The sequence below is a fragment of the Prinia subflava genome, chromosome 3, assembly GCF_021018805.1.
Source record: "Prinia subflava isolate CZ2003 ecotype Zambia chromosome 3, Cam_Psub_1.2, whole genome shotgun sequence".
Classification (NCBI taxonomy): Eukaryota; Metazoa; Chordata; class Aves; order Passeriformes; family Cisticolidae; genus Prinia; species Prinia subflava.
The window spans coordinates 82700560-82844738 of NC_086249.1; the positions used below are offsets into that span (position 1 = coordinate 82700560).

Consider the following 144179-nt stretch of genomic DNA (forward strand, 5'->3'; position numbering starts at 1 on the left):
ATTGGGTTCTAAAAGCATACAAAAGTAGAAATATTTACAAATTCGGGGAAAGTGAGTAGTTTCTGACATAGCAGAAGCTAACACAGTCCCCTGCTGGAAAAATATTGCAAAAACATGCTTTATCTGTATTGTTCATCTCTGTCTACTGCAAACACACAGCTATCACAGGCTGCTTGACTGACAAGAGGCAGCCTGCAATACACTAAGAAAAAACGAAATTGTTTGGGGAATCTCACCAGGCCTACATATGACAGCAGAACGGACATTAGGAAAAGGTTTGTCCTGGTTTCAACAGGGACAGAGTTAATTTTCTTTTACTAGTTGGTACAGGGCTGTTTTGGACTCAGCAAAATATGCTTCCTTGCCCAGGCTGGTTAGACTGCCGTGTTATTGGAAAGCCAGCAGGTGTGCACACCCACACAAACAAGGGATGGGATGGATTCAAGAAAGTGGATAGGGAAAAGAACAGCACAGAAGTGAGCTCTGCCATGCACAAAGGAGAGCATGTGCATGTTCTACAGAGAAAGGAATGAGATCTGTGAGAATGTGCAGGAACGAATGGGAGCACCTGAGCAACTTTTGGACTGTGAAGGCCTGCACTGAGTAATTGGTACCACAGTTGTAACTCTTTGTAGTAACTTGCAGAACTGTAGTTCTCATTTCTAAATCACAAGGCTTGGATTTAGGCCTGGACAGTGGCTGTAAGGCAGCCACTCAAATTATTGGAGAGCTCAGGACGTTAATTTAGTTCCAACTCCAGGCTCAGCTCCCCTTCCAAGACACTATTTGACTCGTGTATTAAAGAGAAAGATCAAGTGCTGAGCACACAAGGTAAAACACGGCAAGTCTTCATCCCTTTTCCAGATGAAGCATGTCTTGCAAAGCAAATTCATCTCAAATTTCATCTCGGCATTTCTCCATAGTGCAAACTCCCCTTTTCTGGGACCCTTCAGCATCAGCACTGTGGGACTTAGGGAGTACCTACAGATACACACACATTAACCCACACTACCCCTGACTATTGTAGGTCTCTCACTTCCATAAACAAGGGTTACATGCTCCTTCTTTTCCCTTCTCATGACTGTCACAGTGAGCAAAGGTGTCCACTGAAAGGGGGTAACAGCGTTCTGCACCTGAATTTCTGAGCCTGGCAGGTGTAGCAGTTCCAACAGGATGCAATGAGACATCCCTTGAATGCAGGACACAGCTGAGTGTCAGACAAAATGCTAGTGCCTTGAGGAACACACATTTTAGAGTGCAGCAGTGAGGGAAAAATGCAACAAAAAGCCCTGTGAACACCTGGGTTGGAGGAGGGGAACAAGGTGCCACAGGTGCTGGAGAGGGCTCCCTGCAGCCTGTGGAGAACACCACAGTGAAGCAGGTCTTCCCCTACTGCCCATGGAGGACTCCACACTGCAGCAGATGCACTGGGGGAATCTGCAGTCCACAGAGAGCCCTCAGGGGGGCAGGCTCATGCGCAGGAACTGCAGCCCAGGATGATCCCACCTTGGAGCATATCTATCCTTCAAGGACTGCCAGCTGTGGAGAAGGGCAACACCGGGGCAGGGAAAAGCATGAAGGGGGAGCAGGAAAGAGGAATTGTTATAGACAGACCAAAACCCCCATGCCCACACTCCTGCACTGCTTAGTGGGGGGAGAGGGGAAGACAGGGCCAACAGAAATGGAAGAGTCAAGTTCAGCCTAAGAAGTGGGGTAAGGTGGCTTAGTTTTTCTGTTTGGTAATGATAAGAAATCAGTGGTTTTTATCTCAATGCACAAGCTTTTCCATCTTATTCCTTCCCCTGTCTCCTGCTGAGGGAGAGGAGTAAGAGAGCAGTTGCATGAGGGTCTGGCTGCCAGCAATGGTCAACCTACCACAATAAAAAACATTCAAAAAGAAAAACCTCAAAACACTTCAGGTGACAAGGAAATGACCATTTCAAATTGTGTAGAATAGCCATCTTTACAGTGATGAACCCAGAGAAAAGTTGGAAAGTGAGACTTCCCAGAATAATTATAAACTACTACAATTAAAGTCCTCTGTTCTAACTATATCTCCTTGCTGAACTAACCTGAAATAAATATATCATTTCACACACTCAAGATGTTACTAATCCCTTCAAATGCCTTGTCCAAAGCCCGAAACTATCTTTTTAAACAAATGGCTCCCTGCACTTTCCTTAACCCATCCCACCATCTGGCATAAAGCCATTCTGATGATTCTGCTGCCATAAAAATCATTCCTCTGCCCTATTTCAGGCAGCACCAACCACAAAGGTCTCTATGACACACGCATCCCTAATTTCTGTCTATTCAGATAAATCATGCATATTTTACTCAACTGATGCAGTTTCCAGTGTTTTTTGCTTTCCTTCTTTTCATTATTTTGTGTCTTTGATCTCCTCCATTTCTTACATTACCTGAGCAGGTCAGATTGCCAAAGAAAGTGAACATTTCTCAATGTAAGACAGTTAAGATCTTCTCTCTCACCCCTTTCAACAAGCCTTGCTTTGTTGGTTGTATTTTTTTTCCCAGGCATCGACTTACTACTATGAAAGACCACAAAAAAGCTCTTTCAAGACAGTATAGCAGCTACTAAATTGGAGAGGTGGTTATTTATATAAAAGGCAAAAAAAATTAAAGCAATTTCCCTTCTTTATCTCATAGCCCACATATAGATGAAATGTAAGACTTCATATGGTAGGGGAAAAAAATCATGGTTTAATTACAATGTAGCATAAACGCTTTAGTAGTGGATACCAGGATATTATTGTGACATCTAAACTAGAGTTCTCCACAGACACTGTAAACAGATACTTTAAATTCCCTACATGATTTGCATTAAAAAGGTTTATACAAAAGCAGTCAGTTATTCAATCTTTAGGATGTCATGACATAGTGAGACAAACACACATACATCAGTAAATACAGAGAAATGTTATGCTACATTTTGGACAGTTCAGAACTGAAAGTGCTTCACATCTATAGGATAAGAAATGGCTTCATCTCCTCATCCCTAAATGATGAGAGCAAACAAACAACCCTTTAATAGGTTAAATAAACAGTGCCCCATTTATCCATGCTTATTTAAAATTTCCAACAATTCAGAAGGTCCATGGTGACATTTACAATCTATATACACTGTAACAAATTGTCAATGAAACAAGTTCAGGTACTTCTTGGTTCCCAGAGTCGGAAGCTGCTCTCTGCACTAGAGACAAAAGCTCCTTACAACATTAGGTCAGTTTTCTGCTTTGCCCTCTTTTTTATTTCATTTTTTTTTCATGTGTGTTTGTGTAAAAATTAGTCCTCCCAATCCACCTTGAACAAAATAAGTCCCTAAGTCCTGGTCATATTTAACAATTGCTTCATCCCGGTGTTTAAGGCATGTTCATTAGATGTTAATGTAGGGGTACTGTCAGAAATTATAATATCACAGGTACTAAGAGTCAGCAGATTTACATAGCAACACCACTCTTTACAATATCATGTAAAACAAATTGTTATGATGGAAGTTGTTCCTGAGTTAAAATTTGCTAAATACTGCTAAGGTTAATGTTTTCCTTTTATACTTCTTCCTCTAGAATGTCCTTTTGCACATGCTCAATTGAAAATTAAAAATCATTCTGAAAATATCCTGCATGTCAGAATGTGAAAATGCTAGCAAAATTCTCATTATGTTGGCTTTCCCAAGCCTAAATTTGGTCATGATAGTATGCATTTTCAAGGGGTTAGTATCACTTAGTTTTTAGCAAGGATATTTTCTAAATCTGAAGATAAATATAACGTCAGTCCACAATTTTGTGTAACCGCAAACATCAAGGAAAGATTTTGGTATCAAGAATTAACAAATTTCAAGTTCTGTGAATTTCAAGTTCTGTTAATGTAGATGTTTTTCATTTTCTCCTCCTTTATAATTAAAGGAAAACATTATTAAATTGCAGGAACACAAGACACCTACAAATATATTCAGCTTTCTAAAAGAGACAATTTGTCTACTCAGGTTATGAAGCATCCACTCCCACAGAATTGTTTCTCAAGTATGTAATCATTGACAGAATTTCCTATTTAAAAAAAAGCTATTCTTCACTGAAAAAAGTGGGTAGCTTTAAAAGTAGATTTTTCATTAGATTCAAAATGTGCATGATAATTCTTACAACCCAAATCACCCTGGCTCCACCTCACTAAAGTTCATACAAACATTTGCTTAAGTCTGAGCATTACATTTAGCAGGAGTTAAAGGGCACTAGAAAATCAGAACGACAAAAGGTGTGACTCAAGTCTGTGCTAAAGCTGTACTTCTGACTCAGCTGAACACAAACCCCTCAGAAAGCTGCACTGTCTGGACTTGAATCCAAAGTTTGATGAAATCCATGAAAACAATGAGCTTTAATGGGATTAGTATTTTAAGTGCTCCATCTGAAGCTCACTGTTTGCATGATGTATCATTTCCTATCTTAAATACAAGAAACTGCAGTGATTGCACCTATCAGACTAGGGAATTCATGTTCTTTTATGTATTTTAAAATGTCAGCAGTGCAAATTATGAATTACAGTACAATTAAAAAAAAATATTCCACATTTCTTTCCATTTGAATCCTAGTAGGACAGAAATCAGCAACATGCAAAGAAAACAGAGTGGGAAAGGAATGACTGCTTCCACAGTATGAGAACTCCAAATAGAGAGTCTTATATAGTGGTATAGTAACAAAGCTCTGGATGAATTTTGGCCTAGCCCATGTGTCTTATGCACAAAGGTTAGCTAAAATTTAATTGCCGTGACCATAAAATATAAATAACAACCATTTATTCACAAAATTCTGGATTAGATTGATTTTTTCCTTTAGCAAACTGTATGATCTGTTATCAGCCAGCTGTATGTTTAAGCACAACAACAGAAAATGTAGTACATAAACACCTAAAAATCACAGTCATAAAAAGCAGGCAAGTACATCAATCTTTCGGTGGCCAAAGCACAACAGATTATTCTGCCAAACAAGTGTATGTGAATGCAAATTGTGGACATTAGATTTGTTAAAAATCATTTTGACTGCCAATAAACAATTTCCTGTATTTCAATACTGTTCTTAAGGAACTGTAAACTGTTTAAAGTAACAGGTAACAGTAAAGGATTTAAATATAGTGGTAAATAGGAAAAATAGGGGTTTAAATTTGCATGTGTGGTCAGTGGGTAATTTGGAACTAATTCATAATTATCCACAAAGAACTCTGACCTTTTTTAGGTAAGACAGTATTGCCATAATTTCTAACACTTGTGACCGTTTTAATAACACAAGAAAAAACCCCCAACATATCAGCCCTGACACATCAATCACATATGCATTCTAAATTACAGCTATTTACATGGAAAATATAGATTTAATTAAAAAGCCACTGAAAAACATGGACTTTTAGTCAGGTGCTGCACTTTCTGCAAAATGAGGTAATTTGGATGCAAACAAATTAAGCTGAGTAGAGTTCAGGATCCAAGGTCTCCATGCTTAAAGTACAGATTGCTTCAGTAAATGGCTTGACTCTTTCTGTATGTTCAGAGCAAGAAATCACTAGATCCAGTTAAATCCTGTTTTATAGTGCTCTTGATGCAACACTGACTAATGTCAGAAGGCTTCCCAGCTCAGTTTTACAACTGGTCTTTCAATAGAAAGAAGAAGGGGAAAAAAACAAAAGTAAATGGTTATAAGTTGGTTTCATCCCAAGATGGATCATTCATATTCTTCAAAACTTTTCTAACAAGCTTCTCCAAGTCCTTGCGAGCTCTTTGTTCCTCTTCTAATGACTTCTTCATCTTTTTGTTATCCTGTTTAACAGAGAAAGAGATGTTATTGGTTGGTTTTGGGGGCTTTTAACAGATCTGACTACACATACACTGTCAATTACAAACTCTGAAGGCTCTTTCCAGTAAAACAAACATTAGTTGCTCAAAAGCAAAGCTTCTAATTATCTTCCAAGTTACACAGAGTTATTTCACAAAAGCAACAAAAGCTACCAAATGGAAACTGAGCTACTTCCTATTTGTACTTAGGGGGTCTTTATACAGCAAGTGCTAGTAACAGATGGCCACTAATCTTGAATTCTTCTGCTCAAATCTGATCAATGAGGAGTAGAATATATTTATTGCTAATGGAGAAGGGAAATGGAGCAGTAAGCAGACTAAATACCCCCTGTATGAACCTCCTGTGATTTTAACTGGTTTCAACCTCCAAAATGCTTCCTAAAACCTTATGCAAATTAACTTGTTTCATTAGAAATGTAAATAGTTGAAAGTAGTATCCTGAAAACCATTACGTTCTCTGAAAACCGTTTTGTGACTAAATTTTAAACTAGATTGATGACTACCAGCAGTCTAAGAGAAGTCTGAATTTCAAGGAACACCATCTCTCCACATGTATATTAACAAGTGAGTTCTCACTGTTCAGTGCCAGCAGGCAATATTGAAATAAATGAACAACAGGACCATCAGGATGACAGGAATCAATCCGAATGCTTGCACTATTTAATCCTGTACAGGTCAAGGTGATGCAACAGCAGGGAAGCAACAGAAGGTAAAATAGCATTGAAATAAGACCCCAAGACAAGTCTAACGATGTTCAACAAACACAGGCCTTCAATCCATGGGTCCAACTGGACTCCCATTAGCTGTTGTTTACAGATATTTTAGAAATAGGATGGGATCATAAAATCATAAAATCTGAGTTGAGTAGGAAGGGATTCATCAAATCATTATGTCCATCTCCTGACCTTGCACAGGATACCCCAAGAATCACACCATGTGCCTGCATGAATGCTTCCTGAATACAGACAATGCTTGGTGCTGTGACCTGGGGTGCTGTGCGACCTGGAGATCCTGTTCCAGTGCCCAGTTACCCCCTGGGTGAAAAACCTTTCCCTAATATCCAGACTAAACCTCCCCTGACTCAGCTTCATCCTGTTTCCTTAAGTTCTGACACTGGTCGTCAGAGGAGATTGGTACCTGCTCCTCTTCTTGCCCTCACAAGAAGTTGTAGACCACAATGGCTGGACCATTGTGGAAATTGTGGACCTCAGCCTCCTCTTCTCCAGGAGGAACAAACCAGGTGACTTGAGCCCATATGGCTTCCCCTCAAGGCCCTTCATCTTTGTTGGTCTCTTTTGGACACTCTCCAAGAGTTCAATATCTTTCTTTTATTGTGGCACCCAAACCTGCCCCCAGCACTCAAGGAGAGGCCATCCCAGCTCAGAGCAGAGGGGACAATCCCCTCCCTTGCCTGGCTGGCCATGCTGTCCCTGATGCCCCCAGGACAGGGTTTTCCCTCCTGGCTGCAGGGCACTGTTGGCTCATGTCCAACTTGCCATTGACCTCTCCCTTTTCATGGCCCTGCTTTGCAGCTTCTCGTTCCCCAGTCTATACACCCACCACAGTCCATCACCTCATTAACTCCATTCCCTCCTCAAGTCTGTTGAGGAACTTGGAAAGCTCATTATTTTATGTTGGAACACATTTAATCTATTAAGTCTGCCAGTTCAGGACCAGTTCAAGTGTATTGCCTGTGGAACAACAGCTATGAATAACCAATGGAAGCTGCTATAGGAAGGATCCCACTTTGCAGTGGTGTCTACACATAGGACACTGTGCTCTCCCAGAGAGCCTTTATCCAAAAAGCCCTTGTCAGCTCGGAGATTATTTCTGCCACTTCTCTGGTTGGCAGCAGCACACAGCAACGGACTAATAAATGCTTTCAAGATGAGATTCCTGAATTCTTGATACATAAGAAAAGGAAATTAGGCTTTTCTGTATCTTGGCTTGGAAGATGTAAGATTCTGAAGAACATCTATTTGGAAAGGCACCAAAAAAGAGCTGTAGCATGAAGCTCAGGATAAGGTGACATTTTGTTTAAGGGTCATGGAGCTGAGCAGAGCCTCAGTGAGGTTGCACATTTATTCTTTGTACAAAAAGCAGGAGGCCACAGGAGCATTAGAGGGCTATTGTTGCTGCTTTTATTATATGAATTGTAGTTTTTAAAAGACTGCCAAATTAGATCTAACCTGGGATTCTTTATATGCTGAACACAGCAGAATTTAAGTATGCAACAAATCAACTGTCCTGTTTCAAGGTATATGCAGGACATCCTTAGAAATACTAGGCATGCTTACAGATAGCAAAAAAAAAAAAAAAAAAAAAAAAAAAAAAAAAAAAAAAAAAAAAAAAAAAAAAATCACATTTATAGCCCCAGACCTGAAGAAATTTGAATATGAGTTTTTTTTACATTAACACAAGAAATTTTATCCAACTTCCAGAGTCAGACTGGTAAGCAAATTCACACCTTGCATTGTGAGGAAAACCCAATGCTTCTTTTCCCTTATACATTAAGCAAAGACTACATGCAACACCATTAAGATGGTTAAAACAAGCTACATCCTGATAAGACAATATTTTTATTTATTCGTGGTGGATATTTAGAACAAGTGACAAAAAAGCACCCAGAACTATTGCAAAGCCGTCATTTAAAAAAAGCCATGTGACAGGCACTGAAAAGGACTCGTCTCTGGAAACGAGCTGTTTTAAGAACAGATTCGTAAGAGGTGCTCAGGTTACTACAAGATTGTATCATTTTAGAACTATAAATATTTGGTTCTATTTAGGCCTTTATGAACATTCTTGAGCAACTATGACTTCTCAGTCTCTGTAAGCTTACTTTGCTGGTGATACAGCACAACTGAATTTGCTTAATGCTTCCACCGTTTCAGAAGCTTCAACATCCAAAACCAGCTTAATAATTCACTTCAGAGAAGGCATCCTCAGTGCTATTCTCAAAAGACTGATGACAACAGAAGGGAGTGCTTTTTAGCAAATGATATTTTACTTTTAAAAGTAAATCTAGTCCAAAATTTAAGTTCATGACTGTCAAAGTGAACTTGCAAGCCATATCTAGTTTTAGAACAAGGCTTCCATCTTTTCTTTCTCCATGTTGCTATAAATATAGCAAGTTACCAACCTGTCTTAACTCCTGTACTTCATCCTTTAATGCATATACTGTGTCAACAAGGCTTCTAAAATGAAAAAAGAAGATCATCTGTAACAACAGTTTTCAGAAGTACACATATAAATCTATTATTAGACAAAACAGTTTAATGAAATGCAATTAAATAAAAAACACCCCACAGCTAATAGCTAATTTCAAACCTTTGTCAAAAAAACTCCTTTTTCTAATCCTGATTTATATTCAGTAAGGCAAGGACTTGTTGCCAACTTCTGTGACCAGAAACACCTCTCAAGCACTTACAGATCTCTACTGGTTTCTGTATTACAGAAAATTTCTACATTCAGTATTTCTACAACAGAATTATAGTTTCATTTCCAACATACACTTTACCAAAAAAGTAGAATGAGCCACACGCTAACTAGAAGGATGACACCAATTTAATACTCAAATCTGACAGCACTTGGGAAAATTATTTATAAGTGAAGCACGTCACTTCTTGGCATGGGTGGAATAGGTTGCACAGCATATACAAAGAAACCAGACATTTAAACGATGGCCAGCTCCACTTTGAGGACTGGCAGGTCCAAACAGGTCTACTCCAACTACAAGCATACCATACACAGCCTACTATAATGGGAGACAGGAGGAGGAAGAAGAGTGCAAAGTTTACTACTTTAATTCATCATTCATTAAACATTTTCTTACTTCTCTTCTATAACAGTCTGACCATTACTTTTAGTTTCTTCTACAATAATTTTTTCTTCTTCTGGAAGCAGGACTTGAGGAGCTGATTCTTTACGGGAACCTGTTGTAAAAATAAATTACAAAATGAGCAACTCCCAAAAACCACTGGGGCATTTTAAAGATTATTCTTTCATTCATTGTATGATATACCCCCATGACCAAGGTATACCACTTTCCATTTCCCCCTTCCCTCAACATGAGTTGCTGACACATTTTTTTACTTTTGAAACCACAGCCTTACAACAACAAAAGGTTGTCTGGCATTCCTATCCCACTGGTGACATAACTCCTAAGTCACTGACGGGGATGTTACACTGTTCAAGGAGCAGTGCACTACTCAACCACCAGTAAAAGCTGTGCAAATTCCCCACAGCAGAGTGAGAAAGACATAGCTGTGTTTAAGGAACAGTGATTTAAGCGTCAAGGACAGATTCTGATCTCACACTGATACAAAGCCAAGATATAATTCTGCTCTAAACCCATTGCTCTGTCAGTAAGGAGCAGAACAGTGGTATCAAATGACACAGCAATTAAAGAAAAAAGAAGAAAAACCCCTTTTCCCCACAACACTGTAAGCCCCACACTTTGTGTGTGCACAAACATACATGCAAATACTCTTACAGATAGCCTTTTAGTCCTATCATACATTCCTACCAAATGACACACACTCTTTAATACATGTTTTAAAAAGCACTTCATGGTTTGATGATAAAAACTCAAAACATTTGAATATCTTCAGCTGAAAATGTTTTCCACACATTACAATTTATAACATCAAGATAAAACATATAAAAACAGTTCTGACTAGAAAAGCTACAACTCAGAGATGTGCATCCACCCATAAGTATGTATTCTATAAACATTATTCAATTAGGGTGCAACAAATTACAAGGTTGTTTTTTTTAAGAAGGTCTGTAAATAAATCGGCGTCTAAGCATTTGTTCAGAATTCAAACACTGCAGGTAAAGCATTGAAGTTGTCACATTTTTTAACTAAAACATCAGTTTAACAAACAAGGTACACCTGCCCACCAATTCACTGTAGTGAACTTTCATTAACCAGGAATTTCTCAAGTCTCATACAGTTTGAAGTGATAACTTGGTACTACAGAGCACATGCCTGTCCAGAGAAATTAGTTGCTGAACAGCTGCTTTGTGCTAACAGTGTTTTTCTTTTATGGTTCATGGTAAAATACATAATATAAGCAAGTAAATAAAAATGTTGAATAAATCACACTTATTACAAAATATTAACTTCTCAAACAGTCTTGAGTTCTGAACAGTGAGCTTGTAAGCACCCTATCTTAGCTGTACATATTTAGCTACTTAAACTATTTTAGCAAACAATGACAAATGTCTTTAATGAAGAAAAAAGTTTCCTTAAGCTTACAGTAAAGATCTAATGTATCAGTATGTGATTGTCAAAATTATACAGAATAAAGAGAACAGCAGATTTGAGAAAGAATCTTGTCCTTGAAAGCTGTAAATTCTTCTTACGGAGCGAAGAAATCTTTTAAGGGTTAATACACTTCCACTTATTTTCCAGGAGGAACAACCTATAAAACAAACACATCCAAATTCTGTAGGGAGCTCAAGGACACTTCCCTGTTTGTGCTGTCAATCTCTAACTGTAAAAAGCTCTCATGTTTATTTCAGTTAATTGCTTACTGCTCTGCTTTATTAGCCTTGCAGCTAACACAGAACTGAATTAAATGTTTTATTAGGAATTAGTCGGCAGCAGCTGCTACCAGATCACTACAGTTTGGGTCTCTGTACTGCTGTGGAACACACCTCAGCCCAGCACAAGGGAAACACTGAACAAGGGGAGAGAACTGCCACACATTCCTCCTCACCCATGACTCCTCCAGCCAAATGGAGCACACATTATCTTTCCCTTTGTATAGAGCCCCATCCAGCTGTCTGCCTGGGCAGGGTAACAGGGTCCTTGCAAAGCACAAACAGCGTGGAGGAGACAGCTTGACAACAAATGTCCCAGCTGTTCATTATACACACACATGCATGTGAGGCAGATGTCTACAGCAGCACACCCTGATGAACGTACAGCACAGCACTCAACACTGCAGAGACACAAAGCAGTCCAACAACTTTATACATACAAGGAGACCTCGTGCTACACAAAAACACACAATGGAAAACTGCTGCTGACAACACTGACCTTCCTGTGCCACAGGACACGAGCTACTGTGGAACACAAGTTTCACTCTTGCCTTCACTGCTCCAATACCCTTGGTCATACAAACTCTTATTTGTATGCCAGAACTCTTGCTGCTCTTACGGTTTGCACTTATGCAAAAACCCCCACACTTTCTTCTCGATCATGGTTTGGGTTTTATGAGTTTTGGAGGGTTTTTCTTTATTGTAGATTTTTTTCCCAAGCTCCACAAGCATTTGCTGAGTATCCAAGGTACAAACACACAGCACATGTATCCTGCCACAAAGGATCCAGTCATCAAATGAGTACATGCACAGTAGCATGAGATATGAGATGCCGCATTCTAAAGGCAAAAGGAAGCTATTTCAAAATCCTGATTTTCTGCACCATTTATGCCAGCAGCTATTCTTTTTTTTAAGGTCCTTTTTTTGCAATTGCACATCTGGAAGTAACTTCAAAGAGAGTCATCACTGGCACTCAGCAATATCCCCTAAATTGCACCTTGTGCCTTCATCAAGTTCTTTATGCCTATCCTCTGCGTAACCATTTCCCTATGGAAAAGCTGCAGCTTTAGGACATGAAGAGGGTTGTGTTACAGTACAGTGGGCACCCCACTGAAATAATACTGAAAGGACAGTCTAGGAAGTTTGTACTGCTCAGACCTTTGAGACATACATTTTCATGAAACAGGGTGGAAGAATCAAGTTACTTTAATTGTCATATCTGATCTTCCTCGATCCTAAGCATCCAAGTTTCACACTGAATTTTATTCCAAGTCAAAAAGGCCAAGTGACTATATTTAATTTGACCTCAAACAACTGCCTAATCCACCTTAAGACAACATAACCACAACTACTAGTCAGTTATTTGTTGAGGTTTTTCATGTGGGGATTTGTTGTTGTTGTTTGGTTTGGTTTGTTGTTTTTTGAGGTTTTTTTGAGATGGACACCCTGCACTCCAAGCTACACAAAATAGAATTTCATTTGGTTTGGTGTTTTTTTGTGGTTGTGTTGTTTTTTTGGTTTGTTGTTGTTGTTTTGTTGGTGGGTTTTTTGGTGGGTTGTTTTTGTTTTGTTTTTTTTTTGAAAGGGGTAGGCATTGAAGGAAGTAAGGTAGATGGGAGAAGAAAGTTTGACATACTCAAACAATTACTTCAAGATTAGCAAACAAATATTAAAGACAAGTAAGTTGTCATAGCTTCTCAACAGGGAACTCTGAAATCCAGGCTCTTGGAAGAATTACTCCACTGTTTAGAAGTCTGTTGACTAATTAAAGCAAACAACTACCACTACAATCAAGATTCAACTAAGTTTCCACAAATTAAATTCCATGAAAAAAAAAAAATAACAGTACCTATTCAATATCAATACCTCTCAGCCCCAGAGTGGAGAATAAAGAATTGCAATTTTGACAGAACCATACCCTAAATTGTAGGTTTAGCAAATTTAGCATCCAGAGTAAAGCCAGTAACAATACAGTCCACATTCAGACCAGGCCTTAGCAATACCCCCTACATATAATGAGGTAGAACACTTGAAATACAAGAACAGGCTTGTGAGGAACAGCCCCCAGCTCCTGCTTTTCAGTGTCTGCTCCCGTTTCCAGCTAAGTCAATCAGTCAAAAACAAGCAAGCAGTTCTGAGCATTTCTAGAAATAAGGAAAGCTGAAACCTGTTTGGTTATTTACATGGTTGAAACACTTCATAACAAAAGTTCACTTTATACCTGCCTGAAACAGGTAGAGAGAGTATCACTCCTAGCCCCGGAGTATGGTCTTAACACCAAACCAGGAAGATATTATAGCAGAGACTGAATGTCACAGAGGTTCTCACTGATACCTGTTTGCAATCCTAACTCACAACCTCAGCCTTTTATTCTCTTTCCCCCAAAAGGAGCATGACATCTCACAAAATAGTTGATACAGTCAACCCCCCTGCCATGGGCAGAGACACCTTCCCCTAGACCAGGCTGCTCAAAGCCCCATCCAAACAGGCTCTGTGCCCTCCCAGGCATGGGGCATACACAGTTTCTCTGGGAACCATGCTATTTTTGTATGGCACCATCCTGGTTCCTGACAGAAGCCAGGCTTCAGAAAGCGCTGTACTGTAAACTGTCTGGTCCTTTGTTTTGAATCATTTAGCAGACAAATATGAACAGAGTTCAGAAGTTTTGGAGGGAAGTAAGAAAAGGGGGGTGAAATTCAGAAACCTTTCCACTTTATCTGGATATTAAATCTCTGCCTATGTTCAAAGACCTTGTCTGTCCAGGAACCATTCAAGCCAAGAGTAAAATGGAGGTGGGTATTCCCATCATCTGGTTAAAGTAAAGCTAATTTCAGGCCATCAGTTAAAAGACAGCTCTCCCCAGTCAACTCAGAACAGCTTCCTCCAGCTGGCAAATGGGAAGAGAAGGCTCACAATCATAAAAGACTATGACTGTCCTAATTTAAGGTATGGAAGTCAGATGTGTGGGGTAGGTGGTAATTTCAAGAAGTGCTCAGCATTATCAGAGGCCACGAGCAAAGACTCTCTTGTGCAGCTTTTAAGTATTGCTGTTTTCTTCATACCTTTACTGTGATTAGAGCAGGTAAGGAGGGGAACATGGCAGGAATAAAGGTCAAAAATTTGAAACGTTACTTGTAAATATACAGTTCTGTTTTTCACCAACTTGACAAGCTAAGAAGCTCTCAGAAATTAAATTTACTTTCAATGAAAGTTAAATGAGTTCCAATGAAAGGAGTATGACTTGCCACTGAAAAACAATATGTGTGTATGCAACTGTTTAGATCTACCATTAACCACTGGCATGTACAGACACGTACATTTCCTAGTGAAGCAGATGTTAGACAAAAAAATTACTTGTCATTTTAAATATTCAGTGTTTCATTGCATTTGTTATACTAAAGATGTTAAAGCAGATAAGCACACCTGCCAAATTAACCTTCTCTTTCTTAATAAATTTTTCATGAGGTCCTAATACAAAGAATTCTAAAAATGCTGCTCTCAGACTCAGCATGTGTTGAGATTTAAAAACTGGAAAAATTTGTGCCACAGATCTGCCAAAATCAAAAGGGTAGGCTTTACTATCTTTGTAAGGAAAACACAAATCAGAGCCCAAATATCAACTAAACTTTAGTTCACTGTATAAGACAGACCATTGTTTGCAAATTCTCAGGAATAATAAATAAGGTTTGGACATGAAGTTGTTTTGGTTTTTTTTTAACTAATAGAGATACACAAACAGGAATAAAACCCCACATGACTAAGATGACTGATTTAGGTAGTTTACAGCAATATGTTCAGATGAGTAAAATGAAAACAATTACAGTGGACCGAACTATAACTTCATATGTAAGTGTTAGTCATGTAAGAACAGAACAAATAGTCTGAAAAGACAGATACACCATCTGAAGACATGGGAGAGTCTTAAGGCAACATTTGTAAAGAGCTGCTCCACTAAACTGCCTGTATTTAGCTAACCAATACTAAAACTTCCAACAAGATGGCTGCAGGACTAGAGTCAGCTACAATCATAGCAAAACAAAGTTATGACCTTTTAATAGAGAGGGGTGATTATTAAATTTATTCTTATATAAACATTCTAGCATGTATATTAGCTTATTGATTTGTTTGAATCCACTCATATGTAAGCATCTTTTAAGTAGAAACATTACAGAGAACACTTGCTTTTAAAAAAAAGTCATAATATTAAATCATGAAAACTCATAAGGTTACATACATCCTTAAGTATGTTCATAAAACTCTGGCAAGAGGACCTGCAGAAGTAGGTTTTAGATCATTCCAATCATTCAGCCCATGCTTTTAGTGAGAATATATCAAAACCAAAAAACAAATAAACAAAAAACAAACAAACAAAAAACAAAAACAACAACCAAAAAAAAAACCAAACAAAGAAACCCCCAAAACAAAAACCTCAAAACACACCTAATAGGAAAAAAATAAAATCAATTTAACAGGAGAGGAAAGCAACAGAAAAACAATCTATAGACGGCAATGTCTCTGAAATTATTTTTACAAAAAAGAGTATATAGAAGAATACATACTTCACATTACATTGAATTTCCTGTAGATGTCAATTACATTAAACAAAGACTACACACTTATGTCAAAAAAGATCTTTGACGTCAGCATTTGATTCCTCTGGGAAGATGGGAGGAAGAGAAAGGAGGCATAAGGAGAAGAGGATGTGTTAAGTTACAAGTTCTTCTGTCCTTTCCCCCTGTGCAATAATTAAATATTAAAGTCACAGTCTAGCAAATGCAAAATTTATTTCAACTGTACATAACAGATGTCCTTTTCATATAAAACAAAACACTTAATTGATATATGCAACCACAAACAATATGCATACTGTACAGTACAATGAAACATTCAGATATACATCCATTTTGCATTTCCCAAAGGCAGTCACCTACTAAAGATGGCTTCTCCCATTCACAAATGAAGTGCACAATATATATTACTCTTTCTATGTCTTACGTCACTATATACACAGCACTGTGTTTTGGCAAGGTTATGCAAAACACCCAATCAATATTGGTTGGCTTCAGCTTATGGTAAGTACTAATTCATATGGAAACACTGCATGAGCCATGAGAAGAGGGCCTGACAATGGCTTGAACCTACCTTCTGATTCAGGTTCTCCATCCTTCCAGTGTATTTGTAACTGTACACATACAATTTACAGAATTGCATAAACATAAGGTACTGTTATTACCATGACCCAAGTTCCACAAAAATAGAAACACTGAACCTTTGGACTGAATACCACCATTTCCACATTTGCCTTTGTTTGTTTGTTTGTTTCAAGCATTTTGCATTAATACTCCTGATTAGTTCACAATAGTTTACAGCCTGTAACATTGAAGACATAGAATGGTTTTAAATGTGATGTTAATATGAGAATACATATATGAGAGGTCCTAATTATGATAGTACTTAACGACTTAAATGCTACAATAATTAATGGTGGTAAACTGTCAAAGCTTTGGTGCATAGAAAGTCAAAATCTTCGGATCTGGATAACAAAACTTTCTGTGTGATAAGGAAAGTTCAAGTGCAATAACTGTATTACAAACTCATATTTACACTATATAACATGAAACAGACATAAAGGAATTATCATTTATCCAGTGCAGAAAACATTATTTAACTAGAACACCACAGCATAAGAAACAGGGCAAAAAACAATCCATACTTTCCATATATGTTTAAAAAAAAAAAATAAAAAAAGAAAAGAAGGAGGGAGTGAAGTGGGTTACAAATGTGCCGTGAAATGATATGGAGCACAAATACTTATTTGTTTAAGCAAGACTCCTCCACTTGCAAAAGGTTCAGCATACACAAGTTCCTGGTCATTACATTAATTAATATATGACCAGCAGTAAAAGGTACCCCTGAAAACCCTCCTTGGTAAGCACTACTGCTTTAGTTAGTCACATTACAGAATGCCAACAACAGTGCGAGAGGATAAAGCAGGAGATCAAACAAGACTGAATGTAAATTGAAGACATGAAATGCCTTGAAACATCTTCTCCACACTGACCACCTTCTGGAATCATGCATGTCTAGCAATTGCAACTTTCTGATCATGTAACCTGCAGAAAGGTATTGATTACCTTTTAAAGAGTGTGATCAAGTTCCCAGGCTGCAGTTACATTTCCTCATGATTACTCTGAACTTATTCATAGAGTAGTATCTGAATACGGGACAACATGCTTATGTGAAAAGTGATAAGGGTGTTGCACTTGGGAACCCTGGCAAAACTGAGAACTGTTTCTGTGCTTTCATCACTTTCACCACACTTTTCCCTAAAGCTTACACAGATTTGGAAAACATGCCATTTTTGTTTTGATGCCAATTATGTTAGCAACAAGACAGAACACACACACAGTTCACCCCAGCAGTGCCCCAGTGCAGGTTTGAGACCTTCAGCTGTGCACAGCATGTCACAGTTCTCTGAAAAAGCCAACGTGACTGTAAGTGAAGAGCTGCTGCTGAAAACAAACCTGCTTATGAGAGAAGTTACAAGACACAATATAATCTGTCACAGACATGCTCCAAACAGTACAACCCAAAAGCCAAGCATTATATTATTCAGAACTTCAAACAAGCCAATTTGATCACAGTTGTACCTAGAGTTTCAGCTGCTGAACACTGGAGCCTCCATCAGGGGAATCATTTTCATCTCGTCTTTTCAAGAAGAATGGTCAATTGAGAGTTGACAGTTGACAGTATTTTAACAGGCAAGTAAACATCTAAACCCTGCTTTCTGCCACGCTACTGCATACAGTAAAGTGACAGTATGACCACAGGCAACATGAGAGTACCAAACACTGCATGTAATGAGCATGGACTGCCAGGTTTTCATGACAATTGCCGGACTGGGGTGGGGAAAGAGCAGTGAGGTCCTTCACATAAACGTTTTAAGCAATGAGCAAAAGACAGCAGTATAAACCCAGAAATTTTTATGGATTAGCAAATGCTCTTCCAAACAAATAGGCCAGATACGTGAATATCTGAATGATTTTACAGCTCTTGTACTGCTTATTTTTAAGCTGCATTTCACTTACTCTACCAGCTATGTATTTTGTCAATAATATGTAGAAAATTCAACAACTACCACTAAGGTATTTCCATATAGCTGGCAATCAGCTCTCAAACCAGTATGGTTTCAGTACAAAATATAAAAATGTGCTTATTCAAAAAAAAAAAAAGAGAAAAAGAAAAAAAAATTAAGGACCTGTTACTACACTGACCAAGTCAAAAGAAAAAAAAGACCATTCAGAGCTACAAATTAACATCTATCCATTTAAAAAAACCCTCAAGGAGTATCATCCTTAACAGGATATACACTTTTGAGAATGACTTCTTTGTACGTGTACTGAATTGACAATAGAGCCTTCCACCAGGTATAACTGAAGTTTCAGGAGCTCCCTCAGAAGTTGTTAAAATATCACATTAAAGAGACAAGGAACAGCAAGAAAACATCTAAGAAAAGCAGGCTGTGATACAACAAGCATTTGTTAAGAAAAAGCTCAGAAGTGCATTAGTTCTGGTGAGAGATATATGAGCAACAGCTCTTACGAGATGTAGACCCCATTCTGTAACTATGGGCTGTCCATATACTGTCATAGTCAGAGTCTTCTGAGAGGTCTGAAGGCTCCAAACGAGAAAGACTACTGCGACGACCCAAGGAGTCTAGACTTGATTGGTCATCATCAGCCAAGACGTGATTATGCATCAGGTCAGTGCCTTGCCATGCTAAGGATGTATAGGTGAAATGAAATGGTGGATGTGGATAGGCAGAGGTGGGATGAGGAGGAGAACGTAAGGAATAGCCACAACCAAACACATGAAATAAAAGCAAAAAGGTGATGGGAAGAGAAGGAAAAGAGAAAATATTGTTAAAAAGGCACCAAAGTTGGGTTTTTTCTTTTTTTTTTTTTTCTCAAATTTGTTTGGGGTTTAGATATAAATGACAGCACATAATAATGTTTGAACGGTTACAATACAATTTTGAAGTGGTTTTTAAGTTTCTAGGCAGTCTCAGCTGAGAATTTTGAGTAACAAAATATTGTTTGAAAGTAGAATTTTTTGAAGAGGAAGTCAGGTTCTTTTGAAATACAGAGTCAGTTCTGGTCTGGGGAGGATTTGACTGGGCACAGAGCAGTAAACAAACACAGTAAGCCAGCATGATCCAGCACCAATGTGAAAAGCAACAGCCCCTTCCCCATCACATATCTGTACCTCATCCTTTCCCTCCCTTGCAATGACACAGTCTTTTGTACAGCTGCTTCATGAGCCAAGCCAGGAAACAGCTTCAGATGAAAAAAACTTTTGTAGGGTTAGTTTTTTCAAGCAGATAATTTTCCCACCAGCTCACAACACAGCCAACAGAAGTGCTTGTGTCACCACCATGAAGAGGAAAATGAAGGGGGAAAAAGAAAAGCAAAGGTTCTCATGCAGAGCAGGGCTGCTGATTACTAAATCAGCAGCAACATCTTGCACCTGTTGAAGGAGATTGTCAAAGTTCATTTTTTTGGTGCCCATACCCCCTGTTATTTGTTAAGCCATGTGGTAAATTAACTCACAGAAAAAAAGGGCCAAGGGCCTAACAGTGACAAGACCTAGCCCATTCTGACCCCTCACACACCTCTTCCTACACACCTGAGTCCATCCCCACAATTAAATACTTTTAGATCTCTAGGGTAGTTAGTCAAACATAGTAAGGCCAGGGTTTTTAGTTTTCAAGGCCTGGCAATATCCAAGGACTCAAACCATGTAAGTGGCCATGTTATGAGCCACCACACAGATGATATTGCAGAGGATTTTAAGTCTTCATTTGAAGCAGAAATGCAAAATAAGCTCAGTGTTCAAAAAGGATAAGAAAGCCAGACTCCGCTCTTTCATTTCCATTTATCTACCCAAATTCAATCCCACTTCTTTCCCACACAAACAGCTGATAAAAAGCTGCTCTAATGCCTCACCATACCAGTTTGCACTGGTGCTATAGTTCTGCTGCACTGACACTGTCAAAAGCAGCAGATTAAGGTGAGGTAGGGGAATTGCCCAGTGAGTGCTGTGAGGGACAGGCAGAATATTAACAGGGAGGTAAGAACAGAGTATGTAAAAAACCACCATACTTCACAGGTGCCAGGCAACTCTCTCATTCTATTATTCTACACTGACTACTGCTCCAACAGAAGCAATTCCAGCTTTATTGGTTCTTTCCCCATTTCCAATTCCAGTTTACAAATGGACCTTCTCAAACCTAGCTTAGCCGACAACACTATGCTTTCCAAACAAAGCAGCTGTGTGCCTAATCAATAAAAGTTGTTTCTTGCTGCAGTTAAGAGCAAATAAAAGCTGCTGACTTCTGATGTATGCAATGATACCCACAGCACTATGTATATTCCTTAGATATACATAGACAGGAAAAATAGGCAAGCAAAAAAAAAAATCATATTCACTTCAGATCTGCACACACACACACTACTGTGCAAGTGCAAATGTTTTCCCAACCATTTCTTGTCACGTTATCCTTGGAAATAACAGATCACAGTTGAGGTGTTTAAACAGCAATCGTCTCATTTTGGAACAACAGTATATCTTCAGAACTTTGAACTCATTCATTCCCTTTATCCAATTAAACACACTACTGTAATGACTGCAGGGCTATAAAAAAGATTAGTATTAATAAAAAAATAACAGTAGTAGCTGATTTAATGATCTTGGAGATCTACGGTTCATTAAGACAGAAAAATTAAAATTAAGGCTTTTGTTGTTACTTGAGAAGTTTTTACAGTCTAATATAACTGCCACATTCCCATTGTCATTTACATAGGAATACAAAGTAGCTGTGTTTTTTTCAAAGTGGCAATAGCAAATGAACATGTATTAGGAAAATTCAAGAACTAAGTCTGCAATTGCATTTTAAGACTTCAACTGCCAGCATGAAGTGCTTTTGCTTGGAAGTAAAACGGGCCTAGAGCACTGTAGGCAGCAGTAAGAGTGATTAATATTGCAAAATTTAAATAGTTTTAGTGGACAAGGAGTTATGATGTCCGGTCTTCTAGTTCCAGCAAAACCAGCAAAGTACTTCAAGATCATTATACTGTGTTCCAAGGATCTCCAAATTAAATTTGTATTCAACAGTGCAAAAAGGAACAAACGCAACAGCATTTTCTCCTTCCTTGTGTAAATGGAACACATGCTGGTGGACTCCCCTGCTTTGAGCAATGTTTTACTTACAACACAGAGGAACTCCACATGGCAACCTTGATTTGGATTAAATGAAGTAGGACCCCAGAGGCACGTTACAGGTTTTCAATATGCTAGGTACTGATCTGAGAAACTAAAAATGGCTTTAAGCAACACACATCTGAGAACAATTTCTCCTGAAATTATGAGACGGGATTAAAATTTGTAATTAATACTAAAAACAACTAGTGGCAATAAAATTAAAGAAATTTTTATAGATCTAGGTTACTTTTCCAAGTCTTTGTTGAACAGAACACAACAAAAAATACAGTCCTCCAAAACTATGATGACTTCTTCATTCCTCCTACTTACCAGCTTCTTGAAATTTATCCAAAAGCATACTGATTAGCTGTTATATTCATTTCAGACACCTCTTATTCATTGGTGAAGCTTTAGTACAATTTGAAACCATAACAAGTCACATTTAGAGTTTTGTTGTTTTGGATTGTTTCAAAATACTGAAAAAAATGATAGTCTCTAACCATGGTCCTTGGCATCCAATACATAAATACCTGGCATTGATGTTAAACCAGAAACAGGTTATTGTTATTACTTGTAGGTCCAACTTGCTATTTGCAAAGGCCTGAGAATATACAGCACCTTTTTTTTCAAACTGTCTTATTTGTGTTTTAGTTAGGCATTTCTACCCATGTAAGTACATTCTAACTTACTTGAATTTAGTGTTTGACGTGTTTTGGCACTTGTGCAATATGCTTCAATGACTTTAAGAATTTGAGCATCTTCTTCTAAAGCAGCTGTACCTAGAATCAATGGGAAAATAGAATTTTAAACATGGGCATGTTTCTTAATATAGAAAAGGCTTATAAATCAGTACAGTTCAGTTGAGTCCAAAGTTCAGCCTAATCAACCCTTAAAAATTCTTTTAATTATACCATTTTAAAAATCAAACTTCAATGAACAAAAGTAACATTTTAAAAAGACAAATACTATTTTCAAATACTTAGAAAAAATTCAATTCAGAGTAGCCACCTACACATTCAAAGAAATTTTCTGAACATCTGATTTTGTACAGAATGTGTCAAAGTGTGAGGATGTTCATTCTAAAGCCATCATTTTGCTCAAGTCATTACATAAACACACAATTCAATATGCATACTATTACATTATTTAGCAAGAAAGCAAGAAACATAACACTAATTCACAGAAAACATCTGGAAAACTTTTTGCATTTGTGCATATATATAAAATCAGATTTACCCCTTTCAACAGCACACAATTGAAAATAACTCAGAATTATCAGCATAAGTTCAGTGTGCAGAAGGAAAGATGCCATTATCATGTACATATATCTCTGAAAATGTGCATACTCTAAACTACTCAGGCTTCAACGTAGAAACAGTACTACTGAATAAATTTATCTGTTCATGCTTAACATGGCAACATTTTCCAAAAGGTAAAGCTCCACAGCAAATCTCACTGGTGACTCATTGAAAATACTGTCAAATTGTTCACTTGCAGCAGAGTGAAATTCCAATCAGAAATCTAGAGGTGCCTCTATCATTATTAGTTTAGATGAAACCAGAAGTCTACGTGGAAGGCAAAACAATTCGTTGTTTTAAAAGCATTTTTCCTCTCTTCCCCCCCACAAGATAATTAGGTTTGAAGATTTCCTGCTACATGAATCTGAGCAGCTTTCAACATCAAAATGCAGTTGTATTCTCTGCCAACCAATGCATCTTGTTGGGTTTTGTGATTTATTATCAACAAAACAAAGCCAACTTTCCAAATATTTGTTGGGACAAGTTGGCTACTGTAGAAATTATCTTGATCCAACATAATTTTCTTACAGTTTAAGAGATGCAGGAACTCTAAAGTATGGGTTATCCCTCTTTCAAGGCAGGAAAAATAACTGGATTTTGTATATAGAATGCAGCACCATTTTATTACAGTAGCAGGACAAATACTACACTTCTGAAATAGCATTTTGAGGGCACTCAGTTGAAACATCTCAGTTGTTTTGTCTGTTGAACTGCTCATTTGACACAGCAAAACAGTTCTTAAAACACAGCCCATAAATCCTCTGGATTCCTTAGAAGGGAAGGAATCTTGTTGATAGACTTCTCTATCGACATGCTTTAAGTTCAGTACAAGTGGGAAACTTTTATAGCTCCTCTAAGAAGTTGAGAAAGTTGAAGGAACACTAACAGAAGCTTCTAAATACTGATTCGGGAAGGTGAATATCAAGAATCTGTAAGAAACAGTCTTTGACTAAAAGCTTAAAAAAATACCTTTCTATAAAAGTTATTGAATCAGGAGTAGAACAATGTATTTGCAAGCTATGAAGTCCTTCCTTCCCCCAGCTTAGAAACCTTAGCTCCTCCCACTGTGTTCTTTAAAAACTGCTAAATCTGCAAGGTGACAGCTTCATCATCATTACAACTACTAAATCTCCATTCTCAAGCATCTCAAATGATATGGCCTTACAGTACTTTCATTTTTCCTAAACGGATGCCTTCCTGTAAGGATAAAATATCCTGAATTACAACATCCACCTGCACATCGATGAACAAAGACACATTCTACTCACTACCTTAACCTTTGCCACACGAAATTCACAGAACACATTCAGAAGGACTAACACCTCAGTCAAAGCAAGAGTACCTGGAGGAAAAGCTTTTTCTTTCCAACTCCCTATAAGCCTGTGAGAGACAACTGTCACAACAACACACTTCATGCACTGAACACACATGGCACAGACTATCTTGAAAAGTCCATGAGCAAAGGACAGACACAGAGAAGCAAAAGCTACAGAAAAAAATCTGTCCAATAAAAAATCCTGTCTTTTACTGATACAAATAATCAGATTATTCATTCACACAAATTTCTAAGGAAGAACTACAGCAACACTGACAACTAAGTGAATACTGTTTGCTTGATAACAATTAATGCCTGATAACAATTAATGATAAACAATAAACTCCCTCCACTTCAAATTATCCCAACATCCAGATTTTGACCTCTCTCTTTCTGTACATTACTCAGTCTCTCTTACATCAGCGTTTTTCTTCAGACTTCAGGCAGCCTAAATATCTGCAATTTATTTAGATACAGACATGAGCAAATTACTTTATTTACAGGAAATAAGAGAAGACTGTTGGATCCTAGAAGGAGTGATTGTGGAAGCAACCTGTCTTCAAATCAGCAGCAGTAACCAGCTTTCCAATACAGAGGATAACAGAGGCTCCTACCAAGACTAGCTTAAGAACGTAGCTACAAAGTATTCTGCAAGACTGGTACAATATCTTCACGTTGTTGTTCACAGTACTAAAAGACACATTTACCTCACTGAACTTCACATGGCTCTCTAGTTAACCTCCCTTCCTTCTGTAACAAACAGAAAGAGGCATTTCACTAGCAGACAGCCACTGTAGCTATCAGTAAAGCTCTACAAAGCAACTAATGCCATCACAGCACAAGATGAATATAACAAACCATCCTCGAGAGATACCTTCCCCTCTCCCCAGACACGAGAGAGGAAACCAGGTGACTTGCTTACACTGTACACCTCTTACAGAATTTAATGATGTTAATTCCACCCTTTGTATTACACAGATATTTGTTCAAGTCTCTCTTACTTTTTCTCAGTGCAAACTCCTCATCTGATGGCTTCCGCTCTGGCTTGCGTTTGGGAAGGAGCTTTTTCATGGTTTTAGGGCTTTTACTGAGATCCTGTATAGGAAAAATAAAAAGAGTAGAGCCTCTAGACAGTATTTCAAGAGTTTAACTTCTAAGATGCATACAGGAATTACTAACAAAAAACCTTTCAACAGCACTAAAATTCAGTTTACTAACATTTTTTGCCACATTCAATTTGCCTGAACTGGCTGATTTCCTGTCTACTCTTCCTCTAGCTATACACATAGCCAAGTATTTTATCTGTTCTATTAACAGAAACATACATAAAACCTGCTGCAAAGGCATTCAGTTTGGGAGCTAGAGTGAAGGGAAGAGGCAGGAACACATTAACAGGTCTTTTTCCTGAGCAGTTGAAGAGACAACCCATTTCACTTGTCTACTGGGAAGCAAGTGAAAACAAAATGTGTTCATGATAATTTACAGGAACAAAAGGAATATGCTGCTCTATCCTTTACCTGAAGGATACAATACACTTGTGAAAATACAGAACAAGAAAGTAAAAAGGTGACTGAGCAGGACCTACCAAAGACTATCAAAGATGATCAAGATAGGTTTTGAATGTTATTGTATGCTAAACACTATAAAGATGATTGAAATTTTAATACATTGGAGAATTTAGCATCCGACACACAAAAGCATAAAAGCATTTTCAGTTAAATTACAAAATGAGCATATAGTACAGCCAAACTGATACAGCCAAATAGAAGAATCTCTTCTAGCAGCTAAGTCACAGTACAAATCTTGCACTGCAGATCAACCCTCACATTTCCCCTGTTGTTTAGAAGATTAACAAAATTAAAGGAAAGTCAGATCAGCCATCACAAAAAAAAATTGCTTTCCTATTGGAGGCCTGCCACATTCTCTTTTTTCTGGGCTGCTGATCTCACCTCTTTATAGCAGAGGGCTGCTGAAGGCCGCAGTGGAGGTGCGGGCCGCAGGCAGCTCAGGCTCCAAGGCTTGGGCGTTTTCGGAGGCTCCAGCGGCCCCCAGTTTATGGTGGTGTGTGGAGTCCCGTGATGGGATGGATGAGGGAGAGTGTGGTAGGCAGGAGTCAGTGGTATTGGCTTGCTGTCTGAGTGCTTGCTGGAGGGAGTCACTGGGTGGGAAGGAAGCTGCCAAACATGATGGGAAAGGAAAAAAAAAGCATATTATCATAATGGAGACATAGTGTCATCAAGGACTGGTGAGATAATCCCACCTGCTACAGCATTTCTGTTTATTACAGCTGGCCTTCAAAAAATTCTACACTAAACTATTTTTAGGAAAAAAGGAGCTTGAAATTTTTTTATTGTCTACCACAAACGGAGCACAAACTAAAGAAAGAACTGCTCCCATTTCTCTCACCACTAAGGGTGGAGCTAAATTTAGAACCATTCATATCCAACAATTCAAATGCAGAACTCAAAAGAAATTACTGTTTCTCCACAGCCTGTTAAGTACATCACCAATTATACCCTACTGCTCTAAGTATACTTAAAAGATGGTGATGTATGCACTCGGTCAAAACAGAAGAAGTAATTATAATGAACTTTCTTTTACCCCATTAAACTGTTACACTGAGCATTTTTTCTCTGTTCACACAATTAAAATCAGAATTATCTTTTTACCTATTAAACTACAGTGACACAATTCAGTTCTTGTTACTAATGGCTAAAAAAAAAAGAATGCTTTCCATGGAGTTATATTTGCCAGACAACCTAATTCTGCTCATTCACTTGAGTCCAGAAGCTGTTTCTTACCGTGTGAGATGGCACAGAGTGAGGTTTAATGGTGGGATTCCCAACAGTTGTGACTTTGGTTTGCTTCTGCAGATGATCCACCCATTCATGCAAATCTTGTTGGTTGTTACAAGATACTAATATCCTTTCAATCATATTTCCTAGGTGATAGATACCAGAAAGACACAGGAAACAAAAAAAGAATAATTTAGTCAATCTGACATGATTAAAAAAGACACTCATTTCCTAAAAGATTGTGCCCTCTCAATACTAAGCAAAAATTTAAATCATATTTTCAGTACAACAGCATCCCACTTTTCCAGGTTGTAACACACATCGCCTCCAGGAATTTATTCTTAGCCAAGCACTGGAGTTCTACTTTTTTCCCCTAGCTCTAGTAATTAAGCATAACCTTAAATGACAGGAGTAGGAGACAGCCTCATCTATCAGCCTTAAGCTTCCCCACCTTCTCCAGTAAAGCCAGCACATAGCCTAAAATGTCATTCTTGACTCTGTACACTATACAGGAAAAGTTATAAAATAAGAGTTCACCAATCTTCTCTCAGAAGAAGGTATAAAATTTAAGCTAGGGCAAAAGTCGCTTGGAAACGTAATCTCAACCAAAGATAACTGCACTTAACACCATTTCACCCATCACATTCCCCTTGAGGTGGGCTTCAAAGCTATTGCAAAAAACCATTTTTTCTCAACATACACATTCTTTTCCCCTCTGACTCATGGCATTGATATCATACTTGAGACAGTCAAAATTAGTTTATTTAAATGCAACTTGCTTGGAGGTAGAACTAATCCAGGAACTGAAGGAAGATATGAAACTCCACCATGGGCATCTTGCACTGTCCTTTAAATTGTCTCAGGACACACAGACAAAAATTAACCAATATAAGCCTAATGGTAACAATCATTAACATCAGAGCTGCTAAGGGAGCATCTCATTTTCTCAGGAAAGAGGTGGAAAGTTTCTAGAAGAAAACTCTTGCTCAAAGCTCTTCCAGAGCCTCTCGAATTGCTATTCTTTCAGTAAATAGCATACTTTGAACTGCTTCATCACAAAAGATCTTCTCCAAGGCTACTGCCTCTATTCATTAAGACACAGAAATTCCAGGATGAATCCCATGCAAAGAGCTCCTTAACTGCTTAGGAGAAGCAGTAAAAAGCAGCTTCAAGCGAGGCTCAGGGTAGCTGTGCTACAAAGTTTGTGCAATCACAGGATGGGTGAGGCTGTAAGGGACCTCTGCAGGTCACACTCCCTGCTGCTCAAGCACAGACACCTAGAGCTGGTAGCCTGGGATCATGGCCAGGGAGCTCTCCAGCACCTCCAAGGACAGCCACCTCCCCAACCCTGTGCCACTTCTTGGTCACCCTCACAATGAAAAAGGTTTGTTCCTCTGTTCAAAGTGAGCATTTAATGCTTGAAACAGTGTATCCTGGAATAACTAGCAAATAAAAATACTAATGGGCAATACCTGATATTTCAAATGCATTCTTATGGTTTTCACTGTCTTCTAGCTTTGTAATAGTCATTCCTGTCATAGGCAGTTTTCCCTTAAAAAAGAAAGATGGTAACATTGACATTTAATATAAAACATATAAAAACATTACAAATTAAAGAAAACACTAACTTTAACCTCTGAAAAAAGTCGTGCATAGTAAATTGACACATACACCCTGATGTGTTTAAAAACATTTAAAAATCCATACAACCATACGAACATCTCACAATGGGAGATTTTCATATGTCCAACTTCTGCAAATGACATCTGTGATGTCAGTACATCTAGCTTACACCTATTCAGGCTACAAAATCCATGGAAATACAATAGTGATCATTCCTCAGTCTCAGATTCCTGAAACTGAGACCTTCAGAATCATCCATATTACATGACTGGAGGAAATACTGACTCTTCTTTAAGCACAACTTAAAGAAGTTTGCAAACTGTTTGATTAGCTCCCAGAATAAGGTCTGTAGAACAAGGAAATTTATAAAGGAGTATTTCACTAATAAATGAATCAATTATTTACTGAACATTTATTTCTCTAATAATGCCACTACTAAATTCCCTCATGGAAATACTTTGGGGGGAAAAAGCTGCAGTGAACACTTTCAAACTTGTAAATTTTCTACAGAAGTACATACTAATTTTGCAGAAAATCCCACTTTAAACCCAGTCAAGCAGGAAAAAAAAGTCAGTTTAGGATAACTTTTTGACCCTTCGAAACACAGAAGAATAAATAAAACTGAGTATTTTTGGGATGAAAATGAAACTTCAATAAAAGTTCTTTAAGACAGATCCTGTATTCTCCTGCACAGAAACACTATTCAGCAAATACTGGCAAAAGCACAAATACTATGTGCTGTGGAATTTTGGCTCCAATAGAGCAAAAATAATAAAAAACAACTTTATGTTTTCTTCTTTCCTAAAGACAGCAGAATGGACAAAGGTTTCTTAGAAGCTTGAAAACACAAAATCACTTGGTATTCTGTAGGCACAGAGCATGCTCAGGCCCAAGATACCAAAGAGAAAGGACGACTTCTCTTGTGGCAGCTTCCCCACTGAAGGAAACATGGTGGCCATGTGCATGACACAATGCAGCTAAAATTTGCTCTTTTCCCTTTTTTCCAGTGTTTGCTGGTTCATAAATAACACAGCATACAACCACAACAAGAGAGATGTGCAAGAACTGGTGATACAGGTGAGCAGGCAATACAGGGGTACACTGCTGACAGGGATCCCCTGAATCACATGGCAAGAGAAAGTACAAAGTCAGCAAAACATAAAACTGAAGTGAACTTGTGAATCATTTATATTTCCCTTCTTTTAATAAACAATTGTGTAGCCCTCCTAAGAAGTATGGTCCTTGCTCCTTTGTGACTTCAGTTTACCACAGGTAGAAGCTCTTCCCATTAGCTCATGTAGTAGATATCAGCACTATCAACCAGAAAATCTGAAGCCTGAGAACAGCTGGGCTACTCAGAAATGCAGGGAAGGTGTTATGTTGGATGATGCCTCCAGTGGCATAATTTCCCTGAGGATGACTGAGTGAACTGCACCATCTTCTGCCTGTATCTGTCCAGTTCTGAGACGTGAACCTCAGAAAAATGTCCAGGAGGCCGACGTTATGCACCCTAGGCAGGGGCTCTGAGCAACTGTCTCAGACACAAACAGTGATAAAATAATTTCACCTTGTTGTGAACATGTAGTCATTCAAATCTGAGACACTCTCAGATAATGGGGACTACCACACATAAGGTTGTGAGGAAATTAAGAGTTTTGCTTTCAAGAGACAGTTGGATAGTGAACATTAAGAAAGGGCTGTGGCCATTCCGAGTAAAAGCTGAAGACAAACCACAGAAAATGGCTTATTTATTTACTGAACAATGCTGTGCACCTAGGGAAAAAAGTGGGTGGGAAGAAGAAGAAATGCAAGTGATAGGAGAAGAAAAATAAAACTTGACAGACTGTTTAATTTCATGTTGCTTGTAACATACTAAATTTCCAGTCAGCTGTCTTTCTAATCAGTACAGAAGAATCTGTTCTCACTAGAAATTCTGACTGTGCCACTTGGAACACAGAACTAACCTGCCTTTTATGGTATCTTTTTCCATTGGGATAATTGGAAGTGACACCTAATGAACCACCTAATGCAGCAGCTTTTTAGACAAATTCATCTACAATTGTGGTAGGTAAAGTACAAATCCAAACACAAATTTTGGAATTTAATTGCTCTTAATTCAAAAAAAAAAAAAAAAAAAAAAAAAAAAAAAAAAAAAGGTCACATTTTGTGACATTTTTGTCACTGTGGTTGATCACATAGGAACACCAAATGACCAACCTTCAGCATTTCTTTGAAGCAGGCAAATCACTGCTCAGGAGAAAGGAATGAACTGTTTAAGTGTCTATTTTACAGAAGCATTTCTCGCAGGTGAAATCTGTCTCCTTTTAGAACTTTGTTGTAGTTTTTCCCTGTCTTCTGGTATTTCACTGTGATGTCCCAAACCTGCATGGCATCATTTGAATATTTACAAGACTTTGGAAGTCATGGATTACACAATTGCCTCTCTCAGGAGTCTTTGAAACTATACACCCAAGATGCAAGTGCTTCTGTGAAACACAGCTAGAGCTACAGGGGAGCCAAGACAAACGGCACTGCTGCACTACAGCAGCTGTTCCACCTCTGGAACAGCCTGTAGGGCAGCAGCCACAAGGGCTCAGCTAGGAAACTTGGGAGAGGGCTCAAACACTGTCCGCCAGCTGTGACCAGAGCACTGGTGAAGTGAAACACCTGCTGCTAAGGTCCCTAGGGCCACAGTGTGAGCATCTCAGGTGGTGTTACACTGGGGAGCCCGAGGCTGGGGCCAGGGACTGAATGTCAGTCCATGGACTTGATCTTTTCCCACAGTTAGAGCACATCAAGCATCCATTTGGAGAATACCTTCCACTTTAATTTCACCCAGAGGGAATCTCATCGTGAGCCCTGAAACAACTTCTACTCTGTGACTCAGTGCTCACTGAACAGAAAAATAACTGAAAGATGAATTTTAAAAGTGTGCCACTGATTCAAAGATAAAACACTAATGCAGATGCCTCTAAACAAACTGATGGTAACAGCCTAATTTCACACTAACAAAAGCTTAAGGGGGCTGTGCAATTTTGTCAAGTCTCAGCAGCAGTCAAAGAGCAGTAACAAACCTATGCAGCAACACTGCTTTCCCACATAGATCTAAAAAGCTACCAATACTTCCTCTCATCAGCTGCTACTAACAAGGTAAAAAACCCCCAATGTCTCCTTGGTGATAGTCACAGCTACAAAGAAAATCAAGTCTTGGGCTTCTAGGCCAGAATTTTATAGGATAGATGACCACTTCTTATTGCAGATATTACCTTTTATCTTTATAAATGCAGAAGTTTAATAATCCTTCCAAGTTTCCTATGAAATATCATTTGGAAAGAACACAACCCCCAACACATTCTTACACATACGTAAATGTATTACTTTACCTGGTAGATAAACCCACTCATTCTTGGGCTGGCAGACAACATTAGCAAAATGTTAGGGAAGAGAAGAAGATACCTTTCATTCTTTTCCTTGTTAAAAGAAGAAAATGAAAAAGTAAATATACCATCACAATCCCCTCTCCCTTTATTTTACTGTTAAAAGCTATCAGCATCATAACTGAATGATTTCTCCACAAATATTTGCTTAGTGCAAAACTCTCTCTATTGCATTTATAAAAATAATAAAAAGAAAGGGAAAAAAAAAGAAAAGAAAACGACAGAATTACTTATTGTCTATTTGAAAAGGGCTACTAACACATGCCTATACTTTTTCCAGAAGAGTACAGCCTTGTATTTTAAAAAGAGGAATTTTACAGTCTGGGTGAAATACTGACCTAGTTTAATATGATAACAACTGGTTGGCCAATTTCAGTAAAACCAAAATTACATGCTGGATCTATTTCTTCCTATAATTTAGATGGATACTGTTACAGTCATATTGAGACTGTGGTCTCTCAAACTGGAGATCAGATTTTTAAACACTGGATTATGAGCAGAAGTAGAAAAAGCAAAGGAATAATTACTATAGTCACAATAAAAGCACTCATTACTTTGTTCTGGTTTTAGTTTGCTAGTTTCGTGTATGAAATTATCCATTGTGGTTTTGTTTGGGGGTATTTTTATGGAAGGAGGAATATGTTTACTCTGAATCTACTGCTATAATAGACAACAAAAGGGAGAAGCACTAAAGTGTAAGAGTTTAATGACAAAATAAGTATATCAGCTGAAAGCCACCATCCTATTTCAAGCATCTTCGCAAATTACAAGTCCTTGGCAAATTTTAATGTTTTTAAGCAAGCGTTTGCAAATGTCTGTACAATTTTGAGAAAGACAAAACCAAACCCAGTTGCTGTTGCACAAATGGAGCTGTCCTGTATCTTGCCAGAAAGCTGTAATGCTAAACAGAAACTTCTGGAAGTCCATTGCATTTGACATTTTACCTCCTGATTAGAGTAGGGGATGGTGATTTGTTTTGCTGGCTTCAAAAAGAGACATATCTGCAGAAGATGCATTATCAGCTCTACAGAATCTTATTTATTTACTTTAACACCTAACAAAATACCTGAGAGAAAAAAATCAAGAGACTAACTTTTAAATATTCAGTTGCATAAACATTTTTCTTTTTCTTCATATTTGTGGACCTCTTTGTTCTAAGGGAGGAAATGGACTGAATGAGGTTGCAATTCAAAAGCCCTCATCAGGTTCAAAGCCCCATCGATTTTTCAGGAGAACAACAAGCAATAAAAACATGTCAGTAACCTGTATAATGTTGCCTTTCTGTTAGCACTTGCTTTTAAGATTATTTTAACATTATTTCTGGCAGGAAAAGTTTTTCTTTATGCTTTATTTGCTTCTTTGGTTAGAAAAAAAATCACCCAACTTTGTCACTTTTAACTTTCTAATGTATACTCTTATTCTGTTTCTCAAAGATTTGGTATTCAAGCTTGTATTTCAAAATTTACTACTTAAGCAATGCACCCAAAACATGAAAGAAGAGTCTGTCTCAGACACCTTACAACAAAATTTAAACCTTTTGCTATTTAAAACACACTGTAATAACTGCTATGCACGATAATCCTGTAACATAACAACACATGGAAAATCTTGTTTAATTATGCACTTTGAAAAAAGCCCTGAAAAAAACATCTTACAAGATTTAGAACTGCTGTATTCAGTCACTTTTCAGTAAATTTTACAAATGAGACCATTTTCAAAGAATTTTATTTCAGGTTTTGTAAAAAATGCCTTAAATCAACAGAGAAAGACTTTAGCTTAGACCATCATCTCTGAAGCACTCTCTTTATTTCTGTTGTATAATGATTATAATGAATTCTATTGAAAATTGGAAGAGTGACATTAAATATGAGAAGGACATTACCTCACTTCCAGCACACTGAATCATGACTTGGGACATGTAAATCACGTTGCCAAGCGTTTTGATATCCTCTCCCTCCCAACATCGAATAGCTTCTGTCAGTATTTGCAGTTCAAGTTCTTTCCGTTTCCGTACTTCTTGACATTGTGCCTAATAAACATTGGGAAAAACATCATCTCTATAAACTCCACCAATTTGGAAGGGTTAAGGGTAGAAATACCCTCAGAAATACCACTACAGTTGTATTTACTGCTATGCTTGTAATACACACAAGACAGCACCTTACTTGAAGCATTTTCATTTAGATGACTATTACCAATATTTTTGTTAACCAGTTTTACTAACTTATAATATTATGGCTTTTCAATACACTGACTTCAATTACCCTTCCAAATCCAGTCATAGCTCTGTTACTCAAATTTCTCCTTCCTTGGTATGACTAACCAAAAATGGCCATGCTCAACAGCAAAGAGTAACACAGGTGTCAGAAATACGTGCCTATACCACAAAACATCATCTTTCAAATGCACAAACCATGAATGTCTAGAACCTTGTGTTACTACTTTTATTAAGCAGCTCCAATCTGCTCTACTTCTATCCATTTGAATTTTTCTCAACACAATTGTTTTCTCTTGTTTGTATAGCACCCAACCAACAGGATGGAATACACAAACCACTTCTGAACACTGATAACATTAAATTTCTAGTTTAGAAAATTAAGAAATGTCAGGGTATCATTAGCACACATTCCTAACAGGAAGCACAACACAGTAAGTTTATTGTAACTGAGACTGGATTACTTATATGCTTGTTGCAGTTGAGGCACAGACTTTCATTTTTTGTAAAGACTGTAGCAGACAGTTTATCTGTTCAAATTAGGCTTCCTGTTCCTATTATTGCTAGAAATTTTGCATCTTCTGAACTTCACTAGCACTTTCCTCTTCAACCCTTCTCTGTCAAAACCAACACCATTCCCCTAGAAGGAATGCACTTAGAAAAAAGAATCAGAAGATGCACTCATTTGTTGTAAAGAAGCCCTTCCTCAGGACACTAGTCATGCAAGCACTAGTAGAAAGGGAGATGAAGTATGATGAGAGGGCAGAGGTACACAATAGTTTCCTCAACTCTTACCCCAAAAGTCTATTTGCTTTAACATCCCAGCAAATTACCATCCTTAGCTCTGCCCATATACAGCATTAATTTCCAGGCTTTTTAAAATTTACTACACATTAAAAAAAAAACCTTCATTTTTTTAAGCAATAAAGGAGGGTGAAATTAGAAAACATTCTACTTAAAATACATAATCTATTCTTTTATTACTCTTACAGAAAGATTTTTGAAGGCAGTCATGGATTTTTGAATATCTGGACGATCCGGATGATAATCCTAAAAACAATGGAGAAAACATACATAAAAGGTTCAGTTCTAGCAAAGTTAATTTTAAAAAATGTTAGAGGCTTAATTAAAAACAAACAATTCTGCAAAAATTTAGTTGTAGACTAAGCTGGTCTCCTCATAGGCTTCTTATATCAATAGCACAATTTATATCAATCTTAGCACAATTCTAGTTACACTTAAAATAGAGCCAAAGAAGTTTCATAAGACCCAGTGGATAACAGATTTTGAAATCCCAAGAGGAAAGTATTTATAGAGTTTTGTTTAGCAGGTTAGCTTTGTCACAAAGGTGATTCCCTACAGACTAATTAGCATGTTCTGCTGTCACTGGCTGACAAACCAGTCTGTGTGACAAGACCCCCACGCTTTCTATTTCTTTTTTTCACACTCCATATTTCTAACCTATTAAATGCAAAGGTGAAAAAAGTAGGTCCTCAAACACGTTCTCGTCCTGTAAAGATCACTTTTGGACAGTGTTCATTAGAAGTCAGAGGGACTATTTTGCCAATGTGTTGGACATGCTAAGGTGAAAAGCAGTACTCCCTCTACAAGCTTAAGTGGCCCCAAGTAGTGTGCAGTAGACACATTCAATGTCAAGTTAACTAGAGACCCTGGTAAGGCTATTCTAGGAGTGATGCTAGCTTTTCTGGATTGTTTTACTTTAAATGTTTTACATTTAATGCTTTTACAGGGAGTTTTACTGCACTGACTTTTACATAAACCACGGCAGCCTGTAGTTTAGAAGGCTGACGGAAGAGCAAACAAATGTAACTTTGGGTCCCATCATGTTTGACATGTACCTTTAAAATAATTGTTGTCAAATCATCATTAAGCTGGAACATAAATGCTGATAAGATATACCTCCATGTGCCTTTCAAGTTCTTTGAGTAACGTGGGGTATTTATCCAGACGCATAAAAGGTTTGCTGAGGCCCGTGGTCAGTACAAGGATCCCAGGGCTGTTTGCACCCTTCATCTCCATGAATTCTCCTAGTTCCTCACTGTGTACACAAGATATTTAAGCAAATGAAGATCAAATTATCAAAACAAATAAATTACATTGGATTCACGATTCAGTCTTTCACTGCAATGAAGTATGCCAATAAAACAAGAGGCCAAATGAAAAAATTGATTCAAGGACAACTTAAGTGCTGTGACCCATTTGTGTATTGACTAGAATACAGGAACAAAGTCATTTGTGTAGATTTGGGGCTCAACCAAATTTTTTCAACCTGGGAAAAACATACATAGGATCAAATCCACTGTTCTAGACAACCAGTGCTCAAAGACAGTTCCTAAATGTTGCACCATTCAAGCAACAATTACAGAATTTTATTACTTAGCTCTTCACTCTAGTAAAATTACATATGACCTTAGAGGTGGTTTACACAAGCAATACACAAGCAAGAGTCAAACGCTTCATATATAATTAAAAACAGGTGGTTTTTATGGTGTCAGATACCAATAAGAAGACAGAACAGTTTAGAGGTTTTTTCTCTCCCCCCTTACATATTTAACGACCTCATCTCACATCCAAGGTGTTAATGCAAGAAAATGACCAACATCCCTACAAATGGTAGAAATAATCACCATGCAGTCCATTCTCTAATGAGCTAGGGTTTCATGAAGTGTGGACTTAGACAACACACTTCTTTTCATAGCAAAGTCACTGTAAGAAATCCATTCTCTCCGTGTCTCATGACTTGCCACTTCCCTCTCTAGATATTTTTTGGTGTTTGAATAATTCAAAACTGGCCCAGCCCCTCAATTTTTACAACAACACAGTTAAAACACCAGATCTGAGACTTTCAGCTCCCTTTGCTATCAAGGAAACAAAATAGCTACATCTCCTGCTTACAAGGCAGAGGTTTTAGAGGACTACGATGAAGGAAGACTAGCTTTTCAAGAGTTTAAACTACCACGACCAAAATAAATCCTCTCCATTCAGAACGGAAGATACGGCAGTATCTGGGCTGATTGCCAGGCTTTATAAAATATAAGTTGCCAAAGAACACAGAATTCTAAAGGCAAAAATCTAAATAAAAGAAGTACAGAAAGTAATTTTTTTAAAAATGTAACATCTTACTGCATTCAAGACACACATACACTCCTTCCCATTTCAGAACAAGTGACACTGCTTATTAATGTCATTTCTCAAACAGATGAGGACAACAGAACAAGAACACAAACATGGTGCTCAGAGGCATGGTTTAGTGGTGGACTTAGCAGGGCTGGGTTAACAGTTGGATTCTATCTTACAAGTCTTTTCAACCTAAATGATTCTACAGTTCTATGGACTGTGACCTTCCCATCCCAATGTAAGTGCTCTACCCACTATCCCACCTGGATAATTCACTTCCCAGGTACCAAAGCTTCCCCCAGCTCACAGAAAAGAGGGTACTTTTCCACAGAGTTTACTTCAAGTTTACTTGTCTTCAGATTAGCTAACTGGAATTTACTCACACTACCTTGCTTATGTTTATCCAGCACTGTTTCTGAATTGTCAGGTCCATCATCATTTACATCACCTCTTTCAAGAGCTTTCTGTCCCCATTCTAAGGAGGCCCAGGCACTCCTCTGTGTCTATTTGTGTCATTTCAGCTCCATTTAACTACATTTAACTGCATTTAACTATAGAGTGGAGAAAGAGGGTGAGGGGATTTCTCACCATCTGCTGTGCATTTTAAAGATGCAAAAAGAAGGGCTGGGCACACTTGGGAAGAACCTTGCATCCTTCTTAAGCAGGATATATCAGCAACTCCAGGCCTTCAACAACAGTTTGTGACAAACAGGTTTTAGCCAAAGTTGAAACACCTTGAAAAACTTCCTACAATATCTTGCATGAAGTGTTATAATAATGCAACACACATGAACCCGAGTAATTTTTTGAGCTTAAATTTAAAATTAAGTAAAGCTGGCCAGCTCTGAATACCTAGAGGCTGCCCTTGCTTAGCATAAAATCACACCAGGTCAGAACTTGACAGCTGGCTGCAGTGGCATCCTAAACAAGAGTAGGGATTTTGACTTGAAACTGTGTCTTGGGTTTATTGTGGTACCAGCTACTTCGAGGTCAGGTACTCTGGGTAATTCCCTGAAAGATCAGGCTGCACAGCTACAGGGTGGTGGCACCTCCTCTTCTCCTGACTCAGTTAAAAAGAAAGAAACTGTTTCCAGTAAGTAACAAAGGTATGACACCCAGTTTACACAGGAAGCTTTACCAAAGTTCACCTGGGAAATTCCTCCTGCCAGAAGGCACCCATTGGCTTTAAATTTCACTTCCCTATGTATGCCACTGATCACGTGCAAGTCATTGCTTTTCTGCTTTATCCATTCACTGTACCTGCAATCACCCCCACCCATTTCAGCATCATAAAGCCAGGTTACACACAGTACTTTATACTTCATCGTACTTCACCTTCTTCATGACAAAGACATTTCATACAAGAACCAAGAGGAAGTAGCTGTTTAAACTCATTCTTTGCATTTTGTTTGCTTCAGTCAGACACAGCCCCTGCTGCCTCATTCTACCAACTCTGCCCTTTTACAGTATCTACTACTCTTCCCCATTTCAGGCAGCACAATCCATAAGTGTATTACAGAGATTGTCTTTCACTCCTCCAAAGCTGCATTTTCCACAGGATGTGCCAATCTTGAATACAACACTGTTCTGAACAGTCCTCATTTTTACCCTTAGACTGCTAAGGGGCCAAAGTCCTCATTCCTAATTACTTCAGCCATTTCCTTACTGTTGGGTGCACACAAATGCATTATACAAATAATATTTGCTGAGCTATGCACTCAATGCTTACACTTCCCCCTACCTGTTAGTTGGTTTTTTTTAATGCTTTTAGTGTAGAAAATACTTTGGTTACCATTTTGCCCATATTCACATTTCTAATTTTCATTATTATTGTTCCATTTCTTCAACTTCAGTATTATGAAAGATGTGTGAAAAAACAGGGGAAAATTCACTATAGCTTGAATTAAAATTAACTTCTTGGAAACCTGAAATAAAACCTGCTATTATCTTGTTTTCACTGTCTACTCTGCGATGTCTTTAACTAAACACACTCTGTGGTTATGCCATTCTCTGCTCAAATGACACTTGCTGCTGATCATCGCCTTTTTTACTCAATCACAATATAGGAATTTATGGAGCAACTTTAAACCTCAGCTCACTTGAAACGTACGCAAACGTCCTGAAAAACAGGCTTAGCAATGGCATCATCAGGAAGCCTTGAACGGGGAGCAGTGTTAACAGGTGTAATTAAAACTAAATGATGTCATTTTTCTCCCAACATTCCCAAGAGGACAATGTTTTCTTTCATACTTCCCTCTGACAAGTTTTGACATGCCTGCTTGTTTAAGCTTTAGCCTAAACACAGGCATACACTCCTTTAATACAATAGTACCCAAAATTTTGTCTGAGCTGTTCCATCATGCAGACCACCTTAGCATTCTATTAATGCTGTACCAACCTGGCACTTTGTGGACATAAAATATCCATCAAAACGCAGATGTTACTTAAGTTCAAAGCTTAAAGTGAGTGTCTTTCATCTAGTCAAAGACAAATAAAGTACAGGACATAATGAAAAATTTTACTTTTACTTTCAAAAACATATGAGTGGGTTAAAATACTGTTCGAACATGACAACAGCTCACAACCGTTTTTTAATTACTTGCAACATAAAAAACGTTGGTGGCAGCTGCTTTGCCAGAGACAATGGCTCTTTCATGCCACAATTTCAGTTGATGCCTCCAAGTACCACAGTCTCCTAGGCAGTATATGCTAAACGAAACTCCAGCCCACAGCTCAGAGTATGTTTCAATAAAAAGCTATCATTTAGCTGAACAGGAAAATCTTTTGAACGGTGAAATCATCAACTCAATCACAACTGCCTGAGCAAGTAGCTTTTCAGAAAGAGGCAGATGAGACTTAAATTTACTACTTGCATCGCTTTACAAAGTAAAATGCAGAGAAACATACAAAAGTGCTGTGCTTCATTTACTCTGAAATCTCAAGCTGAAGAGTTCTTCCCACTCCAGACTTAGAGTTGGTTCACAGCTTGAGATATTTAAAAAGGTCACCATGAAAAGTGTCTTTAAGCCCAACTAATTAATTCAAATCTTTCCCAGAACAGCTGCCTCAAAAACTGCAAATCACACTGGAAGAGAGAAGAAAAAGTTCAGATGTGCCTACAAGTAACAGAAGGATAAAAAAAGAAGGCCATTGAACCTTGAGGAAAGCAGATCCAGGAACTAAAAGTGTATACATTTAAAATCACAACTTACACTTCTGAAGCAGGTCTCTGTTTGTAATAGATGGAGCACGAGCTATCACTGCTGAGGGGTCTGAGGACTGCACACAGGCACCGCATTTTGAGAGCGTCGTGACACAGCTCAGCTCAGCAACCCCTCAGCTGCAGCTTTTAATTCCCTAGGGCAAAACCTCCCAGTGAAGCTCCTCTCCCGGGGACTGCTGCTCGGCGTATGACATCAGCCTGCACTCTTGCAGGCTCAGGGATCCACCAAAGTGGGGGAGGCACAAAGAGTTTTCTGACTCAAGCTGATCTGTATTCCACGCTCCAGTTACTCGGAGTAATTGTGATGTTCCAGCTCCACAAATTTTATCCAGACTGCTAGGTCTGTGATGCAAGTGTAGAATATGTTTGGGACATGTTATCCAGGAGAACAAAAGAATCTAGCAAAATTAATGTTTCAACAAGTAAAAATTTGTGAATAAATTTCTTGCTGCTGAGAACTGGCTTGATATTTGCCACTTTGCAAAATTAAAAAAAACAGGTGTGTGTGTGTGTGTGTTAGTAATTTTCAACTACCTTTTCATCAAATTAAATTTTCATCTGCTAAGATTTTTCTTCTGTCTGTTTTAAAATAAATATACTGCTGTTTAAACAAAGTAAAAAAGTTTAACACCCCACTCTACCCCTCCAAAATTACATACCTGATGTTGGTTACATTGGGTCTGTCCATATTTCCTCAAAAGAATTTTTTGTCCACTGATAAGTGGGGCCTGTTACATTTGGTTTTTTAAATTCCATTATCCAACCTTCTGTAAATCCCATACTCAAATATCTTTTCTCTTCCATTTTTGGATATAGTCCATAGGAAGTCGCAGTCCTTGCTTCTGCCTGTTCTTTTGCTAGACTTTCTTGTTGCACTGAACTTTGTTGCTTGTGATCTTTCCCAGCTAGCTAACATTTCATGTTCCTGGCACTCCTTATCCTGCTGCAATTACCCATTTCTGTACTTTGTATCCAACCGTGTTTTTTTAATCTGCAGGAAATTCACTCTTTCACGCCTTCAGTTGCTCATTCTGTTCCTTCTCTTACTGGAAGGCAAGCATATGTCTGATCAGAAGCACACACAGGAACAGTGCTAGTTGGACTAAACTCTACACCCTCTAGGCAGTACTGGTCTCACCAGCAAGCAAAACTATCTCCTAAAATAATACCATATATTGGAACATCTATCCTTAGACCTGAACTGGGATCCTCAAGCAAAACTGTAAATAGTAGAACCAAACCTGACACAATGGAGCCAAAAAGCTGGGACTGCTGTGGAATAAAGTAAGTGAAAGAGGGATGGGGTACAGGGGCACTACAGCCACTACGGGAAGGGATCAAGCAAAACTCTGAGCTCTGCCAGAGCACCACCCAAGAGTACCCAGCAAACTCCACCTCTCCAGCTCTAGCCAGTGGCTTAAGACACAGTTACAAGATACAGTGTCAGATCTGAGAAAAAATTACTTAATCCTTCAAAATTCTTGATTCATTAAGCAGAAGGAATTTAAACTCTGGGAAAAAAAGTATGCAATAGCTCCAAAACAATTCCTGAGACAAAAAGTACCTACCAAATTACAAGACAGTATAAAATTGGAGAAATTACATTGTGTAACAACTTTAACACCTGGGTACAACTTACAAAGTCACAACTGGAACCAAGAAGAGGATCTGTTCCCAATCTTAACAGAAAGATTTTGTTGTTGCTGTGCTTATCAGAGGCAAATACATCTACAGAAAGACACAGCTCTGAAACCTGAACCCATGTATGGGCTGCAGTAAGCTTTACTCCCATTTCTTCATATTCACATACACTCAGGTCTCCTACTATTTTAATAGTCTTTTAATTGTCTGACTATTAATAATTTAACTTAATGAAATGAAAGATGTTTGTGGCTTTGAAGATTTGAACATGGTAAACATCTTATTCTTTAAATACTGTAATTGACCCCCTTCGGTGCAGACCACATATTTACATAAACATGAACATATATGCACACACAAACCCTTACTCTGTATTAATTGAATAAAAGCCCCCATGTTGCTGCTGCATATGATCAAGAAGCAAATGACAAAAGATAAAGTGGAAACAGATTTTCATTCATACTGGATGGCATTTAAAAGAAAGGAAAAAAACACAGTCACATTCCAGTTGAATGCCCCTTTTAAATCTCCAGCCACATCCCTAGGACTGCTATTTAGAATCTACTCCACAAGAATACTATTCAAATAAACTTTCTGTCTAGGAGTGCACAGTAATTCTGAGCACATTAATACAGAGTTTTAACTATACATACACACAGAGCCTTCACAAGGTGTCAACAATATTTTAACAGGTCTTACAACACTGCCTGAAGAACACCCTTGATAGCTCAGAAAATGACATATAAAACCCCCATGTGTAATGCTCCACCAAACCAGACAATCACAATTTTAATGTAAGTGATCCAATCACTCTGAAGAAAGAAAACAGTTAATGCTTCAGCCAAGTTCCTTAAAGCTCTTTTTAGCCAATGACAGTTTAAAAAAAAAAATTAGTATCTTTTATAAAATTTTTAAAAATCCTCACCTAGAGCAATTATCTAGGACTATTTTTTTTGTTGGTATGGGTTCCCAGAAAAACAAGCAGCCTAGTAAACTGAGTAGAAAATACTTATTTTGTGATATAAGAATTTGACATTTGCTAGGGTTTTTCGTAAAAAGGCTTTCAAGAGGTATTGCATATGTGTTCAGTTTATGAATTGCCCAGAGCTCATGGCAAGAAATAAACTTCTGCAGACAGTAAGAATTTATGTTCCAAATGAAACTGCTCCAGACAGTTCCCTTTTCTTCTCTAAAAGGCTACTGAATAGCACAGATGCTACAAACATGATATTGAAGTCCAAGTATTCCACATACACTTATTTCTTTGCCCTATTTTTGCTACTATTGAAACACATGGGTTTGGAGCCTCTTCTAAAATTGTGCTGACAAAACAGTCAACTAACATTGCCTTTTCTTAAAAACCTTAAACCTTGGTATTTTACCCAGTATAAACTGCAGTGTAATTATTTCACCATTACTACAATCATGGCTATCCTCAAACCTCATGGCAATTTTGAAATTAAGGTTTATAGGGGATTTTTTTTTACACACTAAAATAATTTCAGCTAAACAAAGAGACAGTTCTGGGTATTTTACATTTCTTCATGCCTCCAACCAGTTTGTTACTTCTTTCTTTCCCTCTGCTTTGAAACAACGTAATTAAAATTTGTTTTCCAGCTTTCTAACAGGAAGACATTCAGAACTGCTTAAAGCCACCTATTGATTTCTTCATAGCAGTTGTCTCAAGCAAAATATTCAGTCAGGCCACTTGCTACCTACAGCAATGTTGAATAACAAAAATTAAGGTATTACAATAATAAAATAGGGGTAATTAGAAAAAATAGGATGCAATTCTGTTGACTCATGCCTAGTAACACAGTTAGACAGAAAACTGTCTCAACTTCTCATCCCTTGACTGTCTCATACGAACAAACTTCCACAACCAAATTATTTAACTCCTCTATGATACTTATATTGTCTCCACCAGGATTTCATGTCAAGCTGACTTTAGATACCTGAAGCTGAATTTTTCTTAGGACATTTTACACAAAAGAAACATGAAAGAAGAAATGCTTCTCCTCTCCATTTACAGAACAAACAGTTTTCCTCTCTCACATTTTTGTCACTGTTTCTCCAAGTTATGAGATAATCCCTTATAGATATCTCAGAATCTAAATAAATGTAGATGATCACTTTGCTGTCACATGACATCTTCCATCTATAGGTTAAACCCCAGACCTCTGTATGGAAAGAGGATAAGGACTCAAACAAACAAAAAAAAATTCTAAGCCCAAGAGTATTTCTGTAAGAAACCATTTACAGAAAATGGCACTAAGAAGAAGGTCATTTGAAAGAAAGGAAACATGTAGGGATTTCATTGGGGGAGTTAAAAATATTTTTGTCTTGCCGAATTTTAATGACAAAAACTTACTTCTTTCTGCCTATACTGAAATGTGAATTTGCAGCTTCATTTTTCCAGCTGGGGTTGGAATATAGTTACATGTATTAATAACGTAAGTGAAAGTTCATAGTATTTTGTAACTAGAAGATTTCTTATCTTCATAATGTTATGTGTAAAGCTCACAAACATGCCACAACGTTGCTGTTAAAATGAAATTTGAGTTCCTGAAAGAAGCTAACACTATAGGAAAAAATCTATTCTGATCCTCTTTGTTTTCTAAGTGTTAAGAGCACACAAAATATATTTACTTTCATCCAATGCAACAAGACAAAAAGGAGAGGCGTGTGTAAAGCCAAAAAGAACATATACCCTGCCAGAATGTGTCCTATAGCTAACCTCCAAGAAGTTATGGCTCTGTCCTGCACCACAAACAAGCATAAATAGCCCCAAACAACAGCTGCTTCATCACAAGAGTCAATGGGATGGAAGTATATAGCAAAAGCTTGGGAAAGATGACTTTTCATCAAATTCTCACCTCAACACTTTTCCCTCAAGTTGATACAGGGCATCTTCTATGCAAATTTAAGGTCTGTCCAAAAGCTGAGCAACCTATACCATGTTAACTAAGCATCCTACTTCCTACAGAAAATAGTAATCGTGTAAAACTCACATTTCTTTCATATAACTCAAAAGTAAAGCTAAGGGTATAATGCTATTATGAAGTTAAGTATATACAGGCTTTTACAGGGATAAGTTACAAAGCACCAACTGTCTAAGAAGCCTAAGTCACATCAGTTATGCCATAATTTCACACACTTGTTTTGATCTCAACATCTTTAAAACAAGATGACAATCCACAAAGTTTGGTTTACATATTCAGAGTCCAGCATGTGTTCTTTCAATGAAAAAATTCTCTCAAATAGTTGATAAAACACTGTCAAAAGCGACAGTGATCATGTGACCAAGCTGTCTTGGTCACATGAAACAGGGGGTATTTTGGGTTATTTTTAAAACATGGGGTTTTTAAAACAAAGAAGACAAAATGTCCCATAAAACATGTTTTATGGGGCATTTTGTCTTTTTTAAGGAAAATGTAATTTTTTTCTCAAACAAGTTCTATTACACCAAACATGTAAGAAGAGATGTCCCAGCTTTACAACTCAGGTGTATGTTACATACATTTTTGTATCAGACTTAGAAGACCACCAAGTTAACATACCTGTGTTCTGTAAGGACATTTACTGCTGATGGGTGGTTGGCACAGTATGTAAGGTATAAGCTTTTCATTTGTGGCATCAGATTTAGAAAACATCCTCCAACCCTCTGCTGAGCTTCAGGCAACCTAAAAACAGAGTAATAAAGATGAAAATACTGTCATACCAAGCAGACAGAGAAATAAATTAAAGCTCAGAGAAGCAGTGTATACTTTGTGCTGGGTTTGGCTGGGGCAGAGTTAATTTTCTTCACAGTGCCTGGTAGGAGACCATGTTTTGGATTTGTGCAATAATGTCATGGTGACAGAAGGGATGAAAATCTTCTTTTCCACAGAGCAGCTCCCACTTGAAAGGACTAAGCCTCTTCAGCAGAAGGCTGTATGGCCAATTGTATAATCCACACTGAAGTTAACCAGAAGATGGGCCAGTAGCTTCCATCAGTCCCAGATTACAAACTTATTCCTGACACTTTGTCTAAACCACTGTAGGATATGTGCAAGATAAAATGTTTCAATTTCTCCATGCACTAGCTCTCTTTCCATAAAGGCTGCATTGCCTAACATAAATATGCTGAATTTTTGCTTCTTTGCAAGACATGAGAGTGGATTTTACTATTGTTAATCTTTTTAACTACTCTTAAAACCAGTACTTCACATCAGCTGTAAGGCTAAATGAGCCCTCACTGAGTGCTCCATGCACATACTCTATGCACAGCCCAGGAGCTTCACTCTAAGATTAGTTCCAACAGCTCTGTCCAGAAGAATATTTTTTTCCCTTGAAAAAAGTTTTATTTTAAGTCAGTATTTTCTGTAGTTGTCCCAGACATGTACATAAAGTTCCTAAACATCAATATTCAGCATATCCCCTTAAGAAAAAAGTGAGAAGTGCTCCAGTCAACTTCAGTAGGAAAGAAACCATTCAGCTTTCCAGGACAACCACTCCTGCAGGCAGGGGATGTTCCCATTCTGCTCAAACACAGTCATCTTGTCCTTAGGTTTGCTCATAGAGTTCAAAATTCAAAGTTCATTCCAAGAAATTCTCCCCCAAATTCCAAAACATTAAGTCTGCCTCCTATTAAACACAGTATGGGAAGACTACCCAAAATGAAGTTAAAATTGACTGTAGAGTCAGAGGAAACACACTCCCTGACTTGAGAGCAACACTCGTTACAGACACCCAGAAAATGACAGCTGAATCCCCAGCCAGCATCATGCCAGACACTCTCAGGTTGCAGTATCAACACTCCTGATATCAAAGGCCAGGGATCATATTTTAAGTTTGTATTTTTTATTTTTAAAAGGTTTAAATTCTGAAGTCAATAGATTGGCTGCTTTTGCAGGTGTTTAGGGGAAAACCAAGGGCATTTCCCAGCACACTGAGATGTAACAATACTATTCTTACAGCCTTTCCAGGCAGCACTTCCTGCCTAGCAGCTGGCCTCCTTTATTAAGTCTAGCATGAGCTAATAACACATTCTTTGAGTAATAAATGCAGCCAAAGTCTCAAACTCTGAAGACATACCCAAGGCATATAACTCAGTGTTAAATAGCAAGAGGCTCCAATAAACAGTTGCTAAAAATGGTTAAATTCCCATTTCATACTGTAGTGACAGGGGTGGAGGGTGAATTATGGCTGTTTGCACCAAGCAGACATCTGGGTCTTCTCAGTCTGCTGTTCTTTCAGCAGAATCAAAGACTGACATTATTCTCTTTCACAAGTTGCCCATGCATTGCCACTTCATACTGCACATTCTTTGTTGAATTAAGATTATTAATAGACTTTGTAAGGTAACTCATTCCCCTTGACTTCTCTAATCCATGCATTTTAGTTGCAAGTGCTCTACTATTTTCAGCAGATAAATATCTATAGCTCCTTTACGTGCTGAGAAAACCAATTTGATGCCTATCACTGCCTCGTATAAACCATTTAGTAATTAATGTGTTCCATAAAGACCATAGCTATTTTACAATTGATTCTGAAGTTATCATTCCAACATTCTTCTCATATTTTGCACTTTAATTAAAAAGTAATCATATATATATTTACACACATATTGAGGTTATATCAACTTCAGTTAAGAAAAGGCCAATACTTGTTTTAATTCTATTTGCAAATGTAAAAGAACCATAACACATGTTGTACATATGCTAGAGGAATCACCATGTGACTACATCTAAACTATCTAATATTGCCTGCTTGCTGGGGATGCATCCAACAGCTATCAGTTCTGCTTCTCCAGACTTACAATGGGCACCCAGTGCATGGTAATTTGAAGAAAGAAATAAAAAGTAAGTGCAATTGAACTCCAAAGGGTGCAGTTTATGAAGGAACTAAACATTATCTCCTGAAGCTTCACAGTTAACAAGGTTACTGAAATAAGGGGCCACTTTGCAACTTTCTGAACTACTGTTTGCACAAACTGAGGCACTACTCAATTTATTCACAATCCTTCAGTCCAATTTTCACTATCTTTACTACCACACCATCCACTACTTGTCTCATTGTCTCAGCCCCCAGACATCAGTTACTATCTATGTTTGTTTCAGGATATCTAAAGACACTGTGTTCAAATTCCCTTAATACTGGTAGCCTTATTTCTGTTGATACTCAGAATAACCAAAAGTAAAGGATGATACTGGGACTTAACAGTATCTGCACTTCAAAACCAAACCTGAAATACCAATGAGTTTTGGACTAGATTTAAATAGTGTCCCCGTTGCACTCTGGCCTCTCCCCTCTGTTTTTGTTGCTTGGGGTTTTTTTGAATTCCATTCCACTTCAGGATCATCCCCAAACATGAAGTATCTGCTTGCACTTAAACACAGAACAAGACAACATTTACTGTGACTGAAGAGCAGGGACACAAGGGAAAGAGAGGACAAAGCCCAGCTTTGGGGGTTACAGGGCAAGGAGGTAAGCCTGTGATGCCATGTAAAAGACTTCCACTTGCTGCAGAGGAGATGGTACCCAGCAGGGCAAGCAGGATGGTGTCACCAGCCTGGGTGTCACGTGCCCCTCCTTACTGAGAAATACAGCCATGGGCAGCTTCTATGCCAGGTGAATGGAAGAATCTTTTCTGGAGCAGGAGATCAAATCAGGTTCATTCTCCTGCTCCAAGAATACCCACAAAACAACACTTGCAATAAAGATCATTTGGATAAGGCCAGAGATCGCCTGATGGACACTGACTTTGTTCACAGAGACTCTTCTGCTGTGCAAACTACTGCAGAACTGATCTTTGGCACAGGACCACAGACATGGGATGAGACCTGGACCGCTTTTTGTCTTCAAGAGACCAGAGCACAGAGCTCTCTTGCTACGTTTCACTGTCAGAAATCTGCTCTTTCACAACTGAAGACTCCAGCAGCATCTCTCTGCCTTGTCTGTTACAGTTCTTTTCCATCCATGAACCAAGGGCACTGGAAGCTGATGAGCCAAAAAAAATCAGCTACAAGATTCTCATTCAGTGCTAGTTAGATTTATTCCATGCACCGTTTTTGTTTGGTAAAGTAAGAAGAGAAATCAAAAAGGTGGAAATAACCCCAACCTGGACAAGTTACAGGAGGACAAACCTTTAGCAATTAACCAGAAGACCTTCAAGGCCATGGGCAGAGTAGGAGGGGTGGCACACAACTAAACCCAAACCATTATCCAAATAACCAAACAATATCCAAATAACCATTTCCCCCAAAACACACAACGAACCCTCTACAGCACTGTAAGTTCTGAAAAAAACCCCCACAACCCAAAGTTTAACACCACGAGGTTAAACTCAGATATATAAGCCAAAGTGGTGCAGGCAAAAAAGAGGAAAGCACAGCAAAGTGTCTGCCACTGAAGTACATGCCAGGATTTGTTAAAGAGAAAACTCAAACTGTCCCAAGGTGGGTGTGGAATTCAAAAAAACTTTTAACTCTCATGCCCAAGAAAAGGAATTTGTCAAGCAAGGTAGGTTGGTAGCATTACAACCGGCAGGATGACAGCATTTGGTCATTCTGACATGTCAAGTTAGAATGAAAAACCACACTGGATGTTGCAATATGAAATGCTTCAATGATGGAACTATAAGCTCTCTGCCAAAAACAAAATAAAATGATAAATCTATTTTCAGCCCAGAAGATAGTCTGAGTTTACAGAACAGGTTCACCGGCCAAAAATATATGGCAAAATGACAAGAAAAGAAAAAAAAAAAGAAAAAGGCAGCAGAGCAAGCATTCTTCTACATGATGGGAATCATGATGGATTAGTGGATGAGATTCCAAACAGGAGGATGCTGTATGCTCAAGTTAATGTGCTATGATGAAAATTAAACTGAAAATACAATTCAGCACGATGAGCATATTTATGAAATGAAAATAAGACAAAATGTTTGCAATAACACTTTAGTAACTCTTGGGCATCATTTTCTCTGCCCACCTACTAGTACCTACTATGTTCCTAGTTTATTACACAGCAACATTTCACTTAGCAGAAAAAAGAAATAAAGGACATTATGTAAAGGTGCTTTAAAAGAGTTTAAGCCAAACAGAGTTATTAATGAAGCTTTGTGAGCTTGAAGCTCCATTATGATATCACTTCAACCTACATTGCAGGTTAAAATGAAATTTGCATTAATATTTGTTTAAAGGTATATACTCTTTCCCTCTCATTTTTACGATCACCTTAAAATAAAGTTTTAAAAGATGACAGTCTGTTCGATGCAAAGTATTTAATTTCCTTAACTTCTGATACAAAGAAACACAATCATGTAATAAGCAAATGGGACAACAAAGAGCAGTGACAAGAAACAAAAGGAAACATCTGAGTATGTCGACAACTGGATGCTTTCAGAGATTTAGACATTTAACTGATGAAGTCCAACTTGCCAGAATGACTTATCCTTCCTTCTCACAGCATGAGAGACACAGCGCTTCAAGAATGTTTCCATTACACTGCTAAATTGCCATCTGAACTACACACCATCCTCCCTTCCCCCTCTCTCTGATCTAAGTTATCCAGATACAGGAGAGAGGGACAGAAGGCAGGTGGTTGGAGGGCGTGGGAGCTGAAATCAGCACCAGTACCAGGCATATGTTACTGCCTAGTGGAGATGCAGCTCAGACTTTGTCATGACCAGGCTGCTTCTTCACACAGAGCAGCTCGGGGGAGAGGAGGGAGAGGTCAAAACGAGATACTGAGGTGATCCAAAGCTCACTGTTGCCAAAAGAGGTATTTTCTCCTCCATCCAAGACATTAATTCATTCTCACAGCAAACTGAAACTTGTTAAGCCCTCAGTGGCAATTCAAATTACTAACTTGGCAGAAACTAAGAAAATTTGTATGAGAAAGTTGCCTTAACTCACCATGTGGTTAGACAAAACTAGAATATAGGCAAGGAAAATGACAACTGAGGTTAGGAGTGTAAATTACGCTTTCAGGGGAGTTTCAGAAAATTGTTAAGACAATCCAAAGGTTATGATGCCACCTTTCTTACACACCCAAGTGTTGAGGTAACAAGCTGAAAAATACCAAGTTACCACTTCAGCTTAAATTATGGAAGGAGCACTAGTGTCTTCATGCCCTTCTTTCTGTGCTCCATGCTTCCAATACAGGGCAGGACAAGCACTGAGGGATTTCATTTATTTCAGGTTGCTCTTTCTGCCTATCCTGCAGACCTCCCCTTTGATGACCACTTTTATTCAGGCCAGAGGAATACTAACTACAGACACTCTCACAGTGTCCTTCGTCCAAATCACTTACCTCCTTCTCCATTGCTCCACATAAGGTTCCTCCACTCTTTCTTTACTTTGAAGAAAATACTTCAAATTCATGTCTCCAAAACCACCACTTCCCTACTGGTACACACTTGCATCATGAAAATCCATAATTTCTTTCAAACTATATCACAATTTCTACCTTTGCAATTGCATCCTAGGACCAATAGGTTTGTATCTGTACAAACAATATATTATCCAAACATCTACTACTGTACTGCTCTGGCAACAACTCTTAAATTAAAAGGGAAAAAAAAATCTATGCCCAACAAAATATGCAACAAGTAAAGTAATACAAGATATTTGCATGTTAGCATTTACTCTATCCAGTATGCATGGTACTTACTTGGTGCATTCTTCTAAAGACTGTACAAGCATTTGCTGGAAAGAACTTATTTCTTCCAGGTTTCCCATTAAGTATGAAGTATTTGTCAAGGTTAACCTGGAGCCAAAGCAAATAGAACATGTTTAGGTTTGCAGCTATTGACTTATTGTGCATTAATACTATTTATTGCATTAAAAGAAAATGCTTACTGGTTCTTCAATTAAGGACCAGACTGCTTCAGTCAGAAAACAAACTGAATAAAAACAATCCCTGCCTCAAGAATCACACAGTTCACAGAGGTAAACTTACACTGACATCGACATTTTGACCATGATAACCCTCCCCAATACATGAGATCTCAAGCTTAATTTAAAACAGGACAAACTCACATACTTTTCACTGGCTTGCAATGGTCGCAGGTAGTTTGAAAGCATTGTTTGTAGCTCCTTAGCATATTCATTTTCTGTTTCTAATATATTTTGTAGCACCTACAATAAATGACAATTGCTAATTGGTACTTTTTAATATACATCAATATCAGTTTTAAAGCATACTAAATTTTATTTAGCATGAGAAAAACTTAAACAAGAGTTCTTACTTTAAAAATGCAAATATCAGCAAGAAAACACTGAATACTATACATCTAGAAATTCACAGGGAAAGAAACCCACTGTACACAAGATGAGCTATCCTTTAGCCATATACAAAAAAATGGTAAGCTAACAGGATTATCACTACACATTTTGTTGCAATACTCGAGTTACACAGAGCTTTCTTCCAAAGCCAGGGGTAATTATTCCCCCTATGTACATCAGAACAGTCACAGATCATCAGAGGATGGTAAAGCATAATGGAAGTTGCAAGAGAAATGAACTGTGTCATTTTCTCAGTCTCAGTTACAACACATTACAACTAATTTTGCCAGTGTAGTGTTCAGATGTACTAAATAATCTGCTAGAATACCTGAATATTATCATATCTAGAAAGATCAAGTAATTTCCAATTTCACTTACCAATACAATTAGCACTATTACATTATTTTTAAACAGTGCTGCCTAACCTTACAGTGGGAGTACACTACCATAAGAAAATTACAATAGACCAATGCAAAGCCAGGTATTTATAAAATACAGGACACATCTGGGTTTTGGCTGAATATAAAACAAACAAGAATAGCCCCAAGTATGTACAGGAAAACATTTTACTGGACTATTTCTTGGGAGCCTGCTTTAGGATATCCTCCAATATAATCCCATCAGGTTCTACTATGCTTTTAGAAGGCAACTTGTTTTTGCCTCCAAAACGTTATTTAGCAAAAGAATCATCAGAATTAAATGCAGTTTAGTGAACAGAGCTGAACTTTGAAAACTTACTGCTATTCACTGGTCCTAAGCCACACCATAAAGCTCATTTTGTTACATGCCATATTTGTCAAGCCTACAGTAATATCTCATTTCAGCGTTTATAGGAACGACTGTAATTGAGTGCATTATTCACTGTTGTAGTCAATACTCTTTCTTAGGAAATAAAAAAAGCCATTCATTCCTAAATGCAAACCTGATGAAATAACTTTAAATAGTTCAGTATGTCAATGAAGAATTCACTGTTCCTTTCACTGGTGTCATTGACTCTGCTTATTCCTTGAATGCTTCTATTCATTTGGGGGGGAGAGAGAGAGAGAAACCATTTTTGAGTCCATTCTTTTGTTGCAAGTCTGAATCCTGAACTGAAGATTAAAATGTCTCCATTCTCTGCTAAACACTGTGACAGAAGAATGTCACAGGAAAAGTATGGCTACAAACTGGGAAATTACAGCATAAAGTACAATATGGGTACACAAACCTTACAAAAGCTAAGGGGATTTTTTTACCATTTAGACCAGGGAAATAAAATATCTCTGCCAATCATAGCACCAACTAACCCCCATATTCTCTTTTATATATATAAAACAAAGAAAGCAAATAGTTCAAATGGTAATATAAAAGTACTTGGCATCCATGAGGTTCAAAACTGAGTGCAAAACCAATCCTTTTCAATATGGTTTTTCCCAAAAAAATCTCCCAGACCAAAGTCATTACACTGGCAGGAAAAATTAGTAGGGAAAAGGAGACTGAAAGCCAGGGACAAAACCACAGTGTCCTGATGAAGAACCAAAGAGTGTTAAGACACTGAAAGATAAAAATCAACAAATTAGCAAAAGCTCTTGAAAGACTGCACCACTATCCTATTTTCTCAAAGACTACTTCCATTCTGTGCTATAAACAGCTGTCTGAAAAGCTTGAAATAAAACTAGTTTCATGTTGGACACTTCATTATTTTCCTTGTGCTGATTTGGACTTTTCTTTGAGGATTTTCTTTGCTATATTGAGAACATGGGATTAGAGGAAAAAGACTTAAGCGCAGGGTGAGGTAATAACAAGACAGCTTAAAAGCTAGAATTAGTAACCTGACAATTAGAGAAAAAGGAAAATAAATACCACTGTAAATAAAACTATGCTACAAAACCTGTGCAGAGTACCAGATGCACTTACACATCTTTTTATTCTAGTAGTTCACAGTGTTACACAATACTTGGCATATACAGTTTCAACAGTCCCCAGAAGACATTAAATCTATTACCCTTTATTTTTAACAAGTACTGTTTTCACTGCATATAACATTTTTTTTTTTTACTTTGAATATATTTTTTTAAAGAATACCCTTGCTTACATAGCTCTAAAACATAATTTCTGTGATATCTTGCATTCTTCCAGCTTGACTTACCTACCTTACTGAGAAGTTATGAGGATTAAACGCTTGGACTGTGCTTTGAAGTAGTCATTACTGCAACTCAGTATTTTGGCACCAGAAATCCCTTACATTCCTCATATCCACATCTTGTCCACACGATCTAATAATCACCTTTCTTCCCTTTCCTGCTTTCTGTGCATTCTGGCTGCTGCAAGACCCCATGAGACCTCGAGGACCTCGTTTCCACAACTGCACCACAACATTTGCACAGATCCGCCCGAGTCCCGAAAGAGCAGCATTGAAGTGACTGCCTCTGCAGTCTGTAACACTGATGAATGGCAGGCACAGACAGCTGAGCTCACACAGCACCAGCTCTCTCAATCACATGGCATACAAAATTCAAGTATGGTTAACAATTCTGTCACGCAAAACCTCAGCCTTCTCCCTAAGGCCACAACTACCACTCAAAAATGGATTGAAAATTACCTACACGAAGATGATCCCCTCCCAAACTGGCAGGAGAAAAGGCAGAGTCCAGAGATACACTTGGGCCTGATCCTGTAGCACATTCACATTTTATCATAGTAGTATGGCACTTAACCAAAATATCACCTAGCTGAGCAAAATTGTGATCAGTATGTAATTTTACAGGATCAAGCGAATTTTCATGAGGAACCCCTTGAAACAGGCCCTTGAGAGGGGCAGTATAAAGCACTGCACAAGTATACCATATCTTGAGGGTCCTCAAAAACTTATATGAACTTCAATAGACAACTTGATCCAACTTTAAAAGCATGGCTTCAAAAGGAGTGTTTATTTTCTACCACTTCTCAGACATAGAGAGGGAAACCAGGTCATACAAATACACATAACTGTGGAGAAATTTGCCCATTATCTTCATCTGCTCTTAGAACAGCTATCTAATGTAAAGCAACTGTAAATGGAGAGAACCTGATTTTACTCTGGATACAAAGTTATAAACTCTCAAGGGATCTGAAGTAAAAATAAAACTCGATAAGGTCTGCTCTGTCTTCAGGGAAAAACATGCAACCATACACTCACTTCAGTAACAGGCTACTAAAATACTTCTACATGAAAAATGCTTCATCACAAGTCTGGTTTACACTACACACTACTATGGACATGTACCATTTTATGGAGGACAAAACCTCAGCATTCTCTACTAACCTGAATTCCTGAGCCAGGCCAAATGTACATACATAACAAACGTCTGTCTTGTCAGCAACACGTAGAGCAAGGAGCAATTAATTAAGCACACTGGGACTAGAAGACATGTGATTTGTCTCACAAACTCCAGACGGAGCCGTGAACCCACAGAAATAAAGAGCATGATTACAAGGGGGTGAAGAGCAGAGGAAGATGATGAAAGCAATCTCTTGTTTACATTAGGTACTTTTCCCAGCCCTACTCCCAGAAAGGGAGCCTCTCCTACCACTTTGTGAACTGCCCTTTGATTTTGTCCTCAGTCCAACAAATGTATCCTCGGGTGCTGCCTGCTTCCCTAGGGTAAACAGCAATAAATAACTGTGAGGACTACAGAGTCTCAGCACATCCTCATGTGGGGCCAGCCACAGCTCAAAAATAATACACAGTCCCAGAGTATCAGTCTCAACTCAAGCTTGGTAGCCAAGAGAGCCTTAAACACAGATTTTAACATTTACTCCTTCACTCGAGCTACATCCTTTCAGCTACCAGTTGCCAAAAGTCTTTTCGGAGCTCTTCCGCTGCTTCCTCAACTTTATTATCAGTACAGACTGATGATGCATAACACAGGGAAGTCCCGTGTGTGCAGTTTAGCTATTAAGACAGAACAAAAACTCAACTCAGAAATTCACTTCAATGAATGGGTTTTCTGTTTGTCTTAACTACATGTAAAACATGTAAAAATATTTATTATTAATTGAAAACATTTTATAGATACATTGCCATCAGAAGCACAAAATGTATTTCACAAAAATTGAAATGTCAGCATGTGTAATTTAGGTTTCAGACACAGTCTTATTTCCCTGAAACAATGGGCATGCTACAGTACAGCCTCTCATTTTTTAAACCAAAAGAATAGAATGATGTTTTAAAAACAAGTTGGGGTATTTGCCACATTGTGGAAAAATGTAAAAACAAGGCAATTATACAATTCACTGCAGACAGACTTAGGGACAGCACTCTAGGGTCAGTGCTGTAACTTACAACATATCTGTATATTATTATGAACTGGTCATTTTCATCCCTACAATGTCATCAACAGTCATTAAGTAACTAGTAGTCAAAACACTCGGCATCTCATTACATCAGCTTAATTGTACCAAGAAAGTTGCACCTGAGCAACATGAAAAATAAACTAATCCTAAGAGTAGGTATATGATGGTCACTAGGGCTTGGGGGTTTTTAATTAAGCTAGTCTAAAAGCCAGCCACAGCTGTATTTCCCAAAGCATAGTAGCTTGAGCCTCCACAATTAGAAGAGGTTATCCAGAGAACAATTAGAAAAATGACACAAACCAAAGGTGATATTTCAAAATTGTATGGTATAACTTAGGTACCTGAACAAATTCAACATTTACTTTCTTTTTTTCACTTAAGTACACTTTCATCTCTCAAATTTGCATCCACACTGACTTCAAAAAAAAAAAACAACAACACTATAAAGCGATACAGTGAAAACAAAAATAAATTATATCAATCCACTATTTTGTCACTGGATATCCCACAGCAAGATCATTACTTCCTGCAGTTAGAGGGAGGGGTGTGCCTGCATGGATACTCTCCACTGTGACCAGCAGCTGTGGGATGCAGCAGCCAAAGAACTGCAGCCCTCCCTTCAGCACAGAATTGCAGCTACTGACAGAGGCAGGAAGGGAGCCAGATGGAGGAGCAGGAGGTTGCTTCATGGCTTTCAATTAGGGACTACAGACAAAACACCTCTGTTTTTTCAGGTGCTATTCACACAAGATGGAAAGAGAAAATGATGCTTTATGATCCTTTTAAAAACCAATATATAAAATGAAAAGCCATGACACCTGCCTGTAAGAAGAGAGAAAGAAAGGTTGTGGTTTGGTTTTACACCAGCAGGGAGCAGTGCTTCACAAAAACAGTAAGATGCTTTTTTACTTCTCAGTGTATCTACTCAACAAATAAACGATTTTCAACATGGTGACAAAACATTAAAGAGGGAGTTGGGTATGTTTCTTACATGCATCTGCTAAAGAGGTCTGAGTACCAGGTTAAGAATTCCTGGGAGTGTGCTAAAGGCTCACTCTGCCTGTACTGCCTTGCTGTGAAATTTATCCTCCAGTATAAGGGAGAGGTTCCTTAAGTTAACAACAGAGTTCATTTACAAGTATGAGTACAAAGTAAGCAAATTAAACATTTTGAAATGATCTCTTATTCAACAAAAAAGGACAAAAATATACCTAATCAATTTAATACAGCAGAATTTCAGTATTTCATAGAGATCGGAGAATATTGATGGCACATGTGGGGGATGGGAGAGAAAAAGGAAATTACCAACTAGTAAAAAAAGTAAAATGAACATATTACATAAATGCCAATCATTCACTTACTTTAGACAATAATTTTTGCATCATATTTAAGAATCCACATATTTGATATTCTATTAAACTAATAGATCTTGTTCTATTAAACTAATAGATCTTGTTCTATTAAACTAATAGATCTTGTTCTATTAAACGAATAGATCTTGTTTATATGAGAATCCACCAATACTCCTGTCTAGTTTTGGTATTTTCTGGCAAGAGTGCCTTTTCTTTTTTTGTGCAAATAAGAGCATTTAGTTAAATGACACTCTACTGTATAGAGCTCACACGGAAGAAAAAATGATCACTCACCACATTGTAATAGCTTTTGTTAATTGCAGATGTATCAAAGCCTTTAGGTGGACTCTTCAAGGTACCTGATTTGGGGGAAACTGGTTTTTCTGAAATAGAAGATATTTTGAGGTCAATGGGGTGCAATTTCATAGCTCAACACTAGAGGTCAAACAAACTGCTCTAAAATATTTATCAAGATACAGTGAAAATGGTGCTTCACTGAGAAACATACATAATAGTACTTGAAATCATTATTAAAGAATCAATATATTCACAATGAATGAAACTCTAGCCTTATCGAAGACAAGCAGAAAAATTCCCATTCTTTTTCCTGGAACCAGAAAGTCAGTTAATAAAATCTGCTTTTCTAAATTTATTTTTTAAAAATATGTTGTCATGGACTGCAATTAATGAAACAAACAAGAAGGAAAAAAAACCCCACAGTAACAGGCATTTCCAAACCATCTATGCACTTTCAAACAAAGCAGTATTAAGTTTTAATATCGATTTAATGAACTCTGTGAAAGCAAGTGACCAATCAAAAGCTGAACACTCCAGAGGGGAGACATTACATTCAATCTCAAAACATAGACTCAAAACACTAAACTAGTGAGGGACTTACCTTATGCCCAGAAAGTAATCTTTTAAAACAATTATCTTTTCTTATTAATGAAGGAGAGAATAAAAATGCTTATGCACTTGAGAACAGAGTCCTTCATAACAACAAATCCTTCCTATAACCCATAGGGAATTATCCCTCAGTAATGCCTGCTCCTCCTAGAAGGACAACATTAATCTGCAAGATCAAAACAACAGTCCTGAGAGGTACCCAAGTGCTGGCCCAGAACAGAGAGGCAGAGAAAACACTCTCCTAAAGCCTTCCCTCCCACCACTACCACTCCTCTAAGTGAATCACAGAGGAGCAAACACGGGGTGAGGGAAAATCAAAAGCAACATGCTGCATGCTGCAGAAACAGCAAATAAGATTTACAGCATCTCTTTTTGATCTCTCACACTTGACTGTGCACTCAATCAACTGAGAACGCTTGTGAGACTATGTTTATCAGGACATTTTGATCTTTTGATTTGTCCATTTTTGTATGTTTTTTTAATTAATCAGGCTTGTCTAATACACAAATGTCAAATAAGCATTTGAGTAATTTGCATCCAAGCTATAAAACACCAAATTGTCAACTGAACTGCCCCAAACAAAACCACAGAAGCATCACCAAAACAAACCTACTGAAGGCACTACCTTTATTTTAAAAGCAGGCTCCTGTTTCAAACACATTTTAATAAAGATACATGAATAATTTAACTCTAGTTTACCTGATACCCCAGGCTAACAATAAATTATGCAAGTCTCAAACACCTTTCCAGGAGAAGCCCAGGCAGACAAGCTAAGGGCCAGCTATGGAAAATTCCCATGGACAGCAGAGCTGACCAGGGAAGCAGCACCATAAGCAGAACACTCCCTGTGGTACCAGCCTCTCCTGAGCAATTGAGGGCTTGTTGAGGCTGCCAGCTGCAGCCCATGGCTGATGCCATCTCAAGCAAGCTGATTCCAGGTGCAGGTCACCCTTTCATGCCCAGTGCCAGGACAGGCTGGCAGGCCAGAGGCTTTAGCTACCAGCCCATGAAGGGCAGCTCAGGCCCCATCAGCACACTAATGCAAGTATCTTTAAGGGGATTCACTTTGTATTGCATTGGAACTCCCCTCAAAGAACCTAATCTAAAAATAAAATATAGTCTTAAAACTGCCAAACATGAGCAAAGAAAAAAAATTCTCCTTACTACATTCAGGGGTGACAGTAAAACCCTTTTGGTTAATATCCCCTGCCTACCCACCCCACGACAGATCTAAGCTGACACACGGCACAAAAACTATTAGACCCAGCAGTTATCCAGCTGGGAACACTGATGCTCTCAGCCACCAGCCCTGCAATACACGAGCTCTGCTAGACAGCCAAGTAATTCCAAATGGCAGGGTTCCTCCCACCCCCTTAGAACTGAGCTGTAAACTCAAGCAGATTTGCCATCAAACACTGTGAAAGAACCTAAAACCATGTCATTCGCATGGCTACTCATTTATGTATTCATCTATAATGCTACTCTATATGGGACAGTTAAAATTCTTCTCTTTGTACTGAATTATGAAAATGATGTCATTCCCACAAACATAATTTGCTTTCATTCTCTGTGGAAACTCTTGGACTTATCCTACAATTTAAAGTGAATTTCAGGTTCACTAAATACCGAAAGGTTTATTAATCATGTGCCAAAAAGCATGAAAGGAGAAACCAGTGTTATTTAAGGATAAAAGTAAATACTTGTCACAGAATTTATCATAATACAGATGTCTTGAAAGGAAGAACAAGAGTTATTTAAGGATAAAGGTAAATACTTGTCACTGAATTTATCATAATACAGACAGCTGACCATTGTTAAGCTGGTTGATCATGGAATTCTGGCTCTTTGTTATCTTAAAGGGTGCAAAAATATCTCTCCCCTTAAGCTGCTGAAGAAATTGGGAGTTTTTTTTGCTGAAACATATATCGTCATTTATATTGCCAGCTGCTCAGCCAATTCAGTTATCCATCAGAGACACTCACATGTCCAAATTCAGATTTAAACACAGGAGAGAAAAAAAGAATCCACATTCATATCATTTTGCCTGAACAGTCATAATCAACATTTAGCTTTTAAAATATAAAGGCCATTTCTATTGCAGAAACACAGACTCAGACACAGAAAATTAGTCCAGCTGTCTATCATGTCTGGTATTCTGCCTCCAAGCAGTGCCTTGCTTCATAAGGAGGAATAAGAAACAGTCTTGTTGCAATTAGCTTATTGCACAACACATTACACAGAAGAAAATCCTGATCTTGCACATAAGAAATCACTTTGTTTATGCTAAGTGTCATTTATTATCCTTGGTAATAGAACATTAGAGTATTTTGCAAACAGAGCATATTTCATTGAACATTTCAAGGAGGTACCACCCCCATTCAGCACACTACATCTTTATAAAGTCCATAGGCTTTTGTAACATCAGCAAAACCCTGGCACCTTGCCCACTCCACAGAGGCTCTATTTCTCAAAGCCCTGGAAGAAAGTGACCTGAGCCAGAAAACAGCTTTTCCCACACAGATTTTTTCATCTCCCCACTTTTCTCCTAGCTACAATGTGTATCCCTTACATTAACACTGAAAGCACAATGAAAATGGCTCAGCCATTGTATGGATTTGTATGATCAAGTCCAAAGCTGGCAGGCACCTGCTCAAGTGTGGGAAGAGATGGTATCCTGCTGGTGACTGAGACCAAGAGCTGAGTTACACTGTCCGTCTCTTGTGATCAAGGCATCGCATCCAGCTGCCCTCAGCCACACTTGATAATGCACTGTCTAGTGGCAAGTGATAAACCAGATGGACTTCACTTAACACATCATCTTTGGGTGGAGAATGAGGGTAGCAAATGTTTTTAACATTGCTCTTCCAGGAAATAATTCTCTTCAGTGGAAGCAATATGTGACCTTTTATAACCTTTCCCTAAGTAGTACATAAGATGCCACAAACTCAAAATGAAGTTACCTTATTCTTTATGAATGTTTATTTATTTGCTATAAAAAGACAATTTGCCCAATACTTCCCAATGCTTTGTTTCTTTCTATTTTAACTTACATGCCTTCAAATTACTTGACATTCCCACATTCTCTCTCTTCTGTCATGTCTTCACTTTATGCCATATTCATTTTCATGCAACACTCTATTTCGTGCAACTCCACAGAGTATTTATTCCCTTCAGAACATACTTTACTGAGGCACTTTGAATTGATTGCTACAAGAACACCCCTGCGTGTTTGCGTGATTACAGCACCATGGTGCATAATCTAGATTAAAAAATCCTATTTCGGCTATTTCATCCCACATTAGGGGAGGAAAGAACACCAAAAGCTATGTGGTCCCTATCAGCAAAGTGCTACAAGCAAGCTCCACCGTCCTAGACGGATCAGTTCAAGTGCAGCACAGGAGGGCAGACCTAGCCTTGTTCCCAGTTCAGATGGCTCAGGCACTGCTGCAGTGCTGCACCCTGCGATAGAGACACCACCAACACCTCTGCCCCAACAGCATTCACTGGTCCCAATCTCTGTTTTATTGATGGCTGTAGAGCTACACCTGACAGGCGAACACAAGACTCCTCTGAGTGTACATGGCTGGGGAGAGAAAAACTAACATTCTTCATGGGGTTTCAGCTATTTTTTCCTTTCCTTTTTTTTTTCAAAACCAAAAGTGTAATTTCTCCTTCCCTCACGCACCACAGGACGGAAACAGCTCACACTCTGCTCCTCCACTATATTCTGACCTTTTCCCCACACTGATTTTATTTTAACATCCAACCAAAAGAAACACTATCACTGTAATTTGCACTGGGCCTGATACTAACAACTGTCAAGAAAGCATAACAGAGGCTAGGGCAGTAACAATACATTGATTTCTGCAAAGAATTAGAATGAAGTTTGTGACATATCAAATGTATTTTTTACAAAGCTATATCCCCTCCTCTGTCATCTCATGCCATTTAAAGGGATTATGCTTGGATAAAACTCAGTAACTGATCATGTGATTTTTTAAAAATCTGATTAACATCTGACAGTAGCTAAGCAAGTGCATCGCATTCTGGCTAGCCACTCTTCTTTAATTGTAAGGGAGCCCTCAAAACTAGGTCTCCAAATCTCTAACTACCGTGTGAGACAGAAGCAGCACTCTAAGAGACAAGACTCCACCTACACCTTCACCCCTTCCTGTTCCAATTTATGTAAGCAAAAACAACCTCAATAAGGCCACACTGTCAAGTATCTTAACAAGTTTACACATTATTTTTTACCCTCTGTCACATGTAACAGTAGAGCAGGATAAAAACAAAATCCTTTCATTTCAAAGTACTTCCTGACTGGCTACCAAAGAACATTTTAAAATGTAAGATGTTACAGGGTTTGAAAATGGAAATGAAAACACAGGCACGGGATGGGGGGAAGGGAGAGAGACCATTTTTTTGAAGCTCAGAGTGCAGGCACATACCTGAATGGAAAATACTACCTTTTTTAAATATATATTTACATGTTCGATCATAACTACCACAACTTTAAACAAAATTTCTTTTTGCCTTTGGGTCAGGGAAGGGGACAGAATAAATACACATTCAAAAGCAAAAAAATGCAGTTTTCCATCTCAGCCAAATTTATTTTCCCCCAAAATAGTCATTGTCCAGCCAAAGAAAATGAAATGCTGTGCTTTGCTCACTAATCTCAGTATGTATCCTACAACACTTGGTAGCTCACCTCATACATGCACTAGCATTGTGTGCTAACTCTAATCACTCAGGCACAGCTAAACAAACAAGTTACAACCAGAGCACAACCACTGTGAGATACCTTATAATGTGATATACTCTGCTGGTGTAATTTATGTAATGCAGTTTCTTTTTTTCTAAACTCTTTAAGACATCAGTGAGGGTAAAGGCAGTTCTATCGCAGCATATCTTTCTTCCCGTCCTTGAATACATAATTTCAGAGCCACCACAAAAGCTAAGATTACATAACTACAGGGGTTTTTTATACTAGAGGATTTTAATTTAGAACAAAAATCCATTTATCTAAACATCTAATGCCTATGAAGTTTGTGAGAACTAAAAGAAAAACATACATGTATAAGTAACTTCACTCATTTCTTCTTTTACTCAATTTGCAGAAGTCTGCAGGTTACAGCAGACTGTAAAGTGAGACCCAGGAGCTTATTTAGTCATATTCTGGGGGCTCTACATATAATGCATCATCCTATACAGAATTTTTAACTATTTATAGTATTTTCAGCTACATTTCAGAGAAGAAAGAAGCATAGTTATATTGCAAATTGCCAGAACATTTTTCAGAGTATTTTGAAAGCAGATGAGATGTCCAGGATGAACATTTTTGCACAGAGACCTTAACCAAGAGCATGTATTTCAACAATCCTATATGGATCTTTTTTTTTAAATCAATCTATTGTGACACTGACAGAAAACATATTTTGAATTTGAGCAACAAGGCTGCAAGTTCTCCTAATTACTTTTAAAATATGTAAAACCAAAAAGAGCACTTTTATATTCAGCTTCATGCTTAAGCCTTACTTCTGAATTAGGAAAAACCTGACGTGAGGTACATATAGTTACTAGGAAGTCAAGAAAAATGGACAGTGTAAGATTATCAACTCAAGAAATGTTCAAATAACTCCCGAGCTTTGTAACAAACAGCATTAAATCCTTGTTTCAACAAGGGATAAAGGCAGTGCAGCAGCAGGACACAGTGGCAAAGCATTTGGATAGAGAAGGGAGGAGAACTCAGAAAAGCCCTCTCTCTAGGATCTTCAACAATACCCACAAAGCAAAACTCAGTTGAGAACAGAAATATTCATAACAAATTTCATGGAAATAACCAATAAAACAAACAAAAAAAACCCAGCGCAGCAAAATTACAACAAAGGACTTCAAGAAAGGAGAATTCAGTAAACTTAAAAATATGGGTAAAGAAGTCCCACTAGTAACCACATAAGCAGAAAAGGCTCACAAGAATGAAAATTCCTTTAGAAGTTAGCAGCACATCAAAGAAAAAACAGAAAAAGTGGATGCAAACTGACACGGAGCAAGTATCACAAATACATCCACTGACCACAAACACATAAAAAGAAGCAAAAGTAAGCAGGAGAAGTCAGGTCACCATGTAAAATACAACTAACATGGTCACAAGGGTAGTAGCACCAGAGCACTCCACAGCATGCACACATACATCAGGGGGTGGGTAGAGCTAATCTGCAACTCCACAGTTACTAACACACTAAGAAAAGCTCTTGGTATGTCACACTTCCTTCTACCACCCCCCATTCACCTCATAAAAAAATCAACTTCAGACAACTCAAACACATACCTACAAATGCATAAAAGGAGGCTAAAATCACTATTTTGATAAATTACACGGTACCCTGTTGTGCTGATTTGATAGTAAGAGAACTAACTATATCCATATCTGAAACCAGAGAGGACAAGTGAAGTTCCATAAAGTACAGAAAAGACAAACACAGTAATTTTAAAATGGAGGAAGAAAACAGAGAAAGCTAGTGAGCTACAGCTCAGTCATTTCAACTTTGTAATACTCAATGAAGTGATCCTCCTGAGAAGAGAAAAGCATGGGCACAAACAGAAGAAATTTGCACAGAAGTTCTGTTCCACTGAACATACGAGACAGCAATTCAAGAATGCAAGAAGTTTTGCAGAAGCCAGAAGAGATAAACTGTTGAGGCAGAGAGAACACACCTACACCTACACAGTGGAGGGAAAAGGACTTGTGAGAAAATTCTTCTGAGAGCAAGAAGTGAAAGCAAAAACCATGTCAGCCCCAGGGATGAGACAGGGCTACAAGGAGTCAAAAGCATCAGACTGCACTTGGTACACTACAGCTTGTCTCTTCCTACTTGGAAGAGTTACTTCATCCAAGTATGAAGTGCAGTATTCTTACTAAATAATAATAATAATAATGCAGTATCCTTAATAAATGTAATAATACTAATAATGCAGTATTCTTAATAAAACAAGAATCACCTAATTCCAGTTACTGGCAACTTCTGGTTTTTGCATATTCACTGTTAAAGCATTTCTATTCTGGAGCTTAATTGCCTACCCATGTTCCAGAAGTTGGAAGAGGTCAAAATTGATGAAATCCAAAAAAATCTCTGTAGCAATTATTTAAATGAATAACAATGAGACAAGAGGTTCATCATGGCTGATGCCACAACATTACAAACCAAAAACAGGCTTCCAGAATTGTTTGTTAGAATGAGCTGCATCTGAGAGATCTCTAAAGAACATTAAAGCCAAGTTTTACATTGTGACTATGTCTGAGAGGGGCTGGTTGAGAAGGACAGTGAAGCTGGAGATCTAAGACCAGCATTTTGCAACACACTGGAGATGTTAAATCAAGGAAGAAAATAAGAGGATGCAAACAAAGGTGAAAAGATACATTTAAAAGGACTTTTGCTCCCACAACCTCACTGTAGTCAGGCATCTGACTACAGCTGCCTCATAATGGGGGAAAAAAAAAAAGCCATGCCAGAGACTTCAGCATGGCCCCAAAAGATGTGTGTTTTCACTGGAGCTGTAACAAAGGAAACAGTGGTAAAGCCTTCCAGAGACCCTGCGTAATTTTATCCTACCAGGCTTATCCCTAATCTCTGAAAATAAGCCAAGGCAAGGAAAGACATGGGGTAAAAAAAGGAAATAAAGGAGACAGAGAAATTATGTCACCCACAGCAATGTCCTAGTGGATTAAAAAGGAATGTTACTTCTGATATTCAGATGACATTTACAGAAGGTGCTCTGACTGCATAAAGTTCAAAATAAAACTTCAGCAGAAGGATGAAGCCGGTATGAAGAAAAGCTGAAGGCACATGAACAAGAAAGAAAATGAAAAATCACAAATATATTATCTTTCAAAAGTAGAAGTTGATAGAATTTGGTTTCTTTCAGTTTTTACTTCTAAGAAATGGGATGTATTAAGTAAATTTTTGTTTGGTTTAGGGGATTTTGCTTGTTCATTTTTTTGGTTTTTGAAGGAAATCTCTCACTATTTAAACCCAAACCACCAATTCAAAGTCTGTCAGCATCTGAGTCAAAATCCCATATTCTAGGAATTCAGACCAAGGAAGTGAGAGCAGCCCAAACGTGACAGAGAAGCAAACAAAATGAGGAGTTTTCTGCACTGCCAATTCAGAATCCACTCTATACAGTGAACTGGGGTGGGGAAGTGAGCATTAACCATTGCTGTGAATGACATTCAGTAAACAAAATCCAGCTTAAACAAAAAGCATTACAAGTTTTAATGAATCAACCAACCATCAACCTCTACAGAAAGCAAGAATTTCTACAAATAGGCTCTCCCCTTCAAAACTCACCATTTGATTTAATTTCTCGTACGTAGTTACTTGGAAACCACCCTGTTTTTCCATTTAAAGTTCCTTCCCACCAGCCTCCTTCTTCCACTCTTGTAACATGAATAATATCACCTTTTGAAAAAGAAAGTTCATCTTCATTTGTCTGTTGAAAATTAAATTTGGCTCTCACCACCAACTGATGGTTGCCGTTATCTGTCATGTCCTAGTAAGAGAAAACATAGAATAAAATGATCATCAGAGACATAAAAAATATTTCCATGAGCAAAACAGAAATGTCCATAAAATGGAAACAGCCTCTCTTCCACACACAAGAGTCCCTACACATTTTTACACAAAAGCCTTTATAAGGAGTGATTTGGCATTTCCAATATTTCTGTCATTTTTTATCTATAGATTTTTATCAGCCATTATTTTACTTATTACAGCTCCTTCAAATCAGAAGGGGTTAACAGAGCTAAAATGAGAATAATTATTGCTCTCACAAAAAAAAAAAATCAACACATACATTTTCTATAACTAGTATAAATCGAAACGACCTTTGACAACGATGAAGAAACAAAGGCTTTACATTAGAGAGTTTTTTCCTAAAATTCTCTGTGCTGCAAGGAGGGAGAAACTGAGTTGGGTTTATTTAATTTTGGATAGATCAAGAATTTGCAGCTGAAAACCTTTTCCTTTTCTTTTTTCCTGTAACAGATCAGGTGGGTGGCTTCCACAGCTGAAGGTACAAGTCTCCATGGACTGCCAATGAAGGAGTGCTCTTTCACAAAACCTATGAAAGAGTTATACAACTTACCTAGCATAAGTACTCCTAAATCATTTCTCTCAAGGTTAGCAAAGCTGGAAGCCTGCAGCAGTCAGATTGCAGCTGTCCATATATGCTATGCATGCATGCTCATCCCCTACCATGGATGTGAAGGCAGATTATCACTTTGTCCTAACATCTGAATGTTCTTAGAAGTAAATAACAAGTCTTTCAAATTAATGATTTTCAAATTCAGCATTTTGTCTTTGGATTTCAATTTTGGGTACCTGCACCATTCAAGCATTTCATGAGAGTTCAGACAAACTTTTGTGCTAAAAAAGTACAATACTTGGACAACTTCAAAAACATTGCACTGGGATCAAGAGAATTGCACTACAAATCATGTCTGTCTCTTATCATAACTAAGGATCAATACCTGGACAGCTGAAAAAGCAGCTTAGTGAGAAAATGCCTGTGTAAGCAGTCCTAGTCAGCTGTCCAGGTAGAAGAATTTCACCTACATGTTGCCTATATAGTTGAGGTGATGAAGAGACTGCATGTTGTCCCTAGGAACTTACAACACGTCAGCTTAATTCATAACCCCAGAAATCATGTTATTGCACCACAACTCTGTGACTTTCATCAGTTAGCAGCTGAGAAACTACAGGAAAATGAGGGCAAACACAACTTTGAAAACATGCAGAAAGCCCCAAGATAGTGTAAGACCCAATGTCTGACAATTAGATCAGCACATTTTCAAACAAGTGCCTCTGCCTCGGTCCTCTGCTTGTACATGATGTGTTTTCAATCCTCTCTGCTCAACAGAGAAAATGTTTTGGTTTAGTAAACAGTAGAAAGCCACAAAATAAGCAGAAACACTGCACAGTGAGATCAACTACAAACTTTATGCTGTGCCAGTATGGCTTGTCAGCAGAGGAAATGGGTACAAACTTGGTGAGAAGGGTTCCAAACAGATCATCTACACCAACAAAACCAAACTCGGATTTTCCTGGGTTTGACCACGAGCTCTTTTTCACTCCTCTGCTCTAAATTTGCACAGAGCAACTCAGATCACCAAAGTGACAGAGATACTGAGAACTCTGATTACTCCAGTGATCCAGCTAACAGCTAGTCCCACCAACTGCTGCATCTGCAAACCTGAGTGGGCTGGGAACAGCAGAACTGGAGCTTGAATTAGTGGCCTAGAGCAAAAACTTGCACAGGCTCTGCTACCAGAGAAAACACATTACACCACACCTAAGAAAGCCACAGATAAAGCAGCTTTCATTAGGAATCTGAACCCTCCTTGCAAATCCTCAGTGACTAAAAATACGTTTTATCACAATTTCCATGATTTCAGCTGTACTATAAAACAATGGCACATACGAACCAGTTACCCAAAGACAAGTTGAAGGATCAACCTTGAAATATAACAGGAACAACTACCACTAATGCCAACATTAGAAGTATCACCTTCACAGAGGTTTGAATAAACTTCAATCACCACTCCTAAACTCTGAGAGAAAATGAGATTTTTGCCTTTGGAAACGCAAGTCCATACACTGAAAAAAACCCATAAATCCAGGAAGACACTGTCTGCACAGACAACATAGAGCACTAAAAGAGGAAAAAATAGTTCAAAGTTCACAAAAAGCTGCATGTATTTTGAAACATCATATGAAAAGCTGCAAAAACAAACTCACAGGCTAAAAATGCAGAACTGAAAGAGAGAAAATAGTTACTTGGCTAAATTATAATTTACTTACAAAACTCTTAAAAAAACGGGAAAAGAAAGGAGAGAAAAAAAGTATCACACCACAGCATGTTTCATTCTTCCAGAACTTACCAAACTCCGATACTGCCCCTGAAAGAGTTTTGAAGTTCTACTGTGTGAAGACTGGGATCCCAGAGAATCAAAGGATTTTATCCGATGAGATGAGGGACGTGCACATACAGAGTCACTGCCCAGCCCTATGTCTGTAGGACGGTGGGAAAGAAAAGCAAATAACAGAATTTTAAAAATCTGCATCTATAATTTCTGCTTACCTCTGTAAAATTCACATGCTTAAAGCAGATTTAATGTATCTGCAGTTATTCAATTATTCAAGATTTTAAAAATGATAGCAATAAATAATCTAAAATCCTGAGACATGGACCATTTCCTCCCCACATAGAAAGAAAACAACTTGGCCTCTTTAGAGACGAGGGTTAGGGTTGTATTTCTCTATTCCTACTCACTACCAGTCTATTTAAAGGTAATTAACCAGCATCATTTTAGCTAGTAGCCAAGAATTTTGAATGCATAAAACTTGCTTGAAGGGAAGCCAGCCACATCTGTTTCTTAGTTCTTCCCACAGCCCCCCATCTTCTCAATTAAAACATTCCTTCCACTGTCTTTTTTCCCTACATTCCTTTGCCTCATCCCGGGTTTTTTTTTGCCAACTAAGCTGTTTTTTTCTTCTTTGGAGGGAGGACAAGGAATAGAAGAAAGGAAAATGCTGCTTCTCAAGTAAACAACACCCTCCCAAAACATTTCCCCTCTTCCATTTGTCTCTCCTCTGGGAAGCACACCCATGTGATATATGCACCTGGAGGGCTGTGTGCCACCAGGGGCTGCTGGGCTCCCCTGTGGGCTGGGAGGCACTGAGGGAGCAGCAGGACAGGGCTCATCCCACCACCCCTGCCAGGAGAGGGGCAGCTGGGGGCCCCGGGCAGCCCCAGCCCCGGGCGCTGGGCTGGTGCCAGCCAGCCAGGGAGGTGTGTGCTGTGCCTCAGCCAGCCCAGCCAGCTGGGGCTGCGCCAAAAGCAGCTCCGAGAGCTGGCTCCAGTGCTGCTGCAGCTCCCACAACCCTGCTGGGAGGCTCTCCCCACCTTACAGGGGGACAGGGGTGCTCCTGGCCACACCAGCGTCCCCCATTGTCACAGCCAAAGCCCCGGGAGCGGGCTGCTCCCAGCACCCTTGCACACAAACATTGCTTCTTCGCACAAGCATGGCAAGTCATTTCTTTTTCTCGTGTTTTCCATACAAAAGGAAACCACTCAGTAAGCATCAGAGCTTAAGATGCCCTGAAAGCAATACAGTATTTTCTGTCCCAAACCTAGATGTTTTCACCAGACTACACAAGACTCACAACTGCTCTCCTGGTTTTATGCCTGTTACTCTCTTTCCTAGCAGTTTGCTCTTCTTCCATATTGAGGTAAGCACACAACTGTAGCCTCCCAATAGTTACTTTCAGACTGAAGTAGACCATGGTTATGCAAATTCAAATTATTTTTTATCCAAAGGAAACAGCATACACAGGGTTCAGATCCACGGATACCAGTGAATTAGGTGCATCTCCTGTTGCACAACAAACCTGAAGAGACACTCAATTCATCTGAACTGGCAAGTCTTTAAACTTCAGCACAGCATCCAACAGCAGAAGAGATGGGGGAAGAGGCAAAGGGATTGAGAACAAGCAGCAGTGTCGACAAAGAATGATCCAAGTCTACAGTGACTGAGAGGAAAACACCTTCCCTGCTGCATCTTTTTAAATGACTCATTGATATCCTTCAAATATCACCATCCTTTAAAAAAAACCCTGTAAATCTACACTCTCTCATCAAGTAGTGCAATACTAGAACTGTACATACTGAGTATTTTATATCCATGGTATCCTTACACATTGAAGTAATAAAAGACATCACACTCTGTGAAACTGCTTTCCTAAAAGCATTTAAAGGCCATGGCATTAAGAGAAACACTGGTGATTACAGTCCATTACAAAAAGGTCGTACGTGACATGTTTTCACAGACTACCAGGAAAGAAATGGGATTGGATTATGGGCCTAATTTGTAAATCATAACTATATGGCTAACTCTAATGCTCCCAGAAACCTTTTAGTTGCTATAACCATCATTACCCAATAGAGTGTAAGGATTAAAAGTAAAGTGAAACATCTCCATGTCCAGTTTGCTGTGTTTCCTAAGGGCAGCCAAGTTCAAGGACAGACAGTCACCTAATCCAGAATTATACCTTGATACAGCTTGCCTAGAAAACCAGCATCAGGTTGACTTATGACAGTACATTGCAGCAACTCTTCTGGGCACCCTAAATCACTATCTAAAATTTAAGTGGAATGATTCCTGAAATTTTCTAATTTCACAGCAGCAGAGCTAATATACCAACACAAGAGCATCTTTTTAGGCTTGAATTAGAAACTGCATGCATGAGAGGTGAAAACAAAATTATTACACACAAACCTCATGCAAATTGAAAGTATTTTCATCATTAATATCCGAATACTTTCAAATCTATCTGAAATGTTGATTTTAAAAGGCTTGCAGACTCCATGTATCCATTAAGTTTCTATTAAAATACCTAATAAACAAGTTCCATGAATCTCTCAATGGTATTTTTCAAAAAAAAAATCAACTCTGCTACTAAAAACTCAAGAATCTTGAATGGCAACAGAACATGCATTTGTTTGGAGAACATAAATTTGTTTAACAAATTTAATTCGGTAATTTCCTCACAAGCTTCATTCTTCCATCCATTTAAAGATTTACAGTGTTTGTAAAACTCTTTCTCCCTTGTACCACTATTTTCCTATACCAGTTCCTTTCCCCTCATCTGTCTACAAACAGCAACTGTTTCCTTGATCCCACCACTCCAGAGATGAATACCTTGATGGAGTGAAAACCCACAGAAGTCTTTCATCAGTAACCATGCCCATCACTCACACTCCTCATATTGTAGGAAGGCCTGTCTCTGGAGAACCTGTGTATGCCTGAAATTCTTTAGACCCACATGGGGATCTGAAAGCCATCCTCCAATACTAGAGCAGAGAGACAGAGTCCAAAATGCCTGCTACACAATTACCCAGTTAATGAAAATTGTTTGGAAGAACAAAAAGGTTTATGCTTGCTCCTAGGAATGAGAACACCACACTTTATAAGTGGTTTTGATTTTTGGTTTCCATACCACCACCACGTGCCCCCACCCTGAAAGGGATCAGCTCAAGGCCCTCCTAACCAGCTGCAGTTGTGGCTTTTTGACATGAGCATTAATCCATAGACATCTGGAAAAAACAGCCACACTTTTTCTCTACTTTAACAACAGCAAAGGCAGCAATGGGCAATGTACAGCAGTTTTAAAGATGTACTGCACTGGTTTACACTTGCACTTACACTTGAGATGAGAGGCAGTATCTTCAACTGGTCTAAACAGCTTCAAAGAAGTCAGTGGTGTTACATGGTCTTACTCCATGCCCATTCATTAAAACTAAGACTTGGTTACAAAATTTCATTTTAAGGGGTGCTTTCTAATGCAAGGGAAAAAATAAGCCACCAAAACAAAAAATCTCTCCTGAAACAGACCAGAGAAGTATTATAAATGTGACAATATACTCATGTCATTAAATGAAATACATCTCTGACTTTTCTATCACCTTCCTTTTCTTCCTCGCACAAAAGCTGATACATACAGTTCCATTTTAGACTCTCTCTCAGACTCTGACCTGATGGCAATACTGAAACCTGCTGCTCACGGTGGAACAGGAACAAACCAAGAGGGCCAATGTTAACATTTCTTGACTGTCCCAGGGTCCAGTTGGCATAATTAGCACAGCCTCGCCCTACACCTCTCATCTGTTATTTCTACAGCTCTCTTCCCTCTCACCAAAGAACCTGAGGTGAGTGGTTCATGACTTCTAGCTGCCAAAGGAATGAAATATGTGGCTAAAGGGATCAAATACATTGGACAGCCTTTTGTTATTGGCAAGAAATTATAGGGCTGGGAAATGTAGACTGGAGAGGGCAGAAATGTTGCCAAGCTGTTCAAATAGGAGAATGACAGAATGCAGCAAAACTCAACTTTAGTATTTCAAACATGGAGAGGAAAAAAAAGAAAAACAGGCCCTTTTTCTAAACTGCTTGCCAGCTTAAAGACTTAGCCTTAGCTCTACCACAAATATTCCTTCTGCAGAAGACATGACTAGAGAACCCAGCGCCACCGCAAAGTTTTAAAAACATGAACTACAACAAAAGCTTTCTTAAAACACTGCATATGTTCATCTCATCATGGGTACAGCACAGGTGTAAATATACATGGATGCAAAGTGAAAGTGGCAGTAAGCCAGCACAAGACAGAGCAGTCTACTTACCTGCAGTCACCTTATTTAAAGCCACAAGAGAGCTAAGAACTTTGCTGAAATTCTGTCCCTGATACAGGTCATTTGCATCAAAAGTCTGAAAAAAAAAACCAAAAAACATGTGGTTAAGTCATAGAAACAAGCCTTTAAGCTTGTACATACAAACCACAACTGTAGAAGCTATTGCATAATCAAGGCACTAGTCTTTTAGTGGATGTTATGAACCACTAAAACTGTGGTGGGTTTTTTTCTCCTTAAAAAAAAAGTAAAACACCCCAACAAATTCTGACACTTTTAAATGGAAAGATGATATAGCAACAGCTGCATCTGAAAAAAATTGGAGAAAGTAGCAATATCAAGTATCATTTAAGTTACAAGAAAGTTGAATTTTAAAAGTATCAGAAGTTTTCCCAAGACGTTTTGGCCAAAAAAGTTACTGGGTACCATTACTCTTGTCATACTCTTCTTTTTCTGTAGCAATGCACAGGCATTGTACCTGATTTTTCATAAGGTACTATGAAAAAACCTAGAAATACTTTAAGAAGTACTACAATCTACATGCTAACTCTTTACAAGACACAGAGGAAAGCAGTATTCCTGAACATTAATGAATTTTAAAAAGAATTAAATTGCTGGATAGGTTGGATCAAGGATGAGGTTTGGGAAGGGGACAGATGAAAAGAGAGGTTTATTTTATTTTTATTTTTTAAGTGTGGTAATGCAATCCAAACTTTGAACTATCTTGCAGAAAACACTCCAGCAACTTTCAAGCACTGGGTGATGACATTAAACATCTGGATTTTGGGGGGGAAAGAGGACTTTTTTTAAAAAAAGGAAAAAACCCACAAACCCATATTTGCCTGAGGTAATGGAAACACTCATCCAAAGTCTCTCAAAATCATAGCTCTTGCAATAGATTCTGCATAGGCTAAAAGGACTCACAGTAGTCCTTTGTGCAAGACTAGAAAGCTGACAATAAAAGACAGCTGCTACAGTTCTTCCAACTGATTTAAGAAACAGAAAGAGGTTTCGTTTTCTGCAGTGTAGCAGTTTTAATCTAAAAAGTCAACAAAAACTTGCTCACTTTCCTGATAACAGACCCATCCCACAGACACTATCAGAAAATCCTTACCCCAGAAAACAGCCTTCACAGACAGGAGAGGAAAAACTCATAATCCCAGGGGAGAAGCGAGAAAGGAACAAAGAAAGGCTAGTTTAACCCAAGAGAAGAGAAAATGTTAACAAAAGCTATGAAAGTAACCACAGAAGGGGCTGCCAGACCAGTTCTGACTGGTGATAGCACAGAAAGGTAGAACAGATTTATGAAACATTTAATGACCATGTTAGTAAAAAAACCCACCTCCCAATGCATCCACAGTACCAGAGGTACCTGCACACATTAACATGCTCATTTCTCCCCCCTCAGACTGAGGATCATCTCTGGTCCCAGAAAGCAGCAGTTCTAGCTGGGCTGTAGAGGTGCCAATGCCTCTCAAGCTCAAGCAGCTTTCACACAGCTCAGAAAATCAATGCCACACAACACACACAGCATCAAGCAGCCAGAACCACACACCAGTGTACTCCAAGCAGTTATTGCTCACATAAATTAAGTCAAATAACTATTTCAACAAGTTTCACCAGACTACAGATAATTTTAAAAGACTTCTCTTAGTCATTTGAAGCTGTAAGGAATAAGGAGAGGCACCAGAGAATTGCCTGTGTGAATTTTTTAAGGCTTTTCCTCAAACATAAGGAAGATTAGAAGACTATGTACAGAAAAAAAAAAGGAAAGTAAGGAAATAAAAAATAATCTGATTTAACAAAAAGACATGATAGATTTTATTAACAGCATAATTTATAAAGTCAGAACCAGGCTGGAGATGAGCTTAACCATTGTTCAAATTGGGGAAAAAAATTAAGCTGCCATGGAACAAGAAAGTATTAAGAGTGTGAAATTTCCATTGTTACTACACACTTATTGTGGTAGTTTTTAAACAAGTAAACTTGAAGTGTGAACAGAATCACAAAAGCCTAGCCTTGATCCTAAAAAAATTAAATATATGAGACAGGTGCTCTCATGCAGAAACCAGAACTGGATCAGAAAGGGACAACAAGGGAAAAAGAGAATGACTAAGAAAGAGAACATTTTTTAAAAAGGTTAAAAATTATAGCTTAAACTTAAAAAAAATTAAAAACAACCCAACCCTAAATTTTAAGCTCACCTTCATTCTGGATTCTGATAGAGCCAAGAGCTCTCCGAAGTCAGGCTAACTTGAGAACAAAAGGTTGAGAGGAAGCCTCATTTCCTGCTACGCTCAGACTATAGGGGCTACCAAGAACAATTTGATTGGATCATCCCAACACATATAGTGCCATAAAAAACCTGTATCCAGGACATGCATCCAGTCTGCTCCACAGGAAACAGCACAATGGGAGGATGCAAGAAACATTTGCTTCCTTGTGATTTTACATGAAGCAATTCTGACAGGAAGCCACCCTCAGCAGCTCATGGCCAGTATGTTCAGCAGCAGCCTACAATAAAGGGGGAGGGGGACATCACACCCTCCAGAGGGATCTTCTCCTAACACAGCAAATGTTTAAAAAATAGCTAACCTAGAGAAGTAAAAGGTGAGGGAAATAGCAGAAGTGTTCTAAAATTTTGAGGCTAATTCTTGGATTATAAAACCCTTACCTCAAAACAAGAACTCCTAAAAAAAAAAAAAACCCCAAAGAAATACACAACCCACCATAAAAAAAAAAGAAAAAAAAAAGAAAAAGAAAAAAAAGGAAAAAAAAAGGAAAAAAACCCACACACACAAAAAACCCAACAAAACATAACCACCACCACAACACAACAAAAAATCAACCAAACAAACCCCCCGCCCCGCCAACCACTTACACCCTTCTTCTATCTTAGTGGCAGTTTGCTCATTTCTCAATTTATCTGAAAATTTTGACAGAGCAAGAACATTAAATAGCCAGAGAAAAAATCTACTACAGGTTTTCAAGAGAAATCTGACTTGCATGTGGTCTCTAACCTTCTTTATGGAAAATTATGGACACATTAGCTGTAGAACTGACTCTCAAAATTTATCTTGATGTTAAAAAGAGTAACTTCTCATTCAGTGACACTGGATGACAAACAAGCCCCTTGCACGATAAAGCGCTCCCAATTCTTCAATTGCAAAAATCAAAGCTGAATTTTGTGATCCAAATATCAAGCAAAATTATTTTTATAATACTATATATTACCAAATAAGGTCTGCATGCTATATTACCTTCTACAATACTGGCACAACCCACTTTTCTAATCACAGCAGAAGCACAGTTCGAACTTGCACATCCTTAGAGCTCTTTAAACCTAAACCCACAAACACCTAGAAAGGTATTACTTTGCAAATATTAAGATTTGTCTTTTCACCAGTATGCAACAGTATAGTTGCATATATGCAACATGACAATATACAGTCATTAAACAAGGTTTTATGGAAAAAATATTTCCAATATGTCCTTGATTTCCCGGCAAATAAAATATCTAACTCCGTATAGACTCCTCCTGTGACTAAATTCACCCTCTTGTTCATTCAATCCTTGCCTTCCACCAAGAGTCAGATTAAACATTAGTAGGAACAGAAGAATAAAACCATCATAAATCGCATCAGATGAAGACCCAGCTAAGTCAAATCTTTTGGAAAAACTATTTAACTAACATACCTTTGTTTTTAAATACCACACAATTGCCCAAATGCACCTATGCCTTACATAAGCATTAAGACGAGAGGAGGAAAATGGGGTGATGCTCAGTGATGGTGTTTGTCTTCCCAAGTTCCCACTAGGGGTGATGGAGCCTGGCTTTCCTGGATCTAGCTGAACATCCATCTGCCTGCTCATGGAAAGTAATGGATTCATTCCTTGTTCTGCTTTGCTGGCATGCACAGCTTCAGCTGTACCCATTACATTGCCTTTATCTCAGCTGGAGAGTTCTCTCACTTCTGCCCTTCACAATCTCTCCCCCAACCCATCAGAGAAAAGTGAGAGCACGGCTGCCTTGGGCTGTGCTGCTGGATGGGCTTGAAGCACAACAATACCCCAGATGGAAACTGTGCTCTAAAGGCACACGAGAGCAGGCTAACAGTGACCTATAAACAACACTGTGCATGATACTCTGACACTCTGGGTCACTGACTGCCAAGCCCTGCCAACTGCCCATCCCCACCCACTGATCCTGGCTTCCCTTTCCACACACCACGCTGATTCCAAACACTCAAACCTGGCTTCCCACAACTATATATGCATTTTCTGCCCCCAGATTTCAACTGGCTACATACTTTATTGATAACAATTTTATGACCTCTTCCAAGTCATAAATGAAATGTTATATAATGTGGTCGAGCAGCAATGGGAGCAAAACCCCTACAGCAAGATATACACTGGATGACCATTCTACATTTGGAACTATAATGAAGTGTATTAATAAGCCAGTTTATTAACTGACTTCATGAGAGGCATTTTCATTTTTCCATGACTGACATTTCTTCAGCACCAAACAAAATGCCTTAGAGATTCATTTCATCCACATACTGGATGTGGGTTCAACTACCACATCTACCCTCTGATTTTAAACAAGACCAAACTCTGCATGGATCTGCTTAAATTCCATAACATTCAAAACTACCTGAATGTATTATTAGGGCCATTTTAAGTCATATAAACCACTAACCCTCAGTGGACGGAGACTTCTGTTCAGTGATTCCTGTCTAATAGCAATAAGGAAATAAAATTAACATAACAATGCTTATCTATCGTATTCCAGCAACAACCAGTGCCTACTGAAAACAAAAAATAGTACAAAAAAACTTGATGAAACAAAAAGGAAATAAGAAAATAAAGCTGCAAATATACCTGGTGAGAGCAGACTACAGCATGCAGTAAGCCTGAAGCAAGATTCTTCTCTTCAAATCAGTCAGTTTTAAAGCCTCATGTAACCTTCACACTGTTTTATGTCCCCCTTCTAGACCTTGAAGTCAGAATCCAGTTATGGAGGAAGTATTTTTAAAATAAAGGTACTTCACCTGATAAAGCAAGGTCTACAACTGGAGACAGGAAAAAAAAAAAAAAAACATCGGGGGTAGTTCAGTCAAGCTTTCTTCTGACACATTTTCTTCAAACATGTCTTCTACAAACCTTAACTCGCTTGTACCCTTAAACCAGCAGAGGATTAGTACGGTTGTATCTAACAGTTCTAGCAAGAAAAGTTCTTACACCGGTTAAGAATAAAATCGAGTAAAACAGGAACGTTTTTCCTTGCTGAACTACTGCCTTGAATACACACAGCTACAGTATTCCCAGTGAGTATTAACACTTAAATCATCTGACACAAATAGGTGCCAGCTCTCTTTGCAGCTGAGGAGCTGGCTTACGGGCAGCCCAGGCACCCATGCAGCACAGAGGTGCTCGCCTCACCGCCCCGGAATGTGCCATGACCCTGGGCTGTGTGCACTAAAGCAGCAGGACGCTTCCCAGCTCCCTTCTGCAGCCTCGGGCCCTGGCACACAGGATCAGGAGAGCGCTGGCTCGCTCACCCGGCGGAAACGAGAGGAAATGAGCGGAGAGGCTTTGACAAAGCGCAGCGTGACATGACAGCGTGGCGCTCCACCTGTTCCTACGGCACACGCTGCAGGGTGCTCGGCCATGGGAGCACGGAGAAAGAAACAGTAGGAAAAAAAAATGCAACTCATCTTTGGAAACAGGTGATCATAACAACCACTAAGAATCCCAACACCTTGCTTTGCTGTGCCACCACCCCCGGTGTGGCACAACCCTTGGAGCAGCTGGCAAGAGGAAGGTACGGAGGTCATCCGCAGTTCACCTTCCAGTGATGACACCGAATATGCTCAAAAAAAGATTCTGTAGGTAAGCCCACATGCAAATCACAGATTTGTTCATTTATTCTCACATTAGGTCAACTCTAAGTGGTGCTGCAGCTATTATGCACCAGCTGCTGCTTGAGCTGTGCATTATCATCTGAAAGCTGCAGCAGTAAAAGGAGAGATAAGAAAAGCAGGGAACTATGACAACTGAGAGGAAAGGAAGGGGTGAGGGGAGAGGAGATGATTACAAATGTTCTGGAAATCTCTATGAGGCATACTGTTGCCCAAACTAGCACTGTACAGCACAAAGGAGAGCTAAAAGAAAAAAAAAATCTGTTTCAAAAATTAAGATTAAGATAAAAGGAAAGGTTTGCAAATAACTGGAAGAACAGACCTGCTGTACAAGATCTCTGTGCCATTTGGTAACATTTCACAAGAGAAACATCAGTGGTAAAGAATAAATAAAACTTAAGAGGTGGTCTGGAATAAATTTTGCTGCTCATATAAACCTGTTCCTTAAAGGTAAAAACCTAACAATACTAAAAACACCACATCACCTAGAAAGCTTTAATTCCTGCAACTAGTAATACTTAAGATGTAACATGTTATCTATAAAAACAAGCAGAACTAACTGTAAAAATGTATATGAAAGGTTGTAGTGCCTGTATGCACATCTGTGTGTGCACGCATCCAGATACACATTTAAAACACAAATCCAAAGAGCAAAAGGTTAAAAAACTCGTTTTGAGTCCTAAAACTTTCCAGCTCCAAGAATTTTTGCCCAAACCAGACACATCAAAGCACTAAGAATTATACAGAGCATTAATTTTAAATACTAAACAACATTTTACCTAAAAGTGCTTCAAAGTAAACTTCTAAACATTGCTGAAACTAAACATACACAACCTGTTTTTCATCAACACAAGCAAAAATGAAAAAAAGAAACACAAAGAAATGCTACATTTCCTTTTGGAGATGAACTGTACAATTTCTTAAGCTTTCCAAATCTGTTTTTAGAATGTAACACTGCAAGTTAGTATCCACAAATAAATTCTTTTGTAAGAAGTCATAGAATTTAGTATTTTTGAGCATAAATACCTAGTAGTAGCAAAGCAAGATGTAATTTAAAAAGCAGAAATAGAAAGATTTTCACTGCCTACGCTTGTGTAAGTAAGAAAACATAAGAGCAAGGGTGTTCCAAATTTCTACCTGCACAGCAAAACAAAAACTACATTTATCACACCTTCATCCTAAAACACTTAAATTGCTTTGTAGGTTTTGGATTATAGATGATATCCCAAAGTGATAATCTCAGCTGACAGACATAGAGAAAGACATTAAGTAGCACACAGTATTAATGCACAATTGAGTACCATGGCTTAAGAAAGCTCACACTTCTGTCACTATAGACAAAAAGTAAAAGTTCTTGGAATTAAATTACCACAGAAAATTTGATCAGGACACTGAAGTTCAGATGTCTCAGTTCTTGCCAATGTAACAGGTTATATCTACATGCTTGACTGAAACACAGCAATTGCATAAGCACCTTCTAGTGCCAATGAAGAGAGGCACCTCAACAGGAAAACTGGCCAGAAACATACCCTGAGAAAGATCCAGCCCAGCAAAACCCACCTCGCTTCCTGATAGCCACAATTACAACTATGTAAGCTGCTCTCCTAAAATAAATCAGGAAACACAGCTGTGGAAATCCAGGCCAAAATGCAAAGGGATTACTGTGTCCAAGTAAGAAGACACACAGCACTGAGAAAAAGAAAAAACAAGGATACATTTTGAAATAAATACAGACAGCTCTTCTATCAAGCAGAGTAAGCAGTGATAAAAATAGTAAAACTTCATTTCCACTAGTAACTGCACAAGGCAGAGACTGCCAGTACATCTTATAAATAAGGACATGGTTAAATAGTCATTTTCTTGGGGAAAGCCACATGAGCAAGGTAAAGGATTTTCCCAAATGAAATAGACTGTAGAGAAGGAAAGCATCTTCTCGGTCTCACTACTCTCCCCCTAGCCCTACCTATCACAAGAACAAAGCTAACATCTACTCCAGGACTGTGATGCTGATTCTGAGAGTAGACACATCTATTTCATGAAACCAGTACCTTCCTGTATGAATAGCTCATTAAAGATCAATGTCACAGGAGAAAGCATGTGAAGTCAGTTTTTAGGGCTGCCTACAAGACAGATTCTGGTAATCTGTTTGAGTAAGTTTGTCAATAACTTGGAATTACAAAAAAACAGAAGATCTGGCAGATTTTGGACCTCCAAATCCATGTGATGTCTGTAACACTATCAATTGGGCACCTTCCCACGAATACAATCCCTCTTAGACATGAACAACTGCAAGTAACAGGAATAGCTAGCCCCTTGATGGCCACACTGCTTTTTAAATCATAGGATCAGATTATGATTTTGGGAAGTTACTCCTTCATTCCACAGCTTCTGCTACTTCAGACTGTTGGGCACCTATCCTTTCACCAACCTCATCCAACACCAACATGATGGAGCAGCATAAGCCTTCCAGAGTTTCAGTTTAGAGCATGTCTATTGTGCCCTGTGGTACTGGTGCTAATTCACAGGTGGGTATCCTGTGATACCCTGTGATTCTCCTCCATCATCCACAGTATGTCAAACTTTCAAGTAAGGTTACTGCAACAGAATCTGTAAACTGTTCCCATTTTAGAGGAGAAACATACATTATGTCATCATCATTTTCATATGTCTGCATTTTTTTCCTACTTTTCCTTTTTTCCTCAGTAATAAGTTAAAAGAAACAGGTTATGAAAAAGCCTTAATAAAAGAACGATCTAAAAAAAGGTCTCTGGCACAAACTCCTGACCAACACTTCATGCTAAAGAAAGGAAAACTGACCTGAAATAGATTAGTCAGTCACAGTAGAAATCAAAATGGCACAAAAGCAACAAGGACAGTGGTTAAGACTACCAAAACAGGATGCCCAAAGGGCCTGGCCATGGTCTGGAAGTAGCTACTGAACATAAGCACTCAGAATGAAATCATCTCTTTCCCAATGGCTGAACTGAGTAATAAGACAATAAATATCTTAAGGCTCAGATTAAACCAGTTCCTAAGAAAGAGGAAGCTGATATATTCAGGAACTTTCAACTAGGTTTCAAACACTATGAAGGGAGAGTCTGCTTCTGGCATACTTGAATTGTAGATTTATTTTCTAAAATGAAAAGTACACATCAGTTAAACTGTGAACATCTCCATACTCTTACCTAAAAACACAGGAAGGATGGCTTGCCATAACTGATTTCAGATGCCTTCTGTCTATATGCATGTTCTGCCAATATTTCTCAACTAATTTCTGAATTATCAGCTTAGTTTCAAAAGCCATGCTGTATGGAGAGATGAAGAGAGGCCTATGTAATGAAGTAAAAAGCTTAATTTATATAATGAAAATTTTTGAGAGAAAAAATAAAAACTAGGAAAACCTGCTTCCAGAATAGGGATTATTACCTGCAATCCAAATCTCCATTTGCAAAACAAATGGAGATTTCTATCCAGTCCAAGTACCACAGGCACACAGTAGGATTGCTGAGGCAGATTTGTTTCAGAACAGCAGTGTTCAGAGACAGGCACACCCAGAGCATGTCAGAAAGCAAGAGCTGGAGGTGGGTGAAAGGAGGCATCTTATTGCAAAAGATTTTGTACTACATGAGGTTATCATCTCCCTCCTAAAATAGCCTGCTGGCTGTTTTACTACACTACCACGTGCTCCAACCACAACTTAAATGCCATCACATGCTCACATTTCATCTGGAACAAATGTGTGCAGCCAAGTGATCAGATGATGCACAGATTCAGCATCAATGGAGAATGAACTGCAGACAGAGCACGAGCCAGAAGCACAGACCCACTGACCTCAAGCGCACTTATTTCCCCCACTGCTGATCGGCTTGGGAGTCTCATTTTGCTGTGTGCACACATACTTTTCAAAATAAACTTATATACGAAAGAAACAGGAAAATCCTGGTAGCCTTAAATATGTACTACTAGTCAAAGAAGAAAGACTGAGGGGGAATTGGTATTCTGACAACAGTCAGAATTTGACTAAGCGTGATTGAAGACATGGAAAAAAGTGAGAAAGGGGAATAATGGTAACAAAGAAATGCAAGAATTAAAGAAAAAAAAGGAAAAAAGAAATGTTACAAGGTAAGAAGGGATTTAATCAGAAATCTCAATTGCTTCCTTAGTACACTGTGGAAAGTGCCAAAAATTAAGAATAAAGGCTTATTCAATTTTCATATATCTTGTTGAAACTTTCATTTAATTTAGAATTACAGAATGGAAAAAAGTAATTCTCAAGTAGTTAGCAAAAATGAACAAGCTCCAAAACCAACACTTCAGGTTTCAACTAGAGTAAATTCATTTCAATACTTCCCTTTTAAGACTTGACTGCAGAACACAAAACTGCATGCAAATCCCTGAGCTCCTCTCAAGCACACCCTTTTCGTTCCATAGTTTACCACTATGACTCCCACCAGTACAAACACTCTTTAAAAAGGGGTCTAGGGCTGGATCTCTCCCTCTCTCACAGGTACCTGCAACAGTGTGATCCAGCATCCTCCACCCTTTATTAACACTCATTTTGAAAGAGCAGGCACAGGACTTTATCCAGGAAGCAGGGACAAGCCTCACCACCAGCTGCTGCAGTGACCAACCCCTCCTGCTGTGGCAGCCGTGGGACCAGGGTCACTGGCCAAGGAAGACAAAACTGAAGCCAATTTAATGCAGCAGCCTGTAAGCTGAGGGCATCCAGCAGCTGCCAGCCCAGCAAAGTCACCCCTCTGAAGGACGAGGCAGACACCTCAGGGAGAGACATGCAGCACATGTCTGAGTAAAACCATGCCTGCTCAGGGTTTGCAAGCTCACAGATCAGTGCAAGATTTCAGGTGTAAAATCTCCCAGACTTTCTCTCATACCACCTTTAATCTTTTCACTCAGGGGGCCATTGAAGTGAACTAATAGAAAACTAATCCAGCAAATGCAAAGCTTGCAGCAAATTTCATGATTTAAACCAGTCCAGCATCAGACAAGACCAGCACCTGAGCCAATGCATGGGATAAAAATACCCTATCTGCCAGGGGGACACAAAAAAAACCCCATCACAAAAAAAACCTAAGAAACCACCCACCCACAAAAAAAAACCACCCAAACCTAAAAAAACACCCCCAAAACACTTAGCTCCAGTCCAGCCATAGCAAATCATCCACCATCATTCAGTAGTAAGTGTCTGTAAGAAATTCAAGCATTTATGGGAATATCTATAAAAATTTCCCCATTCCAAACTAATAAAAGATGGCCTCTAGCAGGTCACAAGCAACCACAAAAATCCAGTCCACATCAATTCTGCTTATTCATAGGAATGCCTGGGAATTCAGTAGGAAAGAAATAAAGATAACTTCCTTCAAAAAACTAGCTATTGCAAGAATTTGATAGTTTTGATTCATCAGGTGATACACCACATGATGGGCTTGGGTAGCCAAGCTGACAAGGGCAGCTAGAGGTGATACTGTGAGCAGTCAGGCCCAACAGTTTATCTTAATTCCTTCTTAACTTACTCTCATCTCCACAGTCCAGGGTTCTTCCAGCCTCATCACCTCCCACACTGCAGATGCCTTAACTTCAATGCCCTCTCCAAAACACAGAATTCTCCTCTTCCCAGAACAGAATGCCCAGTCCAGCCTCTCCCTGGTAACACACACTGCCTCCCCAGTGCTGCCTGGGCCCTGATCCAGCAAGCACATCCTGGGTTTCCCAGAGCCATCCGCTGAACACAGCAAGGCTCAGCCACCACTGGCTGGATGGTGACCACAGAGACATCCCCATCCTATCACCTGAATGCAGGCACACAATGCTGAGGAGGCCAGACCGTGATAGTGCATGCCCTGTAGGGTCAGAAATGTTTCTGTCCACAGGCACAAGAGCTTGGAATCTGGTGGAAGGCTTGGGTATGCTACCTTGCCCTTTTACGAGTTACAGCAGTTCAGTGACTGGCAAAGACTGCTTTGCTGTGAACTCTTCTGCTAATGTAACTGCTGCTCCTCCACAGCAAGAATTTCTAGAGAGGCCATACACCCCTCCAAGCAGCAGCTAGGGATGCCACGTGTGGAACCAGGACAAGCACTTAAAAATCAGCCTATTCAGGCCCAAAACCTGCATATCAGATTTGCCAATAAGGAAGAATAGAGAAGTGCAAATATTACATAGTAATACTTCAAGGTTTTTTCCAGCAGTTTGTCTCAGGGATTATCTCCATCTAAAGATCTTAAATGGATTTTTTAGATTTCTTTAGTTACTTCATATATGATGCAATTTTAACTTCTACAAAAATCACAGATACCATTTGCACAGCTTGGTTAGAGGATGAAGAATCACTTCCTTTCATTTGTTATGACCTTGCCAATTGCTTGGTTTTTTTCTGAGTAACCCTTAGCTCCTGTGCAATGAGAATTAGAAAACAACCTTTCAACTTTCTCCATGCTGCCTGTTACTAAGATCCTATACTGACTTCACATACTCATCTCTTCTCAGCAGAAGAGTCAATTTATCTACACTTCATACAGACTCAATTCCTTCATTTTCTTGTAACAAGTTCTGTTAACTCTTGAAATGGCAGACTATTCCATTTCCTTTAAATATAGCATTTCTACCAGGCACTGTTGTAAATATAATTCATCTTGTTGCTACAATTCACAGAATAGTGAGTGACCAAGCACAGCATCTTTGTGATTTGCCAGGACTCCATGACACCTGTCAGTAAAAGAACTCAAGACGCTAAATTGAAATTTTAACTACAGCAAGCAACATAATACTTGGCACAGCCTCAGCAGCAGAGGAATGGAGGGCAGCAAACATGAACCAAGCCTTTAAAGATCAAGCAAGGAAAGAAGGGAAGAGATAAAGAGATATGTAGACCAGTAAAGCAAAAGCCTAAGCCTGGTAAATTGATAAAAGACACAACTAAAAAAAAAAAAAAAACCAGAATTGGTAAGGTTTGCATAAATAGGGAAATAGAAAAGAATTAACACATTGCCTTGGTAAAAGGAAGGCGCCTTTCCAAAATGCTTCTATGCATCTTAAAGCAATTAGCCAAACATAGGGTAGTTCAGTTAATACAACATATCTGAATATCCTTTGAAAGACAACACAAGGGTTGGTTTTATTTTAAACAAAGGTAATTTGAGCTAGGAGACTCCTCTTGAAGATTCAGAAGTGCAACAGAAGAAACAAACAACAGCTGTATACAAACAACTGGGTTTCACTATGAAGGGAGTCTCAAAAGTGACCCACAGAGATCCAGCTTGGGAGCCTCATTGCTCAGCACAATGTACGTGCCACTTCACAAAAGGCATGGAGAGAACCTTGATGAGGATATGGAATTATCTGAATTAGTCAGAACTTGAACTCACAGAACAACCACCATACAATGTCAATGGCCAAACAAAGCAGGGGATGAAATCCAGTGCCAATAAATGCAAAACCTACTCCAAGACAAATTAATAGAAAAAGAACCCCAAACTCTATTGTTATACCTATGCAGAAATGAGTTCTCAATTAACTATTTACACTGATGGGTAAAAGATGACAGTGAGGTAATGAGTTCAGGTCATTAACTAGCCAAGTCATGAAGTCCAAGAAAAACAATACTGGAAAATTAGAAAAGACAGAGGCAACAAACAGATTTTTTACTATTTTCATAGTATTTCTAAAGCCTAAATACAGCTGTGGTCCAGTGTGATACTACAAAATAAGAAAAGGTAAAGAAATGCAAATTGTTTAAACCAACTACATTAAGGCAATGGTATTCACATGAGGAAAAAGTGAACTAAATGTGTTCATCTTGGAAAGAGATGGGATGTAGTGCAGTACCCTAACGCCATATGAACTCATATATAGCATGGAGAACACCTCTGACACAAAAACAAAGGCACCCACTGCCACCAGCTGAACAAACAAAAGGAAATTATTATAAAATGCATAATTTAGCCATGGAATTTACTGCCACAGGATGCTGTGAAGGTAAAGAGAGCTCAAAATAACTTTAGAAAGCTATTTAAATAAGCCATAGAAGCAGTTCCATTGAGCTGTTAAATATACAGGGATACATCCCTGACTCCACAAGAAGCTCTTCAGCTACAGACTGTCAGAAGCTGGAAAGATTTAACAGCAGGTCTCATGCTCTATTTTCACCAGTCTCTCTGGGTTTTTCACCTTTTCTTCCAGGCAACTACTACAGACCTGCATCTCACAAGACAAGGTAAGCTAGCCTTTGATCTGAACTTGCATACTTATCCTTAGGTCATTGAAGACACTAAGACTATTTTTACATTTTTAATGTCCAAAACCAAGTTAGGTAAAAAAGTTTTTTATGCTAGTGTAGTTACTACAAAAAAATCCTCTGTAAAACACAGCTTGAGTAAAAGTAATTAGCATTTATTCCCCAAATTCTCAAAACCATGCATCAAATTTTGTTTCACAATTATTACAGGATTTAGGAGTTGAGCTAGGCAATTAAACTGTCATATTGAAAGACACAGAAATATTATCACAGGAGTTACTCCTGAGAAGACAGAGAACATTGCACCTAGCTGAGTCTTACTGCAGCCTGTTCCTCCAATGGGCAGTGCTAACTCAATGCCTCCCAAAGTAGTGCCCCCCACACCTCTCCAGTGCAAAATCTGGTCACGGATCACAGAAACATGGGGTGAGTCACAGAAAGTGGCAGGGCTGTGTCTAAGACTGTGGACTACTAGGATTACCCAATTCCACACCAGCACTCCACAGCCACAGCAAAAGGTGTGCAACAAACCCTGTTCACCACTAAGAGAGGCAAACACTGTAATGCTAATACCACTAAGTGCACCACCTAAACACAGACATAACTTTGCACCACTTCAAAATTAGCTAGCAATTATGTCTAGGCTTAAATGATGGCAAGGAGATTAGCAAGAAGAAACAGACCCAAATATCACTATACCGATATGTTAAAGTTATGGCACAGAAGTAGCATTTTGTTTTAAAATTTTCATGTGATACATTAACATGTGGGAGTTTTCTCCTCACTTAATCTTTGCTATTTAAATACCACAAAAAAGTCAGCCTTAGTCTAGAAGAACAAGTTATGGATTATTATACTGACCCATCTTCACAGTTGATACTGTGGAGTTGAAGTTGATACTAATGGGAGTTCTGTGGGAGGCTCATAATTTTCTAATATGCAAAGTCAAGTTTGCTGAGTTAATGATGAGGCTTCAAGCACAACTGAAACCCCTACAGGGAAGCATTTAAAACTGAAACTTATGATTTACATAATACTTTCAGATAAAAGGATACAAACCAAACCACATGGATCTACAGCATCCTCAGAAACACAATTCACAACTGTAAAGCCATAAATGGCTGTAACACTGGCATTTAGCACAAGCAAGTCTCTGAAAAAGCCAAATTAAGAGCACATATAAAATCCTTTTCAGATTATTATTTCCATTACACTCCCCAAAAATCCCACATGAAATTCCTGCTGAGATCACGAATGTGACTAACATCACTGTCAAGACGTCAACCTTTTAGTTGTGACACCAAAGCAGAGATCCAGTTATTTCCAGAGTCATGCAGGACTGCAAATCTGACTTCTACAAGACATGTGGACTGTAAAGCATACTAATTTATTAACACAAAATATACCAATGCAACAAAATAGAAAAGCAGTAGCTAGGGCAATGATCACAAAGATCCAGTTTTGGAGGAGCACACTCAGAGGTGCTCTGTGTGTGGCAAAAGGAAGCATCACACCCTGTGTGGATAATGCTTCAGCAAAGTCACCTCAAAATATTACTGTTATTCACAATGGTACTGTCAGCATCTTATCTTTATGAACAACATCATCAAGAAAGTGACTTGTGCTCCAAAAAAATCACCTTCTGTGGATGAGAAACCCTTTCAAATACACTGCAAGAAACAATGCAAAGCAAACAAAGCACAAGTCAGGACAATATTTAAGTTTCCCAACAGATCACAACTCCTAGTAAATAGTATCAAGACAACACACTTTTTAACCTCTAATTAGTAACAGTAGCTCTGGAAATAAACACACAGTTTTAAAAAATCTGACACAAAGTAGCTATTAAAAAGCACTTCTCTTTTGTTACGGACTGAATGTTCTTGTTCTGTACTATCTGCCAAGCAGGATTTGTTTCGCCCAAGCCTTTTTCCAGGCTTCTAGAAGAGCCTGCCTTATTTTGCATCTATTGAACTGTTGCTCAACACAACACACCTGATAAAACAATACACATACACTGTACAGGTACAGTATACACTCCTCATACTTGTGTCCTGCAACTTAATTAGTTTTAGTGTACCCAAACAATAAAGCCACCCATGAAGACTGTGCTCAAAGCTTGCAGCAGTGCTTTCCACACTACCTTTTACAAACTATTCCTTTCAGACATACATTCAAACCATAATCCCAGACTTCACGCCACCTTTTAAAATGGAGTTAAGCCATAATGCAATATCTGGATCGCACCAAAGCAATTCAAGTCCTGCATCATGGCAATTCACCACCCTACACTCCATGATTCTGGTGCTTTCTGAACAATTTAATTTCCAAGTACCAGAAGCCACTGGGTCTTCCAACATAAGAGTATCTCCTTCCCAGTGCCACCCTACCACCCCAACTAATGGCCAAGTTATTCTGTCAAAAAACTCTTCAAGCCATGAGAGCGGGTGAGCAGCCGTGCTCTCTCCAAGTTGCTTGAGAGCAAGTTCTCTGAATGTCAAACAAGCCACAGCTCACTGCCTGTCAGGAGGCTGCATCTGCTTGCATAAATTCCCTCAGAGAAGCTTTTTAAAAGGCAGGAAAACAAAGGAGGAGAGAGTTTCATGCTGTGATTTCACATCCTTCATTAACTCACAAGAAGGACACCCAAGGACTACAAAGCCTCCCTATTCTACAGAAGAAAAAGGAATGCACAAAGATGAAAAAGTTGTCTTAATATTAAAATCACAATTATTTAAAACAAACCTCAGTATATCTCACTTCAAGCATCACCACAGTTACCTGAGGGTAGACACTGCCATGAAAATATAATTATTTCCCTTGGGTCATTCACCTAGTGAAACTATTAGTATTCAGTAGATAGTGAGGACACTCCTTGATGAGACCTGCCTTAACTACTACCAAGAACAGACTGAATTTGAGAGCAATTACAGGCAGCAATTAGAATTCAATCCAGCTTCAGCACTTTCAGTAGTGAAGTAAAACAATTAAGATCCTGTTTGAAAGACTGAGCACTGCAGTACATCCTCCCAGCAGTTCAAGTCTCTTAAGAGGCGTGAGTAGAGGTCTGACAAGCTTTATGTCCAAGAGAAAGCAACTGCCCAATTCAAATGATTAAAACAAAAGCTACATCCAGAAACGAGAAGAGGGAGCATGACAGACAAAGAACAACACTGCCAGTAATGTTTCACCTAAATTTAGGGAAGTATTTTCAGATGTCTGGGTCAATGCTACCTTCTTTTGTATCCCTAAGTTATAGTTGTTATAGTTGTTGACTACAACAGGAAGCCTCTCCATAATTAACTTTAGCTGGGATCCATGAGACAGTGCTGAAGCCAAGGGGAGGAAAGGGTAGTGTTACACTCCTACAGCCTTTGCAAAACCCACTTGCTTTAACTACACTCTCAGCTACTGAGAACTACTATTGCACTCTCCCTTTCCCACTAGTTTTTGAGCCTATCACCGCCTTTGCTGTAACAAACCGAATTGGCTCAAAACTAAATCAATCCAGGTTTTTTTCCTGGTGTAGTTCTCAGCATTTCAAGCACCTAACCAGCACCACAGACAGTCTACTGTCAGCAGCTACAACAATTAGAAAAATACTTTTCTCTTCAACCAGACACAGCACTGACTTTGGAAACATCAGAAATCAGGGTTAGACAGCTGATGCTAAGCTAGGAATGACAGGAATGAGGAAACAGAGGCAAGTCACCTAGGAAAACACTGCAGAAAAGATCAGAACTTAAAACACAAGTGGAAAAACAGAGCCAACAAGAAAGAGAGAATGGGAGATGAGAAACAAACAGTTACTAAGAACTTGGTACAGAAGCCAAGTCATATCATTGCTCTCCTATCAACACTTGGAAAACAGCAGTTGAGAATGTGCCCATCTCTTCTCATCTCAGCACAAAGCAAAAACCTGAGCTTACCACCACTGGCAGATAAGCTGGCAGCTCAGGTGCAGAGGCTGAGATGGAGACACAGCAGATCTCCCACACATCACCAAGCTGCCACAGAGAACTTCCTTTCTCCCTACTTTTTTTTTGAAGTCTAGGATCACCTAAAGATGATCTTCATATTCGCTGTACAATAATCTATCCTCCCACTTGGTGCCAGCCCCAGCTCCTTCTTGACCTCCAAAAGGTCAGTTTGGTAGGAAAGAAAGCAGGTTAGCAGGGTTATTTCCACCAGCTGACCTTCCTGCACCATCTCACCTCAGAGTCTGCAAAGCATCCATGCTAGACGATGGATGGGCAAGAAATACCTAAGTGATGGCACGTGTCACTGCTGCTCTACTGCCACAATGGTTGATCTACCCAGGACCACGGCCTGGCTTCAGCCTGGTCTGCATCATGTTCTGCACTCACAGCTCCAACTGAGGCCCAGAGGAGCTGGGTCAAACCACAGACACTCGAGGCTGCAGCTCAAGCACCAGGAAACAAGGGTAACACCACTCCTTCAGAAACCAAACCCAAAAAAGTATTGTGGAAAGCACTACATTCATACAGCAGCTACTAATTCTGCCTCCAAATTCATACTTAAATCCAAGTCTGAGACCATCCAAAGAACAAAGGAAGAGCAATGAACAGCTTTCCAGCTAGGACCAGGCCAGGTTCCTAGTAAAAAACTGAGCAATTATCTATTTAGCACAATGCACATACAGAGGAGGCCCAATAATGGTCTTTGGGTTTGGCATAGCAATTTTTTTGGTCAAACAGACCAAATTTCTTTAGAAACATCCACATCAAAAATGGAGTTGAGGAAAGTACGGTGTGCAAAAGTTACATCTACAGTTGTTCTAGTCTTGCAATGCTTTTACAATACTAAGATAAGTATCCCACTAAACTATTTTAAACTAAATTAATACAAAAGCTGATTTATTTACAGCTGTGCAAAACAACCCTAAATTACAGGATTTTGAGTGTGTCAATTGAGGACAACAGTCTGTAGCATCCTAAATTACAACAGTTTCTCATTTCTGTCTCAAAGTGTACTTCCCCAAGACCTGAGATACTTTGGAATGCTCTAAAGGCATATGTATATTCCTCTGCATTTGCTGACAACAGCTATAAAAAATTACACTCATTCACTTAGTTCTGAATGCTACAGTGCCATTTGATATACCTCTAGCAAGAAATATTAACAAAAATATTAAGAGATAAGCCATCTCAATAAGCAAGTTCAGGCAGGAAAGAAAACAACTTGCTGACTGGCATCCTCAAAACTGCTGAGCACTCCAAGCCAGCTCATTAACTTAGACCATAAATAATACGTAGATGTGGTCAATTTAACTATCAGCAGTTTACAATATCAAAGTCAGGTAATTACTACAACTTTGTATTTTAACAATGAAGAATTGCTCTTGCAGTTTCATTGCCAAGTACAGAAAATAACTTTAGCTGCATTTATCCATGAAATTTATCTTTTGCAAAATGTTCATGTGACACCAGGGTGAAGAATTAGCCTAAGGCAAAGGGTGTGAAAATGCATTTTCTTGTAATTTACTTTATGTTGCTCACAAGCCCACAGGGTGGATGGATTTAAATGGCCTATTCAAATAATGATAGGATTAGTATAGATTAACATCCTGTTCCATGTTTTTAATTCAAGCACTTTCCTAAACATTTGGCATCAATCTTTAGGAAAAAAAAAAGGGAGTGATTACTATCTCCATACACTTAAATGTTTTAACATACACGATTTTAAATGGGTTAACAACAAATACTTTGATCGAACAACAAAATAGGATGAACTATGTCATGATTTCTGCAGAGGCTTGCTTTTAGACAAAACATGGTAATTGCTTGAAGTGTACATTCAGAGGGCACTCTATGAAGCTAATAAACATATAGAACATGCAAAAAAAAGGTACTTCAATATGTTTTGAACAGAAAAACCAGTTAGTTTAAAAAGTAGGAATCTGTGCCTGATGATTTAAAACCATGTGCTTCCAGGCGCTTTCTGCTGAGAAACTTAAGAATTCTGAACTGTCTTCTTCTTACCTCATTTTTGTTCATTAATTAAGTGAACAAGTGTGGGGGGTGTGATAAATCCACCCCCTCTCCCAGTCTCTTAGCTTTGTAATGACTGAATGAACCTCAAAACATTTGAAGAATAGGCTGCTCCAGTTAAAAAGTATGCAAAGGTCTATTTATTTTAGATTGGGTTGCTGCTGTCAAAAGAGAGCATCCCAGACTCCTTCCTTCTTCACTGTGTCCTCTGTGCCAACCACTCAAATGATCCAGTTCTGAGGGTCAGTTACAACTGGAAGAAAAATCTAATACACAGCTTGTCAGGGAGGCAATGAATCGTTCCCTGGGAGTCTGCCAGAACATCTAAAAACAAAGCAAGATGTACTTCTGCTCATATTTCTTTAGAAGTAATCATGAAACACAATGTAAACTCACCTAAATGATGTAAAAATAATACACAGACAATACACACTCGCTGAGAATCTAGAAGTCTGTTAGGAAAGTAAACCAAGGAACTGATACCTTGCAAGGGGTGCTTCCATTGCAACTCCCATTCATCTAAACCAGTGTGCCCTTCTCTGCCATGCTCAGTCACTGCCAGGCAGGTGGGCAACAAGAAAACAGATGCACAGAATATCCATTCTTGGAATTTCTCAGACGGGAACTTAAAGGAGGGGGAAGGGGAGGAATCAGGAGAGAGAAATCAATTAAAGCTAGGGCAGTGGTTTGGTTTTCAGCAGTACTTGCCTAGGAGAACTGCTTTTGCTGGCACATCCAGCCAACACTCTCCTAAAAACATCATGCAAAACAGCCTAAGGACTGCTATGAAGCAAGGGAGGACATCACATTGAGACAACTTGATGAGGCGGGACCTGCAAGTTATTTAACAAGTATATATCTGGCAAAAACTATTAAGTATATCATCACCATGTTCTCAGTAACTATCACTAGTCCTTTCTCTGATAACAAGTCTTCTACCCTCCTCAAGGAAAATGTGTCTGGGGTAGGGGGTAGAAAATAAGAGTGGAGAGCACAGGAATAATTTTTTAAAAATCTAGATATTAAAAAAATCACTCAGCATGAGCAGGAGAGGATCTTACATCAGCTGTAAGATGGCCTTACATCACCTAATAATAGCATGTTTTTGGGTTCCCCCAGCTTTAGTTTTTTCTTTATTATTTCACAGCCTAAGGTCACACTACAGCTAGGGCTGGTGAAGCAAGTAGCACTAAGGATTTGTATCAAAGGAGCTTGGCTCAGTATTTAATGTTTTATTTGTAAATTGGACTCAAAAGCAACTGCTACTTAAGAGTTTCTAAACACTCCATTCAAAGAAGACTGGCCAACAACAGTCAAAAAACTGGAAGAAGTCTATGACTTCAGCTGAAGTTTGGAGAGAAAATAATTAATCAGGATTTCATCTGCTAAAAATAAGCCTCAAGCCTCAGCCCTTCAGAAAGCAAGGGGTACCCCAAGAATGCTTCCCCCTCTCCCTGCTGGCCCCAAAAGTAAAAAGAGCAGCTGCTGGGCTGCCCACACACAGGCTCCCAGCAAAAGCTGCCAGCAGGGCAGAGCCACCTCAGGACACCACTCAGGCAGACAGCCCTGGACCAGAAGGAATACCCTAGCCCTCTCTTTCCAAGGCACCAGTGCTCAGGCTCGTGTATTTACACTTGGCCCACAAGATGGCACTGACAGAAAAACTTTGCTCTCTCTTTTTTGCTTCCTTCCTGCCTCTCCCTGTCACCAGGCTCACCCCTGGCCCTGGACTGATTCACAGGAGGACTGCCACCTACTGAAAACACCGCATCATTTTCCCACACGGCTGAATCTCCCTGCTCACCTGCCCCCAAGTTACCCGGCCAGCTGGAGCCTGCTGGCTTCACCCAAGAGGCCGAGTATGAGGCACACAGCTGCAGGCAGCTTGTTCTCAGAAACAGGTTTTCTGCCTTGGACAATTTTCCCAATTACCTAGAATTTTTCAGTATTTCTGAAAACCAGAAAGACCTGGGAAAAGCTAGAAGTGTCAAAAAACCATGCTGCTCTTCATACAGGCAAACTCCAGCTCTTGGTGATACTGACAGGACCAGCCCGGTATCTGATGAAACATCTAAATACAGTTAACTATAGTGAAATAGAGGGCTCAAGCTGAAACATGCAAGTGGTGAAGCCATTTGGGTATTCAGCTGAGCACAGTAAGATAACTCCCCTTAAGGAAATGGAGAAATCACCATATTCTAATATTACTTTTTCTTTTAATTAGAGCAAGGTGCTTTTCCCCTCTCATCAACACCACCTTTCAAAATCAAGCCTGTCCAAACTACTCTCCACAGCAGAATGCATACCACCTTTCCCACACATGCCACAATATTGACATGCAAGCAGAAGTCAGGAACAGTTGCAAAGCTGGGAGCACTTTAAAAATGAGAGCAACTCACAAAAGACCTAGATTTGGTACTCCACCGTTTACAGATAATTGAAGTGATTTATGTCGGCTCTTAAGTTCAAAGTAAAATCAAAAGGTTCTGGCAAGATGACAGTAAACAAAAGCAGCAGCCTGCTTTGCCAGGCTGGACTCTCTTCTGCATAGTCCTCATTTGAGGTAAGCTTCAAAGCAACTGTTCTGCCAGAATTCCTCCCTTGCCAAAATGATGCAATACAGTCATTGTCACAAGAGGAGAAAGTTTTCCAGGTTCCTGAAGAGACTGAGCATTGTTATCTCACATACTACAGAAGGCACTTCAGCTCTGAGGACGTCCTTAGTCCAAATGCATATGCTAAGAAAATACAATGTTATGTCATTAAGGTCTGCAGGTACTCAAGTTTCCTTCACACAATATACCACCATCTATAACCTATTTTGTATATTTTTTTGGTTTTCCTCTGTCACACACATGCTTGGGAAATAATCTGACACATAATAACAATGTGTGTTCAGTATACACACAATTGTAGTTGTTTAGTGCAAGATTTATCTACATTTTTATTTTTAGTATGCTTGCCTGCTAAAAAAAATTCAAAACTATTCAAGAGAAAAAGCGTGTGTGTAGGGGGGGAGTCGGAGACTTCCTAAGTCCAAGTTCACAAGGCATTCATAAAAACCACAACAGCAACTAACAAGACCATAGCCATCCTCTGGGAAGTAAAAAGGCAGGCAGGTCCTGTCAGGAACAAGACCTGATTTCTGAAATGCACTTCTCTGCTGAGCACTGGGCTCACAGCAGGTGCCACTGTCCCGATGCCATCTCCATTCCTCTCTCTACTGTTCCTGCTGTTCTCTGGCTGAGAGGACCAGAGCAGCTCACCCGCTCTCCTCCCAAGACCTGCCTTCTCACCTGGCATCCCCACCACCTCTGCACAGCCTGCTCCCTGCTCAGGGCTAATCAGAAGGGCCCCCCTTCCCACAGCTCCCATCCTTCACAAAACCAGCAGATGAGCCCTTCCCCACTGTGCTTCACAGCAAAGGAGGGCACAAGAGGGCTAAAGAAATCAGAGAGCAAGAACTACTCTGATGAGTCAGGAGAACAGTGTATAAATTGGAAAGCAGACTCTTCCCCTTTTGTAAGCCTTAAGGACTTGGAAGTTCTGCTCAAAACCCTCCAACTCTCTCTACCCACCCTTTTCTCCCAACTTTCCTAATTTCCACACCTTCCCTCAGATGATTAACTCCTCTTCCATCAAAGAAGCAATGAAATCCTCTTGTGAAAACAGTTTACTACATTTGAGCATGAGTATAACACAGAAGTCTTCTGTGCATTCTCAATTAATAGTGCAATACATTTTAATTGCTAGATGAAGGTTCATTTTATTCTCAAGATCCAAACAAACACCACAAATGAAGCAGTTACACAGAAGCCTCTCCCAAACCACAGAGCAGCTCGTTTTCAAAACTGTTCTGAAGAGATCTATACCAGTGCTGTGGTTTATCCTGGCAGGCAGCTAATCACCACTGAGCCATTCACTCACTCATACCCCAGCCCTCCCCACCCCACCCTCAAGTGGGATAGGGGAGAGAACTGGAAAGAAAGGTTAAACTCATGGGTTGAGACAAAGGCAGTTTAATACAACAGAAAAGGAAGAGAAAATAACAACAACAATAAGAGAATATAGAAAAGAAGTGATGCACAAGCACCTTTTGACCATCAGCAGGTGGACACCCCTGGCCACTCCCCCCAGTTTCAGTGCTGAGCATGACACCACATGGTGTGGGATATCCCTTTGCTCAGCTGGAATCAGCTGTCCTGGCTGGGGCCCCTTCCAACTTCCTGGCCCCCATCTCCTCCCTGGCAGGACAGCACAAAAGTCTAAATAGTCCTTGCTTCAGAGTAAGCACTGCTCAGAAACAACTAAAACAGAGTTATTAACATTATTCTCACTCTAAATCCAAAATTCAGCACTCTACCAGCTTCCAGGAATAAAATTAACTCAATCAGTCGAGACCAGGAGGACTAAATATTTACTGTGCCACTGCAACTTGCCTTGCACATGCTGACCACCAAGACGTGACTGAAACCTTTGGGATGTATTCTGACACACTACACTCACCCTCACATATGCTTCATGCAGCAAAGAAAGCAATCTGTACCCATGATAGATCCATTGTGCCAGACTCTACATGCACAGTCTTATACGTTTGTGTTCAAAGCACCACAAATCGTGCAATACAAAAGAACTGACAGGAATTAAAATACTCATGGTATAATTCAAAATTATTTTTTACTTGGAAGGTACTGAACATAGACCTCAAGTAACAAAAAAGTACCAGCTTATTCCCCAGCTATTTGTTACAAAGACACTTTTAACCACCTTTGTTTCTAAATAGCTTTTCTAAAGTCTTTTTTAAAATCACCCTTTAATCAGGTGCTTTTGAATACGTATCCCAATAAGGAGGTTTATTTCTTGCTCTTTAATGAAAGCCACTGGACTCACTTTAGTCAAGAGGTGATAGCACAATACTCTGCTACTGCTGATGTAACAAGCTCACACAAGGCAGAATCACAAGGAATAAATTCTCACTGAAAGAGAAGAAAGGTTTAAGTGAAAAGGGAACCATGCAAGGATTTGAGAATCTACCATGCAAGGATTTGTGTTTTAGACTGGGTTTTACTAAACAAAACTGTAACAGTTTCTGATCCTACCACTCCTCCTTGTCCAATGCCATATGTTCCTGCCTCTCTGTGTCACCTTCTCAGCTAGCATGACACTATGCACGAATGGTATATGAGATGAGGAACTGGCTTAATCTCAGACAAAAAAATGTACTATTTTTCCACCATCCTATCTGTAAGACACCCTTAAAGTAGTATTCAAAGGCTTCCCTTCAATAAGAATACAAAGGACTGGTAAACACATGAAACACAGTCTCAGTCCTAGACCTGCTACTCTGTGCATCATAAAAATTCTTCATATCACATGAAGCCATTCTTATGAAAATAATGTAAATAAGTCAAGCAACAGCATCTCCCTGTCTTAAAAACACGTATTTACACATGAAAACGATTTAAATTGAGGGTGTGAGGGAGAGAGAAGTAGTCACTTGTTGGAGGTCTGTATGTACAAGAAAAGTTGCAGTGACACACTACACTTCACCGTGAGCAATATCTAAAATAGATTCAGAACACTTTTGTGGACCAGCAGAAATCGGGGTGGGAGTTGGAGGAATGGATACAGTAGACACATCTTAATGAAAAGATACAACTTTTCCCCTTTGAAAAATATCAAGACCTCAGTCTTGAAATAAAACTTCACAATGTGTCTAAGCAAAGAATGGTAACTTTAAAACATGAAAATTGTGTAAAATGTTGATGATATTTGAGAATCATGAAGGCGTTTGGCAGCAGCCTTCTGGGTTAGAAAGACATTGTATTGGAACAAACCCAGGAGCAAATCTAAGGAATATTGTTCTTGACAAAATAAAGATGATGGTCTGAACAAGGGCTGAAAGGAATAGGTAGATGATTTAATTTCTGTATCATTGTCCTAAGACTGGCATAAAGCTCTTCAGTACTAGAAACCTATTTATTCCTAATTCAATGACAAGTAAATGTCAGCCAAGTCCATCCACACTAGCAGCACAGCTCTATAACTTCCTTATACAAACAGGTCTTCGAAAGTCAACTGGCAGAATTCCTTTCCAAGTCCACACTGGTAGCAGGATTTTGGCCATAATGATCTAAAGAAGCGGGCAAGGCACAGGGGAAAGAAGTATCACCTACCAGATGAATGGCTGTGCTAGGGGTGGGTGTGATGGAAGAACATAGACAGGTACCCTTGCTACCAAGAGATTACCTGCTCTAACAGAGTGACACTGGCACCCCTTACAGACTTTTTCCCAAGGCCAGAGCTCCATCATAGACATTCACAGGCATTTGTACATCTTCATTAAATCTTGAGCGCTATAAATTATATTTTACAAATTTGTATGCAGTGCTCTGAACCTTAAGGGCAATTCCCTCTTGTACAAGAGATTTTATAATACACAAATACAGGATTTCCTCAGACAGTGTAATACTGCCAGGTTTGCTTTATTTCTTCTTTGGTTAGTTTATTATAGAAATAAAGTCCTGAGTTTGGCATTGCTGCCTCTGTAATAAAATGACCATCCTTGTATCCTAGAGGCAAGCCGGTCTCTTGGCAGGTAGAGAAAATGTTCTCAGATCCATGGTTTGTCTTTTTCCATTAAGTAGATGCTATCTTATCCACCAGTATAAAAGTCTGAAATACGAAATATTTTTGAACTCGAGAAATCTGTTAACATTAGATATTTGCAGATAAGCAAGCATTAATCTTTTATTTGATGAAAGCCAGCAATAAAATCCTGCAAGATGCTACTTACAGAATTTGATCACACAGACAGTGACATTGTTCACAGGATACATCAAGCATTCTGCCCTTTAAACAGCAGATACTAACATGGTCTTCCATTAACCTATTTTTGTTTACTATCCTACATTCCACTGCTCCTCCAACAAATCTCACTGCTTTTGAACTATACAGTGATTTCTCCAGGGCTTGTCTTTGGTCCTACAAGCTGCCAAACAGCTCTGGTCAAAGAATAAGAAAAGACAGCATTATATTCAGGAAGCTCAAGCTCCTTTGAATAAGAACAAAACTAGAGTAACTTGACACAGGTACAAGATAATCATAAAGGCAAAACTTCCTAGGGCTCAGGTAGAAATAAGCCACCACTTTTTCATTCTTCTCTCCTTTGCCAGACTTCTGTGAAAGATATACCTGCATTGAGTTCCTTCTTTACACATACCCATCCATATTCTTCTAGAACAGAGTCCCTCAGGGACAACATGTATCTAGGACCCTGTTTTGAAAAGCAGGTCATGCTCCTCATAAGGGAGAACAGTTAAATGTCTTCCCACCCAAAGAGAAACCTGGGTGGGAAAACAGACTTTAAAGCAAAAATGGCAAGAAAGGTATATAGCAAATATTCTATTTGCCTAAGGAAAAGGTGCACAGTAAGATGTGAACTGACAACACAGGTAGCTATTCTACAGTCCCCACCATCTGTACAGAGATTCAGCAACAGCACTGAAAGCTCAAAGTAGAATAAACTACTCAACACTAATAACTCTAAGGAAGCTCTAATGGCTTTCAGAAGGAAAAAAAATATGGAAATTCAGTCCCTGGTGGAGGTCTTAGGAACATTTTTTCATTAATAGGTCTCAGTTCCTTGTATCTGCATACAAGCAAGCTGTATTAAAAATAATTTTAAAAACCCAATACTTGCAGCATATTCTTCTGGTTATTTCTGGAATCATGCTTTGCTTTACAAAGATTGCTGCAAGCTCCAAATTAAGTATTCTCTTTTCTCTGGAACACTTAAATATCAAAAAATACAGGGAGGTGTGGGAAGGCAGCCATTGGTTTCCTCCAAGGAACAGCAACCCTCCTCATTACAATTTGAAATATCCTTTCTGAATGTTTTATTATCTTTCTAACAACCCAAACTTACTGGGAAGCAAGAGAAGGAAAATAAGAACAATTTTCAGACACCAGCACTTTTCCAAATCAACAGATGTTCTCATCTCTGCCCCTTATTTTACATGTAGGAAAACAACCAAAGTTATCATGTCCTCTAATAAAAGGATCCACAGATGAAAGCATGCCTAAGAAGCCACCTGCTGCTGTGCAACACTCCATTAACCACGCCACTTCATCAAATTCTGAAACATGCCGTAACAAAGTCTCCAAAACCAGAGACCTACAGAGCTCCAGCAAGGCAAGGAGCTCTGACATGACTTTGTAAAAATACACCACCACTGCGTCCAAGATGAGCTCAGATCTGGGAAGTGCTTGTACAATGCTGATCTTAGGCTAATCAAACCACAACCATGCTCTCACCAGGCTCACAAAATTACACACAGAAAAATCATCTGATCCAACTGCATATAATTCACATTCAATATAAGGTTCAAATGCAACCCTTATAGATCACAGAAAACTCCACTTATGAGGAAAAGAACCACATTAGTGCACAGAATAATGTCACATCTCCCCACACCACCCTAGAGCTTCCTCTGATACCCGTACTGTCCAAATGTTTCCATTATTTAAGGTACCACATACACATCCACCCTTCTGTCAAATATTTGTACTCACCACTAACTCCTTGTTAGCTCATCTGCCCCTTCTGCCAGTATCCCCTAAAGGGTTCCAGAGATGCTCCTCACACTCTTCGCCCAACGCAATCTCTGAAGCCTGACTGCGACTCTGGAAGCAGCACACAGACCCTGCACAGGGGATCTGTGCCATCTCCCCAGCTCCCACAGACAGGAAGGCACAGATTCTCCAGGGCTGACTCACACCTTGTAACAGAGGGAGGGGGAAGAGCCCAGGAGTAGCGGATGGCCAAGAGGTCCCTGCCAGCTGCTCCCTGGTTGAATCCAGGTTGTCATTGCTCTCATCTTTGGCCACAGTTAGGGGGTTGGAAAAATTAATGAGAAAACAACAGGGAACAGACAACGTACAAACTATAAATACATGCACAAGAGCTACATAAGCCCAAGCATTTGTGCCCCTTCTTGCCAGCTTCTGAACTCTCTGGTAGCTTGGGAATAATTCCTGTTCCAACATGCTGAGCTGGAAGCTACTGCTGCCAGTTACCTCCACGTAAGAAAGGTGTTTCCGGCAGTCTTGCTGAGAAGCCCCTGGGGCCAGGTTAACAATTTGACTATTCCCAAAAATATTCAGACTCTTAGAAAAAGGCCAAAATTATCTTTTCTTTTAATAATTTTTCTTCATTTTCTCATCACCCCAAGGAAAAGAGCTGATAAAAGCTTTCTGCAACTAGAAAAGAAATCAAACTGCAACACTATAACTATTCTCAGCCTATCACAATTGCAATAGCTTCAAGCTTTGTGAGAGACCTGATGAAGGAAATTAGTAAAGGGGAGGCAACAATATTAATGCTATTTAACAATTACAATACTCGATTTACTTCTGCATTGAAGTACCTTCTCCCCCTACTCCTCCCCAGTTCATGAATGTCCACCACTTGAAGTTTGGATCCGCTCACACACATGAATGTTCAAAACATGAAAAACTCAGTGTGGCCCAAGAAAAGACAAATAGGAGTGACCGCTGCACCAAAGCAAAAAAGAATGCTTGACATAATGCACTGTTCACCCCAGAACCTGGTTTCTGACTATTTCAGAACTTAACTTGGTTTTTCTCCCAAGAAACCTTAAGGGATTTTTGTATGTATTTGGAAGGGAGAAGGAAAGGCAGGTAAAAATGCAAGGACTTATTCCACACAAGAGGAGTGCTAAAAGCGGTCTTAATGTTCATCTTTATCCATGAGGGAACCTAAGATTAAGGGCAAGTCCTGCAAGTATCATTTATTTCACTAATGATACTTCACAGTTTAGAGGCCTCAGGAAAGCAATCAGGGTCTTTTTTAATTACATTTGGTTACTGTCTGGCAAAATCATAGGCAAGACCAGAGGTACTGTAAGACCCTGCAAATTAATTAAGGCAACACTACATTAATTTCAGTTCAGAAGCACTAGAAGCCAATTTTTTCACCAAAAAAAATTGTTTCCAAGAACTGAAATTACAATATCTCTCACTTTTCAACTTGGAGAAGCTGAAACCTGTTTCTAATCTCATCAGTTCCTTCCCACACACCAACATCAAGTAAACTCGACAGCAGTATGTACTTGCTATAGCTAAATATACCAGCAATATTCGAGAACCTAATTTGCAACCCTGCGAACATACGTTCAGAAAAGATGGCAGTTTGCTGGGCTTTTATGTAATGCAAATTTAAATAGAAGAACCAGCACCTGCCATTTTCTTCAATTAGCATTTCACTCGGCTGTAGGCATCTTCATTTCTCTAAGCCGACCGCTGCGCTTCCAAAGCGATTCCACGAATGAATCGGACACAATTTATCCGTACCAAGAATTCACCGGGACAGAAGAGCAGTGGTTTTAGCCGCCGCGGGGCCAGGCGAACCCCGGCAGTGGGTGCGTGCAGTGCCAGAGGGCCGGGGCGCGCCCCGCCCGCCCGGCGCTGCCCGAGCTGCGGCGCGGCCCTCGCACGCGGTACCGGCGCCCCGCGCCCGCCGCCGGAGCCGCCCGCGCCCGCCCAGCGCGGCTCCCGCGGCCGCCGCAGCGGGCAGCGCCCAGGCAGCGCCCAGGCAGCCCCGGGCGGACGCGGCGGCTTCCCCGCAGCCCCCCGGGCCCGCAGCCAGGGGAGGGGCGGCCGCCACCATCTTGTCAGCCGCGTCCCCGGGCACAAAGGGAGGGCGAGAAACCCCCCGCCCCCGGGACCCAGCCGGGCGCCCGCAGCCCGACTCACCTCCAGGCGCAGGGAGGCACCGCAGCCCCGCAGGAACTCGCGGATGTTGCTCAGGCACTCGCCCTCCGTCCGCGGCTCCGGGTACACCTGCAAGAGAAGAGGCGGGCGGATGAGCGCGGGGAGGAGACGGGACCGCAGCGGAGCGGCGCTCCCCACCCCGCCGCTCCCCTCACCTCCCGCTCCCTCCGCAGGCAGCGGCGCCGATCGCTCCCACTGGAGGGCTTGAACCGGGAAGTAAACACGGAGCACAGGAAATGGCGTGCGAGGGCGGGGGGCGGCGGGCAGGAGCGCGGGCAGGGGTGCCCCGGCCAGGCGCGGTCGCGGGCGGCTCTGCCCCGGCGGGGCGGGCGGACGGAGGGAGGGAGGGACCGAGGGAGGGACCGAGGGAGGGAGGCGCGGCCCCGCTCGGCCCCGCTGGACCCGCCCCGGCCCCGCCCCGGCCCCGCCTCGCCGCGGGCGGGAGCGGCCGTGGGTGCGGCCTCGGGCCCCGCCGCGCCGAGCTTCGTTTCGAGATGCGGATCCACAGAGCCCGGTGCCGTGACGGGCTTGGCTGCAGGGCGAAGCGGCCCGGCGGGCAGCCCGGGGACAGCCCCTCCTCGGGAGGAGCGGGGACCGCGCACAGGGCACAAGGCGCACGCCGCGGGAGGCCGGTGCCGCCAGCGGGGCTTGTCCGTGCCCCCGTTCTGACTCGGTGCACCCTTGGGTATCGGTTTTCTAACGAGGAAATATACCCTTCACAGAAACGCTCCGAAGACCTCTGCGGAAAATACCAGCACCCGCAGTTAATAATCTACCAATCCCAGGGTCTGATGTTAACGACCTTTATCTGTAGTTTATTAAACAGCCCCTTCCTGCCCCAGAAGAAAAGCAACTTCACAAAGAGAAAAACCGTGACTGAATCTAAGGCATCTGCTCTCTGCAGCCGCACTCAGGTGCCTTCAGCTCAGCCTCTGTCTACCCCAAAAGCAAAGTGTAGCCCTTCCACGGAAAAGCAGCCAGCCCCAAGAGCTTCAGGGACGTGGCTTAATTTACAACAGCTTAACTAAATTCTGTGTGCGCATTGGTGTCGTTTCACAATAAATCCATTGATTTCTGTGAAATAGTTTAGCAAACAAATCATTGCCCAAACTGGACACCTCGTTCTGTCAGAAGGGGAAAGCCTAGCACAGACGTGCACTGGCAGGTCGCTGGAAACTGAGGTGTTGCAACACACAGTGTCATGGCCTTTGATCATGCATTACACTCAGAGGAGGTTGTGTTAAACGCACATGTATGTCAAGGTTACAAAAACTCACAGCATAATCCACCTGCATCGCACTGGGAACTTCACGTAAAGTTGACTTCAAACGTTCCATCAAGCTGAAACCAAGATAGTGCCTTCCCACATGATTATAAGATATTAAAGATACCTCTGACCCCATGATACCATAAAAATTAACAAATGTGACAACATGACAGGGTGAACCTGGCACAAAGAAATTTAAAACACAAGTCACTATCGTTTTCTAAACAAAATTCAGATGAGTCTTAAATGAAAGCCACTAGTCTGTAATAAAAGGAATTTGGTAATGATATGAGTTGAAGAATTTTCCTTTCCTCGAGCAAAGCACAAATACACACACCCCTCCAAACACCTCAAATTTTTTGTACTACAGTAAATCACTGTGGGTTAAGAGTAACCCTTTACTACACCAAAACATAAAGGGAATCCTAAAGAAGCCCTATGGAAGTACTACAGCCCAAAAGATAAATTCATTATGTTTGAAGGACACAAGAGGTGAGAGAGCTCTCCTGAAAACAGCATGACCTTCATGTCTCTTGCTTGAAATACTTTTTGGTTACTCTATTAATTTATTTCTTAATTCTAGTAAGAAATCTAAAGCTATTATGCCAACATCCCTTGTCAGAATAAGATGCTGGAAATTTTTTCCATGTTGATGCTTCTAGTATGCTCTCTCCTATATATTCTTAATATTCACACAACAATGATACAGTTGCAATTTATAACTGTTTTATCTTAAACTATTTGAATAACAACTGGGGTTTATCTCCTTTTACACGTGCCACTTTTACACTTCCTTTTACACTTCCTTGTCTCTTATTTGTACCCACCATTTTCTTTTTCATCTACTTTGTTCATCAAGGCCTCTTTTCATTCTGAGAAACCTTAACTTTACCTCTGCTCTTCAAATATGAATAACGTCTCCCAAGAAATCACAGTAAATTCAGGTTTCTCTTAAAAGAGGCAAATGTCTTGTCTCACAACGTAATCCCCATTAACACAAAATGTCCAAAATCTCCAACACATTAAACTCAGTAGTTCTAAGAAACCCAGACACATATTACCACTCATAAGAGGCTGTACATGATTCATAAAAGACTGAACAATAACTGGAAAGAGGCCAAGAAAAAAAAAGTGGGGGGGGTTGATGGGAAGAAAGGGGAGAGGTAAGGAGAGACATGATTAGAGAAAGGCAAAACCTTTGAATTGAAGATTAAAGAAACAACAATCAAAAAAACCCCAAACCCTGCAAATTGTTCTCTGTCATGTCTGGAAACTTAAATTACATGCCAAATATACCACTGAGACCTTAACCCCACCAGCATACTAATGCATTTTTAAGTTTCCACTTAAAAATCATCTTCATCAAAACAATAAAATAAGTCACAGTAAATCTTTAGAAATGTCATTTCTTCCTTCAAAACAAGGGAAAAGACTTCAGAGTGATAAAAGGAGCAGGATACATTTTCTCAGCTCTGTGGCTGCAACAGCATTTTTATACAACAGAAGACAGAAGCATATGGGTAAAGAACTTAAAAATATCTTAGCATTTGCATCCTGCTAGAAATGTAAAGCATTAATGATCCCATAAAATGAAGCAAACCCGTTATTTACCTGGAAAATCTTAATGTGATTCTGGCAACCTTCTCTTACAGACAGCTGAGAAACACAGTAAGGGACCTGAAGAACAAAATCAGCCCTGTGACAGGATGTTGAAGTGCAGTTATGTGGGCCAGGCCCATGACAAAATCACACATATGGTACACGACATCCTTTACAGTTCCAGGAAGCTCAGGAGCATAACCTGTCACACAGATCGTATTTATAGCCTCACAGACTATTCAAAATGTACCAGAACATCAGGCAAGCAGACCACAGGCAGGTAAGTCCTAGTCTGCCTGAAAGACAGCAAATACATTCAGAGACAAAGGATAAACAGAATAAAAGTAGGGTCATGTTCCCAAATTACTTAGCTTAATAAAAAGTAGGTTGCATGTACTTAAAGCCAGTGAAATAAAGAGGTTATGTATTTTCCTCTCCAGTATTTGATTCGTTCTTTTCCTAGACCAACACCATTAGTTCATTAATGGGGTTGTCTACTTCTTATATGTATACACAGCTTTTAGTACAAAGAGGCCTCAGTGTCCAACTGGAGCCGCTGTGTGCTGTAGTAATACAAATAAAAAAGGTTAACAGTAATTAGAAAAAAAAAGGATTCCAGAGGGGCATGACAAATTCTTAATTAGGGTCCGGGGTGCCACGATGGAATCCAAAGAGATGAGAGGAAGGTAATATGCAGAGTAACCACTGTTTAAACCACTTCTTTGTGGTTCAGAGACAGGTTCTGATTAAGATTAAATCTCTTGGGGAGCAGTGCTAGAAACCACAGCTAGTTCAATGAGGACACTTCTGTGATGCACTGCAGCTATCAAGGAGCAGAGTACATTTCCCACCATCCAGAAAAGGTGGAGAACAATGTGCAATGCAAATAGAGGGTACCTAGCTAAACATTACATCCCTTTTAATCAGTTTAAATCTATGATTTTAAATAACATAACAAGTGAATACAAAAGGGCAATGCACAGAGAGGCTGCCTCAGGAAAAGGTATGAGGGGGTGGTCTTAGAAAAAATGAAAAAGGTTACTACTAGTTCATTTGGACAGGGAAATTGTATGAAGAAAATAAGCAAGGAATGTGTATAAAAAATGGATTTTTTTAAAAAAAAAAGCAAACCCACAGTTATTTGATTGCAATCTTAAGCAAATATGAGACATTAATAAAAAATAGGAGACATTGGCAGTTATATGTATGGGAAATTAGCTGTTTACTTCCATTCATCTGCTGAACTAGTTGACAAACTGGGTCACAGAGCAAGAATTGTACAAGGTCCTTACATAGAAACTGGAATCTACTAGATAGACAACACAGTTTCTACATGCAAGTTACATCAATAATTTATCTAGCACAACATATAATAAGTACAACATGGTTTACTATGTAAGGAAACTCAGTTACTAGAAAGCAGAAATAATAGGGAATGTAACACTAACTGCAAACTAGTAGCCAAGTTCAGCAGACACTTAAAAATGCTCTGTTCAGGTGTATGTCTGCTGGAGCCTGAAGTTCAAAGACTGAGCCTTTAAGTAGGGATATATCCTATTCATCCTGCCTGGAGCCTTTTACATGAGATTCCCCTCAGCACAAAACATTTTTCTCTCTATGATTCAGAACACCTTGTGCACACAGAGCATTACTGCAATCTAATCAGTAAAAATACCATAATTGCACAACGCAGCAAAGCTAACGAAAGGGTCCTATTGATCACATTCAGTCCCACAGCAGCTGTGTTTCCCTTGCTTCCAACCCTTTGAGTGGTCAAGGGCAACTGGTCTTCCAATGGGGCAAACTCTTCCTGCACAAGCACTGCAGGCTGGGGTTTGTTGCCAAGGTTTGTGTTCGGGGATAAAAGCAAGATTAAAAATATCATGAGGAGGAAGCCTGGCCATTCTCACACCAGCCTGGGTGGTGAAGCTGCAGGGGATTACCTGTCCAACAACTCCTGCAGGTTCCTTCCCTCCCGACCCCTCCCAGCTGTTGCCTCTTGCCTGCACCCAGGCCCAGCAGGGCCCATCCCTTTCTGCATTCAGGCTTCCTTCTCTGTCCCAGACCATTTGCCCTCACAGATCACACCCAGCAGAGATGGAGAAGAAAGAGTGGCTACACAGCTACGCAGGAGGACATCCTCTGCTTCTCCAGGAAGCATCCACTGCTGGGCACCACTGGCAGGTGCAGCACTTCCTCCAGGCAGGGAGCAGGTGGGCTGGGAGGGCTGCAGATGGAGCCCCGTGCTCCTCGCAGGACAGAGGAGGCACAGCTGCACTCCAAAGGATCGCATCTTCCACGTGTCCCTGTAAGGAGCACTCTGCAGTCGAGCCCAGTCACTTAAAGGACCACACATCGTACTGATGGCACGTTCACAGGATGCTATAACTAAATTAAAACACACGTCAGAATTCTCAACAAAGTGCAGTTTTGTTTTAAAATCTGTTGTCTTGACAGAGCACCAGACCTTAGCATGATAGTTTCTGCAGTACTGTAGCTCTTTAGCACTGACTTTTCCCACCCTATAAAACCTGTGGCCCACAAACATTTCAGTAATAATCTGCACAGCAGTCAGCATGGGCTAGACCCCTGTATTTTGGCTTGAGGAAACCCATGCTCTGAAAGCGCAGCAGCAGGCAGTCAGACAGACAGTCACATAGACAGTAAGAGCTAGATCCAGCAAAAGACTGAAGCTCCTTCGGGTTATGCTCTAAGATGCCAAAATTTTGCATTTCCACAACTCACTTACGCTCTTCATACAACACAAAAAGGAAGGAAGGTGCCTTACGATATGCTCTAAAATTCTTATTTGCTGAAAAGGATACCCAGCCAGGAAGTTAATCAAGTCACAGCAGAAGGTAAAAGTGGTATTTACTTAGTGTCCCAAACTCCAGTCATCTCCTAGACTTATAAGAGTCCTTTGAGTGTCATTTGGAAGAACTCTCTGAAAGGTGGTTAGTGTCCATTTATTATTAACAATAGAACATAAAGGTTCCCAAACCTCTTGCCCTCGGACACCACTATTGCTGACAGCCACAGAAGCAGCTCTTAGATCCCATTGCCTCACTCCAAAGCCATCAGCATGACTAACCCCACATCTGACACTCCTCTGCTTTACATTCTACATCCCCACAAGTCCCTGTATTCCATCTTTCCATCTCTCCCACCTCAGACCACATATCACCACCTTCCAAACCAACAAATCCAATCCCACATTTAGCCACACAGCCGTAACCCACCACCATTTCTTTTCTGTCCAGCAGGCCACACCAACTCATCAGCCACCACTCTGTGCTCCCTCAGCCTCCACTTTGCTATGCTATCTGAAACCAGAGTGCTTTTGGTTGGCTGAAGACTCCTCCAGCTCTTCTGATTTCTTCCTCTGCACACGTTCAGAAATGCTCCTCTGCCTGACTAGCCACCATTAACCGTGACCTACATTCAAACACACAAATGCTCTGCTTTAGCTGCTTCACTTCTTTAGTGTAATAGCCCTCAAAACCTAAGTTCAGCTAAGTTGCAAATGAAATGTACAGTTTGGTTAAAATGCCAGCTGACTCTTGTGGCAGCCTTTATGAACGGGACCTTATGCAAAAACTAGAGCTGCTTTTTTTCCATTAATCTGCCCTCCAAAAAATGACTCTGTAAAACTGATTCAGTTGTTTGAGTTCATCTTTTCAGATACATACCTGAATCAAACAATATTCAGGAAAACAGTACATTTTTTTGCAGTAGAAGTACAGTATTTTTGCCACTTCCCTTGGACCCTGATTAAATTCCCATCAAGTTGCATCAGGTTGGACACTAGGAGGTTTTCCTGCACAGAAAGAGTGATTAAACATTGGAATGGGCTGCCCAGGAAGGTGGTAGAGTCACCCTCCCTGGAGGTGTTTAAGACTGGATGGGGCACTTAGTGCCAGGGTCTAGTTAACAAGGTGGTGTTCAGTCAAAGACTCTATGATCTCGGAGGTCTTTTCCAGCCTAACTGATTCTGTGATTTTGTGGAAGTCTATAAACTGACTCCCATGGGGCAGGTTTTAACCCAGCCTTAAGATACAAACATGGTAGTCTAAGGGCATCAGGGCAGTCTGTACTGTACTTTTGTTTTCTCAAGTTCCCATCAAATTTTTATATTTCATACAGAAAACATAGGTTGACACAGCATTAAAAAAATTATAATGCCATGCACATAAAACTTACAAACTGTCTTTTCAACTGCTATTAGGATCCTTGCAGGCCCCCCCTCTGTGACCTGAACTAGGCAGGAGTCCTACCAGAACACATGCACAAGAGTGTGCCTGAAGGATGTGATATATACACATAAGAGAGTCTGATTGCAGCTGCAGCAGTAATCTGCTTTGCCTTTCTTCCTAAAAGTTAATAACTAATATTCCTAATTCCGGTGGTTTTGCTTATTTTCTTGCTATTTTAAAGAAAAAGAGGAAATCAGCTAGCATGCAACTGACCCCGACCCCAAGCAGAATCATCAGCCTCAGGCTGCAGAGCTCCAGGGCTGCCAGCATTAAGCATCCACAGGAAGATGTGTGTTTCCCTGAAGTCAGTGCATGAAAAAAACCCAATGAGCTGCAGCTCCAGGTGTGGGCTTGACAACTGAACCAAAGAGATTCCCCTGTGAAGGAAGGCTGACAGGGAAGGATTTTGCACCCCTTGTCACGCAAACCCTGCAGTGTTTCCTGTGGAGCGTCGCTGTTTTGATGCAGCGCAAGCTCAGGCTTCAGGAGTCCAATCACTCAGGGTTTGTTTACACTGGGAGAGCTCTGCTGCTAGATATGCTGGCATCGCTCCTCAGTGTGGATGTAACATATGCCAGAGAGGGAATTCCTCTGCCAGTCTAACAGTACCACTTCCCCCAGTGACATTAACAAAGCCAACAAAAGCACTTCTCTGACAGCACAGCTGCACCAGTGGGGGCTATATGATTTTTATTGCTTTCCCCCTCCCCCCAAGCCATGAAAATATTCCATAGGACTACCAAAGCCCTACGGAAGGGATGGATTCTCTTCTGGGCAAGCTGCCAACATCATCCAATAGCACTCATTGCAGAGCAGGAAAATGGAGACCCGTATTAAATGCACTTAGACCCAAGCAGGGTTTCATCAACCAAGTAGGGACAGCGGCCTCTGCCCACAGGGTCTCAGTGATCCATGATGAGGAGTGGCACAAAGGAAACTTCTTGCAGATGAAGCTGGCCACCCCTGCTCAACTCCTCACCACAAGTGCTGAGACACTGAAACAGGTTGCCCAGGTAAGTCATGGATGCCTCATCCCTGGAAGTGTTCAAGGCCAGGCTGGATGGGGTTTTGAGTAACCTGGTCTAGTGGGCGTCCCATGGCAGGGGAGTTGGAACTAGATGATCTTTTAGGTCCCTTCCAACCCAAACCATTCTATGGCTCTATGACTCTGTGGTGGGTAATGGCAGCAACCATGTCATACTGAGAGATGTGGAGAGAAAATGGCTTTGCTCTAGGCAGCAAAGTGAGGGAGAGAGTAGAAGTGTCACACTGGCTGAGGATCAGGGAGTAAAGCTTAGCCAGCCAAGGTGCAAGACACTGCTTCCATGCTGCCAGCTCACAGTATTTTTGCAAGCCCTGTCATGCTTGAAATGTTTTAAGGTTCCAGTTCTTCAAATCACAGTCACTGGATAACAACTAATTAAAATTGTTATTTAAGGAAGATGTATACTGAATTCCCCTCAGTGATTCATAGCCAGATTTTAATATTATATATGCATATTATATATAATATATATAAATATATATAGGTATGTATGTATAAATACACTTACACTCATAACTAGTCTGCAAACTTTTATGTTAAAGCCAGACTTCTAGTTTTCTAAGGCTGGAATTACAATCTTAAACATTTTCAGCTGAACAATGTGGTGCTGTCAGTCACTAGGATGTAGTGTAACCAGAGGGGAGCGTGCTGGTGGCATCCCCACAATTCTTCCTTTTCTCCACACAGACACAGTATTTGGAGAATAGTCTGGGTAGCAGTAGTGCACCTGAGGGCTAAAAAAAATATCACTTTTTCTGTTGTGCATATTATGTACAGGCATAGAAAGAATGTATATAAAATCCATGGAAAAGACATTAATGAGAGTAAGACCAGCAGAACTACATTATTTTTCCATGCTTTCTCACAAGAAACAATTTAATCACCAACAGTTTCCTTAATTGCCCTCTCTTCTCAGGATCTGGTGTACCCTTATTTAACTCAGTCTAGATCTTCATGCATTGACAAGATCTGGTTTTCAAGGAAAAAAGCAGTGCATATAGATACAAGTCCTCTGCTTCCTCAATGAGCACAGACAGACCATATTCATTTGGATAATATCCCAGTGACCAGAATTACAGAGCCAGTACATAGACAGGAAAAGCAAGGGCATTCTCCTTCAAAGCATCCATGCATCCCTGCTCTCACAGGAGTATCATGGCCAATGACAAGTCTGTAACAGGACCATAAACTCCTACAAAGCTCACAGTATCACTGATGAGAACAGCATGTATTCAGGAAAAACCTGCTCTAATGACTTTGTTTGGGATAACTTTTCCCCAAGCTCTCAGCTCATCCTTGCAGTCTTTCCACCCCGGAGCAACAGCATTCATACACACACCGGCGTTCCCTGAGCAAGCAGCCATGGCAGGCACACCTGTCAGACACAGATTATTCTTGCCACAAGCACAATAATCTCCCTGGGAGGACTGTTGCTGAAGGAAGAGAGCATATGCACATTAAAATGCAGATTTTTCCTCCTGCCTCCCAGGTCTAGCCCTGCGATGACCTGCTGCTGCTGCTGCAATACCTGCAACCACAATGCCTTCCCAACCCATTTCAGTGAGCAAAGGCAGGACAGCCTTTGGGGTCAGCCAGGCAGCCCCCAACGCCTCACCAAGGCTTCAGGGTGAGAACACCCTGCCAGAAGAATTTCCAAAATGCTGCTTGGGGCCAACTAGCACCTGGAAATTTCCACCTTAAGAGTAATGTCTGCACTGCTGGTGGATTGTTCTCAAGCTCTGTCTGGGCTCCACATTCAGCTCACAGCCAGCGTTGCACTCTCTGCAATGATACTGGGCTACAAAATTTGTCACTTGTTATTAACTCGGGGTCCAAAACACCTTTCCTTTCTTCTTCCTTCGCAACATGTGAAATACCACTTTCAGGTCACACCTTGTCACAACAGAAGAGAAGTATATTTAGCCCCGATATTTATGTGTGAGATCAGAGATAAGTGAGCATTAATCTCCCTTTGCCCAAGCCGTGTGCACACACGCTCACTGCGGGGACAAGGCTGGTGACATGGCTGCCACACGTGGCAGCCCAAACCCTCTGTTTGGATGCTCTCAGTGCTTGTGCTCATACACAACAATTCATTCGCCTTGTGAATCCCAAAGGGTTAATTTATTCCTAAATTACCATTCAGAATGCCTCATTTAGCCAAAGACCTCTCTCATTAAGAAGAAAATCATACAGATGTATGAGGTATTTGTACAAAGATCTTAATCTTTGCTGCCATCAGTGCTGGTCCTATCCTAATTAATAACCAAATTAATGTCAACGCCAGTACCCAATCAGGGAACAGCAGTGACGTTTCCTTTCAGCCACGCACCACGGCTGTGTCTGTTTCTCCGGGGCCAGCCCTGCGCGGTCCGTCTCCCACCTCAGCGGCGCGGAGCAGCCCGAGGGAGCGGCTGTGTTTGGGATCAGCCTCCCCCGCACAGCAGAGCCGCTTCTGGGATCCTCAATCCCGCGCAACGCCCGGGGATGGGCCACGCAGCGAGACCCGGCACGCTGCCCATGGCCTGCCCAAACACCCAACCAGCTGCTCTGTGCCCTCCAGGAGCCCCTGACGGGAGGGGGTGTCAAATGGCTGCTGCATCACATTCCCCGCTGCATCCTCCCTGTTTTCCCCAAAAGGAACAAAGCTGTCCTCAAAACGACGCTTTCTGTCAAACAGCTGACCAAAAAATAAAAGTACAAACAAAACTTAATGGAGCGCGAAGCCTCATATGACAAGGAAAATTCCCGCTCCAATTCTGATCTCTGTTTACAACGCTGAAAGTGGGTCAAACTGGTCTGCGATGGAGGAATCTGTTTGGAAAATGATCTCTGAGAGGAAAAGCATCTAAGCGGCAGACAACTGCACTGCAATGCTTCCACGGGGATCCCTTCCCTGCCAGCAAAGTAATTCAGTTTTACCACACAAGGTTGAACTTCTGTAACTTGAAATTACGGCTTTTTATTCAAATTACTTAAATTCAGCAATTTCCTATCTTTTGGAGCAAATAAGCTAACCATGGTTCAGCATAGATCTCCATGCTTTAAAAAACTAAGACATGGCTGGGTTTGAACAGGGGGAAGCTGTTGTCAGTTTTGTTGATTTTGCATTTTTTTTTTTTTTAATAATTGCCACTTTTGCTCATTTTCTGTGTTCAGGACAAGGTTATTGAGCAGTACTATCACACTACCTAACCCAACTGTTTTGGTTTACCCTGTCATGGTCTCTTTCAAAATGCAAAGGAATGATTATGACATTAAATGGGAGCCCAAAAATAAGAAACAGTCTGTAGCAACATTACTTTCCAAGGTATTTGCATTCTGACTTCCAGAAATCTAGTGAATTTAATATCTGTCCTTTCCTATTCAAGATAGAAAATTATTGTAACGTAAACAAATTCAGCCAAAACGTCCTGGCAAGAAGCTCTGTAGGTTGTTCTGTGCAATGCTGGTATACAAAAATACAGCAATCTAAAGAAAGAATATACTTATCAGCCTTGAAACCCAGTAATTTGTTTTATTGACTTATGAAAATTCTGGTTTTTGACCTTCAAGTGCTTGATTCCTTTTATGGTCGCACTATCCTTAATTATTAAAAATATTCTACTAATTATTCTCAGGGTACCCAGAGGCTTTAAAAAGCACAAAATGCCAAAAAATACATTACTACATGCCTGCATATATTGAATCTTCTTTCTAATCTGTTTTTGAAAGAAATAAATAAGTTTATAGCATTTTCTAGAAAACATATTAAAAGATCCCCAAGCTGATAAACATTCCTTCATATTTATAATTTGTATTTTTTTAATGTTCTCTTTGGTTTTAGTTACTATTTTTTTTTTACAGAAAAATGAGCTCTGTGAGTCTTCAAAGTGTCTGCTAATGTCAGTTATTTATAGAAAGTTATGATCTCAAATGATTTTAAGAACTGAATCGGTCTACATCCATGGGACAAACCTTGTATCTATTAGACTTCAAAAATATCCAGTTTTAACTGGAGACTTTCAGGGCAAATAAGGAATAAAAAGGCTCATATTTTAAATGCACTCAGTCTAAAAAAAGTAACAAACAGTAGTAGCCAAAAAGACTTGGAAAAAAATACCATGGCACAGGAAAGGATGTAGATTTTATATCTGTTTGCTAACAAACAAAGAAAAAGAATAAAGCAATGCGGAAACAGTTCAGACATAACACAGATGAGAATGTGAAAGAGGTATGGGGTACAAATTCTGAGTCTACAGAAAAAGAATATTTACAAAGTTAGATGGGAAAATGAGTTTGTGAGTCTCTCGGACACATCTATGAATTAGAAAGTGCTTTGTGCATGGTCCGTGAAAGTAAGTACATTTATCCTCACAAAAACAAAGATCCCTCTTAGAAAAAAAAAAATGTTAAAAGGGCTATTTCTCCCCAGACTTACAACTAAGTCAGAGCCAGAGGAGACACACGGGGCCAGCAGGGACGTCCAGGGCGGCCACCTGTCGGCTGGGGGCGAGCCCGGGGAGGGGGGAGGCTGCGAGTCCTCCCGCCCTGGCTGCATCCCAGCCCGCACAGCGCCCGCTGCAAACCCCGGGCCGAGCTCCACCAGGGTCCCCCTTGACAGCTCCCTGCACGCCAGGCTGGTGGGGAGCTGTGCACCTCCGCAAACCCTCCCTGCATATGGGTGCTGTGAAGGGCCCCCCAGCCGAACACGAGAGGAGTTTGCTCCGAGATGAAAAGAGAGCCTTTCGTTCCCTGGGCTGTCCCCAGCTACAGTGTAACAGAAAAGAACATTAAGTTGGGAAACACTCTTTCAACACTTCTTTCTGTTATGCTTTTTTGTTTATTTTGTTTTTCAGCAGAGCCTCTTTCCCAGATGGAGTGCAGGACCCCATTTTACTAGGCTTGACATCTACACAAAGGGGAAAGACCTTTTCTGCCCTAAAGCTCAGAAGCCAAAGTCCAAGAGGTGCTCAGGGAGCATGCCTGGAGCAGCAGTGTGGGACAGACTGCCAAAACCCTCCTTGGGCTTGGTGCCACCAGGCAAAAGAGCCTGGGGACAAGGAGGCATGGGCAGAGCCTCTCAGAGCCAGTGAATGGTTAGGTGGAGGAGCCCCACCTGTCCCCAGCCCCACGTCACACGTGTCACCATGGATGGCAGAACAGGACATTTACCTGCTCTGGAGCTCCACTTCACAGCCCAGTGCACTGGACAACAATTTGCACCTCATGTGCCACCTCCACAAAGCTGCAGCCCCTTGGGAGGAGGGACATCCTCTTCAGCTCTACTACCTGAACAACCACGTAGGGGAAAATGGTGACAGGGAAAGCTGGCAGCAGCCGTGGCAGGGGCTTCAGCTGTCCCAGCTAGTGCCATTGGCCACCATGGTGGTCCCTGAGTTAGCCATGCTCACACAGCCACCGACACACTGTGCCCGCTCTCGTCACTTCCATCGCCCACCAATAGCACCGCGGGCTCCTGTGGGGTTTCCATGCCGCCATACCACCTCCCAGTGTGCCTGTGAATTTGGGAGGCAGGAATGTTCTACTGCATCTGCAGAATGGGACTCCAGTCCGGAGACAAGACCTCCACGCTCTGGTACAGTAACAATACCAAGCAGTTACAAAACAGTAACAACCCCACTGAGTGGCAAACAAGAACCGAAGGGGGACAGCCCAGCCCAGCGCCACGCTGAGCTCAAGGCGCTGTTTTCAACTTTGTGGGTCTGAGAAGTACTTGAAATACGGTAACAAAAGGCAACAAAAGCCCACTGTCAGCAGGCTCCAACGACTGGAGTGCTCTGCCAACTGCAAAAGGTGAAAAATCCGGTGTTATTTTCAAGCAAGGAGTCATCCTATCAGCGTAGTAGATGACCTTCATCCATCTCCTCTTCACCACCTTGGACTGGCATACAAGGAAAGTTTTTTGCGAATATGTGGATCTCTGTGTGCTCTACGTTACTGAACATCAGGTGAGACAAAGGTACTGTCCCAAGTTTTGAGGCACAACCAAACCCCTCTCCCTCTAGCTGAGCTACAACGGGAATTACGTCCGCGCACAGAACACATAAAAGTTACCTGACAGAGTACATTTTCTTCAAACACAATGCAGACTAGAGCTGGAACGCGTTTGTTCAGCTCCAAAAAACAGGATGAGATTTTTTTTTCCACAAGCTACCGAACACTAAAGGACCCAAATAATGCTAAAACAGCCTTCAAGAAGACGAAGCATCAAACGCTAAAATGTCCTTCAGAGGCTGGAAGGTATAAGCTGAATCACCTCCCAAGCGAGGTGAGGCACCGGCTGTTCCAGCAGTTGCGTAGATAAGTTTGCAGCCGGCTGGTGGCACTCAAGAAAGGGTCCATAGTCCACCCCCCAAAATTTATGCATCTCCTGTGCACGGGCAGAACTCCGCTTTGGGGAGCGGGGCGTTTGTAAAACACTTGCAGAACAGTGGTCCCCCAAGGGGGGAAGCCCCTCCAGCCCCGCTGCCGCTCCCCGCTCTCCCCCGGCCCCCGGACGGGGGATCGGCCCCCGCGCCGCCCCCCTCGCCCCTCACCGCCCTCCCCGGGCCCGGGGTCCCCCCTCCGGCGCGGGGGGCGGCGCGGGCGGGGCCGGGGGCGGCGGGCCCGGCCGCACAAAGGGCGGCGGGGCGGGGGGCGCCGAGCGCTTACTTTGTCTATGGTGCCCGGGAGCAGGCGGTCGAGCAGGCGGCACAGCACCACGCCGTCCTTCAGGGAGGACTGGAGGAAGCTCTCGGGGTCGGAGATGGTCTTTTTGGGCGACTCCAGCACGCCCAGGGCGATCAGCCACGTAACGGTCTGCTCCGCCGAATTCATGGCGATGGCGGCGGCGGGCGGGGGTCGCGGCGCCCCGCGCCTCGCGTGGGTTTTGTGTCTCCCCCGGCGGGGGCTTCAGGCGGAGGCCGGCGGCGCCGCCCCCATGTGAATGCAGATGACGACGCCCCGGCCCCGCCGCTACAGACACATGCAGCTGCAGTGCCGCCTCCTCCCCGCCCCCCCGCCGCCGCCGCCGCCGCCCCATGACATCACTGGCAGCGGCGGCGGGCGGGGGCCGCGCGCCCGCGAAGACCCGCGCTCCGCTCCGCGCCCGCTGCGCGCCCCAGCGCCGGCCCGCGGGCGCCCCCTGCCGGGCGGCCGGCGGCTCCGCGGGCGCGCAGCGGGGCGGGAGCGGCAGCGGCAGCGGCCGGGCACCGCCGGGCTCCGCCAGCCGCGGGGAAAAGTTGCGGGATCCCCCGGCCCCTCGTTTCCTCTTCGGACCGCGCCGTCGCGCAGGGAAACGAACCCCCACAAGCGCCAGTCTCGGGGAGACCGGTTTCGGGCCATCTACCTCTGGGAGCACCGGCAGCGGGTTCCGGCCCGACCGGCAGCATGAACGCGATTTTGCCTTTGCCCGTCACTCCCGTGCGCAAGGAAACCCGTTCGGGAGCCTCGGCCCCGCGGCTGGGTGGCGGGCTCGCCCCGGTGCGCGCCATCCCCGCCGTGCGCCTGCCGGGATGCTCCATCCCCGAGCGCCTCCCGCCAGCCTCCAGCCCGATGGTCTGCGGCACCGCCTGGGAAGCCAGCGTAAATACTCAGGAGGACCGTGAAGACTAACCTGAAACAGAGCCTTCCTGTGCCTTTTATTCTGACAAAAACCATTGCTCGAGGCTTTGCTCGGACAGGACACTATGAGCAATCAGTATTTTTTTGTTAGAGGCTGGTGTGGGCTCCCAGGGTCTCTCTGTTGCCATCAGCCTCCCTGATGCAGCACACACACACCAGGAGAGGCGATACCCCCACAGCCCCTGCTCTCCCTTCTCGCCCCACCTGACTCCCTCGAGGGGCAAAACGCCTTCAAGGCAGAGGTAGAGAGAATAATGCCAACCCAAACTCATCTCTGTTGTTCTGCTTCCAGCCTGGCATGCTGCATCCTCCACCACCACAGTCCCTGAGCAGCAGCTCTGGTAGGTCCTTCTGACCAGAATCTTCTCGCAAACCACTGGCCAGCCCAGAAAGACAGAGGTACATTTCGATTTGAGACAAGATAATCTAATTTCAACACTCAATCTCCTTCTAACCCATATTAGGTGCAGATTTTCCTAAATTCTGACACTTCAGGTAGAAATCTCTTCCAAAATTTGTTTTTCTTTTTGTTCCTTGTTTTGGTCGAGGTGAGAGCAGCAGACTGGCCTCTGCCAGTATTAGTGCCCACCCGGATGCAAGCAGGATGGGATAAACAAGTACAATGCACGCAGTGGTCAGAAGACTCTTGGTACGTCAGCATTCCCAGCAGGGGTTTCCCAGTAGCTTCCTGAGCAAGGTAAGCAGCGAGTGGGAACATCCCTGGCACTGGCCCATGGTAGAAAACAATGAGTTTATGAAGCTTTTAATGTGAGAGATGCGATGAACAAGGTGAACAAGGTGAACAAGGTGAAAAGTGCACAGCAGATTATGGTAGGGAGCATAAAAAACCCATCCAAAGGCAATGGAAGTACCAACATATTACAACACAGAATAGTGATCTCAACAATGCATAAAGGGTTTCATTACAAGCAAAACTGGGTTATCGTGGACTGACATCCATCATCTATCTCCTCACCATTCTTCTGCACTTAGCTGTACACCCTTCCTTATTTATTTTGAAAAACAGCTTCCAATCCAATAATTTGCCAGCTATGAAGAACACAAACATGGCAATTCTTTGCCAATGGAAAATCATGGATGGATTGCCTGGAGACTTTTGAAAGAAGCTTGACACAGGTCAGGAAACCATTTCCAGATATTTAAAGGACAAAAATGGAAGTGCCCAAAAGATTTAGGAGCATGTCACTCCCTTCCTGGCTTCCTTTCTTGTCAGACTTTCCCCTACGAGGTATTTACTGCAAAGCACCTGAACCCTCTGCACAGCTCCCTTGTTTTATTCTTTCCTCCTGCATGTCCCAGTACTGTCAATTTGTCCTGCAGCCTTGTAGAACAGATGGATATTTTGCATCTGCACTATCTGGCGAGTGGAGCCCATGCCATGGTGGGAGTTTTGAAGTAACACAAACAATGAAACATACAATTACTGCAAGTCTGCACTCCTTCTTCTTCTTCGTTTCACAATTAAAGATATTCTGATTCTCTTATGTCCTGACTCTGGTCCCACTGTTGCTTCTAAATCATAAACTCACGACATCTTTATTGAAGCATCCATTTTGATAGTATTTAAATAATCTAAATTCTTTCTGAAGGCATCACTGAGGGATGATTTTAACCACTTTTTTCTGCAAAACATTTTAAATTTATGCAAATCTGAAAAAGTAATTTTGGTACTTACTCTCATAAACAAAGGACATATATGAAGCATGTATGTAGGTTCAGGTAACTTCCAGAACTTAAATCTGTTTACACAAGCAAAAAGATTCTTGTGTTTGGTTGGGGGCATGGGAGGGGAAGGTGTCTCAGTTCAATAATATCTGGACCTCTTTTGAACAAGAAAGAAATCAATGTTCTATGAAATACATCAGGCAGCTTTGGCAGAGATCTAGTAGATTTAACAGCACATCATTTTCTATAAATAAAGATTAAGCAGTTGACAATTTATTTGGTCTTTTCCAAGCTTTTGTCATATTCTTACGGGAAGTTACTAAGGAAACCAGGTAGGCACAAGGTAGGAGATAAATTTCTGCCATGGATTAGTGAGTGGTTGAATGATAAAACATGAGGAATAAATTGCCAGCTTGCAATTTGACCAGAAATTTACCAACAGAGATACTTCCTCTGTTCTGTGGTATGAATTAACTGAAAGTCCCCAAAAAATGATTATATTTCTGTGGATTTTGTTTATTCTTTTAGCTTGAGCAATTGGTTTTGAAGGAGGGAGAGCAAGAGAGAGAGGAAAGAGCAGATAAAGAAAGCTACTCTTTCATTTTAGACTTTCATTTGCCATTTTCCATTTTCAGCTGTTAATACCTTGTCTACCTGTCCCTGGGCAGCAATGAGATGCTTTGGCCAGATAACACAAGTCTCTGTTTTCCCTGTGCCAAGCCAAGGTCAGGAATTCGATGTGGAGGTGACTAATTAATTATCAGTGTGGCTTGAACAGAAATTGCCTTGACAATCTGTAATTAGCCATATAGGGGTCATACTGGATCAATTGCTGTGCTGGGATTCCCGTGCTCTACAAATTATCTCTGTAGTTTTAGCCTAGGGAGGTTTACATCTCTCTGTAGTGAAAGCCTCATCCCAACAAAGCACGCTTCTGTGTTAAACTCAGATGTATTTCCATGTCATTTAAACCTACCTTTCTAAACAATCTTGAGGCTTGTAGAGGAGCTAGTCTTTTGCAGTTCCTGAAACCAGCTATCACAAGTTCAGTATCTCCAGCCCTCCCTGCTGTTGATTGACTACCTGTCAGCTGAAGGTGTCAGGTAAGACTCATACACCAAAGATTGTGCTCGTGAACTCGGGAAGGCAGACCAGTGAACTGTGTGGTGCTGGCACAAGGGTCAACGAATTAAAAAAAAACAAAAAACAACATAACAAAAACACGACAGAGAGCGAATTATTTCATTATCTTCCAAGCTGCAACGTATTTTAATAGGCAGATGCAAAGTTTTTTGTCCTGAGAAGCCTGTCAATCAAGCACAAATAAATGAGTACCATACAGAGAGCAGGTAAAGTGCTGATGCAGAAAAACAAATCCAGGACTCTGAGAGCAGGTGTTTGACCAAGGGTGACAGCAGCATGATGCACCAGACTGCAGTGCTCAGCTCCAGGGCAGCATGGTGGGTGCCCAGGCAGGCTCGGGCCTCTCAAACAGTGACCACAGAATGCAGCATGTTGAATACACCAATGTCCAAGCCATCCCCAAAAAGGAAAAAAAAACCTAAGAAAAAAGGTGCTTTGAAACCTCTTTCTTTCATGGAAGCTGCAGGCACCTGTAGCAGAATTTGAGGGAAAACAGGGATGCTTAGCATCATGAGAGCTTTTAGCTGGGAGAGAGATGATCTGGAGATCAAGTCCCTCATTTATTTCCCCCAATCACAGATCTCAAATCTCTCAAGGATCTAGTGCACTCGCTCTACTGCCTCCTGTGCAAGTGCCCTTAGGGCCTACTCAAAAGCTGAAATACTGTCACCACATCTTTACTTTAAATCAATGCAGCCTATTGACAGCATGCTCTGATTGAGCTCAGAGTCCAGGCTGCTGCCAAGTCTTTGGCTATGTTAATCCTAGCAGTCAAATTTTTTGTTAGCATCTGCTTGATTTGATGAGGCAATCTTGTGTTATAAGCTTTATCATAGTCACTTGTGCTTTGGTAGCTTTTACCCTGGCTATGATCTTTAGGTGGAAATATACCGAGAGTCCTCTAGCAAGTCTGCAGTAGCCTAAAATGTAGCTCTGCTTTTGCGCTCCTGAGACCATCAATTCCAGAGCTGCCTTTGTCTTCTAAGTGCAGTTCAGGATAATGGAATTGATCTGCTACATTCTTTATACTTTCAGAAACCAGTAAGTGTCTCTGCTTTCAGCAGAGATGAATATAAAACGAAGGTCCTTGCAACGAAGGGCTTAGTCTAAATCACAGATCATGGAAGATGAAGGATAGACCTGAGAAAGAAATGAAGCAGGACAATAGGCAGCAGCACAGTCACACTTAGGTTCTCTCCACAAGAAGAAACCTATTTAAATTGCCATTTCAAAAGTTTTATTCACATTCAATAAGGTCTGAGAAAGAAATGAAGGACAAGAATTGAACGGCGAGAAATCAAAATTACGAAATGAATGAAAATGTTTTGAATTTAAACAAACAAAGAAGGAGCTGAAATTCTTGGATGTTTTTAAACAAATGCATAATGAACAAACAGTATTTTCCTAATTTTGCCCCATATTTTGTTAGCACAAGTTGGAGGAAGTGCTTTTTTAACCTTGCAGGCTGGACAGAAACAAATCAGTGGTTCCCCTGTGGAAGGACTTGGGGGAGGGGAGTTGGCAGTGAGCTCCACCATTTCAAGCCAGACTCAGAGAAAGCTGTGTCCTGCAAGCTGAAATATCAGATGCAGACCTCCAGCTGGTGGAATTTGTCACAGCTCCCCTAAAGTGATGAATCTATGACATTTTTAAACAGCGAGCTCAACAATTTGCAAAGAGCTCTGATCACAGGGGACTGACATGACCATCCACAAAAAAGGTAAACTGAATTCTAAATTGTATCTGATGAAGAATTTCGGGCAGAGTAAATGTAAGAGTGTTACTGAGTCATCAGTAGAAACGCATTTGGACTATAGCACAGAAACTTGGACACTTGTTCTCTGGAAAAACTAAATCACATGGCAATAGAGTCATTAGACAACTGACAGTGATCTTATGGGAACTCAGCTTGTTTGCCCTGGTGAAACAAAGCCTGAGAAAGGGTACAGGAGGGCTGTCTAAAAATACATCAGTGGGTAAATATCACAGATAGGCATGCAGCTATTTAATCTTCAGGACAATGCTAGCACAAGAGCAAAGGGATATAAACAGTTCCTGAATAAATTTATGCTGGAAATCATAAAAATATATTTGCTTCTTCTAGCCATAAAAATTTTCAATGCTGTTAAGAAAGAGCAGGGAAAATAACCCACCTGTTTTCTGAGTGCTGTATAATGTGCAGGTTAAAGTGATTCTATGGTTTGACTGCAGTAGCAGGGACTGGACATCACCCAGGTTCCATTCCCCAGCAGACTGTGCATTACGCCTACCAGAATCAAAGTGGGCCAAGCATTCATCATGATGGATAAGGTTTAGTGAGAGAAGTCAAATAAGCAGAACCACAGTCAAAGCCATTCTCTCACTCTGAGTGAATGCTAATGACACTCGTTCATTGCCGCTTGGAAAATACAATTAGTAAACTAGGTTAATGGAAGAAAACCCTCTTTTCTGAGATGTAAACCCACAGAATTGGAAGCTACACGTAGTGACCCTTGGATGTGTTTTTTTAGAGCCCTTTTGTATTCAAATTTTTCAATCTTATAAAAGTTTGCAATAGATCTGTGTGTCTTCTGTTTTTAAACACACAGCAATTACCAGACTGAAGCAGCATCTGCTTCTCCAATGCCTGTCCTTCACTTTAGTCCAAAACCTTTGGCAGCAGACAGACAGTTTTGAAGACATTTTTGAAGTGTGGGAGGATGGATGGGCAGTACAGGAAATGAGAGCAAAGAAGAGAACAGAGATGATAGAAGATGTTAGTCAATGCATTGAGCAGGAGAATCAAAATATACAGCTCTTCCATCAGTGTATTTATGACAAGATTCCCACACTTTGCTCAGGTAAAGAAAACAAGAACTGATTTTAATGGAATTGGTTAGCTCATAAGGTTTGCCAGAGGATTCTCATTCACAGTTGTATGAGTGGTCAACATACTGGATATGTTTGATAAAACTGTGAAACAGGATTAGTCCCCATTCACAGGGGAAATTGCTGTTTCCCTGTAGCACAGCAAGTGTCACCATCTCCTGGGTCACCCTTGTGCTTTTTTGGGTGTGGGGGTTGCACTCGCTGTCCCTGAGAGCAGGGCATGCTCAGGGGAGGGTTTTGGGACCCTGCTCCCCTGGCACGCAGCCAGAGCCCCAGCCTGGCACGCAGCAGGGCTCAGCGGAACATCTATGGCTTGATCAGGCTTTCAAGAGCTCTCTGCACTGCTTTAGCAAGAGACCACGTGAGCTGATGGAGCTGTTATTTTTAGTCCTACAGTACTATTTGTTGACTATGGCTGTTTCCTATGCAGTAGGTTCTGAAGGGCCAAGGCACTAAAGCCTTCTAATGATGCATCAATAAATGTTACAGTCAATAGATATTACAGTCAATAAACGTCACCATCTGCCTTACAGTTAGCATCTGCACTCTTCCAGCCCATGTTTATGTAATATAATATAATATAATATAATATAATATAATATAATATAATATAATATAATATAATATAATATAATATAATATAATATAATATAATATAATATAATATAATATAATATAATATAATATAATATAATATAATATAATATAATATAATATAATATAATATAATATAATATAATATAATATAATATAATATATATTATATTATATTATATTATATTATATTATATTATATTATATTATATTATATTATATTATATTATATTATATTGCATTGCTTTGTTTTGTTTTGTTTTGTTTTGTTTTGTTTTGTTTTATTTTATTTTATTTTATTTTATTTTATTTTATTTTATTTTATTTTATTTTATTTTATTTATATTCATTTAGGTTATAGACCTTTGTATCATCACCAGTTGACTTCAGATTTATTTGTGACACTCTCAATCAGTAGTAAGATGGTCTTCCAGTGCTCCTTTTGAAAGAAACCAATTACTAAGTCCTGTTGAAGGCTTACCCAGATTTTGGGAGCCTCAGCTCCCTACACTATAGGGTTTTCAGGGGTGCTGTCACCAGGTACCAAGAGGAGGGTGCAGGGCCAGCTGTGGAAGCTTCTCAGAGAGAATATACAGAGATGGCAACAGCTGAAAACTTCTGCTTTGCCCTGGAATCTCTGGCTACTTTCTTTTTTGCTGATTAAAACTACAGCCACCCAACAATACAGATTATAATTATTTGGCTCAGCTCTCTACCATTTTCTCCTTAAGCTCCCAGTGTTTAAGGACATTAACCTTGTGTATTTTTCCTTGGCTTTTATAGTCCTGTTGGCAGTGATTATAACTTTCAGTGCTCTTAATTTTGTCCGAATAAAACTATTAAGTATGCTCTGATAAATTAGTAGCCACTTGACAAACACCTAACCAGAGGGCCTGAATCCTAAATATCTACAGTGTTATAGAAGCCAAGGTGCACATATGGTTACACCAGAGCTGATTCAAATGGAGAAATAAACATCACTGACATGCTGAATTCCCAAGAGTTCTCAAGCTCAGGTGGCACCACCTTTTAGCAAACAAACTTTCTGTAAGATCTTCCCTCACAGGCCATATTTTCCCATGCCATATTCTCCTTACAGTCTTTCCCATTTGACTTGGAACAGGCTACCCAGGAGTCACCATCCCTGGAAGTGCTCAAAAAGCAAGTAATCACGGCACTTCACAATCTGATTTAGTGGGCGTGGTGATATTCAATCCAAGGTTGGAATTTATGGTCTTGGAGGTCTTTTCCAACCATAATGGTTTTGTGATTCTAGGATTCTAGGTGTAATCCCACTGAAGTTATTGTCCCATATAAAAATGCCCCTTGCAAGGAGAGTGTCAGGCTTTCATTACTTCATCAAGTGAAATGAAAGCTTTGTGTTAAATCTTATGTTTCCAACCAAATAATGAGATATTCCTGCTTTTAAACACAGGAACTGGACTATGAAACATTGAAAGAACCCTGGGGTGAAGATTGCCTTGAATTTTTGTCTCCTTTTTCTTTGTCCATGTTTTCTATGCTCCCAACAGAGAGTTTCTGTATCCATGTAAAGCCTATCTTGAAGACAGCTCTGCAGCCATTGTGCCACGTGTTTCAGCCAGTTTCCAGAAGGCATATTCCAGCTGCTTATTGGATACAGCTACAGAAAGAACAACATTGCATAGGTAACACAAAGCATTTTTTTAATTCAACAAAGTAAGTTTTTCAGTGTTTACCTTGAATTTTCTAGGGCACCTTCAAAGCACTGCAGATCTCTGTATTTTCAGCATGTTACATGTGATGTCTTGATGTGATGATATTTTTAAACCTGTACTAGATTAATCAGTAATCAATGTAATGGACTGACTCTATACCTAGTTATCTTTCAACCCGAAGAGTGTTCAGTCTTGTCTCTGTCAAGAATCTCTATCTGATCAGTGAAACAGACCATGATAAAAGCTGTGTAAAAAAGCTTCCTTCTTTACTAATTGGACTGGACTTGGAAATCAGAGGCTTTCCTGGGAGCATTGCCTATTTGCCTCATAATTATTTGCATATTCAGTTCAACAGCAAAACAAGTCTGCAATTGTTCATTTCACAAATTCAAATCTCCTTATCATGTATGTCAGTCAGAAGAAAATGTGCAATCACTGCATCAATGCCAAACAGTACTAAATAGGTACTACCAGCACTACTTTAGGATTAGGAAGTGTATTAAACAACAACTTAAGAAGCAAAGGATGTTAAGGGAAGGAAATTTGCTGGAGACATTGTTCAATGTATCTTTGTTAGTACAAGGAAGAATTTTTCTACTGTTCAACATGTAAATTATATTCACCCTCTAATTACACCAATTGAGGCAATCTGAGGTAGTTTAGCATTAAGAAATGTTTGTAACCAATTTATATTTTATGTTTAACTCACAACAGTATCAACATCATCTTAACATTTAATAATATGGGTGGGATCAGACTTAAATGTGAACCTTCTGCTTTGATGTCTGACAAAGGTAATGTAAGCAGAGATGCTCAAATGCTCCTTTGCTGTTCTGCTGTGGCTTGAATGTCACAGCTTAATGACACTGGGAAGAAATAGCACCACCAAAATAACTTGATCCACCTATTTAACCTTCCAAATATACACTAGGAAATGAGATAAAGCCAAAAAAAAAAAAGTTGTTGTGGAGGTAAAAAAAAAAGCTCCTGAAATAGAGCGTAGTTCTCACCACTCAAATATGCATTGTTTTCTGATTTTGTTACACTCAAACTCACAAGAGTGTCTGGACCACTAATGATTACTTTTCACCACTACATTACATTATAAGATTTGTGTCTACTGGTCAAATCCTTCTTGAAAACAGGATTATTTAATTAGCTAACACAGGAGTTAAAACACCAAAGTTCATGCTCAAGCAAATTTGTACTAAGTAAATAGAAGTTTTACGTGAGGAAGAAGTAACAAAAAACCTCAAAGCTCACTTCTGGCTTTTATTCTACCCTAAATTTCAGTACAAAACAAGGGAAAAATATTGTCCAAAACATGAAGTTTAAAATCTTATAATTTATTCAAAAGATGTCACTGCAGCAGACAAATTTCAACTGTGGCAACTTCTGGGGTTGAGAATAAACCATTCTATAAAACTTGTAACTGAATAACATATAACAAGTAATTTTCTTGGGTGCAGTTTCCCAGCCTGAGGAGTTGATCATATAAACCTGTATGAGCAGACACATGAGAGACAAACTTTCACCACCTCTATTCCACCTTCGATTTCAAGCTCAGACAACTTAACTTCTAGGGCACAGATGAGGCTGAGGCACCCGAAAGCAGATCTTTCACAAATGGGCTCCTCTGTGCAGTTTCAACATTTTGTTCTTGACAAGAAAGCTGTTCAGAAGTTAACTCAAAGTTTGGAGTTGTTTTCTAAACCCGCAGGGAGAAAAATGCCATTGGCTACTGTCATGCCTGTACAACTGTACTATTTTTGTTCAAACGAATATAAAAATAGTCTTTTAAACAAAACTTTCATACATATATGCAATATCTCAAAGGAAAAGGCAAGCCTTGCTGTTTCCTGCCATTCATACAGTTCTGAAATGGCAAATGAGAAGTTAGAGGCACCATTCATGGCTGCTATTGCCTGAAAAGAGGAACTGGACTGTTTACCAGTGCCAGTGAGGACACATCCCTCTGAATCCCACTTAAGGTCCTTCCAGGAAGGATGCTTCTTGGCTGCTACAGAAGACTGCTCATACATCACAAAACAACACTGCACTATCCTGAAATGCACAACTGCACAAGAATGAGAGAAACACTGATACAGGAAGACTGTACATTTCCCAACCTTCATAGCTCATGATATTGAATACTAGGTTTCATTTTTGCCAAATTAAAAGGCAATAGAGAGAATTGTGACAGGACTTCTATAGGGATTTTCTTTCCTTACTCTCTCCTATTGTCTTTAATGCATGAAGAAATTATTTATGTCCAGGGAAAACTGTTCTGAATTTCTCTGTATTTTGAATATTGATGTAAACAAAGGTTGGTCTTCATGCAGAAGTTGCAACAAATTTTGAATTAATAAATGCAACATTGTTTTTTGACCATAGCTAAGTGTCATGCATATGTAAAAAATAAGAAGTGAAAGTAATGAAGTGATGAATTCTGCAACTAATTGAGGTCTATCTATGCCTGTTCAGCTAGTATTGAAGTTGATTCAAAGGAAAAGTTTGAAGCCTTTGAAGACTCCAGCTGGAGAGACTAATGAATCAAGTAGTTCAACACCATATATACTTATTTGAACATTACATAAAAACAGACTGTAATGTATTTTACTTAAACAATAGCAGTCACAAAATGATCCCATATTTTTTATTCAGTACGTGACAAACACACTGAGATCTTTGCCTTAACAACTGTAAGAGCAGATCTTCTGTAGTAGTAATGAAACACAATTAAACATTTTGTGATGAGGCTGGTATACTCTTATTCACATGGAGATGGGCTTTACTCCTCAAAGAGACACAGTAGGACTGTTTTAAGAGCAGATATTGTGTCACAAAATAAAAAGATCAAAATAGGAGTGCAAGACACTTTTATTTAAGACTTCATTTGTACCTTTTAATTTGCAAAGCACAGGACAGATAATATGCTTTATTTTAAAGTACATTTTGGGGGTATATTTATTAAACAGTATAGGTTAACTGAAAGACATATTTTTACACTTAATTTACAGCCAAACAACCTAAAGAAATGAGAAAGAGAAACAATGGCACATCATGCCTGCAGGATTACAAAGTTGGCTATAACTTAGCTTCCTCTTCCAAAATGAAAATAAAAACTAAGCAAACAAACTTTGAAAGATTTCCACGTTTTGTTGTCAAATATTGTTCTTTCACTATGTTTGTAAACACTAGAATCTCACATAAGCAAACTTAGCTTCCACAAAGGCATTAGTTGTTTACAGCTGTATATATTTTTGATCACCATTCAAGCCAAGAGAAATCCTGGTTTAAGAGACCTAAAAATAAGATGACTGTCACAAAATATTCACTTTTAGACCATGAACTTTGACACTGCCCTTTAGTTACAAGTCTAAAAATAAATTTTAAAAAACCCAATGTGCTACAACTGTACTTCCTGTAACATATGTTCATGATTGAGTTATCTCACTTGCACAGGATGTGCTCAGATGAAATGGAAACTGTCCCTTCATGACAGCCAGTTGAGCTCACAAAATAAGGGTGAGTTTGTTGACCACAGCACAATTAATCCTCAGCTTTCTACCCAGGCAGGGAAATATAAATACACTGACAGCAGAAGTGTTGCAAATCTGAATATCCAGTTAATAATATTGAAACTTATTCTAGAAGCAAATGAGATGTGCAGTGTTTCCTTTAAAGGCTTTGGAAAATGCAAGCCTACAAATGAATCCATATCCCACTGGGTCATTTAGGTACCATGATCTATTTAAACACACTGGAAGCGTGGGGCACTGGTAGCAAGAAGAAGTGGAAAAGACTTTTGAGAGAGGCATTCAAAGTCATGCTGAACTCTAAATACAAGCTACACATATGGAGACTAAGCAAAAATATTGTTTTGAAGAAAACTCATATAAGCAGCCTGAGGTAAAAGGCAAAGAAATTTAAAACTTTTAAATCCATACAAAATTTCTATCTCATCTACGTCAACCCCCTGTTGCCTTGAGCACTCAGAGAGTAGCCAGTTGGCCAGAGAAGTGGTTTTTTTCCCTTCTCTTGTGAGGTCATTATTCCCATTTGAGGGGCTACCTCTGGAGGCATACCTCCTGCTCTGGGCACCCCAGTACTGGAGACTTGATGGCAGTCTGGAGCCAAACCAGCACAGGGCCACAAATATGGTCCAGGGGCTGAAGCACACCATCCAAAAGGAGAGGCTGGGAAAGCTGGGCTTGCTCCACCTGGAAAACAGCTGGCTCTGGGTTATCTCACATAGAGGAGACCAGATCAGATGCTTGTATTCACTCAAAAGAAAAAGTTCTTTATAAGCCTTGCTGGACTGGAGCGTGGACTAGAGACCTCCAGGGTTTCCTTCTGACCTAAGTTATTCCACAGTGCTGCTCTAGGACTATGTGAAGTGAAATGACCCAGATTTATCTTGAAGGGAGCACAGACATTTCATGGTGGGGAGTTGGGCACGGAAGGCAAGCACTATTGCTCCAGAAGAGCTGTCTTCTAGGGACAGACTACTCAGACTCACCACCAGCTGGTAGCACAGACAAACTAGCTAATTCCAAGTTAAAGCTTTCTGAGGGGCAAGATACATAGCCCTGCTGCACAAACCTGTTTCCACAGAAGGAATGGCAACTGCATGAAATTGTCCGGTCTGATATTTCAGAGAAAACAAAGGCAAATACAAGGGATACCTGTACTTACTGGCTTTTCATTCTGGAGAGCTGAAAATGGAAACCAGTCTTTAAAAAAACCCAAATAAAACATTTAACTTCCAAAGACTTAGCAACATTTTTTGGTTGCACTGACCTTAGAAATCTTGTGTCTTTACCAGGGAATAAAATAATTTATATAAAATATAAAAGTAAGCTTTGATGTTTACTGTCAAGAAATTACTCACTGTGAAGATTCTAACTCCAAGTACTTGACGTAAAAATGAAAGAACTGTAAGAATAACAATAGATACATGTGCTAATGAAGCTACTGATAATAGCAAGGGGAAAGTGAGAATGCAAGGTAGGAACAACAGCACAGTACACAAAATACATGACCTATGCAAAAAGGTGGAATATATCTTCAGATATATAGAAGGGCTATTTTAAACCATATGGAAATAATGTGGTTTTCATGTTTGTGGTGTATGCAATGAAAAGGAACTGCAGCGAGGCAAATTCAGATTGGACATGGGGAAATGTCCTTACAGGTTTGCTGGAGAGGTGCCGTAACCTTAGTATTGTTAGCAACCTTTAAGAAAACACTAGACCAGTATCTGTCAGAAGGGATATATCTACACATGTTCCTGCCTGGCAACAGAAAGATGCACTAAATGAACTCTGATGTCCTTTCAGGACAAATGATTTCATACTGAAACTGTTACATGTCAAACAATTAACAAAATCATGAAAATTCCCCTAAATCTAAATTACAATCTAGAATACAATCTGAACTAGAATTACAGCTATAAATTAAAAATCAGTAATGAATGAATTTTAGAGAAAAATAGCCAGTCTTTCCTTGTGATAGTATTTCCTAATGGGAATTCTTAGTGATCACCTTGACATTAAGAAAAAACCCATACAAGAATAAGCTTGAGGCATTTTAATACTCAGTATTGACTAAGCAGATGAGACAGCATCCCCTTATCAAGCAGAACCTCCATGACTCTAACTTGAGATGTGGCCAGTGTTGTGGAGAATGTCAGGCTAAATAACCATCATTATTCTCACTTCTGGTCTTAAAATGCAGGCATAAAACAGGATTTCTCTTTGGTCACCAAAGACCAGGAAGACTGAAACAATTATGGTGATTACATATCATTTTCCAGGGGAGGAAGTTGCATTTACAAGCATGTCTCTGACCTACCCTTCAAGAATATGCAAGAAAAGAAAAGAAAAAAAAAATTACAATTTTTAAACATATCCTTCATGATAAAGAAATCAGCAACTCAAAGAGAATCTCTTGGTGTTAGCAAGAGACTATATGATTTCTTTAACAGGATGATGTTAGGCAACCAGCACCTTTTTTCCTTTCTCTTCTTCTCAGCTATTTCAAGAGGTTGCCTCATTCAGATATCTAATAAAATCACAAAATCTGAAAAACATAGTATGCTGAGCTCACTGATGTTCTTAGCAGTGCCTCTTAGTAGTTACTCTTACAGTGCCTCCCCTTACCAGTAAGATGAACTCAGTGAACAGGAATTAATTTCATCATGTGTCTCTGCCAGAAGCGGCTTCTCCTTCCTGTCACGTTCTGGCAGTGAAAGGCTTTCCCCAAGTTCAGACTGCTCCATACATACAAATTTTGTTCAGACAGTATGAATTTTGTCCACACTGATTTTACATACATGTGCAATTGTAGCTCAAAATAATACAGCCACTGCATGAATTCTCTTGATTCTGTTGTAGTGTAATTGGCCCCCTCTACTTTAGCAGTGGACAAAAACATTTTTGCAAGCAGTTAAAAAAGGTGTATTTGAAGGCTAACTTGTAGTAAATAAATAGTAATTAAACAGAACCTATTTATACGAAGATCTTAAAATTATCCAAGCAGTACTAACAATCAATTACACCTACTGATTTTATAATTGTTAAAATAAGATTGATAAAAATAATAATATTTCTCAAGATTTACTCTAAGTGGTATATGAATAAACATTTTGTTAAACTTCCAGATACAAAACAAGTCCATTCCACATTGACTTTTCCGTAGTCTTTAGATATATATATATACATATATATATATATATATGGCAGTACTGTTTGCAGACATAAAGTAGTGCAAGCAGAAAATACTATTTGCATTTGCACAATCAGGAAAAATTTTTGAAAATATAAAAGCCATAGAGTCATAGCAAACTCACTGAAAGAACATGTATGGATAATGCCTTCCTTAATACCCTGTCTTATGTATAGCTATGAATTACTTTTATTTCGCTGGAAAGTAGGATGGTATATATGGTATATAGAAACTGTCTTAGATGTTTTACCCAGCATCAGTGCTAGGCACAAAAATCAGTAACTGAAGAGAAGGATCAAGCTCAAATCCGAGGCCTGAGGATCAAACCCCAAGAATAATCATTCCCGCTCTGACTCCAGTCACATGGTACATTATTTCCTACTCTCTTTCTTGGTGATCTTTCCCTTGTCCGCATACACTTTACTTACCCTCTGTGGGTTTTTTCCTGGTTTTTTTTCTTTGTCATTACTGGTAGTTACTGTTGAAACCTAAGCTTTTCTGCCTGGAGGAATTTGACTGCACATGCACACAGAAATCAGTAGTTTGTACCGCCCAAACCATTTCTGTAACAAGAGTTCAGGATTTTAAGGGATACAGAATGCTAAAGAGGACCAAATGCTAATGAATGCCAAACCACTTTTAATAAATACTTTAAATTTATTTTGAAAAAGAAATTGTATGTTTTGGTTGGTGGAAAAACTTGTTATTTGGTCTGCTTTTGAAAACTGTCCAGTAAGATTGGTAGAACTGTCTTCTGATGGAAAAGTGTGACATTGACTACAAACAAATTTGCCTTGAAATCTCCTTTTTAACAAAAAATAGTAGATGTTTTTAAAATTTTTCTTTGAGTTTCCAAATGAAAATACTTTGGCTTTCTCAACTTATAAGCCAGAATCCAGGGACATTTTTGAACCAAAAACTGTATTTTTTTTTTTGTAGTGGTCCATACCTTTTTGGGACAAGATTTGCTCAGATGTATTTTCCAGTTTACCCCATCCTTTTATCCCTGATTTTCAGCTGTGTGGTTTCTGCCAGGGATTGGTAACCACAATCACAGCAGTTCACAGGCCTGAACCGTCATTCAGGCAATTTCCAAAGTGTAAGGACTCTCTACCAACTAGAGAAGATAACCCCCAGCCACCTGTTCCAAAGGTAAATGTTAGCTCACGGGTTACAGACTGGGAATCCGTGCTCCAGCATGGACATGCTGAATCAGCACATCCCTCAGCTGCCTTGACCACAGCAACAGGCCTTGGGCACTTGCAGAGTCTTCACAGCAAGAGTGTGCCAAGTGCCTCTATGCCAGGCCAGCTCCTCTGCAGACAGGCTGCACATCCCTGGAACCTGTACCCCGGAGGGCTGCCACTGGTCATGCCTGAATCTGCCCCAAATTCTTCAAATAAGCAGCAAGGCCAATGTGGGATAGAGGACTGGAGGGCACAGTTTCTGTGTAATGAAGCAGTGACCAGCCAGAGAAGTGGGAACAGAGGCAGCAACTGCAGTTTAAAAAAAGAAAGGTCTTGTGATTACTGCATGTGGGCTCCACACCCAGACAGGGATGCCTGAGTTTGATTCACCATGGAGGCTCTAGGGTGTCAGCATAAAATAGTATATGATCAACACAGTCCAAGCAGACAACATGTAAGTTAAACAAATAGCTGAAAATAATAACAAAAATTTGACAGTGTTGATAGCTGCCTATTTAACAGCTTAGAAACATATGAATGACTTCACAAATTGCTGCTCAGATATAGTGACAGCATTCAGCTGTCTAGGTCACTCAACTGGATATTTAGCACCATCCTTCAAGAGAGTAACATGAACCTGTTACTAAATATGGTCCTAAAGTGTCAGCAGTCCAAAAAATGCACTAATCCTTTTGCTACACTTCAAGAGCTTCACCTTTTATTGGAAATATTATACAGATAAAAAAAATCTGCAAAGTGAAGATGCATAGGCATGTGGATTATTTGAAACCACATATAAATCAGGACTTTTAGGAAGCTTGTTCCACCTAACCTTCATGCAAGCTTTCCAGTCATACAACATGATGTAAAATAGTAGAGAACACAAAGTCTCCCGTGTAGGGTAGTGACCCTTTTCAAGTAGCATAATAAATTCTATACAACCTTATTACATCCACAGACCTGTTTAGAATATTTTAACTTCAGTATACTTTTATCCCAGTCCTTCAAACAACTCTATAACATGCAGCATTAGTCCTTTTCAGGACAGAATTATTTTATAAAATCTATCAAGATAAATTTTCCTAGTTTGCAAAACACAACAGAAATAATACCAGCACCTCTATGAACTGGCATAATGTCATCCATCTTTGACCTAGATATAAGACTTAGCAGAACACAGTAAATCCAGCTCCCTGTCAGCAGATTAAGAGTAATAAAAGATATTTCTCTGGAAGAATGGGAGAAAAAGAAATCCATAGTATTCACAAATCTTGCCGCAAATCTTCATTAGAAATGAAAAAAAAAAAAGCTTAATCATGAATTTGCTTCAAAATCATAAGATCTGATATACAAATAAGTTTGGGGTAATTTATCTGCCATTGAAATTTTGAGCCTCTAGAGTGTGCTCCAGCCATATTTTCAAGCATTTCCTCAGAAACTGAAATGTGTAGATACTTTATGTCCAGTGAAAGTTGAGATACACTCATAAAGGTAGTAATTCAGAACAGAGAGAAGCAATTCCTTAAAAAATCTGACATCTGAAAAATATAAAATATACTTTATTATAAAATTAATAAGATTACCTAATTAGTACTACAGTATAATATTAGAAATATAATAAAGTAGGAGATAATTAAACTGACCGCAGAAGGCCTAGAAACACATAGGCATTTCTGAAGAAAGAAAGAAAAATTTCTTCTGGTGCCAAGGAACACAAACTCTAGGGTGTAGCTTAGCAAGCCACTTGAGGTACCAGTTCAGTTATCCTCTCAATAAGCATTAATACCAACTGCACCAAAGAGAGACTTTTCACAATATTGAACACTCTGTGCCTTTACAAGTTCTGAACTGATTCCTCAACCATAAATAGGGTTGATTTGCAAAAAGTTTCAGATTTGCTTTACAATAATTCACTTTCAGCTTCTTTTATTTGCCTTCCAAGGGTCTTATCACACTGTTTTTAACACTTCAAGATATTCCAATATCTAAGGCTAAAAAGCTTGCTTTTATTTAAAAAAGCCCAGGTTTTTAAACAATAATAGAATCACAAAACATCCCACATTAGAAGTGGCCTTAAAATATTGCCTGGCCCAACATTTCACGATGAAGGGGAGCCTTGATGAGATTATCTAGCACCCTGTCCAACGGCATCTCACAGATCTCCAGTGGTGGGGATTCCAACACCAGGGAAGTCATTCCAGTGAACGATTGTTATCACTGTAAAATATTTCTTTCTTATACAGAGATGAAACCTCTCCTGGTGCAGCTTTTACTTGAATACTGTGATGATGATGTGCCCCCCAAGCCATCTATTCTCCAGGGAGAAGAGATCTGACTCCTTCAGTCTTTCCTTGCTGTGCAGGTTCTCCAGCCCTTTGATCATCTTTGTGGTCCTCCTTTGGACCTTCTCCAGTCCATCTGCCACTTTCCAGAATTGTGAGGATGAGAACTGAACACAGCACTGCAGGTGTGGCCAGACAAGCGCTAAGTGGAGTGGGATGATCACATCTCTGTCTCTGCCAGTCACAGCCCTGCACATACAGCCCAGGATCCGATATGCCTTGGCTACTGCAGTGGCACACTGCACTCTCCTGTTCTGCTTGTGTCCATCAGCAGCCCCAGGGGTCTCTCAGCAAGGCTGCTCCCCAGCCACACTTCATTAAACTTCATACCGTTCCTGCTTGCCCACTCTTGCAGCCTGGCCATGTCCCTGTGTCAGATGGTTCTCCCTTCTGACATATCCATCTCAACCACCCATGCTGATGTCACCAGCAAACTTGGTGAGGCTGCTTTCAACCCCACCATCCAGATCATTTATGAAGATGTTGAATAGCATGGAGCCTGTATTCATTCCTCAGGTTTTCTACTTGTGGCAGGCTTTCAGCCTGAGTACAAACGATTGATCACTACCCTCTGAGTGCCTCGTCTTAGCCAGTTTCATTACCATTTCACAGACCACCCATGCAGTCACTTGCCACTTTGTGCTGGAGAAGGCTGAAGGAAACCATGTTGAATGCTTTGCTGAAGCCAAAAGGCTGAAATCTTAAGGAAAGTGTCAAAAGTTGCACTAGAACCGTGAAAGCTAGCAACCCTGCATCTCTAATTCAAGCGTTTACTAGAGACCAAACCAATATGAGACAGCAGTGCCTGTTGGCTCTATCAAGTCCACACTAAATCCCAACTGTTCTGTTCCTAAGTAAGAAAGCAAAATTCTGTATTATGCATTAGATGTGGAATACAAATTAACCATGCCAATAATCTTCTAATTTTTCCAGCAGTTCTGCAATATGGATGTAGAATTAACCATGGTAACAGGCATAAATGCATTCAATTAATATTTGTTCACTGACATGACACTTTTGCTCCACTGAATGCCTGCATGATAATTTGATAAGCTAGAACTGGGGAAAAAGGCAGGGCTCTGCTTCTACATATTCAGACTCAGATGGTCAGTTTATTTTTTATGCAGAGGTCATGTAAATTTGAATCTAATATTCTGTTTTTCCTACTGTTCCCAAGTTGAAGATATAGCACTTGAGATTCTCCATAAACTTCCCATGTCACACATTGGCCAAGCTTCAACTAGAGCAATGACTTATTTTGCCCTCGTCCTATAGCCCAGTGGCTACAGCACTCCTATAGGCAGTAGATGGGCATCAGACTTCTCTGCAGCTTGTGATGTGTGTGCTGTGAGTAGTAAAAAACAATAGAGTCCTTCTACTGACCTGGCAAGAATATGAACAGTTATCAGATTAAATTTCCTGTAACCTATGAATTTCTCTATTAATGATGGTAGTATTTATGTTGGATTGGTAAATGAGGATGAAAAACTCTTCCTTTCTGGCATAACAAGAAAGAATAAAAATTTACACACCTTAAAAACTGTATGGATTCAGATCTGGTAGCAGGTAATTGTTGAATTCTGAAATACAGCTCCATAACCATCTGATTTGTCACTCAGCGCTCACCCAGGTAACAAGCACATAGATTTATTCTGGAGATTTACTTAAGCACACACTTCGGTATTCATGTGTATACACTTCAGTCTGCAAAGCCACACTTCCAAGCAGGTTGGAACACAGTCAGATTTCCTCATATAGGTGGGAGAGACAGATTTCCTGAGGGAGAAAAACTACTGTCCAGAGTCTGACAAACAGTTCCAGATGCATAAAGCCGTTCAAAAGCACACAGGTGCAGCATGTGGGCCAGGAGAGGATAATGAACAAAGGATGGTGAGAATATCTTGGCAGAGACAGTCAGGAAACAAACCCACGTGACAGTAGGACTTCAGGGTGCATGGCAAATTGCTAATAGATTCTTGTACAGAAAAAAAAAACCAAACCAGGAACTGGCATTGGCCTCCATTTTCCTATTCATCCCCAGTGCAGGGCTTCATCAGAATAGCAAACACAATGCCGCAGCTATAAACCAGTACACAATAGCCCCATGCCAGGCCTGTGGATCACAGAGAGCCTTTCGCTTCTGCAGTGTCTTGATTAGGTCCCCGATTGGGCCTTTTTCACAAGTGCTAACACAAAGACACAGTTTTCTACCCAGCAAGTCAGGCTCTGCCCTCCCCTTTCTTACACCTGCCGCGTGTGCTTTAAATATTAGAAAGGCAAGGAGCTTGAAAATACTTCTGAAGCAAGCGCCATAATTTGACACCATTGTGAATTTCATTATGTAAATAAAATGCTATTACTAAGCAAATCTCATGTTGCTCATGAGATTGTGCTTCAGCCAGTAATCACAGTGATTTTTAGCTGAGCTAAAAGAATAGAAAACAGGCTGGTGAATACAAGAAAGCTGCTACTGAGTTCATGGGACACTTCACTCCAGTACAATGTATAAAGAACTGAAAAAAACCCTATGCTTTTATGAACCAACTAATGAGGAGTACTACTGAATGCACACTGCTAGGGAGCTTGCTCAGGGATTGACCTTATAATCATCAGCTATAGAAACATGTATGCAATGAAATAACACATCCATAGAGAATCAAGTTTTAAAAAAATCACCAAAGCATATGATTTTGTCCACTCTAAAAATGAAAGAATTTAAAACATCATGAATTATAACAAAAAAGTATAAGGGGCAAAGGATGCAATTGAACCCAAAAAGTATGGGTACATGACAATGAGACTTGTTACCCCTCAGTTGGCAAATCAGCCCTGACAGTGAGTTAAAATCATTATTACCTGATAGCTGTGTACTATGATTTTTAAGTGAACATTTCCAACAGTTTCTAAACAAGCCTCCATGGGAACATGCACACACTACCAAATTCTTGTTGCATTTGGTCTCATTTCTGCACGAACTCCCTAAAAGCAAACTTTCCCTTTTTCCACAACGTAGGCAATCTTCAGAAGCCCGGATGCACTGATGGTGAGGAGTGCTGACTGCCTGTTGCCTCTCTTTAGTTCTGGTTCATGCTCCAAGGCATGCAAGCACCTGTAACATTCTTCTCAGGGCACAGCAAACAAGAAGCCAGCTCCTTCAGTTTCTCATCTGTGTCCCTTACAGTTTTTTACTACCTGCCTCTGTGTTCCTTCAAAGCTAAAGTCGGTTCTTCCCCTACAATATTGCACAAAACATACAAATTCTGCAGCTGAGTTACTTTGACTCAGGTAAATTTCCATCAATTTCTCAATATTATCCAGTTACTTTCTTGTGTTTATCACAGTTTGCTATTCCTTCATCTAGCATGACAGGCAACTGATTTAAGCCTGCTCAATATTTAAGTTCAGATGGGTTAGGATTTAACACCTACAAGTAAAAACAAATCATGTGTACAGTACACTCTGTACATTAGTGTTTATAGCTGCAGAAAAACATAAGGCAAAAGCCTTAACTTAATTATGTATATCTATATTTGTTGCACTACACATTTCTTGGCCCAAATACAGTAGCACAATTCACTGCCTTTCCCCTAAAAAACTAAGAACCAGTAAGGTTCCTAAGCATGACTAGAAGAAGCCACACCAACTTCTCATTGATCCATGTGATAACTTCTGTATTTTACAAATGGTTTTGTGACATCAAAATCATCCCTGATTCTCAAAATTATTGGCCAACATGAAAAAAGTCATAAGAAAACAAGTTAAACTTTCTGTTAAAACACACGTGAATTTCTCTTCCAAGGCCACCTAACTGTATTTGAGCAACTGTGCTGCAGATTTTTCCAACTTCTGAACTAATTCTGTGAAACTCAGCTGAACCAGAAACACTGCATTTTGGTCTCTTACTAGGTATCCCCAATAGAAAGAAGCCATAAATGGAGTCACTCTTCTAATATGCTGATTACTTCATGATCTCCCTCTCCCAAACCCTCCCGTAACAATCATCTGCTGTAAACACCAGAGCAGCCATATGTTGATGCAGAATATTCTTTTGTTAAAAAGCTCTCCTTTACTCCAGACTGGCTACAGGCACAGAAGTTCAGACTAAAAAAGCTCATTCAACATTTGTGTCTAGACATAAACTCTTCAACATATTCCACGTTCATAGATGGGCTTTTGGCTCTCCACACTTCTCACCATCTGTTGGAGGGCAGGATGCCCACTGATGTTAGCCAGAATCTGTGCCAGTTGCCAAAAGAAAGGGATATATAGTCCTTCAAGTGACATCTGTTTCAGCAGAAGCCCTTTTCTCCCTGAACAATGTTTCACTTTAATCTCAGGCACCCTTTTTAAAAACAGCATTAAAAAGACAAACTAATGAAAAACCTTGGAAAGTATTGAAAGGAAAGGGGAACATAACAATGGTCAGCATAAGGGTACATTTCACAGATCTATGGAGAATTCTTTTAGCATTAAGATTATGGGAATACTGGAAGAAAATTGTAGGTGCTTTGGCTGTATAGACAACCTCATGGCAGATGAAGTCACCAACACATAAGGGTACCCACAAAGGACTCCCTGTAATTTCCTCCTTGACAGCAGCTGTGCTCTTAAAGAGAACACTGGAGGAAATGGCACAACTGAATGTTTAATAAGATAATGCCTTTTCACACGTATGAAAGATAGAAAAAAGAACAATCCATTATGTACCCTTACCCTTAATCAAATCTTACAGATTCAATGACACACATGGCAGTT

The 144179-nt window shown here is 40.0% G+C and overlaps 1 protein-coding gene across 5 annotated transcripts; it reads right to left on the bottom strand.

The window, feature by feature from the left end:
• Positions 1-2700: 2700 nt before the first annotated feature.
• ARHGEF7 (Rho guanine nucleotide exchange factor 7) lies at positions 2701-120568 on the bottom strand. 5 transcript variants are annotated; one of them, XM_063392765.1, is made up of 22 exons: positions 120228-120568; positions 105392-105478; positions 74424-74508; positions 70126-70256; positions 67535-67736; positions 58575-58663; positions 52373-52467; positions 52001-52096; positions 45907-46029; positions 36265-36403; positions 35335-35394; positions 34012-34158; positions 32076-32162; positions 28542-28620; positions 27076-27215; positions 26224-26448; positions 25276-25369; positions 22351-22440; positions 19004-19180; positions 9687-9786; positions 8994-9048; positions 2701-5818 (listed from the first exon to the last, which is right to left on the bottom strand). In XM_063392765.1, the coding sequence occupies exons 1-22, from the start codon at positions 120390-120392 to the stop codon at positions 5696-5698; spliced, it is 2589 nt and encodes an 862-aa protein (XP_063248835.1). In that variant the 5' UTR covers positions 120393-120568; the 3' UTR covers positions 2701-5695. The 5 variants fall into 5 exon arrangements, with proteins under 5 accessions (XP_063248835.1, XP_063248832.1, XP_063248833.1 ...); XM_063392762.1 differs by lacking the exon at positions 19004-19180 and having other exon boundaries at positions 120228-120565; XM_063392763.1 differs by lacking the exons at positions 19004-19180; positions 120228-120568 and adding an exon at positions 105565-105740.
• Positions 120569-144179: the final 23611 nt, after the last annotated feature.

Excerpts from the sequence above, each read along its gene's own strand:
- ARHGEF7 (XM_063392765.1), bottom strand. The coding sequence starts at position 120,392 with ATGAATTCGGCGGAGCAGACCGTTACGTGGCTGATCGCCCTGGGCGTG. Across the intron at positions 35,395-36,264 it reads AACTTGAAAGGCACATGGAG|GATTATCATCCGGATCGTCC; the intron begins GTATATCTTATC and ends CATTGTTTTTAG. Across the intron at positions 25,370-26,223 it reads CAGCCCTCTGCTATAAAGAG|GATCTCAGTAAAAGCCCTAA; the intron begins GTGAGATCAGCA and ends TTTCCTATACAG.